General features: G+C 41.8%; 1 long non-coding RNA gene across 1 annotated transcript; it reads right to left on the bottom strand.

The window, feature by feature from the left end:
• Positions 1–250: 250 nt before the first annotated feature.
• Positions 251–99655, bottom strand: LOC307218985. Its single transcript, XR_013840225.1, has 4 exons — positions 99383–99655; positions 50200–50358; positions 13171–13270; positions 251–1893 (listed from the first exon to the last, which is right to left on the bottom strand). It is a non-coding gene; the product is annotated as an uncharacterized lncRNA (long non-coding RNA).
• Between the last annotated feature and the right edge of the window lie 22241 nt (positions 99656–121896).

Here is a 121896-nt window from a genome sequence, read left to right as displayed (position 1 = left end):
CAAATATTATAAAAGAACAGGCAACTAATATACCACTTTTCATCCTAAAAGAAATTCGTTTTCATCTGGAGCTGTCGTTCTGATGCATTAACCAATTACTGCTAAATATCAATGATGCATTCATTAAAAATTCCACTTAAACAGCAGGATATTTGTCTTCTCAATACCTGACATTCTTCATTCTGATAAGTATTAAAAATATTTGAAAAGAATGTAATATATAATGAAAATAATTCACAACACTTGAAAATGCAACAGAGTTAAGCAATTTATAACAGCAGGCTCCAAAATCAAGTTGTTACAATTATTTGAACAGCACCTTCTGCAATACATTGCTCTTTCCATCTGGAAAATATTACCTGAATTCTTTTTAAATAAAAATACCTAGTGATGCTTTTTTATGAAGAGGGTGTGGCTTACAATACTTTTGAAAAGGGGAGTGTTGGTGTCAATTGTATAGAAACCTTACTGTCAGGAAACTGTACCCTTAAAACAAATTATGTACAAAGAAAAATATCCATCTGATATAAAAAGAAAACACCCAGACACAAGCTTCTGAAGCATAACATATGCAAATTAAAACACAAAATCACAAGAATACTCTTGTTCTAGGACAAAATTAAAATGAGCTGTTGTCACAGTAGCACACGTGGATTGCATTTCACCTCTAAGGTAGTTTAGGGATATGAGACAACCTCCTGGAAGAAAACAAAGACTCCTTCCTTCCTTCTGTTTTGATGTAACCTGTGCATGAATGTGTATCTAGGAGAGGACCAAAGCTTCATGGTAAAGCACAGATTTGAATGTAAACGGATTGAGGTTGAATCCCTGGCATTTTCAGGTAGGACCAGGAAACAAAATATACTGAGCTACACACAGATGTACTAGTGTCTGTTTTGTTATAAAGCAGTTTCCTACGTTTCTGCTTTTTCTCAGGGGCTTCGGCAAGACTTCCACAGGAGGGGTTAGCTCCTCCCTAATCCCTCCCATCATGTGTCCTGATTGGTCATTGTAGTCCTACGTTAGGTCCAATCAGCACAATAAAGAAAGTCGTGTTCATTCATTCACTGAATTTTCATTTGCGCCCCCCCCTTCCACCACAGATCTTAAAACATGGTACATTCCCATGGGGTCCTGTTCCTCCTTCTTTTGTTTGACCTTCTTTTTCCTAGGTAAGGGCAGTAATGAGTTTTGTTGTGAGTATTACTAGCCTTAATTACATTGAAGGTCCTTTAGGACAGCAAATCGGCGTTGTTGTTTTTTTTAAAAAAACATTCATGGTAAAACAAGGTCAAGAACCTCCAGTCTAGGTAATAAATGGTAGATAAAAACCAAAGACTTTTATTTGACATAATCATGAAATTCAATGAAATGACATCCTTGGAGGTCTTCCTGGCCCCACACGACACAGACAAGCAAGCAATTTGAAATTATCTGAGCCTCTTGATTTAAGAAGCGTAGGTTTTCGGCCAAAGAAATCCACCTTGGGTGCTGCTTTCAAAGCCAGTATTCCTCTTGACTACGATTGTAAAAAGTGGGGCCACAGTTGCATTCATTGTTCAGTGAGCTTGTCCACATAGTTAAACCCACCGACAGCAATGAATGTTAATTGTGACCTTTTGTGTTTGTGAAACCCTGCAAGGGAAGATGGGCTCCCTCATCTCTTCCCCTCCCCCACCGAGAAACCCAAATATCTTGTGCGCTGGTTGTGTGGCTGTCTTCAGCGAAAGGTCTGCACGCATGAAGCAAAGAGGAGGATGGTTAGCTGGAGGGTACAATCAACGGTCGATGGTTTTCTCTTTAATCCCAAACTCACCGACAGCGTTGAATGTTCACTGAAGCAACCACAAGAAGCAGAACTCCACAGACTTCACAGTATCCACCCGCAAATGTCTGAAAGTGGGGGGGGGGGGGAAGAGAAATTTTAAGAAAAGACAATGATTCCAGTTCCATAGAAAACTCAGTTTTAATTTGGTGGTCCCCCAACACTTGACCATTGGCCCATCCCGTTAAATTGTTCTGTCAAATAATTCTCAGCAAATAATTCCTGTGAGCCATTTAATGCAATTTCAGGAACTGCGGGTACAGGAATAGTGGGTGATACAGCCCTCAAATCCTGGGAGGAAAGTCTAACATCAGATCAAAACATCCCCCGGTTTATCTTTTCTTCAAAACAAAACAAAACTGGGAAGGAAATTGTACAGAATAGTAATAGCTTTAGTCCATTGTTCAGATCCAAAAATGCCTAGCATTTATATAGCACTTTGCTGTTCTAAGAGCATAACATAGATGATCTAATAGACCCTTACAACAACTGTATAAGGCAGGTCATTATTATTTTTCCCAAGTTAGAGAACTGAGCTTGCTTCAGGCTACTGAATGAGGTCAGGACAGAGACAGAGATTTGGAGTGGGGACATCCCTGTGCACAACTCAGTCTCTCAGCTTCCAAGTTCCCATTTGTGTTATCTCTCTCCCCCCCCCCTTCCCCATACCCCTATCCTGGTGTTTCAGGAAATTTATTGCATCTTTTGCTCTCCCAAACTTAACAATAATTCTTTAAATATCCCATATAAAATAGACAGCACAATTTCAATATTAAACATTAAATATATATCAATATTAATTTGAGATTCATATGGCCCCAACTGCCTCAGTACAGACTTGTCCCTGATCACAAAAAAACATAATAGAAAGCATCTTATAGCATCTTTCAGCAAATCTCCAGGCTTGGTCTGAGGTGAGTTTCTAAGTGAAGGAATTCCATAACTGTGGGAAACATAATTGAATACTTTCTACCTTCTGGTCCATGCCTTCATACGTCCCTGTTTCCTCCATTGTGTTGATATTTGGATTGTAAGCGCATTAAGGGTGTAAACCTGTCCGCACATGTTGTTGTTGTTGTTAAGAACTATTTATATGGAGGGGACTGTCTTACTAATCATACTTGGTTGTTGTATGCAAGGATAGGGTGGTGAAGATTAGCTTCTCAAGTAGTTTTCGATCACAATGGGCCATGGGAGAAGAGGAGCAGCCCAATCCCACACCTGGTTATTTATGAGTAAGTCCTGTTGAGTTTATTGGGACTTACTCCCAAGCAAGCATGCCTAGGTTTTGACCAAAGTTTCCTACAAATGTTGGGAAGTTTAAGCAAGAGCTGTTTTTAATGCATCAGGGCATTATTTCCATTTTGGACTTTCTGAGTTAGTTCGCATTTATTTTTAATTTATAAAGTGATTTATGTGCTGTCCTTTGGGGCACAGCCCACCCAAGCCTACAACCTTATAAAAATAATGCAGTATAAAAACTAACAATGGTATTAACAGTTTTCTGAAAAACGAAGGCCAGTTAAAACAAATAACCACCACCAGTATAAGCTGAAGCCCAAATACCTTCAACAATAACATTCTTAATAAAATAATGCATGCTACTACACACAAAAAAGTGTTTCAAGCAGCAAATGAACTGCTCCTAGTATGTCCTTCCCATACAGCTACATTGGATTATTGCTTTTAATTCTATTTTTAATTCTAAAGCCAAAACTTTAGTAGACATCTCGGCTTAACTAGAAGAATAGAACAACTGTAGACTGCTCAGCACAGACCGGGTTCAAATACTCAGCCATTAAGTCACTGGTGCCAGTGTTTCTCACCCTAACCTACATCACACGATTGTTATGAGAATCAAATGGGTTAGGGGGCTACTGTAAATTAACCACAAGTGTCTTGTGAACAGTTCAGTCATCTGACTCCACTCACTGAGCTGGGGTGGTATGGTTGACGTGGGAAACACTGCTGAAAATTGCCTTCTCGTTGAAACTATCTCCAGCCCTGCTGCAAAGTGTAGGATTGTTACCAGAGATAATTCTTTGCTGTTCTGAGTAGATTAAGACATACCTTTCCTAGTCAAAATAAAATAAAACCGTGCTGGTAGCTTTTCCTCTTTCTGGTTGCTTGAGACTTCTGAGTAGTTTCAGCTCAGCCAGACTTATTCAGTATTCACATCACTGCAAGTCTTTTGTGCCTTATAGCCTTTTGAATGCATCTGCATGTGTTCACCATTGTCCCAATAAAGAGAGCAGACTTCATAGTTTGGGACCAGTCATGTTTAACGTCTTCCAATTATTCCCTTCCTTTCTGTATTTATTTTTCAGTTGCTGTCTTCTTCCTGTGACTCTATTCCCCACCACCACCTAATTCTGTATCTTACTTCCTTGGTATCAAACAGGCAAATGTGTCCCTTAGTTATGTCGGTTCCATTTCATTCAGTCTTCAAACAATAGAGCTGGCTGCTTCACATTTCCATTTTGCCTCCCCAATAAAGTACTGGAAAGCTCAGTACTACCATTCATTCTCCTGTTATTTCTCACCTTGAGTGCAATTCGAAAATCCCTATTCTCTCCTAAACTTTCAGTTCTGTGGTCTGCCTTTCATATTACACACTGGGTAACAATGACTTCTCCCCCTGCCTCTTCCATCATCTGGTTTCCATCTTCTTCTTTTTAAAGAAACCCTGTGGATTGGCCATGTGTGCCTTTGCTGGTCTGCACTACAAATGCCAGATTTATTTTATGTTCATTTCATATCTCTGGGCTTCTGAGAACATTCAGATTGGCTGAAACTTTTTTTTTTTGTTCTTTATTTAAGGTTAGTAGGTCATAAATAAACCAAAACACTTTTCCTTGCTCTGAGCAATATGGTCATAAGCGTACATGAAATATCACTTCTAAAAAAGAAGGAACCTAACATGACTTGACAGGAGTACACGAGGAAGTAGTTCATTGTGTTGCTTTAAAGGCCATGGGGATTTCGGCTGTGGAAGTTGTCTGTCTTAGGAATAGATTAAATATCTTGTCTGATGACCTGTACTTAATTTAAGTGGCTGCTTTTGCCAGCTCTTCCAGAGGGCGAATATGTGAAATAGAGCATCTCATCTTCCGTCTTCAATCCTTTGCATCGTCTTTGATGGCTTGACCTAAATTGAAAATATGGGTGCTGTGTTGCAGAGAACATTTGCTTTACTGCTAGGCCAAGCGACATCTTTTAAATGGTTAATTAAAATGAAACAATGTTGTGCATTCATTCATCTATCTATCTGGAGGCCAAGGAGAACTTAAGGCCATTAATTTACTCAAATATATGTTTTGTGTTTACTTTAATAAGCAGATCCTATGCATATTATATATAATGAAAACCTTTCTCCAATGAATTGGGGTGGGGTGCTGTCAACCTTGAGTGTACTTTTCACTGTAGAACTGACACAAAAGTAGACCTATAACATAATCCTTTATATGATACTGGCACTCTCACAGTAGTAAACATTATGTTTCCCAATTTCAGTCATTTCCCCCCTCCCCAAGTACATAAAAAGCACCTGAGACATAATAAGTCCATCAATCAAATCCTGGGTTCGGGGTCTTTCTTTTGTCCCAAGTGGTATGATATGCTGGGGTAAAAAAAATCCAACTGGCATAAAATATATCCAGAAAATCCCAACTGATTCTTGTGTTTGGGGTTCTTTTTTCTTTTTTTTTTTGCCCCAAATGGTGAAATGTCTTAGGCAAAAGAATGTTCCACATGGCTTTTCAAACAAAAAACTGATCTAGAGAAGTAAAATTAAGTGCCCTTCTTCTGCTTGGCAGGGGGTTGGACTCGATGGCCCTTGTGGTCTCTTCCAACTCTATGATTCTATGATTATATGAAACAACACTTCACTTTTTTTCGGGGGGAGGGACAATTTTGCCACCCCAATAGGTATGGGAATTTGCCTTGGGAGAGTAAAATTGTCCGCCAAACCATCTAGGTAGGTTTATTTGTTCCTGTAGAGAAGAAATCAAATAAAACAGGACACTGATGACACCATAATTTCCAGAAATCAGGAGAGATTTTTCTGGCTCCTTTGCTTATCATGAAAAGTACCAGGTACATTAATGCGTAGCACTGTATACATAAAAATAATTGGCATGGCTCAGGCAATGTTAAGCACTATCAAGTCTTGCTGATTTCAAGGGCAATGACATGCATGTAACTGAATCACTCAAGCTGAAATAAATTAGACGTAAAGATGGTTAGCAATGGCTGCACTGGGCCTACCGTTTTGGAGAGATCTAATAGTTTCTCTGGCTATAAAGAAATAATCATGAAGGATTTGCTCTATCAAGAGTTAATTGCGGTGATTGTTGACATTAATGACTTTCACAGTGAAGCTGATTCCCAGAGGACACTACCAATTAGCACTGTTTTCTCTGACACTATTGGGTTTCCACATGCAGACTTTGCTTCGTAACTGAACATGATAGCTTCTGCAGAGAAGGAAACTATTTCATTATTACTTCTGTAAGTTCGGGATGTTTCACACCCCGTTCTTTTCCCCCTTTTTTCTTTTTTCTTTCTCACCTCTATGTATTCACTTGTAGAAAGATTAATAAGTTATGTTAACAGAGCGCTGGACCACACATTGTTCTTGCCATGCGAATGCTACCCAAAATAGGATAGCTGTGACAAGTTCTCCACTTCCCCGCTCTGCTGCCTGTTTATATGCAATTACTCACTTATGATGGTTACACCCCATGTGAAATCTCAGCATCACATTCCTCTTGGCTGCTAGAAGGATGGAGAAATATACTAGGTGACAGCTGTATTCCACACAGTAAAAACTTGCAAATGTAACTGTGAAAGGTTTAGATGGCATCCCCGAGGCAAGAGTAATTTAAGCTTAGCTCTTAAGTTACAATTCCACAAAACCCAAACTTGGCTCAAGTGGCAAATTCAGAGCACATTACAGCTGCCCACGAGGTAATGTGAGTGTTGAGCTTCCTTCGTTGCATGGCAAGTTGAATAGTTTTTGATCGACCGGCTGATTGCATTTGTATTCCACCTTTCTTCCAAGGTGCTCAGGGTGGCAAACATGGTTCACTCACTCCACTTAATTCTCATAGGAACCGTCTGAGGTAGGGTAGGCTGAGAGACAATGTCTGGGCCAAGGTCACCCAGTGATCAACCTGGAACTCTACTGCTAATGGTGACTAGACTAAAGCAGACCATCAAAGCTAATGACGTTCACTTGCTCAGCACGAAGCATTCAACACTAGTGTACAATTTAGTAGTTCCATTTCACTAAATGCCCATCCTTCACGAATTTGTCTACTCCTTCATAAAAGGCATCTCAGCTAGTGGCCATAATAACTTGTGGTAATGAATTCTGTATGTTAATTAAATGTTGTTTGAATAACTGCTTCATTTTGTCCGTGCTGAACTTTGTGCCAATCCATTACATTTGGTGACACTAACTACTACTATTAGAAAGGGAGGAGATTTTTCCTCCGTCCAAAATTCTGTCAGACTCTAGTATGACCATGAAATAAATCTCAGACCAGAGCTATGCTGGTGAAGAGGCTGGGTATTTAAAACAGGAGAATTATTTTTCAAAGCTGGGATCACCAGGCAGAGTAAGTAGGATTATCTTCATCCCAATTCTTTCCCATGCAAGTGAATGGCTGCCACATGGCTGCAATATGTTCTCCAACAGTTTGCGTGGGAGCAAAAAAATAAAATCAGCAGAAAATTTCGAAGAACTATCACATTAAGAACTCATCCGTACCAACACCAGTCACCAGTATGGAGAGCCATGTATGGTGTAGTGGTTAAGAGCGGTAGTCTCGTAATCTGGGGAACCGGGTTCGTGTCTCCACTCCTCCACATGCAGGTGCTGGGTGACCTTGGGCTAGTCACACTTCTTTGAAGTCTCTCAGCCCCACTCACCTCACAGAGTGTTTGTTGTGGGGGAGGAAGGGAAAGGAGAATGTTAGCCGCTTTGAGACTCCTTAAAGGGAGTGAAAGGCAGGATATCAAATCCAAACTACTATTCTTCTTCTTCTTCTTCTTCTTCTTCTTCTTCTTCTTCTTCTTCTTCTTCACCAACATGGTTAACAAACAGTGCCAATTAAGCTTATTACAGGTAGAGGGAAATGGGCAGGAACCTTCCTTTAGAAAATGCAAGTCTTGCCTGAGATTAAGGGTCTCATGCTCTACCGACTGAACTAAAGAACTGGGCCAAAGCATACCTCAGAGGGGAGGATTCAGGGACACTCCACCTCCGGCAAAGGAATTAATCAGATAATTTATCAGAATATTATTTTCCAAGAAATTTCAACTCAACTCTAAAATTAATTTCCATCCATATGTTTGTGGCAGTTATTCACAGTACTTAAACTGCCTATTGGAAATGCAGTGCTTTCAGGTTTTAGAGTCGGTGGTTTGGTGGTTTCTTCCTACACTTTAATATAAATATGCTATTAAACTTAATACTTTTGTGGCTGAGGGAAAGCAATAACAAAGTATAACTTCATAAATGCAACTGCCCATGCTATGCTTCAAACAGCCGATTTGCACAAGAAACAGCACCCAAAGCAACTGTCTGCTGCACATCAAAGATGGGAATTAATTTGCAACCAGTAGAAGTACTGGGATTTGGCTCAAATGTAGCTTTCTGCCTGCTGATGACAAATTGGCATAGAATCAATTCTAATTTATAACAGCTATGCTGATATTTATTGCATTGGTTTTATATTATTCATTTCAAAGTGCTTGGTTACTTAATTATTATTAATTTATTTACAATTTCAGTTTGTGATTAAATTAGTAGGCAATGTTAGTCGATCTTCAAGGTTCCTTTTTTTTCTGACGTAAGGGGACAAAGTTAAACTGACAAAAGCACTGAGGTTCAATCTTAACGATCAAGTCCGAAAGGTTATGACAGAGTTGAGGGTACGGATGGACAAATGTGCCATTTTCAATTTCTCTCGTTTTCTCATTTTGCCAACCTTAAGTACAGTTCACTGCATTAGCTTGTGATTTTCTTTAAAGCCCTCATGAAAATCACCAGCATTTTAGTACACTTTTCTCCTAATATGTACACTTATGCATGTTGTTTTGCCTGATATTCACATTTTGGAAAACAATTTCCCCTGATTTAATGCACTTTATATGTTATCTTCACTAACACATGTATTTTATATATCACTTTCTCCTCTAATATAACATTTTTCCAGCATTGTGTTGTTCAAGAACTGAACCACAAAATTCAGAAAGTGTAAATTTCAAATAAGTAGCTGCTCTTTGGTTGGCATATTGTTTCGGGAAATGAGAACTGAACCAAATTTACTCCCCACCTAGCTGAGGGACATCAAAGTTCCCATCAGGTTGCAATTAGTGGCAAATCGTGCCATTTATCATCTTGACTGCATTACAAAATTCTATAGAGATGTCATACGTCTCAAACAACGGACACAGAAATGGCACTTTATGTGGCCGGTCTTGGTGGGGGGGGGGAGTCCAATTCAAAGAACAAGGTGTGGACAGGATAAGCAACTACATTGCTATGTATTACAAGAATAAACTAATTTCAATTATTCCTGGTTTGCTGCACAGTCTCAAAGATGGTATGTGCTCTTGGAATCTGTGATATTGGGGAAACAATCTCAAATGTGCGTGTGAACAGGAAGCACAGCATCTAGCAGAAACCGATAAAATAGTGTGTTGTGATGCTTGTCCAAAACTCCTTTAGTGATCCATTTATACTAGCCTCCTCTAAGCAGGTGTGTTCCAAATATAATTGGAAGTCAACTTTCATCATTCCTGACCTTTGGCGATGGTGGTTGGGGCTGATGGGAGTTTCAGTTGCAGCACAAAACACCACCAAGTTGGGAAAATCTGATTTATACCAGACTGTGGAAATACACTGTATTCACAGCCCTCATAGAGATGGCTTTGTAAGGCGTGAGTAGTATCACAGAAGATGATTCTTGGTGTTCAGCATTCATCATTTTGCAGTGCCTATGATTCAACTGTACGATGCAGAGAAAGCACAGCAGCATTGCATCTGAAGCTGTATCAATAGAAATGAAAATAAGAAACCACAAACCGATTGATATAATGAGCACTCACACTTTACATTGTGGGTGCCCTTTGCGGGATCGCGCATGGTGCTACAGTTCCCAGGGAGCTTACTGGCAAACAGGGGCTGGCTTGCCTCTCAGTGTTAATTTTTGGAGGTTCATGACCAGCCTCAGTAACCAAGTTCCTTGCTGGGAGGTGGGGCCAGCCCCATTTATAAATAGGGGGTGGAGCCGACAATAGCCAGGCAGTCGGCTCTGGAGATTCCTCCTCCCTACCCTCCCTTTGTTTAATGTTTCTTGTTTGCAGGTTAACTTGTTCTTCCTGTTTAGCAGGCGCTGCTACGGTCTTTGACTGGTTGCTGTTGAAGGACCAGGAAGAAATTTTCCTGCATTGGCAGCTTTTGTCTTCCCCGTAGCAATTCGTCACAACTTTGTTCGTTATGGCCTTGGGTGTAATCCTTCAGCCTTTTCTTCCCCATATGGGGGGGAGTGTGAAGTGGTTACCCACCCCCCAGCGGCGGCGATTCCAGGGTCCCCCTATTAAAGGGGTTATATATATATGGGTGTCACTGGCCATACACTGAAAGGTCGTCAGTGAACTACCTTGGCTGCCTGCTATACTTGCGTCTCACAGAGCACCCCCATATTCCATTTACCCTGTTGAGCCCCAGCAGTCATTGCCAAGTCATGGAAATAATATGCAATTACCAGTAATTTGTCACATAAAGACAGCAGAGATCACCACCTATTTTAGTATTTGGAGAACTCAGGTTTAGGCTGATGGTGAAGTGTCTTTATTTTTCAAATACGGGTAACACTTGCCCTGATGTTAATGCAGTAGCTATTGATGGTCCTGGATAGATAAGTATACTCAACACTGGGACTGCTCTTAAGTGTCATGGGTATGCTGAACTGGTTTTCTAGTCATGCATACTAGTCAACCAATGCTGCATGGAATGTGATGCGAGTATGAGACACCTCTGTCCATCAACTGCTATGGATTTTGAAAACAAGACTGAATTGTTCAAAGTTCTTGTAGAGATTATCTCAAGGTGTATCTACAAAATAATCTTGATTAGCCAGCAATTTCCACCATCCATCATTTTGACATTAGTACTGTCACCCCATACAACCATGAAGAAATGCAATCAAGAATAATGTTCCTCATGTAAGATGCTGCTTTCACTGATAACTGCTTGAGAAAACAGATCAGGACTCTTGAATCTTACGCTGAAGCCCTCGCCATTTTATTCTTTTTGCAGATTTCTGTTAAGCTGTGGCTTTGGTCTGGCAAAGCACTTTACACAGAGATGTTTGTGATATTGCTATGAAACCTGATGAGAAGATGACCAAGGCATTGATTCTCTTTCATGAATCCATAGCTTGCGACGCCATGTCATCATTTGCAGGAAGCAGGACCTCACAGCATGGGACATGTAGTCAGTCTTCAGGATTTCAGACACACTCATATTTTCAGTGTTGAAACTCATGGAGTTCAATACATGTTTTTAGGTAGGTTGCACTGATGTACAACTGTGGTGAATATATATCACTGAATGAAGAGATGCAAGTGCTGCTTTTCACATGATAGTTCCATCAAATACATTCAATCCATAAAAGAAATGTTACAATAACATATCATGCATTGCCGTCTACTAGGCTATTCATGTATGGGCATAGCTGTCAACTTTTCCTTTTTCTTGCGAGGAATCCTATTTGGAATAAGGGAATTTCCCTTAAAAAAAAGGGAAACGTTGACAGCTATGTGTATGGGGGTGAAGAAGTGGTTACTTGCAACCTCTGTCAGCACAGGGGTTATAATTGGAGCAACGGGATGGAAACCACACTGGATTACTCTTTCACAGGTTTAGGATTTTTGCTATGAAGTGATTACTGTGGATGTAAAACAGACTGTTCTGGAAAATGTCCGCGTCAGAAGAATGAATTGCAATGAAGACATCTGTGGTCATGTACATGTCAATGTCACTGATGAAATTTTGGTATGCAGTGCACTCATGCGAATACACCCTCAAAGAATAAAGCACCAAAAGAACATATGTTATTATTCTACATCTTATTACATCTGAAAGGCTGGTATTACATCGGAATAACTTCATTTATAAATTTTACATGTTTTTAGATGCTCCTAATGTCTTTATATTATTATAAAACGTGTGGTTTTTTTGGTAGTTTGTTGTTTGCCGCCCTGGGGCTCTTTTGGGAATATTATATATTGCATTTTTGCAGTTTCCATCACCGAAGCAGCCATTTTGGGAAAAGGCCACTGCTGCACAGCAAGGCTGAAACTGGGTTGCTCCTAAATATTATTTTGATCAGTTTGGAAACCATGCATTTGAACTATTTTTGTTTGTTTAAAGGTAATGGTAAAGGGACCCCTGACCATTATATCCAGTCGTGACCCAACTCTGGGGTTGTGGTGCTCATCTCGCTTTACTGGCCGAGGGAGCCAGCGTACAGCTTCCAGGTCATGTGGCCAGCATGACTAAGCTGCTTTTGGCAAACCAGAGCAGCGCACGGAAATGCCGTTTATCTTCCTGCCGGAGCGGTACCTATTTATCTACTTGCACTTTGACGTGCTTTCAAACTGCTAGGTTGGCAGGAGCTGGGACTGAGCAACGGGAGCTCACCCCGTCATGGGGATTCGAACTGCTGACCTTCTGATTGGCAAGACCTAGGCTCTGTGGTTTAACCCACAGCACCACCCGTGTCCCTTTTTGTTTGTTTCTTTGTTTCTATTACAATGTGTAAGACTCTACCAGTTGCTGGGAATCACAGGTGAGGAGAGTGATGTTCAGCTCATGTCCTGCTTCTGTACTTCCCATGGGCATCTGGTTGGCTTCCATGAGAACAAGATGCTGGACTCAAAGGGCCACTGGCCTGATCCAGCAGTGCTTTTCTTATATTTATATTCTTGCACACAAAAAACCCAACAACATTAACATCTGCACTACTACAACTGGTTTCAAAATTTCCATTCACTCAGTTACACATCCCTTTTTCAAGAATGGTGTCTATTCTGTTCTACATATCAGATTGGTTTGTCGTTGGTTGCTGCGTTCAGTTTTCAAAAACGCCGATGAAAAATCCAGGTATCAGATATTTGGAAGGTTTTGACAAAGTGAATGGCCATAGGCAAACGTAGGAATAGGTAGAGAAGTAAAAGAGAATGGAAAGTGTTTTGCAAGCCCATTTGTTTTTCATTCAGCTGACATCAGTCTACACCAACCTCACCTTTAGTGGCAGGTAGAGACGTACCTCACATTTTCCTTATTTCATATTTGCCATTTTTCCTGGTTTCAACTTCATGCTGTCTTGAAGATTCTCTTGCACTGCACGTTCATCATATTGCTGCAATCTGAGAAAATACATGCAACTTGTTATATCAGCAACCAAAGGACCAAATTATCACACCTGCCATTTCCTAATTTGCAAACAGTGTAGGATTTTCCAAATAAAATCTTTTGTAAGAAATTTTGTTATCCGAATATAATATGAAATATTCTGCAGGGAAGACCATAGGTAGGAAGATGGTGCTTTTCAATATGAAATACCACTGTATTACACTGGGTAGATACCATTACCCCAGTACATTTCCGAGCACAATTCAAAGTGTTGGTGCTGACCTTTAAAGCCCTAAACGGCCTCAGTCCTGTATATCTGAAGGAACTTCTCCACCCCCATCATCCAGCCTGGACACTGAGGTTCAGCTCCGAGGGCCTTCTGCCAGTTCCCCCTTGTGAGAAACGAAGCTACAGGGAAGCAGAGGGCCTTCTCGATAGTGGCATCCACCTTATGGAATGCTTTCCCATCAGATGTTAAGGAGATAAATAACAATTTGACTTTTATAAGGCATCTGAAGGCAGCTCTGTAGAGGGAAGTTTTGAATAGTTAATCTTTCATTGTGCTTTTAATCTTTTACAGTGGTGCCCCGCAAGACGAACGCCTCGCAAGACGGAAAACCTGCTAGACGAAAGGGTTTTCCGTTTTGGAGGCGCTTCGCAAAACGAATTTCCCTATGGGCTTGCTTCGCAAGACGAAAATGTCTTGTGAGTTCCTGCGGGGTTTTTTTTCCTCTCCCCTTTTTTCTAAGCCGCTAAGCCGCTTATCAGCTGATCCGCTAAGCCGCTAAGCGCCGCTAAAAGCCGCTAAGCCGCTAATAGCGTTAATCCGCTAAGCCATCAATGGGCTTGCTTCGCAAGACGAAAAAACCGCTAGACGAAGAGAATCGCGGAACGGATTCTTTTCGTCTTGCAAGGCACCACTGTATTGGGAGATGTCCAGATTGGTATATTATTATTATTATTATTATTATTATTAGTTGTTGTTGTTGTTGTTGTTGTTGTTTTGTTGTTAAGCAATAAATAAAATGTGTAGAAGAGCAGTGCAATTTAGTCACATTAACTCTTTATGTTGTTACCACCGTTAATTTAAAAAAAATCTGAATTCTGAAGGAAGCTGGCAGTTGTGCACCAGATGTGAAAGTGCTTGACATGAATATGCACTGATCAAGTAGGATCAGCAAATCAGTGTGCATGTTCATCGTTTCCTACTGCCGGGGAGCCTATTATTGACCCAAAAGATTATTCTGGTGGCACCTGAAGTATGTTTACTTGCTTTCTGAAAATGGAGTGCACTGTTGAAATAAAGCTCTCCAACTAATAATGCATGTGTGCATGGCAATCCTACAGAGATGGGATGCTGGTGATCCATGCTGATTTCAGAACAAGCACATGCGTGGGGGCTACTGCTAACTGACCTGCCTGAGGAAGTGCAGAGATTGCAAACAGAACAAAATTATCCACAGAGATTCCACTGGGTCTGGCTGATCTAATCTTGCTTCCCGGAGAAATTTTCTGTAACGAGCAACTCCAAATGGGCAGTACAGTATATAAATAATGATTATCCTCTTATCTCTTCTAGGTCACAAGCTCCAATGCATGCACAGAAGTTTATTGGTTGCAACATCTTTCACGTTAATTTCAGCAGAGTGTGCTACACAGACATGCGAGAGCACACATGCCTCTCTAGCTTAATTCATTAAACAATATACGTATTCTGCCTTTTATCCCAGGGTAGGATATGGAGCATAAATAATAAAACACACAACAGTAAAGTAATAAAATAAACTGTTTAAAAAGCAAACAGATGTGTCTAAAAACAACAGAGAATGGCCTTAATATTGACAATCCCACAATCTCTACATTGTGACCGCTTTACTTCAGTATGTGCCAACAGGACACACATTTGGGTTTACAAAAAGTTAAGCACCAACGTCAAACCAAAAAGTAATGGGTTACTTAAAACATACTTTCTCCTCACTTCTGGACTGCAAGATCTCCACAGTTTTGCTAATGGAACAATCTCTTATTTCTAGAAGAGAGGTACCTAGTTTGGTTTTTATAAGTCATAATGCCTTCATCTGTTCTGTAAATCAACCACACAGGAGTACAACTGCTTTCCTCATTATTATCCCCGAAGCAAATATTCTCATCCTGACTTCATGTTTAGGTTCGGATGATTTAACTAATATCTTGGCAATCCCATTTTCTAGACAGTGGGAACTGGAATCAGATTCTGGGAAAGGGTGAGTAGGCGAAGACACAGGAGCAACCTAGCAGAAATAATACTGTAGGAAACAGGATGGAGACGTGAAAATCAGCACACAACAAACTTAAGGCATCACACAGTGTCCTGTGTGCAGTTTCCCATGCACATTAATTTCCTTTTGTGAGGATTTTCTTTTTTCCTTTTTCGGTTAACAGTTGTCCTGATTTGGCTTGGAAAGGCATTTGTTTTCTTTTTTTCATTGTATGTGGGAGAGAATATATAGAGAGCTCCTTTTTAAGTTGAGACGAGACTGCCGTACCTCAAATTTCCTGGATGAGTTTGCACAAGACTGTTAAATGGATTTCCAAAGTCTGTTTTCTCCTTCTATACAGTCATGGCCAGGATAAACTTGGCCTTATTTAGTGCAATAAGAAATATATCTATACACGTGTGTATAGATACAGGATGCAATTTCCCCTTTCCAATAGCAAAACAAAGCATCTGCAAATCAGCTTAGTGGGGACATTTCCCTGGGTTAAAAAAACCTGCTCAAGGAGCAGAGACTACATATTACTGATCATCTGTTCAGGAGCTGCCCTCTTCTCTCTCTTTCCTTCCCCCTGAACAGATGATTGGTAGTACAGAACACAATCTAATCCAACTTCTTCATCAGGCTTTCTTTCCCACCCTCCACCCCCAAGGGAAATGAATGCACTCATCTTCCTATCAGATCAGAACAAATGGCAGCATCAAGGAAGTTCAAAATATGACTATTGCAATTCTATCATGCAAAAGAAACATATGATGCAGCTTTGACGATGTGTGGAGAATTATTGCTATTTCAGCTAAATCTGTTGACCTGTCAAATGTTCAGCAAATAGCTATTGTATGAGTTAATGTTTATATTCAGCTTGCATTCTTTTGATGAAGAAGTTTATGTTTGGGCAGAATTGGTTTTTGGCTGCAGACGTTCTCAGGGATGCACCATTATTGCCTTCAATAAGCAGGAAGTGACCTCAGCACAGCAGCCTTTTAGAGATTCTGTTAAGGAAACTGCTAGCTGAACTCAACCCAATGCATGCAAAACAAACAACAACAACAAAAGGGCTATGCACCACATCCCTAGAAACGGTACTGCTGTGAGGTAATTCAAGTTTGTTAGAGCCACCCCATTGTTTCACGGGGAAAGAGGGTGACATGAGTGGGCATGTTAGTAGCTCTCATCCTAAATGTTTTCTAATTCAGAGAGTGAAAAGAGAGACGCTAAGGAACCCTATAGCATTTTCTAATGACAGTGCTTTTTTTCTGCAGGGACGCAGGGGTACGCATACCCCTAAAGATTTTGTGAATCTAAGTTTGGCCTCATTGAGTGGCAGTATTTCAATACGAGTAGGAAAATGAGAGTAGCCCTAAATATTTATTTATTTATTTTTAGAAAAAAAAAGCACTGGTACAGGATGCAATACTCCTCCTGCTTATGTTGACATGGGAAACCCTATTGCATGACACATTCTGCACATCATGCCCAATTTCATCAACTGATGGCAGTGAGGCCAGCTTAGGATGCACAGAATCCCCACACCCAGAAGGCCCCATTGCAGGGCTTTCTGTAGGAAGAGCAAATAAACTGTATTGTGCTTTGGTGGTGGTGGTGGTGGGGTACTTCCAAAAGATATGCAGCCTTATGCTTTTCAGTCCCCTCTTTAGCCTGCTGAAACCCTTGCTTTGCCAGGCTGTGCACAGGACTGCAACCACCCCACTCCCGTCCTCCCAGTTCTGTGGTTCAGCAACCACATTCAGCTCTTGTACTCTGTTGAATGTTCTAATCTGAGCTCTGAGCTGCCTCCACCCCCATCCATACCTTCTTCAATGGAAAGTGTGGAAAGTGGTTACTGGACCATGGATCTCTGTTGAAAATAGAGGTGTGTTTTTTATGGAGACTCAAATGGGATGGCACAGCTAGATGTTAGTTAACATTTGTTTTAAATTCATCTTAGTGCTACAGCACCATGTAAACTCGCTTCTTGCCTTTTTGCTGCCTTTTCCATTCATTTCCTCTGCAGACTTCTAAAACCTCAAGTCCATTGGCAAATCTGTTCCCAAAACTAATTTCTGAATGAAAGACTGAGTTCCAGAGCTACTGCAAGTGTAGTGGTTCTGAGGTTTGTGCATGTCTGGGTGCATCTTCAAAAGCCAGTGGAGAGCCAATACAGATTGAAAACTTTTTAAAAAGCTTCCCAGCTAGTGATTTGACCTGCAATCACCACCCACTGGTGCAGGGGAAAGGGCTGTGACTCAGGGATAGAGCACATGCTTTGCTACACAAAAAGTCCCAGGTTTGATGTCCCTACCAGTTTCCTCAAATATATTATTCTTACATGATGATGGCTTGGCTTGGATGTCTGAATTAATGTTTTAGTTTGGACCCAAAGATATTTGACAACAATATTTGTATTCTTCTTTTTAAACTCTAATAAAACTACACGGTCAGAAAACACAGGCTTCTGATCGTAATGGATAGTTAAAGAGAAATGTAATGAAGAAACAGGAATCAGGTGCGCACATGTACACATTTTGTGTGCAATTCCCCAGCCCAAACAGAACATAGGAATCTGCATTATGTAGAGCCAGGGCACTGTTCCACCATCTACCTGGGTGGCAGCAAATCTCCATGGTTAGGCAGGAGACATACCAGGAGATGCCTGGGATTGAGTCTGGGACCTTCTGTGCCCAAATCAGTTGCTCTACAACTGAACTAGAGCCTTTCCCCAGCCAGAGCTGTGCATACATAGCCTCCATCAGACTGATGGAGTTTAGGATGGGGAGATGGAGGCTGACTTACTCTCCGTCCTGTCCCCTGCCAAACAACTGATTAGTGCTGTTGCCGAGTATCTGGCTGGAACAACCTGTATCCAGCCTTTGTCGCTGTGCACGCATGGAGCTGAAACAGGGCCAGGCCGAGCAAGGCATTTCCCACAGCATGTTTCTTGCCCAAGGACTGGATATATAATACCTAATGAACCAGGAACTAAAAAGCACTGTCTGGAAAGTATTACAGTAAAAGCAGTGAGATACATCACATGGGTATGTCTAATGGGTTTCTGTTGAAAGTTAGCTCTTTCCATAACCCTGCTGATTTACTGCTGTTCTCTAAGACTACACTGGAAGGTGAAAAAAGCCTATCTAAGCATTTCCAAGCACATGGGAAAATTACTGTAGGGTGGTTTGGGTTTTTTTTTTTTACCTAGGCAACTAATTAGCCCCAAAAGCTACTTAGCGCTGCTTTGGACAAAAGAAACATCCCCAGCATTTTCATTTATGTTTTGGAAAATGACCTGAGGGTGTATCAGAAAGCGCAAATGGTTTTCCTGCTGTTGTCTTAGCATACTCCTTTTTTTTTTTTAATTTTAAAATGTGATATTTACCAGTGGTAGGCTTTCTATACTGACTGGGTATCGTGGAAAAGGAAGGTTCTTCTTCTGCTTCCCCCTAATGGAATAATACCAACTAGCACTTCCTGAAGTCTTGAAGTTTCCAGATTAGGTAGACCAGGGGATGCTGCTGGACTCTTAGCTCTTATCATCCATCGGCTACGCTGACTGGGGCTGATGGGAGTTGGAGTCTAGCAACACCTGGAGGTCCACAGCCAGGTTCACTACCCCTGGTGTAGTAGAAGGCACTGCTCCTGTCCTTAGGTGATTGTGCTATGCAGACAAGGTGATTTTCTCCTCCTGTTAGTGGTTCTGCCTTTGTATTGCGACACTGTGGAATCTCTCCTCCCCATGAATGGGAATCCTCTCTCATCACCTTCCATTGCCTCATCAGTAGGGATGGGGAAGTAATTTGGTTCACCTGACATCTAAAGGCAAGCCTATCAAATTCACGTCTGGGAACAATGTATACATAGTTGTCTCTTTCCATTAAAACAAATAGCCCTTGGTAGCATGGTAAAGCCTAATGGAGACTTGAGCCACAAGCTCTCACTGCTGCTAGTTAAGTGTGGGTCAGGGATAGAATCAGCACTGGCAACCAGCTCTTATGGCTGGGAACACAAATGAACTCATGCTAAGTTGTGTCTGAACTCTGGAGATGCCTGGGCTTGACTTGGCATGGGCTTGGGGAGGGGCAGAAGTCTGTATTTCAAGCCATACCCATTCCAGCTGGAGACTCGGACATCAGCCCTCCTCTCCTCGCAATTATTTTCTTCCCCTGCCACTGCTCTTGCTGTCATAATATGGCTGCGGAGCTTCTCATTAGGCACTTTTAGCAATTGCATTGAGCCTGATTGGCTATGTGCAGCCAGTGATGTGATTGGACTGACTGTGTTTTTTTAGCATCAGACTGAATCCTTTATGGTTCTATGAGATTATCAGAACAGTATGTCTGGAAGCTATATGTATTCGGATATGCTATTTGGCAGAGTTCTGGTTATGAAATAATCTTTCTCTTGGCAAAGGAAAATGCCGGTGATCTTCTGCTATACTGAAACACTTTGTTGAGGGGAATTATGGACCTTGATTGCCAACAGATGTAATCTTGTCAAACTAGGACAGGGAGAAAAATATGCCTCAAGGTGAAAACCCTGTCTGTAGAGAGATGTCAAAGCTGTCACCTGTCCATCCAAACCTTTCTTAGCACCTCTGTCTTTGAGAAATGAAGCAAGCTCCTTTCAACTGGGCATGTTGCCATTGCAACAGATGGTTACAAGTATAGGCAGCCAAGAGACCATGCTTGTGTTTGTAGCACAAACTGGAGAGGGGAACATCTTAATATGACAGCTAGCGAGAAAAAAGGAAGCATAGTGGATGGAAAGATTTTTGAGTTCTGTTTAATTGGATTTTTTAAATTCTGATGAAGTACATTTGCATAAGCACATAAGAAACCTGAGACAAACTTGGAAGGTATTTTTTGTCTTGCTCTTTAGGAAAGATGGGAGTAAATATGGAACAGAATCTAAATTGAGGCTTCAGTCCTGTGCCAACTTACCTGGGAATAAGCACCATTGAGTGGCACTTACTTCTGAGTAGACATGGTTAGAATTGTGCTGCCATGCTTCAAATATTGCTCAGCAACTTTGGACAGGTCACATACCTATGTTTTTTAAAAAAAAAACACTGTCCAGCCAGAGGAAAATGAACATTAAATAACAATTATCTTGAGGATGTAGACATCTGTACAGTGTAGTAAGTTTACCGTGATCATGGGAGGGTGATATTTTATTGGCAAAGGACTCTTTAGTCAAGTCTCACACATGTTTACTGAGAAGTAAGCATTGCTTTACTCAGTGGCGTTTACTCTCTATGTTTCTTGACTCGAAATGGAACAATAACTCATTTTAGTGTGTGTGTGTGTGTGTGTGTGTATACTCTCCCTCCAAGAATTTTACTAGTCTTATCCGAACTCATTTTGGCTTCAAAATCCCTTTGTTCTTCACCCGAGTATGTATTTCCAAGTTTGCTTTTAGGCCAGTTGGTGAGCAGGCCAAAATTCCTACTCAGCCCTGAAGAAACTGGTTAATTTTATCCTAAATCTGAGTGAGGGTGGAGTGGGCTTAAAGAATAGACTCCCTTCAAGTTTTGCCTCTGCATGTATGAATGCAGCAGCACACATCCATCTGCTAGCACCACGTACATTGCCTGCTTCTCCTGACCTGGGTGCAACATTGCTTTTGCCTTGAACCCTTATGGTCTGTTGGCAAATGAATTAACCATTGCAATGATACTGCTTATTTTAGAAAAACAAAGCAAAACATGTACGTGGCAAGTACAAAAGCTACTTTGGAAATAATTTGTTTCCCCTTAATAGCCATCACATGATTCACTACCTAGGTAGGAACCCAGTGGTTATTCCAAAAATCCCTTTCAATTATCATACTGATGTATTTATTTCATTTTGGGTGGTTGTTAAGTTGTAGAGACAGTTTGATTCTGTAAGAGAAAGATAAACTTTAGCTGTCAAAACCTTGTTTACATATGATCAGGCACAAGGAACGAAAGGGCACCGTCTCACAGATTCCTATAATTTAATTAATGAAGAGAAATGAACCTTGCTTAAGATATAGTTTCCTTCAAAGGCAGTACAGACCCAAATATCAGACTGAAGAAATGGAAATAGGCAATGCACTCATTTCCTGTTTTGAAGTTGGGTTTAGAAATAAAAACTGAATTTTTGCTTTGGCCAGTCATTTTCCATCTATTTTGTACCTAAAACCTGCATTGGTTGTAGGGATTGTGAACCACTTGCACAGCTAGCCTTGAGCATTCATGTTGCATCAGATTTGTGTTGTCAAACTGCAATAGCATGCACGTGCTTGTGACCAAGCAAACCGAAGAAATCTTCATTGCAACTTTTGAAGGGAAGGGTCTATTGTGGGGGGAGGCTGCTTCTTCTCAGTGGTACATCATCTGCTTTGCATTCAGAATGTCCCAGGTTCTACCCCACATCTTCAGGTAGCACTGGGAATGCACAGTCTGAAACCTGGATAGCAGCTTCCAATCAACGTAGATAATACCGCATGCCTCTTGCTCAGTCTAAGACAGCTCTCTGTCTTCCTATGTTTTAGTCCCTCAACCCAAATCTGAAGACCCACAAGCCACAATAAAATCCAAATATCACATGCGAGGCCAATTCCCCCCTGGTCTCCCCAGTTTACAAACCACATTTTACTTTAATAGTGCTGAGGGTCAGCAGGTAGGTGATACAATCTGCTTCAGGAAACACTTGGCTGGGGAAAGCGAGCAGATAAAAGTAGGATGTGTTTGAATAGTGCAGCAATACTTTTACAAGCATTGGCCCTTGTTATTTGGGGGCAGGGAGGGGCTTGGCTGCAGGCAGCAGAATGCCTTGGGCCAGCAATAATAGCACCCAAACACACATTCCAGTCAAAAGCCTGTTTCTCATTTTCTTGTTCTTGGAAGGGGGTATGTGAGAGTTAGCTGCACATGATGGATGTTAGTCACTTGGCTGAAGGTATTATTGGGATGTGCTCAAAGAAGATATCAGAGCCAGTAGGAAACTGCACGGATTAACACTTATCTGATCTTTCCATTGCTTCAAAGTTTCTGGGACATCTTGCTGTCAGACCCTACTTAGAAGCAATATGCTTCTGAATACCAAGGATCTTAAATATATACTTTTGAAAATGAGCATTGCTCTGAGCTCCACTTGCAGGTGTGGTTTTTTTTTTTTCCTGTTTGTGTTAGTTGGTGCCAAAAAAATTAGTGAATGTGACATTCACATGTGAATTTTGATTATGCCAGATGAATTTCACTGTGTCCAACACTAGATATGTTTCCCCACATTCGGGACATGCACCAGTAATTTATGATAATCCCATTTAAATGATGATGATTTATTAAATTTGTATACTGCTCTTCATCTGCAGATCTCAGGGAGGTCAGCAACATAAAACTACAATATACATAATAAAAGTAACAACAACAACAAACCAATAACCCCCACACATTTAAAATGATTGTCACTATTCACTGACATACCTCTGAGTTTTTAAGCATTCACAAAATTCAATACGAATATAGACTTTCGTGAACTGTCAATATTAGAATCATAGAACCACAAAATTGTTGAGTTAGAAGGGACCATAGGGGTCATCTAGTCCAGTGTTTCCTAACCTTGAATCTCCAGCTGTTTTTGGACTACAACTCCCATCATCCCTAGCAAGACCAGTGGTCACGGATTATGAGAATTGTAGTCTGAAAACAAATGGAGACCAAAAGTTGGGAAACACTGAGTCCAACCCCCTGCAGGAATCTCAACTTACTCATTGTAATGTATATGATGTTATCTTACCTGTGACATTCAAGACTGATTTACACAGCCTTTCGGTTATCTGGATAGAGGACAGAGAGGGCTGTGTGATTGTGTGTAAAAAACTAGCATATTGTACAAAGTTAATATTTATATTCCACTGACTTTTGCCTCTTGCCCCACCTGCCACTGGAAAACGGCCCTTGCAAAGTTACCCAGGTGCGAATGTGGCCCTCAAGCTGGAAAAAGTGCTCAGCCCCTGATCTACAGGAAGACTTAATCCCCTTTTCATATGACGGTGATTCCTATGTGGGCATTACATCATGTTTGAAGACACCCTCTCAGTGTTTCTCAGACTTTGGACCCCCCCCAGCTGTTGTTGGACTACAACTCCCATCATCCCTGACCACTGGTCCTGTGAGCGAGGGATGATGGGAGTTGTAGTCCAACGAGAGCTGGGGGCCCAAGTTTGAAAAAACTGGGAGTGGAGAAATACTTCTTAGTTATAATTACAGCAGGCAACCAACAGTGTATCTAGCAGAAGCACTTGCTTTTAAATAATACTCTCCCCATTTTCTTAATCTCATTATCCAATTTCTGAAAACGCAATTCAAGACAAAACCTCTTGTCTTGGGAGTTCAATAGGATCCTAAAGGCTTTACATTAGCTGCGTAATGCCTGGCTCCTTTCAGAGTTGCCTTGTCGTGGTGAATAGAAAAGCAGGCTGCCATTCAGCAGGCAGAAAGCGTTGCCTCATTGTGTAAATAATCATCATTCTGGCACACAGGAGAATGGCTGTCACAGAAGTCTAGTTAGGAACTCTCTCCCCCCCCCCCATTCTGTTTGTTCACGGACCATTTTTATATCTTCTTCAGTTTGAAGTGGCATCTCCCAGGTGACATGGATGAGAGCCAAGCTGAGTGACTGGCTCTCAGGAATATGCATGGTCCTCACTCATCCAGAGAAATCGGGGCACGGATGCTTGCCTGCACAAGAAAAGGTCTTGGCTGTGACATGTCACTTCAGGGGCCCCTGGTAAACAGCTTTCATTTCGTTTTCTTACCTAGGAACACCTGCATTGTTTCTTTAAGATTCAAGTAACAAACAAACAAACCCCAGTTCAGATAGGCGTCATAAAATCATAGAACTGTAGAGTTGAAAGGGACCCCGAGTTTTATTTAGCCCAACCCCTGCATTGCAGGAATATCAACTAAAGCATCCATCCAACCTCTTGCTTATCATCTTTCTCCTGCATACATATCCTCAGCAATTCCATTTGATCCATTTCCATGTTTCTGGATAGCCACTTCTGACCTCAGGAGGAGGTGGTGTTGCGGGCTTCATGCCCCCAACATGCGCGCGGAGGCTGGCTCCCAGCCCCGCGCGATCAGGGGAATCCCCTGCCAATTGGCTGGCTCAGGGGTGTGTGGCTTGCAGCATTTAAGACAAGCGCGGCAGAGGAGCTTCCTCTTTGCCGCTGATCAGCCGGGGAATTTCCCACCCAACCACCCTTCAAGGTTTCTACTTTGACCTTGCTATGGACTTCGGTTGGTTGCCGTTAAGGGGCCTGGTAGGAATTTTCCACTTGGCAAATTGGCACCAGCCATTTGGTTTTTTCGCCTACCTCGTAGCAAATCGTTACAACTTCTTCGGTTTGGCGGTTAGGCATTGGATGGGGTATTGTTATGTAGATGAATGGGGGGAGGAGCACCATCACCTCCCCCAGTTACTCAAGGGTAGTCCGGTAAAGGATTTCGGGGGGCATTGCCCCGTCCGAAGCCTTTGGAGGTCAGGGCCCAAGCGGTGACCCTGGGGGAGTTCCTAGTTGATGTGCATCAGCAGGACTCCCCCTGTTGGTGTTAACCCTTCCCGGCCTTCAGGCAGACAGACTGAAGTTTATTAGCACCAATGTCTAAGCCAATACCGCTCATTACCTCTAACCAATAAAGTTGTGGCCAATTTTAGCCCATTAACCTAAATAATGGTGTCTTGTGTCTTTATTTCTACTGGTGGGAGGCGGGAACTCACCATGCAAATCCTCCTTCTCATACACACCTTCCTACAATTCCTTTAATTCCTTTGCACATTATTATTTGCCTTCAGCTGCTGGATCACAACCTGATCTAAGGCAGGTAGCACTACTACCATACAAATAAGAGATTAAAAAAATCAAATAAGAAATAGGTCCCCAAATGCATGTTTGGGTCACGAAAGGTTGAGGACTACTGTATTAGGTAAATTGCTACATCATTTGTTGAAGCAGCAGAGCTCATTAACAAGTAACATATCTAGCCTTGTTATGTGCTTGTCATTAACACCTCAAGCTTTTTATACGCCTACAAACTTAGATAATCCATCATTCCATTTCCAAAGAGAACTTGCTTCCTGGGAGCATTTTAGAGCAACAACAGCACACAGCCACAGTGGAGGTATTCACAGTTCTAAGCAATTGTAAAATGTTTAAGTAAGAAAGAGGCAGCCTTTGCACTGCCTCATAAGTACAGTACAGATCTATGCACAGATTGGCTTGTTGATTATTTGGCTTATTCCACAGATCTATATCAATCTGCATCAAGCTCAGTGTTGATGTTTTCAGTAACCGCCTTTGAGTATGTGAATTTTCTTTTGGACTGTGTATATTTTTGAAGAAATTCTATTATTAAAGAAATACTTCTCACAGTTTGGGGTGCCTGCATGTTTATGTAGTTTAGAGATGACTATTTACCAAATGGTATTTTCTCACAGTGTAATAACTTGGTAAACCAATCTGCAATAACTGTAAAACAGAGGAGAATTACACCACACCCACCCAATTGATGCAAATTCTGGAGAGGCAGGAGGAGTGAAATTCTCCTCATAATAGATAGGCTTGGTTATGTGCACTCTCTCATAATCTACCTCTTGGTAAGTGGTGTATGTTTTCACCCTTCAAAATGAAGGTAAAATCTGCCTTCCCACAGTGTGTGTGTACAGTATTTCTAATGGTGGCTATTTTAAATGTTCCAGTAGATTCTCATGGGTACTGAAAAGTATCTTCAGTTGCATAAAATGCTTAATCCCAAGCATATTGGTCCTATTAGTTGCACTTTCCAGTATAAATATTGTAATGAAAATAGCTTTTCAACTGTATGTATATTTAGGATGTTAATGCCACTCTCTGGGGTAATTCCTCTGTTTTCTTTGGGGCCCTGTTCTACAAAACTCCGGCTAGTACTAGTTATTACCTCTGGTATATATGAGACACCTGAAATATTTTGTTTTAAACTTCTCATAAGTCTGCATAGACACTGACTATGTCTGCTAGAAGTCTAGATCTATGGAATATAAGAATTACTATGGCAATTTTACCGGTCAGGCAATTGTCAACAACTTTTGGTGTACAGACCTGCCTTTTTTCATTTCTTCTTCTCTTGTTTACAAAAATTTCTAAAGCCTAATGTATATTGTATATTATCAATGTATATTGATAATGTCTTGGTCCTAATATACTTTTCCATCTTGGTATTTCACAGTTATACCCCACACAACCATCCCAAGCTCAGGGATGGACAAATTAGGTATCACATTAGGGATGAATGACTCCGTTGATTTTGATTTCTCCAAGCTTCTCATTTCTGTATCAGTTTGCAGTTTATTTTTTTAAAATTGCCATCACCCCTGATGTTGGATCTGTTGGCTGAAGCTGTGAATATGCGACCATCCATCAGGGTCAAAGTCCTCCAGATATAAGCTCTGTAGCCTGTTTCTTTTAACATTTACTCAGAAGTAAGTTTAAGTCCACAAGTTTACTTGAAATTAAGCCCAATCTTATGAGGTTACACTCAGACAAATTAGTACAAAGTTGTGGTCTCAGTCTTAAAAAAATCAGTGTGATTTATTTGGGCTTCTTTATCCCAAGGCTACTCTGTACACAACGGTGAACATAACATGCACTATTGCATGTTCTATGTGCAATAGTAATAGCTCTGTGTACTTCATGCTTTAAAATACATAAGTCAGAATGCATAAACCTTAGTGCTTGAGCAAGAAAAACCTGCTCCATCATATATCATTAAACAAATTTCCATGATTTCTCCTATTTTACACAATTCAGCTGTTGTTAATATTTTCCGTAATGCATTCTGTAGCCTCTCTCTCCTTTGAAAGAGGTGATGTGTGAGCATGGCAAGGGCCAATGCCATGCCAACCACACTCTCCTCCAATGAGCTCAAGGTAACACACGATGCTGTTCCTAATGCCCTTCTCAACAGAGGCGCCCACACTGTGGGGTGCCCTTCCTTCACAGATCTAGCCTGCACCCGTCCCAATGGGTTTCCGGCATGAGTTAAAAATGTATCTGTTCTCTCAGGTCCTTGGTTTAAGTTGATGGTGGGGCTTGCAGCCTGCCCTTGCTAACCTTATCTCATGATGCATATGATGCAGAATTTAAAGTGACTTGGTTTGTTTTATTGCATACTGTACTGCATGATTTATGTTGGATTTTATTTTATTTTTTTAATGATGTGAACCACCTTAGGAGGCCTGCATAGTTCCAAAATGTGGCATACACCCATAAAGGCTGGAATTATTAGGAAACTGAATTCTCCAGGCAGTGTTGCATTCTGTAGCTTTTCAGTCCGGCAGAATCATAGCAAGCTCTCACAGCCTTGAGAAGGGGGAAATAGCTCTGAATTAACACTTCAGAATTAACATTAGGATCCTTGATTTGTCATTTTGAGGCAGGAGGAATGTGGGGTGAAAGATTGGATAGTGTGTTATATTTTAAGCAATCCTTTTTTAAAAAAAAATGACTCATATTAAAACAAATGTCAGGCTTTGAGTAAAATGTAGGTTGATCTTTTTCATGGGCGATATGGGATACCCAAGTTTAATCCCATTAGGCCCATAAAAAAACCCTGACGGGGGGGGGGGGAGTCTGGCCTCGACAAGAAGCTCAATATTAGTTTACAACTTGAGTCCATCTAGAAATGTAACTGTTCAAGGGTAGGGGGGCAACCGAACAAAGAAAGCATTTAAAGCCATCTTCTGTAGCATCATCATGGTTAGTCATGGAAAAACAGTTGAGCTATGCTCAGATTATTTTCATTTGTAAAATTTCTCTTCATGGACATATGGAAATAATAGCTGGTTGCTTTAATGGCGAGCTGTGTCTATAAATAAAAAGGGTTACAAATACAGTTTGTGGGTTTAAATGTATATAAATCAACTGCTGCCTTCACTCCTGCTTTTGACACGGATCTCTGTGTACATTTTGCTCTTGATTTTCAATAATGGGATCAGGCAATCTTCCATGAAAGCCGTGATTCTCAAAAAACCCCACACAGATAGCCTTTTCTTTACTTTGATGGGAATATGCATGTTCCAAATGAGTTGACGATGGGGCACAGAGCATCTGAAATTACCAATCCAATTAGGAAACAAAGGACTTTGTGGAAAACGCTCATCAGGGAGGTGGGACAAGGTGGTTTTGGTTATGGAACAGAGAAATTATATTTATGTCCCAATTACTTATACTCTGCATGGCGATGCTTGTGTTACCAGGCATATAGTCAAGAAACCCACAGGCGCTTGTAATCGGATCTCCCTATCTGCGGCATCCTGGAATTGTTCTGCAGATGTTAGATCAGATGAGAAAGTTCATTATGGTCCTGCACAAATATGTTCCTCAAGAGCTGCAGCTGCAGCCTTTGCTCTGTAAGGAATCTTCATAGGAATGTTTAAGATTTGCCTTGCTGGATCAGATCAAAGGACCATCTATTTCCAATGTTCTGCTTTCACCAGAGGCCAGGCAGATGCTTGCTGGTTGCTCTGCAGCATCTGGCGCTCACAGATATACACTGCCTCTTATTTGCTCCTATTTGCCTCTCATGATGTGTTCATATACTTATCTTCCTTGATTCTGTCTACTTGTATTTAAAACCTTCTAAATTGGTGGTCAGTCTCGCATCTTCTGGTACTGAGTTTCAAAAAGGTTAATTAGGTGTTGTGTGAGGAATTGCTTTGGTTTCTTAGCACTGCTGAGTATAATGCTAACCTCGGCTTCACTGGATGACCCTTTGTCTATAATAGTGAGAGAGGGAAGAAAATGTATCTGTTGCCACATGGTTTATGAACTTTTTTTTATCTTGCTAACACCTCTCTATCACTCATCTTTCCTCACTGAACTAGAAAGCCCCGGATGCTTTGGCCTTTTATCAGACAGAGCCCCCAAGGCCATGATCATTCCAGTTGACCTTATCTGTGCAAATTTCATTTGTGTTGAGAGGGAGCAACTAGAAAGGCATGCTATATTCCAAATGTGTTGAACCATAGATTTATATAACGGCACAATACTTGTGCATTTTCTAGCTTTCCTAATGATCTCCAGTGATCCTGTCAGGGCAAATAATACATTTATTTATTTATTTATTTATTTATTTATTTCTGTATTGTCATATCAGTACACACATCAGGGTGGTGTCCAATGTTAAAACACAAAAAACCATAAAAAAATGAAAATACAGTTCTTCACAGCCACAGCACACCGAGTTGCTACCGCTAAAATAGTATGTATGTATGTATGTATGTATGTATTTATTTTTAACAGATTGAGAAACTTGTACACTGACTTTTGATATTGTAGCATTAAGACTGTGCCTGGCGTTGATGGATCTCTGTAATCTTCCCTGTGACCTTAGCGTATAAACAGCAGTATATAAATCTTAAGAAGAAACAAACAAGCCTGGACCATTAAACCAAAACTAGGATCAGAAGAGCTGAAATTGAACCTAACCTTTGCTTAACCTTGAGAAAAACTTGGAGCACACTACTGGATTGGCACCATTCCTTGAATGGTGGTAATACTAGCCTGATGAAGGAAAGCAAACACAGTAGAGTAGCCTCCAGCAACTATGAATCATGTCTTTCATTTGTGAAGAATCTTAGTGGATATTGCTCAGTGGCTCTATTTTATAGTAGTTTATTGGAGCAGTGCAGAAAGGTTAATGTGGTGTAGTGGTTAAGAGTGTTAGACTCAGACCTGGGAGACCAGGGTTCGAATCACCAATCAGCCATGATGCTCACATGGTGATCTTGGGCCAGTCACCATCTCTCAGCCTAAAGTACTGCACAGGTTTCTGTGTGAGGATAAAATGGGGAGGGGAAACCCAGGGCCAGCCCAAGACAAAATGGGCCCCGCTCCCTGCCAGGGAAGAAGGGGGGAGTGAAGATCAACAACAGGAACAAGGAGAGAATAAAGATCTACATCGGGATCTGCTACCCCTATGGATTCTGCCTCCTGAGGAGCTTGCCTCTCCTTGTCTCATGGATGGGCTGGCCCTGGGGAAACCCATGTATGCCACCATGAGGGGTTTTTTTTTAGGACAGGAGGTATATAACTGTAATGAATCTATTGCAGCACGAGTTTTCATAGGCAAGGACACTCTTTATGAGATGCATGAAGTGGCCAGTCAGTTTCAAATAAACTGGAAGTGGAGAGATGGTTTAGCAAACTTGTGAAGGTAGGAGAGAGATAAAGGAACATCACATCCTGACAGCAAGGAGGTCATAGGCAGATCGTTCAGTGGATTAACCAGACCATTTGGAGGCACAGGCCTATATATTTTGACAGGGGATGTGTTTCGGTGCTGTAATAGCAAGCAGAAAAAGTGTATGCTGGTTGTGTCTGGGTGCCTCTTGCTCAGAGTGGATGTTAGCAGTGAGGAAAGTTATCCCAAATGCTGAGGCAACTACGTCATTCTTCTCTTTTTTAGTACACTAGGCTGCAGCAAGTAACATCCGTCAGTGATGCTTTACATCGCCCAGACTGATAGGCTGCATGACATTATGGCATCACCACACTCATACAGAATCGCTGATTGCCTGGGATCAGATGGTGCGGAAAAATAAAGAATCCTTAAAACTGTATCCCAGATTATGACAATTGGGGATTCTGAACATTCAGAAAAAAATATGAGCTGGAACGAAGGTTTCAGCTAACCAGGGACTTTTTTTTTTTCCACCCTTGAGGGCCCACTCCCTGCCCCCTGCTCTGGAAATATTTGCAGGCGTTTAGTGCAATCTTCATCAGGCATACTCAGTCTTTGCAGAAGGGTAGCATGTTCAGTTTCTGCTCTTGATGATGATGATCTAATTTAGCTGACTTTATTCCCCAATTTTAATAAGACTTGTCTTTAATTACTGATAGTCGCTTCTGAAAAATTCAGCTTTGCTAGAACTCTTTGACTTTGAGCCCAAGTTGCACAAGGCACTAGCAATTTCTGAATGGCCTTTAGAAAGAAAGCTTTTTCAAAATCCACCAATAAAAATATGCAAAATACAGAGGGAAAATGTCATGGACAAGAACAGTAGCTGCCTGTGCAGAAATAATTTTTTTCGCTTCATTTCCAGGACATAATGGCTGTGTTCATATGATCATATCTTGGCTTAATAAACTGAGATGCTGAACAAGCCTTTTGCCCATTTATGACATTTTATCCAAAATATGGTTACCAACTTTGGAGCAAGGGAGGGCCTTCAACCACATTTAGAACTTAGTTTGAACTTCTGCATCAAATTTCTGTCCTGACAACATCACTGGTGAGGTGTGTGCCCTGGTGGGATTGGAATACTAAGCTAGATGGAATAATGGCCTGGCTACCAGTTGCAGTTTCTGATATTCCTGGTGTTGGACAGTGAAGTCCTTAACACTGGATTTGAGTGGTGGTCAGCTGAGCATTATGGTTATTGACTCTGTGGCTTCTTACAGTTTCCCATACTCCTGCAATATCCTGCTTACAATATTCAAGAAAGCTGATGTAACTCCTTTCTTTCTCTCCCTCTCCCTCAAGAGTTCTATTTGATTTATGTTTTCTTCTGATTGCCCTTGGCTTTGAAGTGAGCCTTCCTGAACTCTTTTCATAGAAGATATGACGGCGTGTACTTCAATTTGCTGCAACTGTCTGCAAATGCTAGATCCTACTCTTACTAGAAGTAATTTATCTAACTAAAACTCATGCAGATAGCTTATGGTATTGTATTTGTGAATTTTGGGATAAATTTGTATTCCCCCACCCACTCACCCGCAACATGTGGGAGATTATCATAATAGGTGCATTAAAGTATAAAGTGAAACAAAAGAACAAGGAACTTGCTCACGCTTGTCAAACACAACATCATTGTATACACAGATTTGATTGCTAGTAAAATCTTGATGCTGCTATAATTTTATTTTTGGTCACATGTATTTTAAAATATGTTTCCCCCCCCCCTGCCATTTTTGACTTAAAACATCTTCTATCATCAAAAAGAAACATGTAAAACATATAAGTACTTGTGATTGAATGCTCTTAGTGCAGCCATTTTAAAACTTGGTAGCAGAAAGTATTCTGAATCACAGAGCACAATTTTCTCCATTGAAGAATGTTCATTATCATAATTTTGTTCACATCCAAAATGGTTCCAAGCCTATTTACATTTCATTGCAACTAAGCCCCAATGAAACCATCTGAACAAGTTAGTCAAGCTAACCAATTTAAGTACCAATACTTTTTAAATAATAATAATCAGGTGCAACTAAATTCTGCTGCTTTGGGTTTCAAGTGTTAGGTTGTACATTTTTATCCATAGATAGATCAACTGACACTTTAGATTATTAATCTGTGGTGCTCATTTCCATCACTTGAGTTTATTAATCACTAGAGTTTATTTATTTACCATTTACCATTTAAAAGATTTATATACTGCCTCTCAGCAGAGCTGTGAGTAATGGGCATTCTTGTTTACTTTCTGAATAACTATTTGCTTTAGTTATAATAGGAGGGTTTTTTTTAAATGTCCTTTCATTTTTATGAGTTGTAACTTAACTTTTATAAGTTGTAACTATGATACCCTCACACTTTCTTTACTATCTCCAAAAAGAACATATACATATTATGGTTTTGTTAATTTGCAGATGTACTTACACTTACCTGGTCAAAGTTCTTAATCAAACTGCAACCCTGATAATATAAAATCTGTGTGGTTTAATAGCTAAATTGAACAACAAGATAATGTAATCAAACAGAAGGAAGCTGATGTTCTAAGCAACTGCTACACTGTGTGGGGTATTTTGATACCCTGTTGTTTTCAGTTATCATAATTGTTCTCCATACTTGCCTTCTTCAAACTTGAAACATCTGGACTATATTGGAGTAATCTACTCATGTGAGCAATGAAACATCAGAAGAGGTACTCTGGTAAAATTACAGTGATTACTTCCGTGAAGAGGATGTGCTAGAAACCGGAAACCCCTTTCCACAGAGGCACTTTCTGTGATCTTTTGTGAATATATTCTCTGATGTCACACTGCTCGCGTGAGGAGATATCTGGCACAAGTTCTTATTTGTGTGTTTCTTTCTCCACACGTACACATTTCTATATGAACTCAGTGTGCATATGAATGCAAGAAAGAAAGTTATTTCCCCCCCACAAAAGACATAATGGAATTTACTGTCGCTGGATGTGGTGGTTACGGCTGACTTAGGTAACTTAATACAAAGAGATTTGGAGAAATTCACCAAAGATAGATCTATCAATAGTGATGCTTACTCCAGGGATCCTCTATATTCAGAGGCAGTTTCTATAGAGCATCAGCAGATGACGACTTAATGCTCAGCTTGATGGGCGAGCCCTACCACTAGGAAGAGTGAGATGGCAACTTCAGGCAAATGCAGGGGGGGGCAGAAGGGGAAGTGGCCTGAGCAGAGGTTGTTATGTGCTGGAAAACGAGGGATGTCAGAGAATTCAAGTGAAAATGAAAATTGCTAATGTTGGCTTATTATTCCATGTCCAGATTTGAAATCAATTCAGTAAATACAGTTGGTTGTTCACTGTTATTTCTGCTTTCAGTCTGCAAACGAAATTTAATTGATGATGTGGTCGTCCCCCGCCTTTGCGATGTTTCCCCTTTGCACTGAAATGAATGATGTAGAATATTGTTGTGCTAATTAAAATAATTAAAATTATGCCACAGCAGACTGCAAGACAAATAAGGTAGGGTTTTGTTTTTCCCCAGAAGTCAAACTGCAGCAGAATGGAAACATTGCAATGACCATGGGTCATAATAGAAGCCAATACCTTCTTACTTCCCTATGAGAACAGAGTAGTGTGTAACACATATCCCACGCAGCACCCCCAGTAGCGGAGCACAGTGGGTGTAGCTGGCCTGAGTGCCTTCCCTGAGGGGGGTGACATTGCCGCTGGCAATGCCCCCCCAGGATGCTCCCCACCGCTGGCGCACTCCCCTGGGATGCACGCTGACGCACCCCCCTGGGATGCACACCGACACCGACACACCCCATGGCAGCTAGCCCCGCCCCTCAGGCTGCTAGCCCCGCCCCCATGGGCTGCTCTGGGTGCTGGAGCAGCTAGCTCCACCTCTGAGCACCCCTAGCATCCTGCTTTTACATGCCACAGAGGACACTTTCCACTGCCAAAGCTGCAGTGAGATCCATAACATCCCTATAGGCTTTAGTACATGAAATGTGAGGCATTGCTTTGTCCTTCGCTTCAGGAAGCAAAATGTATTTGACCATGTCTGTCTGCTTGTGACTATCCCAGAGCCATCCAGTTGACTACTTCAGAAAGTAGGACCCTGGGCTAGATCAAGGCTGTTCTTACATTCAAGGCTTGGCCATTCAGCCCATACAGAAGTGAGTGGGCTTCCAAACCCAAAAGGCTTGTGGTACACAAGGCCTGAGGCTTGTATGCTTGGTTCCCCCCACAATCATCAGTGGGAGCGTGTGTTGGAAAATTGTAACTGTATGAACAGCTCTCTCCATGTGGGTTGTCGTTTAAAAGCACCCAAACTGGGGCTTGCACACTCGTGTACCAGAAATAACTAAAAAACACTAATGCACACAAAATAACTTTTACATGGAGGATGCTTTGCATTTTCTTAAGGAGGTTTGTGGTGTCATGGAGAGAAATCCTTCCCCAAAACCCCCAGTTTGGCATCGCAATCCACTGCACACAAACAGTTTGCTGCATGGAAACAATCGCCACAGGGAGCACTTTAAAGTGCCCTCCAGGTGGAGGTTGCTTTCAGGAGCTCCGGCCCCTAAGCTGTACAACTCAGCACAGAATAAAAGATCACAAAGAGGGAGCCACGTTGGTGCGTCAATCAAGAGAAAGACTTTCGCTGTGCTTTAGGGAGAAAATGAATCTTGTGGTTGAAATCCACACATCTGGATATCCTCAAATGAGACGTTTTCCCCACTAAAATATGTCCATAAATTTCAGGTTTCTCCTCCCTGGAAATTTTGCCTTTTCAGTTGGTGGTAGAATACACCACCCTTTGATGAATACAAGCAACATGGGACACTTCTACCATGTCATAGAGGATGCTACATTGTTGTGTTTAAACTTGAAAAATGCAGCTGTTATTTAATATTATGGCTCCCGTTTAATATTTTAATTAATACACATGATGGTGGTGATATGTAATGGGATGCTTTCTTGCACTTGCTGTAATCACCCATTACAAGTCCTGCAAATAAAGTTGTGGCCTCTTCCTTTGAATATGCTTGTCTATGGCTTCAATCCGAACTGCACATAACACGACTTATTTATTTCAACAGGACTTGTTTCTGAGTAGACACGTTTAGGGCTGAGCTGTAAATCTCTTCCAGTGGCTGAGCAGTGATTACAAAACTGGTCAAAAGAGAAAAGTAATCTGTCCTCATTTAATTCTGTTTCTTTACAAAATCAGGGTAGTTTTTGGTTACTATCTTTTATTTAACATTTTTGCCCATCAGTATATGACGACACATTCCTTATATTAATTACACTCTGCCTTTTTAAAATCTGGAGGTAATGATGGCTAACAAAATTATCAAAACTGAGGCAAGAGTTCTTACACGGAACATATTTTAAATAAATAAATAATTGATGCAACATATTGAAAAACCTTCTAAAGTGCAAGGAAAAGTCAGGCTATATAACTCTCTCTGATTTTGTTTTCACAGATGAAATTAGCAAATAGTTATTATACCTCTAAAGTTACAAAAAATGGTTTGTAACAAAACCAGGGGGAAACCCAGTTGACTTCCTAATTTAGCACAGGAATCACAGCTGCTACTTATGCAGTAGGTTTTCCAGATGTCTGTCTGTTCTGTGGAATAGTGGTGTAATTTCAGGAAGGAAGGGATACAATTATGCTATCAGATGATGTTGTCAAACACTCCACATTTCACTGCACTGATGTAGATTGAGTCTGTACTGCAAGTCTTTAGATAATGCATTATATACCCAGTCATAGTCTGCCTGCCTTCATTAACATTGTGTATCTTATTTTAAATGCAAGGGCATATTCTCTCAAATCATTCCCATATCTGAACACACACACACACACAAATGCCAACGCTCTGTTTTGGAGTCTTTTCTCACTGCATGTTCGAGGGCGGAACCAGATGTAGCTGCCAATGAAAAGTCAGCCCGTGTTCACCTCCTCTCTCCCATTAGGCAAGCTTACTCGCGCTGTTCCTCTGCCCCGACAATGATGCGGTTATGAGGTCCAGAAATGCAAAATGTGAATGGAGACCCCACCCTACCCCACCTATGAGGCAAGGTAAGGTGACCACCTCAGGTGTCAGGATTCACAGAGGCAGCAGATACCGCCTCCAGGGAATGTTTTTGTTATGGTGGCAGCGACAGCTGTGGTGTGCTCCTTGAAGGCCAAATCTGCTGCTCCTCAGCATCCCTCCCAATGTCATCTCTATAGCAGCTTCTTGGTGAATAGGAGGAGCTGCTGGTCCCCTCCCCTTGTTCCCAATGCAGATATTAATTCTCCCCTGGTTCCTGACGTAGATCTTCACTCACCCCTTCCTCACTCACCCTAGCACAGAGGAGAAGCGCCATTTTGTGGTCTGCCTCAGGTGGCAAAATGCCAGCCCTGGATAAGAACACAAGAAAGCAGCATCATACAAAAAGGCCCATTTAATCCCGCATCGTGTTCTTACCTACCTGGCGGATGAACCTGTTTCTAACCCATCTGACTTTCATCACACCTTTTTTAATAATTCTGTTCCACTTCAGCATTAATCTACGCTTAAACAAAATTCCTCTCAAGATATGATGTATTTCAACGCTTATTTCCCTCCTCAAAATATGTACTTAAACTGTTACTTTTCACCTGAAATACATATTTGAATGTGGGAATCAATACATTTAGACCACTAAGAACTGTGCCACGGCATCTGGAAATTTGGTGTCTATCTAAATTCCAATCCACATCGGAATTCCATAAGGGAATTCAGAAAGATCAAATTTCTCAAGTATCTGCAGTTGCAGAAAACCTAGCCAGATGGGCAGGGTAATAATAATAATAATAACAACAATAATAATAATAATTTCATGCAGAAGCGCTCAGGTTCAATCTCAAGCATTTCTAGGTTTGTTGGTGTGTTTTTTAAGGGTCAAGTGGCAGTGAATAGCAAAGGCCCCAGTCTGAGACCACAACACTGAGTTAGCTAGGCAAAGGGTCTTGGAACAAAACTAACTTTACTAGGGATGAGAAGAACTGAAATGGAACTTGTGCTTTTGGCAGCAACCCCAAGTTCAGCAGTGAGACCCCTCCAGCCAAGGTTTGTTTCCAAAGTTAGTTTCCTGTATTTCTGTTCTCATAAGTATGCTTCGCTTTCATATCTCTGAGACTCAAGGGAGCATCCATGCCTCTCCTACAGTGTAATGTGAGAAAGCAATGGAGGGTACTTCTTTTTTATGTTTTTGAGTCGCAGTCCTGTGTTTGAAAATATGCACAGTTAATCTTCCACACAGCAGCTGTTTCTATAGGATAATGCAACAACGCATGGTATGTAGCACGGATAGGAATGTTTCCCCCACCCCCAAGAAAATCCTTAAGGTCAAACTTTTTAAGTTGATGAAAACCAACAAATTGAGGTCAAAAACTGCCTTTTTGAGCCTCATTTAATTGCCACAGAGTACTGGAGCATACAGGAAAAGCTTATGCAACAGGCAGAGATTCTAGCAATGCAGAAATTCAACAGACTGAATGGAGATTGTAATGGCAGATCGAGCCCTGGCTGTCCTTTCTGTTGTCAGACTATATATTATTTTAGTAGAGAAATAGGCCATGGTTGAATGATTTGATTAACTCCTACTCAAATCCCCCACATACATATCTGCACTATTTAACAACGGCTTCTTCTTAGACTCCCAACGCATCCGAACCATTTTAGTGATCGTGGCAGCAATACAGAGTGTTCTGTTTGTTTTTTTCAAAGCCCATGATGTTCAAAATCAAGAGGGCATGTGCTGCTAAAAGTGCTTTCAAGAACTTGGTCTATCTTTGGATCTGATCGTCTTTCCATATTTATTAGATTAAACCCTAGCCTGTCCTTGCCAATTAACGACAGTATAATTAAATTCTGCGGAGAATGAAAAGTGCAAATAATTTTGGCAACTGAGGTTTTATTCAAACATTTGATCTGTGATGAGTTTGATGCCTAAAATGCCATTGCCCAGGTCTTCCACTAGAGCTAACTTCACACATTAGTCATCTGAAGTGGGCACCATTCAAGAACCAGGGAGCAGGAATCCACTCCCAGCACCAGACACACAGCCTAACCCTGCTAGCTAGCTCTGACTTTCCCCAAGCATTTTGTTGGACTTTTGGTTTGCATTTAAAAAGCTATTTTTATGCTCTTATGTTGACATCTATCTGTACACAAAAAAAGCCAATGCATGACCTGAATACATTTTTGGATATATTACAGCAAATGCCTGAAATGTGGTGAAAGTGATTGATTACCAGCAGTCTTGTGTTTTCAGAAAGTGAGAAAATGCATTTCAAGCATTTCAACGTGAATGTCATCATTCGCCAAATTTTATATGGTCACGGAGCCTCGTTCAGTGTTGCTCAGATTGGGGTCCCCAGCTGTTATTGGACTACAACTCTCATCATCCCTAGCTAGCAGGGATCATGGGAGCTGTAGTTCAACAACAGCTGGGGACCCAAGTTTGAGAAACACTGGCCTAGTTCCTAGCTACAGAAGTAGTTCATCAAGCATGACAAATTGAGGATACCATTAAAAGGTAGAAAATAATCAGCAGTTTAGTTATTGCTGTATTATTATTATTATTATTATTATTATTATTATTATTTATTATATGCAGCATGGGGTGCCATTTTAATGCTCTGCCTTAGACTCCAAAATGTCTTAGGCCAAAGGAGGGGAACCTAAAGCCCTTCAGTATTCTATGCCTGGCTGCTGAGATGCTCCCAAGTCCACACCCCCTTCCCAGACCACACCCATCACCAGCCCTTCTCTGCATCCCCCTTGAGTGCTTTTGCATGCCTATAATGCATCCTCTTGCTTGCCTAGGTGGAGGATGAAGAGATGTATGTAGCCTACTGTTCACAAACGCAAGAGTAGCATCTGTTGTTCCTCTCACTTTTTGCCTCTGGCGCCACCCACCACTGGCATGCGGCCCTTGAAAGTTTGTCTATGAGGAATTGTGGTCTTGGGTTGAAAAACATTTCCCACCTCTGTCTAAGGCTGTCTGCACCATTGGCTGTAACATATATTAATCTTCAGCAGAGTAACTATTTTGACTTTAAAGAGAACTTGCAAATTGCAGTGATGACTATAATATTTTCATGCATGAGACAGATAGTAAGTTAAAAACATACCACCTTTACATAGCAATTTTGGTTTGCTCCTCTAAAAAATCAACCCCTAAATTGTCTAGGGCAAAATGCAAATTAATCTTGCACGATATCCACCCTATCTCTGATCTACATGCACTTCTCTGCTTTAGCTTAATTAAATAGATCTGTAAATGTAAATCAGAGAAATCAGCTGCACAGAGAAATGGGGAGAAAAGGCTAGATGTGGCATATCAGAATTGATAGGTACATATATCAATAGCTGCATAGGTTTCCCACAAATTACAGCACCTATTTAAATATGCTATGACTGTTTTCAGTTGTTTGACTCATGGGTAACATATTTCTAATAGATGAAAGGATAGCAAGTCACGGATTACATTAGTCCATTGTCAATAAAACCAAAAGTAACCTGGGATTTTGAACTAGGAGAAAACTACATTTTGTAATAGAAAAGCACATATTCCGCAGCTGAGATTACAAAACTGTATATTTACTTAATTTGCACATTTCAGTTTGAAATTGTATTTACAGTCTGGAAGGCATCCTTCAACACTCAGAAAATTGGAGATCAAATGCTGTGTAGAAACAGAGGGACAAGGTGGTGGCTGGGCTAGAACATTCATATGTTCTAAATGTTCCTAAATGTGCGCACATTTTTGCATTTTTCAGCCATGAGATGGCTTTCCATTTTATTATACACACATGCACCACATCAGTGGTCCATGTAGCTTTCAGAATTATACTTCTTCATTCTGCTCTCTGATCACTGCTTACAGATTTCTACATTCTTCGAACAATATCTTATGTTAGCCTATGGCAATTTTCTGCTCTATCTGCGGGTTCCATCCATTTTGCCTTCTAAACACTGGAAGCCGCAATCCTGAAAACAGTGGGCTTTGCTTCTGAGCAAAAATGCCTAGAATCATGGTTGCAATTCTACATCCACTTACCTTGAAGTAAATCCCACTGGACTCAGTGAGACTTCCATGCAGACTCCATGCAGACCATGAGCCTAATAGAGCTAAAATCCTGGAGTATGGATGCAGAAAGAGACACATAGCTCATATGCAACTATTGTCTATATTGTGTAAGGCATAGTAATATCTAAGCCTGAATATCCAACTTTTTTTTCAAGGGGGTGATTGATTGAGAAATCTAAGTATTCTAAAAATATTTTTACCCCTTCCACCGAAATACAATCTGCCTGCAATTCTCTTTCTCAGCCACTACTACTTTCTCACCTGCTGCACAGGTCCTGTTTTCTTTTCAGCTAAAAAGAATAATCCAATAATGTGGTTTTAAAAAAGGTGAAATGGCTTACTGAAAAATGACACAAACCCAAAAGTCATATAAACTGGTGGGGGGAAACTAGTGATCAAAACAAATGAATCACGCAATGTAAGAAATCTTATTTTTAAGGTTTTCAAGTAGCACAAAGTCCACTCAGAGGTCAGTCCCATTGAGTTAAAAAGGACTTAGTCCCATGGCTATAGGATTGCAGTTTCAGGTTATCGTTTAGTAGTCTCTGAAGTGAGCATTATGGAGATGCTAGTTTATACTTTAGATACGCAATGCTCTTTGAAGATTATGTTCTTCTGTCTCAGTTCAAATTATTGCTGTTGCTTCTACGCAGACTTGCACATATTTAGGATAATGTTCCAGCAGAAAAACAAGGGATTCCATCCCATAATATCTGCTGATGCTTATAAAGTTCATGCACAGCAAGTGAGTCAACCGAATTATTTTTTTAAAATAACAGTAGAAATACTTACTGTAATTGTTTTTTATTATTATTTAGCAAACTTAATGGATGAAGGGATATTTTAGTTTCAAGATGGAAGTTTCAAATGAATTCCGTTTTAGGATTTGATGTAATTTTCTATTAACCTGGCTAATCCTCAAAAATTCAAACAATTAGTCTTTGTAATGTTGGTTAAATCTTTTGGAAAATTTGTGTCCTCCCCCCTCCCCTCCCCCCCCCCCCCCCGCAACTAAGAAACAACAGCACAATCAATATAAAGTTAAGCCCTCTTTAGTTTCATTGATTTCAATGGGAAACAAGTGCTCGAATTCCATTGATTGAAATCAATAGGACTTCAGCTGTATAACTCTGACCATATCATGCCCCAGGTGTGCAATAATTCTACATACTTTGATTCTAAAGCTTTGTAAGCTGCTGGCTGCCTGCTGGCTTACCAAACAATTCACTCTCTTTTGATTGTGTTGCACAAAGTCGCTGCTCTCCTAGTAATGTGAACTTCCTTCTGTTCACATCTGGAAATCTTTGATCCATTAACAAAGCTAAACAAAAGAGCTTTGCTGCTGCTGCAGTGAATAAATGCTGAAGGACTGGTGACAATCACACCCCAAGTATGATTCATTACAGTCTTAGGACACAAATAAAAGCATTCTTAATGCACATTAAAAATGAACTGCTGATAAAAAAAAGCATTTGAGACCGGTGGGTTGAATCCACTGAAGTCACTTTGTTGTTGTTTAGTTGTTTAGTCATGTCCGACTCTTCGTGACCCCATGGACCAGAGCCCGCCAGGCTGAAGTCACTGCATAAGCAGAATAAATTCCACTTAGACAATGAAACTTCTCCTCCCTCTCCTGCCATGTTTGCATTCTCCATACCCACCTCCACAGACCCTATAACTTAGTATATAGAGTACATACTTTGCATTTAGAAGGGTTGATGTTCAATTCCTGACATCTTGTAAGACAGGCATAGGCAAACTCAGCCCTCCAGATGTTTTGGGACTACAATTCCCATCATCCCTGACCACTGGTCCTGTTAGCTAGGGATCATGGGAATTGTAGTCCCAAAACATCTAGAGGGCCGAGTTTGCCTATGCCTGTTGTAAGACCTATCCAAGTAGTTGCCCCCCCCCCCCGAAATTAAAATTCAGTGAAGGAGACTGGGGAATGTTTTCCACGTTGTCATTGCTGTGCCCACTACCACCCACATCTTCAGCACAGAGCCTGTGGTACTTCCATGGGGTAGTTGTTGTTGTTGTTTAGTCGTTTAGTTGTGTCCGACTCTTCGTGACCCCATGGACCAGAGTACGCCAGCCACTCCTGTCTTCCACTGCCTCCTGCAGTTTGGTCAAACTCATGTTCATAGCTTCAAGAACACTATCCAACCATCTCGTCCTCTGTCGTCCCCTTCTTCTTGTGCCCTCCATCTTTCCCAACATCAGGGTCTTTTCCAGGGAGCCTTCTCTTTTCATGAGGTGGCCAAAGTATTGGAGCCTCAGCTTCAGGATCTGTCCTTCCAGTGAGCACTCAGGGCTGATTTCCTTCAGAATGGATAGATTTGATCTTCTTGTGCATAGGGTAAGGCCTGCACAATAGATCAGGGGGTCTAAATCAAGTGAGGATCAGGGGGTCTGAATCAAGTGAGGAGCTTGTGTAAGTGCTGTAGGCTCCCCACTGCACCTGTTTGTTATCCCAGGCACATAGTGTGCCGGGGATGAGCATACTGACATGATGGGAGAAGCAGCTGCCAATGCATTCCCACCCTCCCTAATCACAAGAGAAACTTGGAGAAGCATCAATGTCATGCTTTCCAGTAGCCCAAGGGAGCAATCTCCCACACTCCATCCATGTGGTATTCTGTGGGTTCTCAAGAGCCAATCTGGGGAAACACAGAGTGGGCAAGAGAGGAGAGGGGAAAGTCTTATTGCACATGCAGGACCACCTGCACTGGCTCCTACTAGCACACCTCCTTAGTAGAACCTGGTCCTAATGTGCATGGGAGTCCAGAGATGGGCATGGTGGCATGATGGAACAAGAGAACACTCAGTGGACCCATACTCTCCCTAATCACAAGGGAAACTAGTGCCTGAACAGGGATCTAGTTAAAAAAGTGGTGCTAATGATCCATAGAGCCACCACCAGTCAGTCAGAGGAGACAATCCTGACCTGGTATAAGGCCTCTTCCCATGTTCCACTTCTTTGCTTTCAACCTATAGCCCTCTTTGTTAAGGGACTTCTCATGAACCACCCTGGGCTCCTTTGAGAGGAATTATATGCACAACCTGAGTTGGCTGTTCCGTTGAGGCTGAGGGGGGAGGGGGGAAAGTCACTATGAACTGAGTGTGTAGGGTGGGGTGGGGTGGGGGGAATATGTAATATGTAAACACTGTTCCTCAGTGGAGGACAATATTAGTTAGAGTATGTATAGTATGAATGAATAAGGGGAAATCACAGGCTATTTATGAATTTATTCCCCACCTTTCTACAATGGTACATGAGATGAAATAAGATGAAAAGTACTAGCTAAAAGCAAGACGAAATGAAATCTAAAAACAAAATTGAGCCGACAAGCAAAATCAACGGCAGTTAAAAATAGACATGCGGCAGTTTTAAAAGCAGGTCACACAACAGACGATTGGGAGCCATGGGAATGCGATACCCCAAACTTATGAAACATCTTAGACCACATGCTGTGGAGCAATAGACACTAACAGTGCCATCGAATCTACAATGGCTTCCAGGTAAGCTCCATGGGACTTCCTGGCTCTTGCTTCTAAGTAAAGTCATGCAGGATTAGCTGTGCAAGTCATAGCTTTATCAAATCACTGAATGAACACGAGGAGATATTCAACAAAATAATTGTACTAGCGCAAAGATTAGCACTAGGGAAGCAGGACTTCCCCCCATCCCACCTACATCTTGCGCTGCCCCCCCCAATCTGCAGCAGAGGGCAGGGGCAACCCCCAGAATCGATGGAGGAAGCAAGTGGGAGGTGGAATGGGGAAGACCGGTTCATTGAACAAGGAGAAGTCCTTGCACTGATGGAACCAGGGACTACCTTGAATACAACTCAGGATGTAATAAAGGCTGTTCCGTAATGCAACACCAAATTAACTTTGAATTAAATTTGTAGCCTCCATTTTGGATTATCAAGATAAACTGTCTCCCTCTGCGCTGGGTTCTCTGCCTTGCAGAAAGGCAGTCATATGACATGCAGGATCAAATCTTTGATGTTTTCTTTCTGGCAGTGCAAAATAGAAATGTGGATATGATTTAGCCTTTCTTCATGTTGGGGAGCACCATTTGCACATGTGCAAGACAGAAAGACAGAGCCAATTGGAGAATGACAAGAGCAGTCACTAACCCACCCTTTGCAAATAGCATTTGATGAAGCCTGAAACTGGGGAGAGAGCAGAGGTGCCAAACATGACCAAGTATTTCAGAGTGCTACCTATGTAAGTAACTAGTAGGCCTCTTGACATTGACCTATCTTCCTAAAACTTCCATCTGTCTCCAGCCTACCCATGGAGCTTATAGATGTAAGCTCTTTCCAAACAAGATTTCCATATAAAATATCTAAGTCCATTTAAGATATAGCCTGCACAATATGAAGTTGCCAGATTGGGAATAAAAGCGTCAGCAACCTATCACTTTTCCACAGGCCCACTCAGAACATCTGTCTGGCTTTCCTCATTCATCATTGTTGCCATCATCTTCATGATGTGTTAAGATCAGCAAGAAGCAGCTCTCCTGGTAGTTCCACTGCCCTCAGAAGGTTGGGGTGGTGGAGTGGGAAATTCTCTGCAGCAGCACCTAAGTAGTGAGATTCCCTTCCCACAGAGTTATGTTTGGCATATCCACTCCACTATACAGCTTTTGGTGAATGCTGAAGATTCCTTTGTCACTTGAGATGTGTGTTTTGAAGACCCACCCTATTCTTGTGGCTACAATTTGTTTTAAATATTCTAAATTGTCCTTTAAATTGTGGTGAAGGGCAGGTAAGAAACCAAATAAATCATCTTCATCTGCACATCAAGGAATAATAAGCCACATGAATCATTGTTCCTCAGTTTCCCTGCTCCAAATTGGGTGCATTTCTGAGCCTCTCTTAAGAGGAATTGGATATGCTTCCTGAAACGCTTTCAAAAGTCTTCTGAGATTTGTGTGTGTGTGTGTGTGTGTGTGTGTGGAGGGGGGCATAATTGAAGAGGCAAGCAATATCATGAAAGACAGCAACCACACACACACACACACACATCACGCAAGAGCAATGCTGTAATCCTGGCTCCTAGGCAACCCACCACTAGCAAATCTGGGTTGACGGATTTGTTTTGACTGCAGAACCACACGGACAAATGGAACAGACAGATGGTATGATGCACATTCATGATGCATACCCTTGTATCACAGTCTAGTCCATAGTGTGTGTGTTAAAAACAAAAAACAAAACCCAGCCATAAATGGAGGCAGAGCTTAAATCTCAGCAGTCTGAAGGGGCCTTAATTCTACCTTAATCAGGGTGTGGGGGCTCTCTTTTTATTTGAAAGAATTCATAGAGGAAGGATCTGTGCAAAAATGCCGACTCCCCTCGCCTCCTTCAGTAGTTTTCTTTTGTAAAGGTGGAGTGTAGAGCCTTTAACAAACTCACCACCAAATAATATATATGAGATGGCTGAAGAAGGCCAATGTTAGCATTCACACCCAGCCTGGATTATGTGTAGACATGGCAAGAAGTGAGGGGGGGGCGGGATATAAACAGCAACAAAACTTTTACTAGAGATATTCAGCTCAGTCATTGCTTAAGCAACGGACAGGGCACAAATACTGTGGCTGTTTTGTCTCTCCTCACTGCAGGGGAAAGAAAACCCACCCCCTCTTCTTTCCAAACTTCTTTTATCTGGAAGCCTGGTTGACTAAACAGAGAGAAAGCAATTGCTTGTCAGCGAATGTGGTAAGCATTGTTCAACATAAAAGCAGCTATTTATCCTCTAGTGTAGAAACAGCCGGCATACGAAGGGGGCAAACAAATCACCAACTCCCCCCCCCCCCCCCCCGCTTGAGCGAATATGTTTTTTTCTCTTTGTTTCACTTTCCCTGCTTTGTAAAACATTCCTCACGATCTGCTAAAATGTACAAGCACGGAACGGTTGCAACGTGTTCCGCTACCATGCTGAATAGCTAGCTGCTCATTTTGGACAAGGACGATGTGGTTTTATGGCTTAGGGTGGGGGCTGTGAGACAGAACCCCCACCATCCCATTGGTTCAAATCTCTCCTTGGCCATGAATGCACTAGGAGGGGGCCTCAGGAAAGTCATTATCTAGCCTTAGGTCATTTACAACGTGGGAATACTAACTGCTCCAAAGCCAGGTTAGCCAACACGAGGCATATCCATGAATCTGCCTCATCCTCTGAATGCTGCATCTGTGGATGGGAGGCAGATGTGCATATTCAAGACCCAACACTAAAATCTCTCTCTCTGTGCTGCCATGTGCACTAAGTCTGCAACTTTACCTGTGTTGAGCACAGGGGTTGAGACTGTAGGGGTTGTTTTTTTAAAAAAATCCATGTTTGCTTGAATGTGAATAGACTACCTCACACATTGTTGAACTATGCTTTATCAGGGTTGCTCTGCACAGAGGATTATATTCATGTTTGAGGGAACAGGAGTAAAAGCCCACTGCAGACCTTCCTAACTCGATATGGGAACAGTCAGGGACTGAACATGTGGGGTGCCACACATACAGGTATTTCCCCCCCTTTATTCAGGCTTTTTTGAACCTTCATTTGAAGACTTCTTTTGGTTGGGCAGGAGCTGTCAAGCTATGTTTTTAGGTTTTTACTTGGTTGTTTTTAATTGCTTTCAATATCCCTTTGGGTCACACTGGGAGAAAAGGGACTAATAAATATTGGTATTGATAACGCACATACATGCTATACTATACTATTCCATTCTGTTATGATTGAATTGGTTTTACTAGTTACAGTTTGCTTGTTGTTTTTATACTACAATGATACATTAAGAGTATTTATAGATTATATATACTGGGAGATTATGATGAAAGGTGGCTCAGAAATCTTATAAACAAGCAAATAAATAACATTAATTGCATGGGGGGACACTGGGAGGGGTGCAGCAGAGGCAAAGAGCTTTTGGGGTGGGATGAGCTTTGCCCTACATGTCAGGAAACTGATATAGAAATAGCAGTATATTTCCCATTAATGCTGCAGTCCAGAATATACAGTGGTACCTATGGTTACGAACTTAATTCATTCCAGAGGTCCGTTCTTAACCTGAAACCATTCTTAACCTGAAGTACCACTTTAGCTAATGGGGCAGGTGGCAGTGGCATGATTTCTGTTCTCATCCTGAGGTAAAGTTCTTAACCCTAGGTACTACTTCTGGGTTAGCAGAGTCTGTAACCCAAAGTGTTTGTAACCAGAGGTATTTGTAACCTGAGGTACCACTGTATTCCCTTTGAAGAAGTCCTGTTGATCTTGATGGAGTTTACTTTTAAGTACGCAGACTTGGGATTTCGGCTTTATATAATTTCCAGTTTATGAGGCAGTTACAATTTGTATGTAAAAAAATGTTTTCCCTTCAAGTAACCTCAGTGGTCTCCCCTCCCCAAAAAAGGGGAGGCAGATGTTCGTTAACCACCACAGAGACACCCCACAGTGCTACCTAGAAATGCTAAGGGTTTTGCATGAGCTCCTTGTATGTAAGCAGCCTGTCACATGCCATCGAAAAGTAGCCCAGTGAACTTTAAGATGGTGACAGCATTGGGGGCCAAGCCTTTGCTTCTCATTGCTTCTTACTGTAGTAGTACTTGGATGGAGTGGGGGGGGGAATAGTATAGGGTTGCAATCTGCGGCCATACGTGGGGAGCAGTGTAGCCAGAGGAACAGATGAGATGAGAAGAAAACAAACTAGGCAGGTCAAAAGATCCTGAAGTTTTTTTAGATAGGCACAAATTGTTTGTTCTTCTCAGTAGTTTTCCATTCCTGAGCTAACTGTCCGAGGAAGCCTAAATCTTTAATTTGCCTGCCTCTAACAGCTGCTTCTGATGACACCACAAAAAGATAAATTATAGCTTTCAGGCCTTCATTTCATTCCTTTCACCTATAATTCTTGAGTTCCAGACTGCCTGTCTGACCACTCAGTGAGGCTTTTTGAAACGAGTAGATCCCTTCCTCCCTTTTGATGGAGTAGGATGGGATGCAGAGGAAGCTTCCTAAATATGCTTTGTATATATGCAGAAAAAGTAGATCACCTCAGAGACTTTCAATCACACAAACCACAACCCGCTGGGAATATAAAATGGCACAAAGCAGCCTTCTCAAGGCTACAACTATCACCATCCCTGATTGCTGACCATGCCGGCTGCGGGCTAATAGGACCTGTAGCTCAAAACATCTGAAGTGCAACAGGTTGGAGAAGGATGGCTCCTTGTTAGAATAAGCAATGTACCAAAGATACATAGTTCTTGTACCAGGCTACCTTCAGCTGCACAGTGATGTAGTGCTCAAGGTTTTGAGATGGCTGAAGAGAGGTTAGATGAAATACCGTATTTTTCGCCCTATAGGACGCACCTTTTCCCCTCAAAAAATGAAAGGGAAATGTGTGTGCGTCCTATGGGGCGAATGCAGGCTTTCGCTGAAGCCTGGAGAGCGAGAGGGGTCGGTGCGCACAGACCCCTCTCGCTCTCCAGGCTTCGCGGGCCTCTCTGCAAGCAGCGGAGCGCTCCTGCTGCTTGCGGAGAGGTGCCTGCATGCCAAAACCTGCGCGCGCTGAGTTCAGCGCATCCAGGCTTCGCGGACCTCTCCGCAAGCGGCGGGAGCGCTCCCGCTGCTTGCGGAGAGTTGCCTGCATGCCGAAGCCTGCGCCCGCTGAGCTCAGCGCGTCCAGGCTTCGCTGACCTCTCCGCAAGCGGCGGGAGTGCTCCCACTGCTTGCGGAGAGGTGCCTGCATGCCGAAGCCTGCGCCCGCTGAGATCAGCGCGTCCAGGCTTCGCGGACCTCTCCGCAAGCAGCGGGAGCCAGCCCTGGGCTCCCATGGCTTGCAGAGAACTGCCTGTTTGGGGACTGGGGTCGGGGGGAAGCTCGGGCCTCCCCCACCCCAGCCCCGCGCCTGGGGGGAAAAATAATTTTTTCCCCTTTATTTCCCCCCCAAAAAACTAGGTGCGCCTTATGGGACGGTGCGTCCTATAGGGCAAAAAATACGGTATGTGTAACTAGAAACTGCAAACACATTGAAGGACATGGTTAACCTGTTTGTTTTCAATCTCTTTTACTAATGCGACATTTATTGCTTTTTATTGTGAAGCTTTTAAATTTTGTTTTGGTGGCTTTTATTCTAAGTTCCTTTGAGGGTGTTTAAAAACAAACAGCTGCTCTTATATGCACAAACGATCTCTACAGCACCAAGGACTGGAAATGCCAAAAACAAAATCCTGAAATTGCAATATCAAATTCAGCATTAAAAAATCAAGCATGGTGTCTCTAGTGATGAATATTCCTCACCACTCATGCATTTGGATACAGTTCACAGAAACAACTTACTTGTGCCTTTTTCTAAGAATGTAATGGCAGAAGAGGCCATTGCATTGCATCTTGATGGACTGATAACATGCCTCATCGGCTCCTTGTGAGCAGACACAGAAGATGCTGGACCAACTGCCTTGAGCCAACTTTGTCACTCGTCTGCCTCTTCCAATTCATCTGGGAAAAGAAGGAAAATGTAATTAATACACATCTCTCTGTGTATTAACAGAAGGAGCATGGATAAAGGAACATCATGAAATAGTTATTTGTTATTTTTATGCTCTACCCTTTATTTTGGAGCACAGGGTGGCTTCACATAATTTATTGTCAAAACAGCCATATACAGTAAGACATAAAACAGAAATATAAATTACTCCACTATAATAAAACACAGCAGAGCAGCAGTATAGTTAACTAAGGGACTACACCCCCAGCACAAAATAATTAAGAACCAAACAACAGTGCAAACAAAAAAGTCTTCAGATTGCATTTAAATATACTGACACTGGGGGCAAACTGAATAGTGTGGTAAACAAGGTAGGTTTGTGTAAATGCAGTTTGATGCAGTGTGTGTGAGAGAGAGGGGGGAGGGAGATGAGGATGATGAGGATGAAGAGGATGATGATGCTCTGCATGTGACAGACTTAACCGTTCAGGGGTCGCTTTTAAAGAAACTTCATCCCCCCCCCAAAAAAAATAATACCTCAACACTTTTTACAGGCATTCCTGCAGGTCCTGCAACTAAGCCACATTTTGTTTGTTCTGAATTCTGAACATTCTATCATGCTCAAGTTGAGAGAACTCCTGGTGGGGCCATTCAGAACAGAGTGGGCTTGATTCCCAAGGCGTTTGGTAGTTATATATTTTGTGCAGCACTATATTTTGTACATCACCTTAAGATATGTACATGGAAATTAATTCATTAATCACCATCTCACCATAGCAAGGAAGACTGCTAGGAGATGGATGAGAAAATCATTGTAGGGATGCCCAACCCCAGCTTAATTCTTGGGACATCTTACAGCAAGAATAGCCAACGTGGTGCCCTCCAGATGTGGCAGGCTGCAACCTCCATCAACTGCTGCCAGTGTTAAAGAGAGGAGCTGAATTTCACAACATCTGGAGGATACCACAGGAGTGCTTGCTTGAACATGCAACCTCTGTATCTGTCTCTTTCCTATGTATTTATTTATTCTGCTGTATGAACAAACCACAGGGCGATTTGCAACCAAGTCAAATTAGATAAAAAGAATCTATAAACTCCATAAATAACACAGCCCTTAAGATACAAAACACAACTCACTAAAGGAGCATTTTACTAAAAACCAACAGCAGCAATGAATTAATTTATCTAAACAAGTCTCTTCTCCTCCAAGTGCTTGCCCAAAAAGATACATCTTATCCAGCCACACAAAACTACAAAGTGATGGGACCAGATGCACCTCAGCAGGGAGAAAGTTCTACATGTGAGGAGCCTCTACTGAAAAGCCTGTTCCTCGTGGTTCCAACACTACATTCTTTGTCCTGTATAAGGACTACCCAGTGGACCTGAACTTGAGAGCGCATGTAAGTTGATGTGAAAGAAGGCATCTTTGCAGATATTTGGGTCCTAGACCCAAATATCAGAGCAAGTACCTTGAATTGGACAATCGCAACCAGTATATGTGTATGAGCTCGTCTTCAAGAGCAGCCCCACATACAGCACATTGCAGTAGTCCAGCTTGAAGGTCACAAGAGGATGAGTACCAAAATAGGCATGCTATCCTTATCTAGAAATGGCCGAAGGTTGGCACAGGCACTTCCAGCCTCCAAGGCCACTTGGGCCTCGAGTGATAACAGTGGTTCCAGGAATACCTCTGAACTGCACACCTGCTCCTTCAAGGAACCCCATTAAGAGCTGGTAATATTTATTTATTTATTTAACAAACAAACTCTACGCTGCTTGATTGTAAAAGAACCTCAAAGTGGATTACAAAAAACAACAACAGTAAAACAATAACATTTCACTAAAAAGGAAAAAAAAACCCACAGCTGTAATTTAAAGCATTCAGAAGGTTAAAAATGTAGTAAGATAGTCTGCCTGATATCAATTGGTAGGGAAGTCCAAAGTGTTGGTGATCATCACACCAAATGATCGAGTTCTTACAGATGCATTGCAGGTACTATGTGACATGTGTACAGTGCCAGTTCCACCAACTGAAGCAGTCTAGCTGGCACATTTGGGGTAAGCTGACCCAAATTGTTAAAGGCTTTGTATACTAGCAGTAACACCTTGAGGTCAGCCCAGTAATATAAAGGACTGTTCTCTGTAGAGAGGGCTCCATGGCCACTCTAACAAAGATCAAGCTTTGGCCACCTCATTCCAATGGTTTCCTCAAATGTACCTTTTCTTTATCTCATATCTGTGAATAATTCCCACTCCTTCCTATGGGAAAAAATATAAGCATGTAGGGAGCCTGTAGTCAAAAAAGACAAAACCTAGCCTTCACAGGGGGTGCAACCACAGGGAGTGGAGTGATACTGCCTACACCTCCAGAGGATCTTGCAGCACAGAAACCTGCTTTTTCTCCTTCTCCTTGCATCAGATGTCACAATGATGACTATTTTCCTAGTTGTATGCTATAGCACAATAGCAGATTGAACATTTAATGCATTGTGATGCAAATTGTGATGCAAATAATCTGTCACGCCACAGTCATATTTCACCGTATTATTTTACATCTATTTTTATTTTAATAATTGCAAAAACAGGTTGTTGTTTTTTTAAAAAAAATCAAACTAAAACTTGGTTTGTCAGGAATACTATATCTACTTACTTACTTACTATTGTAACCTACCCCCCTTTCTTTGAAGTGTTTTTTTCTTTTCTTTTAAGCATTGTTGTTGCTTCTTGGAGGTATGTTAAGCCATGATTTACCATGATACGTAAACCCAGTGTGTACACATATCAGGGTTTGGTTGTTTACTCTTGTAATGGGTCAGTGTGTCTGGCTGTTAACCAGAAGGTTGGTGGTTCGAGCGTACCTAGGGAGCTGCAGTTAGCTTTGGAGTTGAACACCTTTCTCAGCATTGTGGCCAGTAGGAGGACTTTGTAAGCTTTTGCATTCATTTCCCCTTAAAGTCAGCTCATTGTTGCTGGGAGAAAGAGCTTCCAAGCTCCACCCAGCCACATGGGAAGAAGAGAAGGGAGTGAAAATTGTGTGAGCCTGGGAGTCACTGGAGCTCTTTCCTGCTTGTGTATTTCTTGCTTAAACATAGGTCAGCATGATGTGCAGCTGCAGCCAATGCCTCTGCCAAAGAGACTGGCCCATTATGAAATCCACTAGTATGCTCTCATAGAAAAAACAGGTGCCTGCAGGAACACACTGGCAAAGCAGCATCTAGCAGGATTGAGTATTCTGTGTCCCCCTGGCCATCAGCTGACATCACCCAGCAAACAGGTGGCTGTGGTTTGGGGGGAAATAACCTCAACTTCAACCACCCCTGGAAAGCCAAGATTGACCATAGCGATGGATGTTCCTTATCCCTGATATAAAGCCTAGTTTGTAACTCCCGCCTGTACTGTACATGGGTTGTGAGCTTTGCGTGTTTTGATGGGTTGCAAGTTGTATAGGCTAGCATTATGCCAACATTTCCAAATCTCCATCTGAGTGACAGGAAAGCAGCAGTGGATGTGTGACCTGGAGAGATGAGGACGTATGAAACCCCTGCAACCTTTTATACATTACATTTTGAAATCTATGTTTATTTAAGCTACTCAGTAACACAACTTAAAACTGTGAATATAACCAACCTGCAACATTTTACACATTATATTTTCACATTATATTTTCACTTTTATGCTTAAGATGTTCAGAAGTCCAACTAAAAACTGTGAATGTTATAACTAAAAACTGAATGTTATAACGCTGTTTCAACGGATTGTTCTTGTGGTTAATTTTAGCTGTACTGGAGCCACACGTTGAAAAAAATTAAATAGACGTTTTCCTACTGATCCCACCCTTTAAGTCTGCAACTAAAATGCCTCAGTGTGGATAAGAACATATACACTGGGGCTTACTTCAGAGTGGACACTTATGGGATTGCACTAAAATAAATATTACTTGACATTAGAACATCAGGAGCAAAATATTCCATGTCATAATCTATATAGAGATTCAAAGAACTTCACTCCAGATGTCAATCAAATTTGCAAATACTTAACAAAAGGGCCTCCTTTCAAAACCAAAGCTAGGAGTATGTTCAACACACTTACACCATTGACTTTTTAAAATTATGCTATTTTAAAAAAGTAACTGTTCATACCAAACATTATTCAATACGCCATTTTTACCAAGTCTATTCTGTTGGATCAAGATATGATCCAAGATATGAACTTGGGCTTCACAATGTTAATGCATGACCTTAATTAGCATACAAGATTATACATACATACATACATACATACATCTATGTGAGCACTGCCTATAAACCAGTGTTTGTGTGTGTGCATGTGATTTTCTGAATCTGCAACAAAATCTGAGTTTGTGATATGACTTGTATACAAAACCTACAGTTCTAAAATCACATTGGTTTCAGTGGAACACTTCCCTGTGTGTTTTGAACCATGGCCTTAATCTGCAGCACGGTAACATAGCATGAAAGCCCAGTGGAACTTTTTCTGGGTAGCACTCCAGCTTTTTTCTGAATTTCCATATTCCATACATATTTATATATATAATGGTTACAGTCATCAAGGCCGCAATGCCTTCCATTTACGCTGTGTAAGGAAGATTTTGGGCATCACATGACAGGACAGAGGCTGAAACAAAGATGTGTTCTTCCAAGCCCAGATTCCCAGCATGTTCGCACTTCTGTCTCAGCGATGTCTACACTTGCTTGGTCATGTACATGGGGGGGGGGGGAAGGCAGGATCCCGAAGGACGTCCTTTACGGGGAGCTGGCCTCAGGCACCAGGCTTGTTGGCAGACCAACTCTGTGTTAAAAAGATGTCTGTAAATGTGACATGAAGGCTGAAAGCATTAACCCTTCTATGTAGGAATCCTTTGCATACGACCGCAGTGCCTGCAGACAGGCAGTCAGGTCGTGTATCCACAGCAATGACCAGAGGAGAAATGTCTACTGGGAGGAGCAGAGAAAGAAGAAATGCCATGGTGCAGACTCCTTCATCTGCCCCAGCTGCAATAAAACATGTCTCTTCCGTTTTGGTCTCTACAGCCCCAGCAGGTGCTATAACTGTAACAGTTTTGACTTTACCCCTGATGATGCACTCTTCCATTGTCTCTCAAGACAGATGGATGCCAACAACAGTCTTCAAAACAGCAACTAAAAACTCTTGTCATGAAAGGTGCATTTAAATTTCTGATATGAAGCAACCCGGCAAATGTAATCTTACAATAAAAAACAACAGTTGCTTTGACTCATGATGAAGAAGACATACAATAAATACAAATATTTTGAGATTTATGAACACCCTAGTCCCAAGAAATTTTGTGGATCTTAATTGAAACTTTGAATTCTTATATTTTGTTCAAGCAGAATTACCCGGATTTCACTGTTGTTGTTAATATAAGAAAAACAGATACAGATTTAAATTATGGAAAGGAAAATGAGAAAATTAACAAAAGGGAGAAAAATATTTATACGTTAGAAACTAGTTCTTGCAAAACACTGCAAATAAAGTCATTTCCCCCCTACCAAATGCATTATGCTGTCCATAGTGAAATAAATAATTAGTTAAATTTGATAAAATAGCAATATTTCAAAATTTGATGTGCCGTTTTGAAAATGGAGGGTCAGCCATCTTTCTTTCAACTAGTTGTGATACATGTCTTGGTGGTAGTAAGTAGATTAACAGTCAGTAGGTCAAAAGCTTTTAAAAAGAACTTGCAGGTTAGTCTCACTGACAAAATCCTTTAAATAGACGACTCCTGTAACTAACTATGGAAAACTTGTGGCTGCCCAAATGCTGTAGGACTGCAACTCCCCCTACCCTAACAACTGGCCATGCTGATTGGAGCAGCAACAACATCTGAGTAGAAAAACACCTGGAGGCCCCTGATTACTGTCTCACGAAGCATACAGTCTGGGAACTATATGCCAAAAACAACAACTGCACTAAGCTAAAATCGGTGGGCATCTAAGTAGAACTAGTGGTGCAAAGGGAGAACTGGGTATCTATGGGCAAGGGCTATGGCTAGGGGGACTGGGAAGGAAGGAGATGTGGTAAACCTCTAGGGCTTTTCGGCCAGGTATTTATGAAATTTATGGCCATCCTCAGATTTGCCTCATTTGTATAACAAGTACCAGTCTTCATCTTTTGATATTCCATTATGGAAAATCTGTAGTATCATACAGGAAGTGTTTTATGACATTGACATCTTCATTCTCTTTTGTCCCCCAGTCCCCATTGCCTCATCTCTGTTCTCTGTGATCTTCCTTTCCACCCCTGCTTTGCCAACTGCAGAAACCACCACAAATTCTAAGAGCCTAACAGAGCAATCTTAAGCATGTCTACTTAGAAGTAAATCTCACCAAGATCAATGAGATTTACCTCAGATTGTGTGTACAGAATTGCTGCCTCCACCTCTGCTTTATAAAGGAATCATTTGAGTTCTGGAAATATATGCAAAATTATTTTATCTGCATAATTCATATATTGAGTTTCCTTGTTGCAGTGCTTGAAAAATATTTATTTGGCGAAGATCATGAACAGCCTGAAGTAAAAGGTTAGAGTGTGCTCTATAAAACTCAGAATTTTCTATTCAGTCTTTCTTCATGGAAGCTATCATGCCTGTAAAGTGTCCCTCTTTGCAGCTATTTTTTTGAGCTTAGTATATACAATTCTCATCTTCCTAAGAATGCTTTCCCCTGCATTTTGCCTCTGAAGCCTTGGACATCTTGCCAGCTCTGTATTCTTCTTGCTGGTGTTTTACACATGAAGTCTATTTTCCTCGAGCAAATGGGATCTTTGTGCCTTTGTCTCCTTCGCTAGCTTTCAGGCATGTTTTGGCAGAAGCTTTGACTGTCGAGGCACTGGAAAGGCAGGGAGGAGGAGGGACCGTGCAGTCATTTGTCAGCTTTTCCCGCATCTGTAATTTTTTGTCCACTCAGCACTATTAGAGGGGCTTAGAAAAGGGGAACTCTCATAGCTGGAGAGAGTCAAAAGCTTTTAAAAAGAACTGCCAGACAGTAATAGTCAAAGTGGGGAGGGGAGTGGGCTGGATTTAGGAGAAAATCCACTAAATGAACTGCAAGCTATAGGATAAGTATTCACACAGTTTTTTGAATTCAGACAAATGCGCGCTATATCTGCAGACTTCAGTGGACAAAGTTGCAGTAACCTTTTTTTACAAATATTGTTTGGAATCTTAGATTCCCATATTTTCTCCACAGAAAGGACGGCTCTTCGGGGCATTAGAGCAAATCTGCCTTTTTATTTTTACTCAAATTATCTTCACCTACCATCCAGAAATTTTTAGGAAAGCATGGGTGACTTTAGAATGGTCACATGAAAGCAAAGAATGCTCAGAACACTCTTCCTTCCTTTCTACATGGGGATCTATTCCAATATTTTATGAACTAGTAATGCTGATCTTTTACAATTTCTGTAGGTTGTTCAGTTCTGAGCTCCTGCTGTGAGACGTTAATTAATCAGTCTGACAAACTGAGGAAGTATCCAACTATGTAAGAAATTATTGCTCCAGTGATTAATAAGGAGGGTAGGAGTTGCGGTGACATATTTTTTTGGCAAGAAATAATGAGGCTTTACATTGTTTGCACTAAAACACATTGTTATCTCAATCTCTGGTTTAGCAGAAACATGAAAGGGCTCATCAATATTTCCCTTGAAAAGTCTAGACAGGAGTTAAAAGAGCTACTTCTCTAGCCTGAAAGGATCCTGTTCCCAATAATTAATACCAGGAAGCAAGTAAACAAGGTTTTAGTGACAAATGAAATGACAACAGTAACATGTGTCAAGTAATGTTAGATCCCAGTTGAGCAGCGCAGCTTAGTGTTAAGTGTATAGGAGCAGATTATGCTGTAGACATATTAAAATTCTGCCCGAGCCTAATGGAGGTACACAATAGCAGAAGACTTTGGGTTCAATGATAAAGATAATGCATGTTAATTACAGCATGAGATTCTTGACCTTTCAAAACTCTTAAACTGTTATAATCCAAGCACACTTCCTCCTTTGTAATTATTTAAAATACTGTGTCTTGCAAGGGAGTCTTTCATGTTTATTTAAAAGCAACCAGAAGGCATTCCTGACATTTCCTGAAACAAAAAATGTATATGTTGGAAGATAAGGAACAACAGGAACACACACACACACACGTATAGTTATTAAAATCAAACTACAAAAACCTATGGAGAGGGCCACTTGCACAACTCTTATTTGTGTTCTGACCTTTTAAATCCGACAGATGTATACAGATGACCGGGCATCCAATGACACAGTGCATAGCAGTGCTTGAGGAATTATATCTCTGTGAGCAGACCTGATCCATACCACCGGAACTAATGTGCAGCTTGGAATGCAACTGGACAGTTTAGATGTACCCAAAATGCATTAAGATTAATATTTTAGCACAAAGTTAGTTTAGAATAGAATGCACATAAAATACTTATTTAAATATGATTTTGATTTTTTAAAAAAACAGATTAATGTGGAAACAGGAATGAATGGACACATGAATGCATGTGAAATGTTGCACGGACCTGAGATAGCTCAGTCGGTAGAGCGTGGGTTCGAGCCCCAGGTTGGGCAAAAGATTCCTGCATTGTAGGGGGTTGGACTAGATGACCCTCCTGATCCCTTCCAACCCTGCAATTCTATGATTCTATAGACTGATTCACCCAGTCCTAGCATACGGTGACTTTTCAATCAACCTTCAGGGTCTGTCTAGTGACCCTCATCACTCTGGTGCCTTAATACCAAGTCGCAAGTATCAGATTCTGCGTTAAATCTGTTCTTGTACTGAATTACCGCAAAGCAGGCTATAGGTGGGGCTGCATGTTTGTGGGTTCCTCCTTTGTGAAATGCTCTTGGGGAAACTTGCCTGGTGCCTTCATTGCATATCGTAGAGGCAGGCAAAAACATTCTATTCACTCAGGCTACTAGCTAATTAAACAGCCTATGGCCCTTTAAACTAGGTCTGTGGGAGTATTGTTTTATTTGATATTATGTTATGCATTTTTTGTGTTTTTATACTGTAAACCACCCTGTGATCCTCATATGAAATGTGGTGCATTCATTAAATGAATGAATGAATGAATGAAGTTTGAAAGCTCCCACATTTTTAAAAAGCCAAAAAATCCTGCACCATAAAACTTGCATGCAAAGATGAAGGATAGCGTAGAACCCTGCTAACTGATATGATTTTAATTTTCTCTAGAGAAGTCTTTTTATTATTTGGAGGAAAAAAGAACATTCAATAATTTCACCCGTCTGTAGTCTTCAGTAGTACAGACCAGAAACCGTTTTACCCCACACACTAGTTTTTGTTTGAATTAGTTTTAAGTACAAGTGACCAGGCAGGTGATTCACAACAGTTTCCTTCCACTGCCTGCTCAGAAATTGTGGTGTCTGCATTTTACCTTGGTGGAGGGGGGACGGGGGGGTGGGAGAAGGAAAACGAGCTCGAAGTGCACTCTTCTGATCTAAATGACACAAAGATAAATATGGAGGAACAATGTTTATTTCATTGCTGAAGAGTTCCCTCAGTAGAGTTCCCTTGGCTTGCGATAAGTGAGTTCAGAACTGGGGCCCTAACTATTTTCTTTCCTGCTTGCAGAAAGGCTGGTATTTATGGAAATTGAAAGTCAAATGTATGAAGGCAAGCCACGGGAAAAAAAATATAGTTTGATATTAGTTGGTTGCATAGGGCTTGGCTTAGTGAATTATGGCTCCATCTGCTCCCATGCCTCCTATACAAATTACACTGTGTGCCACACACGGCATGTTGTTTTGGCAGTGACCTTGAAAAACAGAACAGCAGGGGTGAGGTTTTTCTGTTGATTCTCAAGTGTACAAAGTTGTAAATGCGTAGATCTTTGCAGGCTTGGACATTTAATATATAGTTGCTAAATTATATGTCTGTTCTCCCACCTCTCTATACAAGAAAGAGATAGAGTTAACTCTGAGAAGACAGGTAAAAATATACCTACATTCCTACTCAACCTCCCCCCCCCAACTCTTTTGTACATGGGAGATTAACAGCTACACTGTACATGGGTATTGAGATGAATGCTAAGTAAGAACCTCTCTGTAAGGTGGGCTGGAATGAACTTGACTGATTTGAATATATATATACCTGAGTATAGCATGAAATTGTATGTCTGTGCAGGGGGAGGTGCTAATATAATCTACCCTAATTTAAGCAAATAACAAAAAGTGCTAAGTTAAAGTTTTTGCTGCAAAATACTGGCAATTTGCGGAGGGGGGGTTGTCCTAGTTGCTTTTTGAATGTTTCACTAATAACTTATGAAAAATGAAATCTTGTTAAGCAATTTGCTCCACTTCAATCAACCATGTAACATCTGCAGTCCATTCGATGTGGCCATCTGCCTTTGGCTGACACTGAAAAACCCTTGCGGGTGCTCATGATTTGCGTTTGGGAGAGCAATAGTTGAACCACTTTCTCCCATTTTGTTGTCTGATCACATGCAACATTTAGAGACTCTGCACCTGAGGGGGTCCTGAAACAAAATGATGGGCCCCTAGTGGACCATTGTGAGCTTAGCCGGCTGAAGTGGCTACATTTCAAGCAGCACCAGGTAGCTGGTGTTAAACCCCTTTTCATTCCATAGCATGCTCCAGAACATGAGCTTGTAAGAAATGAAAGAGGTGGTAGAAGTCGACTTCAGTATCACTCCCCAAGTGTGGAGCACCAACACAAACAAGGATTTCCAACAGCAAGTTTGAACTTATCTCCCTTTGTATGGATTGCAATTGTCAATAAGAGCTTTCTGGCAGCAGCCCACGTGCAGGCTGAGCACCTGTTTAAACCCTCCCAACTTGTCCCATGCAAGGCAATGGGATAACTGATGGATGCAACATTAAAGACTTCAAGAACACTGTTGAATTGGAAGTTGGAGCACTGTGAAATGATTATTAAGAATTCAAGGAGGATAACGACGCTAGTCTCTTGCTGCCAAAGAAACAATGAGTTCTATAGTAGAGCCGAACAAATGGATTGCAGCACGTGCTCTTGTACACAACACCCCACAACACGAGTTTGATAAAGCAGAATGTTGTTGACACAGCATGCCTCTGCACGATCACTACTTTGATCGTGCAGTTCAAGCACACGCCAGAACTTTGTGCAGTTAAAAGTGAACTTGAGAGCTCTGTTGCCTTCAAAACTCATCATCATATAACCACCCCACAAACAAATCAGAACAAATGCACAACAAAGAGCAAATACAATCTAACTTCTGTGCAAGCTTTCTGCAAGCAAATCAGGATGAATGTTCAATAAACAACACCTCAGGAGGGGTCCCAAAGCTCACACTACAATAAATTTGTTGGGCATTGAGGTGCCGCTGGCTTGCTCATGAAGTGGGGTGAAGCAGCCGTCTTGGGTGGCAGAAGCCCCCAAGCTGTTGCCCCCATGAGCCCACCCACTTCCAATTTTCATCAAGATCTCACCAAAATCTTGTGAAATCTTGCCAGAACTGACCACCGCCACCTTACACCACCAGTAAAGGATGCAGAGCAGGGTGGCACTTTTTGATTTTCCTCAAGAAGCGAAATGGGATGCACCACCCCTGCCTAGGACTTCACTATTGCTGGATCAGTTCTATTGCTTGCATTTCACAGCTCCAAATACAGGATAGACCCAAATAAACATAGAGCTTGCTCATAGAGAGTGCTTAGTTTGAAAGCATTTAATAAGGCCCTGCTTACTTTTTCCACCTTTTCTTATAACAGGAGCAAGAGAACACAAAGGAGGTATTTGATTTTACTATTATGGCAGCTACCCTTTGGAACTCACTGCCAATGGAAGTCTGACTGGCTCTCCTACTTCACTGCCAGAAAAAAAACATGTTTATTCTATCTGGCATCCACTGGCTCCTTCTTGAAATTATCTGCATAGCTTTCTGCTTTCTATTGTGGTTTTAATGTTCTAATTTAACCCACTTTTTTAAAAAAAAGTATGTCACTATGAGTGATTGCCTAATCTTAAAAATGCAACTCAGATATTCTATAAATAGACAGACAAATACTACACGTAACGTTCTCTCATATGCAAAGGGAAGCCAGAGTTCCTCTCATCTCTCTTCAGGAATGTTACTTTAGCTGCATGCAACCCCATAAATTTTAAGCACATCCATCGCCTTCCCAAAGAATCCCGGGAACTACATGCTATAGTTCCTAGCACCCTTAACAAACAACAGTTCCCAGGGTGGTTGGGGATGTACTTTAAATGTATGGCATGTACCCAGCCTCCTTGTGGAAATCATATTTCCGTTGACATAACCTAGGGGAAAGCAATCTGAACCAACTGTCACCAAGGGGATGAATTTTCAGCTACCTGTGACCAGTCACAGCTGGTGTGGTGGGACAGAGCTATGGAGAAAGTGTCCACGCTGAGAGAGCATGCTTTATTCCTTACACAATTTAGAACTCTCAGCAACCACGGGGAGCCTACAAGAGGAAAGCAGGCTCACCTCTGCAGAAATTACACCTTGAATTCATGCGAGCGGTGGGGGGGGGGAAGGAGACATGGAGCCAAATGATGGGAATGCAAACCATGCGCCTACCTCCCCCCCCTCATGCAGTTCTAATGTCTTGGGGAGTGGGGTGTGTGGGAAGAAGATAGATTTAAACAAAAAGGATTTGTGTGCTTAGTCTTTGATGCCAGTAAAATCAAATCAAGTACTCCTAGAGATCAAAAGGCTTAGTGATTAGTGAATACTTTTTAAACTACAACTACTACCACCACCAACTGTTGTTGTTGCTGATGCAATTTTAATTTCTCATTGCCAAACTGTACTTGCACTCTTCTATCGGTTTTGCTTTATGCAAATGTTTCAAGGGCTGTGATTTCAGGAATGCAAAGGGGTGATTTCTTTTCTTTCTTTTTTAACTCCGCTTTTGTTATGGCCAAGGGCCAATGTAAATAAATTTTACTACATTTGTTCTGCAGCTGCATGAGGCTTAAATCACTGCTCAGCCACAAATGGAAGCTGGACTCAGATGAGGTAGGGTCTTTTCTATTCTTTTCTTTTGCTCCTGATAGTGAGGTGTCCCCGCCACCTCCCCGCTATGGTTACCACACGTATGTGTCAAGGTTGCTGGAATGGCGCCGCATGTCTTTCCTGGCTGCGCTCCTCCTTCGCCTCCACGAATACACAGGAGGAGGAGGAGGAGGAGGAGGAAAACCCAAGGCACACAGACCCACTGCTGGGCAACAAGCTTTCCTAACAGCTCGGGAGAGGAAGGTCAATCACCCCTCCCCAAAGAGGCTCTCCAAAAAAATCTAGCTGCTGACCATAGCTATCTGAAAACCAAGGGGATAATTCAAACTCAAGATCTACCAGCATGAGAAAGTTAGGATCTGGTAGATCTCTGGTTCAATCAGGACTATGCTAATGTAAGTTCCCCAGCTAGAGATACGCTGTAAGGCTAGTGTTAAGTCCCCCAAAAGGGGCATGAGAGGGGCATGACTGAGAAGGGAACTTACGCTGTGTTCTAACTCTATTCAGCTCACTCATGTAACCTGGCAACCTGGCAGAACTTGCACTGCCAACAAAAGTGGTGCAAGTCAAACACTATATTAAAATTCTTGTCTTCTTTCTGCCTGGTTTGGGCTGGTTCAGCCAGCAATAGGCTTGCTCTGGAACAGGGTCTGGATCTGGTGTGCTTTGCACTAGCTTAACTTAAACTGCTTGAAAATCATGCTGTTTTCCTATAGTTAGGGTTGCTGCCTAAGAGAATTTGTCCTGGATTATATAGCTCCTCCTGGTTTTCTAAGCAGGGAGGGCAAGGAACTACGCAGAGCAACGAAACCTCATTCAGCAGCCACACTGGAAATTCTGCTCTGCTCCAGTGTAGCTTGACCTGCTGCTCACATGTTCTGTAGCTTATTTCCACAGCCATGAAGGCAAATGTCTTGTTTGCATAGGACAGCCACTACAGTGATGCATGCCCCCTTCAAATGACTCCACCAGCAAACTGTTCTCTTGTAGAAAAGTATTCTTGCACACTGCATGACTTGCACCACACCCAGGTAAATATCAGGTGCTAGCACTCATACCTTGATAGAAGTGCTGTGGGTTCAAGCATACTATGGCTGCCAGGGTAAGAGGTGACAGTACTCTGTACCATTGATTACCACCACACACAAAAAGCACTCATGCTTCTCTTTCCCAGGATTGGTGGTGATGGTGTGGCAAAGATCACCTGCTGCATGTTGGGAGGTGCTGCAAAAACAGGTCATAAAAACTGTCATATGGTTTGATGTCAGACCCTCCAAGTGTCCATATTATGCCAGGACAGTCTCGGATTTAAAGAAGCCATCCTAGTTTCTGATTTGATCCCGGAATGTCCTGCTTTTCCTTAGGACACCCCTATTTTCATTGGAGAAATTCTGGAGGGTATGGAGTTATGTAAAGCCCAAGCCAAGGAGATAAGTAACTGTTCAACCTTTAGAAGACATCTGAAGGCAGCCCTGTATAGGGAAGTTTTTTTAAGGTTTATGTTTTATTATGTTTTTATATATGTTGGAAGCTGCCCAGAGTGGCTGGGGCAGCCCAGTCAGATGGGCAGAGTAATAATAATAATAATAATAATAATAATAATAGAATAGGACATCCCTATTTTCATTGGAGAAATATTGGAGGGTACATGAAAGATGGTTTCCATTACTATAAAATGTAAACTTACCCTAAAATATAAAATATATTTTTATATACACAGATACTCTATAAAAATAATAAATAAATATTATGTTTACCGCAAGCAAAACAACAACAATTCCTCATACCGATGTAACAGAAACAGCAACACTGATAAACAAGCTCAAGACTACAAGGAAGATGTTGATTCTTCCTTGTATGTATGGATACGTTAATAATATATATGCACAAGATGCATCATAAGGTTGTGCCCGGGCGGGGTATTAAATCTACTTTTAGGGTCAGATGTAAACAACCTCCTGAGTCCCTCACCCCCAATAACAAACTAGGGGCTGGGTATAATGTGGAAGACTAAGAATCTAAATCAGAAAAAAAAGGTTCCAGAAGAATGGGGAAGAGGAATTAAATGTATCCATGAACCTCTCAGTCACAAAGAAGAATAAAGGACGGGTGAGCAGAGAGGGTCTAATGAGGAAATGCATTGCCCTTGCCTGCAAGTAATTTAATAACTGCTAACCTCTATCTTTAAAGACTTGGTGAGCGTTTATTGACCCATCTGGGATCTATGAATAGAGGTCAGTGAAGGAGGACCAGAAGTTTTGTCAGCATCATTGCAGTGTCTTCCTTATACATTCTTGTACAAGTAGTCAATTCTTTTATAAAGAGTATACAGTCGTGCTCAGGTGGACTGAGCGGACGAGACCAGTAGTGGGTCCAACAATTGAGAAGGCAGTTTCTGCACGTGCTGTGGAGGGAAGTGAGGGGCAGATGGGGCTCCTCAACCTGGGAAGGTAGCCCATCTAGGAGAAGGAAAACTCTGATCCTAAAGCTCCACTGCCTTGTAGGATATCTTCAGGAGAAGAAAGGGCTAAAGAGTAAATCTAGAGTGGAGTCCCTAAGATGGTTGGCTGGTGCTTTCTACACCTCCTTCCAGCAACACCTGCAGTTGGTGCCACACTTATTTCCCTGCTTTCCTTTGAACCACATTTGCTAGACTGAGACAAGGGTCTTGTTGTCTGGGCAGCCCAAAACCTCCATACACAATGCCTAGGCTTGTGCCCCAGGCACGTCACCTCAGTTTGACTTCTCCCTTGGACAGACAGATGCCAACAACAACAAACATCGCATAACTGAAGGAGGCAGAATTGGCTCCAGGTTTTGATAACAAGACGCGGGTGGCACTGTGGTCTAACCACAGAGCCTAGGACTTGCTGATCAGAAGGTCGGCGGTTCGAAACCCCACCACTGGGTGAGCTCCCGTTGCTCGGTCCCTGCTCCTGCCAACCTAGCAGTTCGAAAGGACATCAAAGTGCAAGTAGATAAATAGGTACTGCTCTGGTGGGAAGGTAAACGGTGTTTCCGTCCACTGCTCTGGTTCACCAGAAGCGGCTTAGTCATGCTGGCTACATGACCCAGAAGCTATATGCCTATAGAGCGAGATGAGTGCCGCAATCCCAGAGTCATCTGCGACTGGACCTAACGGTCAGGGGTCCCTTTAGCTTTATCTTGTTAACTAAAAGTGAGGGTGCTGGATTATTTACCAAATTTCTGTGATCCCTTTCACAGAACTGCACTTCTCAGATCTCCTTAGGAAAAGAAAATGGCTATGAAACCAGTTTCAAGGATGGAACGATAAGTAACAAATTTCTTGTGGTTTCGCTTTTCACCCCTCCTGCAGACACACAAATACCACCACCCCAAATCTGGCCTGAACATTTCGGCCTAGTACTATTTGGAAAAGTGTCCCCATATATAAGGTTTTAACTCATCCAAGGCCCAAATCATAGCAAGGCATTCCATTTGTGCCACTGAAAGTACTTATTTCCCCACACTGATAACTTCCCAGTAACGTACATTCTGGGGTGCTTTACTCCTTCCCTATCTTGCAGTAGGGAATCTAGCCTGTGCCTCCAGGCTATGCTGTCTTACTGTCCTTCCCTCAGCTCGTTCTGCTTTCTCAGCATCTAAGGGTTCTTTTATTATCTTCTTATTGCAATACAGTGGTACCTCGGGTTAAGAACTTAGTTCATTCTGGAGGTCCGTTCTTAACCTGAAACTGTTCTTAACCTGAAGCACCACTTTAGCCGCTGCTCAATTTCTGTTCTCATCCTGAAGCATAGTTCTTAACCCGAGGTACTATTTCTGGGTTAGCGGAGTCTGTGACCTGAAGCGTCTGTAACCTGAAGTGTTTGTAACCTGAGGTACCACTGTACCTGTCTCAGTCCTTTAACAATGAGGCCTTCCCAAAAGAAGTCCTAAGCTATGTTGTGTCCAATAAGCTCTACGTCAGGCACGTTTAACTTCCAGCGACTGCGATCTACTCCCAGTATTAAAAAAACTGGCAGTAATCTACCCATTGTCATTGCCAAGAGTTGTCAAGCTTTTGGGAGGGGCAGTGACCAAAGTTGTTGAGCTTGTCTACTCAAGTGTTACTACCATTCAAGTGTTCTTTACTGTACTTGCAAGAAAACATCTCTCTCCTCTAACAGTCTCTACAGCTTCAGCAGGTGCTGTAACATCCCAACAGTTTGACTTCATCCCCCAAAGGTGCACTCCTCCATTGTCTCCTGAGAAAGAAGCCTGGATAGCTGGATAGTTGGTTAGAGTGTGATGCTGATAACTCCGAGCTTGCAGGTTCAATTTCCAAATGGGGCAGCTGCATTGCAGAGGGGTTGGCCTAGAGTATCCTTGGGGCCCCTTCCAACTATACATTTCTATGATTCTGTGATTCTAGCCCACCCACTGCAACCACCCGTTGAAGGCCATTTTGTTGAAATAAATAAACTAGAACGTTGGCTATGATAACAGAAGAAAAGCAAAAAATACTTTCACTGAAAAATTCTGTTGAAATCTAGCAGTTTTTAGTCTTTGTTAAAAGAGCTCAGGGTAATTGATAATTAACGTGTGTGTGTGTGTGTGAATTGTCTTTCTGTCCATTTGTTCTCTACACATTCGGACGCCTCTTGAGATATCATTGTCAAATGTGGTGTAAGTGTTCCTGGGGTGGGAGTCTTGGCTGATATTTGGGTGTCAGGTGCCATTTGGGTGTCAGGTGCCATTTTTGATCATGATGACAGGCCCAAATGTGAATTTGACATGACTTCTCCCCAATTACAATTTTTGTTTAAAAAACATTTTTTGTTGTTTGATATATACCAGGCAGCACCTGGCACTCCCTGCTAGTAAAGTTATATTGTGGCACAAGGTGTAAAATGTACATAAAGGTAGCATAGTAAACAGAAACTGTATGCCCCTCTCCATGAAATTTCAATTATTCTCCTCAAAGATTGAGTAATTAAACCAAGCAAATTGTGTTTGTGTTAAATTGGTTTAATGGATGGTGACATTTATGCAGCAATAAAGGAACACATTAAAATGGCCTTTATTGTTAATAGATTTCTTAGATGTGTTTTTACAGCTTGAAAATGAGTCATTCATAAACTGAGCATCTTGCACACTTGTCCAGGACAGTGAGCACAAAGGCATTTATGCGTTAATAAACAGAGCAGCCAAATACTGTGTTATGTAAAATACCTCCTGACAGTAAAACTTCCAACAATGCTTTGATGCTGGGAAATCTCAGGCTATTATTTATCTCCAAAGCTGGAAATCAATTTGCTTCTAAAAATTATCTTCAAAGAGAATTTGATCACCAATATACACTGGATATTTGCTAAATTTTCATATTTTATATTAGCCATTGGTGTCTAGACATCTGATAATTTATTTTTATATATGATTTCAATTTTCCAGATTTTACAATTGACATTTGGCTATATATATATATATATATATATATATATATATATATATATATATATATATATGTATATATATATATATATAATTTAGCCATCTTTGTTGAGGAACAGATTCAAATTCAAATTGCTGCAGAATAGGATACATAACTTGTCTATGCTACTTTGTGAGTTATTCTCTGACCTGTAACATGTGATCCCTTTAACTGGGAATGGTTGGGAACTGAGCATGGGTCCTCTGAGGGCAGAGCCCCAAATAACATGTTGCCACCAATAGCACCTTCTCTCACACACAAATAGCTGCTCTGAGAAAAAATTACTTTTGTCAGCATCGCAGCATGGGGAAAAGGTTAACACCGCTCCTCGTGTGTCATCATCCATATCAATCTTCTCCCCAATAATTAAAACAAATAAAGGCTCAAATATATGTCTTAAATGTAATCACATAATTAAAATAACATGCATCTTGGCCCACAAACTGAAGCCTGTGTCTCTGAGCTTCCATTTGATCTTGCCAACAGATAGATCTTCCAAAACAGTCTTTGCCAACATGATAGTATGTGACATAGCCATGCTCACTGGAGCTGAAGGGAGTTCTAGTCCTAGGCATCTTGAAGGCACCAGTTTGGCAAAGGCTGCTCCAATGTTTTTGTCTTTCTTTGGGTGGAGAACACAGACATGAACCAAGAAGGTCACTTGGACATCACTTGGGCCATCACAAAGGGGAACTGCACATCAGTGCTTTTCAAGTGCTTTTCTATAAGCAGGCAGAAATGTGGTATGAATTGTGCGGACTTATAACAGTTAATAAGGGACACGGGTGGCGCTGTGGGTTAAACCACAGAGCCTAGGACTTGCCGATCAGAAGGTTGGCGTGACGGGGTGAGCTTCCATTGCTCAGTCCCTGCTCCTGCCAACCTAGCAGTTCGAAAGTATGTCAAAGTGCAAGTAGATAAATAGGAAGGTATTTATCTGGCAGGAAGGTTTCCATGTGCTACTCTGGTTCGCCAGAAGCGGCTTAGTCATGCTGGCCACATGACCCAGAAGCTGTACGCCGGCTCCCTCGGCCAATAAAGCGAGATGAACGCGCAACCCCAGAGTCGACCACAACTAGACCTAATGGTCAGGGGTCCCTTTACCTTTACCTTTACCTATAACAGTTAATAAGGTCTCTAATAATATTTACAATGACATTGTTATGATGAGAAGTCAAAGGTGGGAAGAAGTATATTCTTTCAGTTTCTGAAAAGGTCATTTAAGTCTATGAATCTGCAAAATATCCTATTTAGATTTAAGATGCCTGCGCAACCAAAGGTGATCAGCTGGAAGGAATGATGCCAAATTTGAACCTGCTAATGGGGAGTCAGGGTGCTCCCTCACTTTTTGAACGCTTCAGCAATTCAGTCTTTCTGGATTCCTACATGAAATTACCTGAACCACATTTCTTGGATTCATGTGAAGATCGGGACTTGGAGATCTCTGTATGCTGCAATACAGTTATATCAAAATGCCAATTTTCAATAGGTATTTTTTAGAGAAAATACACATATGATGTGTTTTAAAATACAAACCGTAATTAAATACACATTTTGGGAGGAATTTTTAAAATGCAGATTTAATTCTGGAGATGGAAGAAAACTGAATTATGGGTTAAAAAAAACATTAAAAATGACCCAGGCCCTTTCAATTTTTTGGCTTCTAATCAGTAGCCCCCCCCCTTTTAAAAAAAAAGCAGGCTCCATTTTAAATGGGGGGGGGGTTAGCTTCATAGTTTGGAAGTGACTCTTTAATCTTTGCAAGACATGCTACAAATACAAGAAAATACCATGCCAATTTTTATAAAGGTTGAAATGTATTATTATTTTCATCACCATAAACAGAAGTTCAAATCTACTACTGCATTCAGTAACCTGATTTTCGAGGCATAAAAAACTGTTCTCCAAAACACACTGAGAAATCTTAATGGTGAAGATTGAATGATATTACCATGGCACTAAAGAATTCAGTGTCTACTTCTTCTACATTTTGTATTAAACTTCCTGGAAACAGATGTGCTATTCATACATTTCATTCAGTCTTATACAGATGTTGTGCTCATTAAAAAAAATGCACAGGGGGAGAGAGAGAAAATTGCTTTCATTGTCTCACTTGCTTACTTCTAAAGAAATGTTAAAATATCTTAGTGCTATCCAATTTGAGTAACGAATATGTGCAGAACATATTCCACCGTCACTTATCTTCATTTGGTTTAGCCCATGTAATTGCTGCTTCTAGTTCCAACATGCACATAAATCATAAACACATCATCCAAAATTGCAATAAGTGCATCCTTCTGAGTTCAATGTCCCTCTCTGGTCATTATGATCTAATTGCATGGGCACATAAAACATAAATCAAACTGGAGGCTAAGTGATTGTTTTACCACACATATTTTGAGGAAGCAGAAACAAAGGGAGAACAATGGATTTGCTTGTGGCGGACAACAAAATGGAAGAATCACAACAACATTTTTTTTGATGGGCAGTGGCTTCCAAAGAGGAAGGAAAAGTTATGGGAATAAATTAGATGGATTTATTGAAAGTTCATATGTTTTCATTTTTTTAACCTCTCTTCTTTTAAAATATGGCCACAAAATGCCACAAAAACCTGATCTGTTGAGCTCACATTTACTGACAATGGCAAAAACAAATGTTCTGAGGAAGGGTTAGGTTCCCCAAGACAATGAGTAGTCTCCGTGGACAAGGAATAAGTGTCAGACTTCATAATTACATGGATAGTCTTAATGAGTGACTGATTTGCATTTATTAATTACTGTATTACAGAGTCAAGAAAAACAGAAGGTGATCTCTAAATATTAGAGCATGTTAACACTGGGAAGGGAAGATCATTTCAGCAAGTTTCCTTATATTTTATTTTGTTCGACGGGAAGCATTTTTCTGCTAGAAATTGTAGTCTGCGGATGTGTTAGTCAAAAAATAAAACAAACCCTGTAGTCTCTATAAAGACCACTCGGAGAGATACACTGAAAAGAAAAGAGATGATACAAAACCCAATCCATCACTGAAATATTGGGTTCACACCCACACACCCACACAGTCATTCCTCATGTTACAGACATCTCAGGTTACGTGTTTTTGGGTTGCTGACCGCGGCAAACCCGGAAGTACCAGAACAGGTTACTCCTGGGTTTCGCTGCTCATGCATGCACAGAAGTGCCAAATTGCGCCGGAGCCTGCACAGACACGGCGCTTCAGGATGAGAATGCTGTGGGTTGCAGACGTGCCTCTGTCACGGATTACGTCCACAACCCGAGGTTCCACTATGTGTGTGTAGATGACGTCCTGGTCTGCACTAAAGGCCCCGCATTTCTGTTACTAAAAACCGTCATTCAAGCATCTTCACAACTGGCCTAAATAACGTGCAGAAGTGTGTGTTTTTTTCAAATTGCCACGTCAAGTTTAAAATGTGCTTTGGATTATGTATTGGGCACAAGGAGAAGAAACGTCTTTCAGTATATTATTTGTAAATTTCCAAAGCTCAGGACAGCTGAAAGAAATGCACGGTGGAATTGTGCGTATGGTAACTTAGAAGTCGTATCACTATGTTCAGTGGAGTTTACCCCCAAGTAAGATTTGTACAGGGCTGCAGCCTTCTACTTCTGTGTATGTTTACTTGGAAGTAAAGCCTGCTGTTATAAAATTACTTTTAGTCTTCTGCACACCCTTCGAAGAGCTGCCAGTGTTGGAGAAGATTTAGAAAGGGAGAATATAGTTGTTATTACTCTGAATTGTAAAAATGCTTTGTAAATGTCATATAAGCCTTAAACTGGAATATAGTAAACTTGTAAGCATTTCAAAACTAGGAATGGAAATGTTCTCCCTGCTGCAGTCTCCCACCTTAAATAGAATTAAAATACATAAAATGTGTATTATTGTCTATAATAAAATTGCCATTGGGTTATACGGTGTGGCATGCTGCAGAGTAAGATGCACAAAGCACATTGGCCTAAATATGTATAAATATGTAAGCATGATGCACCAACTGTGTTCTAAGCACTGCTCAAATAATAAAATCTGCAGCTCAAAAATCTGATAGACAGGGACAGAAAGAAAAGAATGTTAACAAAATGCAAACACAGGAGCAAATCCATCTTTGTGGGGAAACTGATGGACCTTAGTGAATATTGTCATGATGCCCCGCAGCTCTTGGACTCCTGAAAAGGTTGGAAAGCACTTCCCTTGCAGTCTCTAATATAATTAGGAGTTGGGACCAAGTGGAAATTTCCCTTACCACTATCAGAAATAGAGCAAATAATGTGTAGCTTATGTTCTTTTTCATATTCAGTAGATCCTGCAGTTAAAGTTACTTTTGACCCTAAAATGAAGCTCCAATTCAGCAGCACTGGGATGGAACACGGAGTGATTGAAAAATATGTTTGGACAGCTGGTACAGTCAGCAGCTTTCTTGAAGAAACAGTTTTCAGTCAAGAAAGTCTTCGTTCAAAAATGTGTCTGTGTAATGGGGCAGGAGTGGGGAAAGCTCCATTATCTTTGTAATGTTGGACAGCATTCTTCAGGAGTTGCATGGCATGAAATAAAACATAGAACAGGCTGATTTATGGGAGTTTTAAAAAAAGAAGACTTTAGGGTATGAGCTTCCTTTTTTGTTAAATCAGTCAGTGGGTACCCTTGCACAGTACTGCAAATTCTGACCATTTCTTTTGTGTCTGTGGGTTGATCTTACAACGCCTACTCCCTTCCTTTCATAACTGTATGCAAGCTATCCTTTGCCAATAGAATTTTGGCGTTGGGCACACAAAGTCAGCTCCTGCAAGCTTCAACTTTCATAATCTCGCCTCTCTATTGTTTTTTTTAGCCCATCTGGCCGTGGCTGTGAAGATGGGTTTGAAACTGTGTGGGCAATGGGCTGGTGAAACTGCGGAAGCCCAGCTAAACAGCACTAACATCAGGGCTGGCTTGCCTTGCATAACTTCTTACTCATCATTGTCCATATTGATGCTGAGCATAATTTTTGGGAATGGGTTTGAACAGTTCTACTTATCTTTCTTATAACCCACTGGTTTGGGGGTACCATTGAAGGTCAACAAAAGGTCAACTACTGGGCTGAGCAAAGTGAGACCTTAGGTTTTACTCCTGGCATGTCATTCCTCTTGTGAATCTTTTGTTTGTTTGTAATACAGCAAGTACGTTGCTTTAAGTCAATCCCAAGATACAGTGGTGCCTCGCAAGACGAAATTAATTTGTTCCGCGAGTTGCTTCGTCTTGCGATTTTTTCGTCTTGCGGAGCGCGGATTCCCGGGGTATTAACGGTTTTACGAAAAAGGAAGCAAACCCGCAAGACGTTTTTGTCTTGCGAAGCAAGCCCATAGGGAAATTCGTCTTGCGAAGCACCTCGAAAAACGGAAAACCCTTTCGTCTAGCAAGTTTTTCGTCTTGCGAGGCATTCGTCTTGCGGGGCACCACTGTACCAGAATTAGTCTTGGTGCACAAGCTGAGAACACAATGCTACATTCAAGTGCAAATACAAGCTTGGCTTCCCACTGACGACAGCCGATTTCAGTGGGGAAAAGAGAATGAAAAATGTAATACAATGCATGATTATCTTTCTTGAGGACTGAGAGCAAAACTACTCGTGATTTTAAAAATAAATTGCCTCTTTGTTTTTAATGTGCAGCTTTTTCAAAGTGCAAATAACATCAGCTGGGAATGCTGATCATTACTGGGATCACAGCAGGCATGGAGGTGTGGTTAACCCTTCCCTTCTCTGTGGTAGTTCCTGTGGGAGATTAGCTGCCAAACCTAACAAATGCATATTCTTGCTAGCTAGCATGAAAAGGAGCTAACGCCGCAGAGCTGTATTGCTGACTCAGACCATAGAAATACAATTGGTAGAGTGGGCTCTGCCTGATGTCATTTCCTCTCCTCTCCTGGAGAGGAAGGAACATATAGTACTTCCTGTCATCATCCCCCCTTTGACCAGCATTGGATACAGACATGCCTCTGCTTGCTCCAGCTTTAGGCACATGTCTGAAGCTGGTTATACTTTAAATGTAAGTATTTTGCTGGCATAGTTTTTACTGGTACTGTGAACCAATGCATGAGTATAAAGTAAGTAAATCTTATTTTAAACTTACTTTACAAGCTGTTGCCCGTTTCTTTGTTAAGCAAGGTAAGAAGTGGGATACAAACTTATTTCATAACTGGGCTTACTCAAAACAAGGTTTTACAGCCCAATTCCCATGCTTTTAATTTTGCTGCCAATGATGGATTGTGAAACTGTTCAACCCAGACACGTAGGCACTTGGAGGGTTAAACTGCAACTGAGATATCCTTTCCTGCTCATTAAAACCCATCCCACAGTTCCATCCACTGAAGCTTGTAGTATTTCCTTTGGGGGAAGGCAATCTCCCTTTGGTGCCAAGGGGGAAATTTCCATCCAACATGTATGCTAGCCCACAATTTAAAGTTTGAAAACTTTCAATAGCAACATCCGTTTTCAAAGAAGGTAGAGGGAAATGCAAAGTGTGTTGTAAATTTCATGCTGGCTTTGGAGACTGAGAGATCAGGCTCAAAGCTGGCACTCATGTTCAGAAGACAGCTCTATACTTCATGGACAAACCTAAGTTTGACCTCCCCAACCGTCCTCAAGAGAGCCAGCAGCAAGCAAGTTCTCTCAAACACTGAGGCTATTATATTTTAATCACCAAGGGAAATGAAATGTGTTGTTTCTGTGTCAGGAGCCAACATGTACTGAGATGTCACTAAATCTAAATCTTCATTGCTGCTTGTTGGACTATGGTTCTTTAAAAGGGGAAGAAAAAACAACCCTCTCTTGCTGCTAGTTGTCTGCATCTTTGACTGCAGCAGCATGTGAGGGGGTGGGGTGGGGGTGGAGCAGCAGCTGTGCTTTTTGGGATGGAGATGGGGCAGGGCGAGGTGGTAGCAAGGTTGGGGGAGCTAGTGTTGGCATTGTCCTTGCAGGAGTTTTTCATAAAGCACCAGTGAATTTGATTTCCCGTGGCGTTTCCTTTCCTTTCTTGCACAACTCTAGCCCGAGCCTCTAAATTTTGAGGAGGAGGCATTATTCAGTGTCTGATATCTAAAAGGAGAGGTGTTGGGCCCCATGCCTCTCCAATGACAGAACCTTTTGACTCGATGTGAAAGTGGATGAATATATTATTATTATTATTATTAATTTATTTTATTTACTTATTAAATTTGTATACTGCCCTTCATCTGTAGATCTCAGGATAGTTTATTTTCTACCAACAGTAATATGGGGCTTTGGAATCGCCTGGTCACAGTACCCCCTATTCTGGTGAGATCTACTGTATTTATAGTCATTATTTCTAATTTTACATCTATGGATATAAATTAGCACATGCAAATGTGCTCTCCTTTGCCCCCCCCTTTGGCAATGTGCAATGGTCACTTTAAACCTGGGGTCTTTCTCATGGGAAGCATTTTGCTCTATCACTGAGTGACTTTGGAGCCTCCCGTGTCAATTGCTCACTACTAGTAGTGAGGAAAGGCATTGGAAGCTTCTATTAGGCTACCAACAATGCAGTGAATAATATTTCTGCTTTTGTTCTTCCTTAAGAAGGATTTTGAGGAGCTTGTGCAGGGGCATTCTAACTCACAGTAATGGGTAAGAGAAATGTTGGTAGATGTCTTATGTCTCTCTCTCTCTCTCTCTCTCTCTCTGTGTGTGTGTGCGCGCGCGCATAGGCCTCTCCCTTCCTCAGCACAGTTTGTGAATTACTTGGCTAGAATCACATCAGAAGTAAGTCTTCAGTGCAAGCCAATATATCACCAACCACTAACAATGATTAAATATGTTTGAAACTGTGTCTTGGTTTATATTTTCAGCAGTTGTTTTGGCAGAGTTACTGTACAGTGGAGTTACTGGCTAATCAGTAAATAATCAATTGGGCAAGTTCGTGTCGTTTTAATTTCCCAGTTGGATGAATAATCATTTTTTTGCTTCTAAAAGCTATAGATTTTTGCAGGCAAGAGTTCTTTAACTTTACAATTCAGCTGGATTTTTGGAAAATGTTTGCTGGTATTCCACTGTTGATGTCGGAAGAGCATCGGAACTGAACAATATTCATCTTCTGAATTCAGTCAATGGGGTTAATTAAAAGTAAGGCACGCCCTATACTACAAAACTGGAAATATCACAGTGGTGTGAAGGTCAGCCTAAGCAGAACCCTGCACTGAAGCAATATTTATCCACGTGGCCAAATTATGGCCATGCAATCATCCCCTCCAAATTCTTAAAAACAAAAACAAAGAACTGATGCCCATCAAATATCTGATGGTCGTTCTCATAGTTCACAATGCCTGGTGGGTGGCCTCTCTCCTGTTTACGGAGGACTATTAGAAGGGCTGTCCTCTGCTTCAAGGCAGACACCATTTCAAGGGTTGCCCAGCCAAAGTCCAGTTTGAAGAGAAAGAACCCTAAGAAGAGACGGCAGCTTGGGCCTTGAAGTTGCCCATCAGAACATCACGCACCTCCACAGCAGATGGAGCTCACTTCGATCAGTTTTCCTGTGATTGTGAGATGCACTATATCCCTATTAAAATTATAGCAATCATTTCTAAATTTGCAGCTAACATATATAACATTTTATGTAAAACTGTGCCTTCCTCTCTCCCTCCCCCCTTTTTGGTGATGATGCATTTCCTATAACACCCATAATATGATACAATACCTATTCTTCCACTCCAGATATGAAGATAGATTCAGGTAGGTAGCCGTGTTGGTTTGACGCAGTCGAAATAAAAATAAAAAATTGTCTAGTAGCACCTTGTAGACCAACTAAGTTTGTTCTGGTATAAGCTTTCGTGTGCATGCACACTTCTTCAGATACACTGAAGCAGAAGTCACCAAACCCTTGTATATAGTGGGAGGGTGGGGTGGGGTATTTCTCAGAAGGGTATGAAGCATAGTTCAGCTCACACAGAATGCAACACCAATAGGAATAGGTATGCTCATCAAGATAATTATAGACCAAGCACATTCATAGAAATGAGGCAGAATAAGAGTGAATTTCCAAGCAATATTTTCACCTTGGTGTACAAGAACTTTTTTTCTTACAGTGGAACTGGCTTTCCAGGTGCTTGTGGCAGACATCCCCCAATCAAGCAAGGAAGATTTATCTAAGGGTAAGCAACCTCCTTCTGTGCATCTGGATACACAGCCCCCTTTTTCTATTGCCATGTTCATCTGAGCTCTAATGAACTCACTAGATGTGTCGTTTGAAGCAAAGAGGAAATCTTCATTCAAGGCCACCAGGTGTTACACGTCACTATTTTCCTATAATTACAGCTGGATCAGGACCAAGATGGTAAAGGACATTCCCCCAAGCTTCAGTCATTCTTAGCTATTTACTTGTGGAAGAAATTTGGCAAAAAACAATTCACTGTAGCAATCTGCCTCCTTTGATAATTGTAGGGCATGAGTTCATGAGAGAGTATTCTGAATAGGGAAGCCCCCACAGTTATACTGTATTGCTTTTTAAAAAGAAAGCAGGGGGAAATCACAGGAAAATATCACTAGATATCCATGACTGCCTCAATCCCTCTCCCACTCTGAACAGCGAAGAGCCTCTATTACCATCCACCACTGGTGAGGAAAATAGTAGAAGTTCAAACAGGAATCAAATAGAGGACTTCTGTTGCAAGACTAAAGTCAGCCAGGATAAGGTACTCTGTAGTGGGGCAACTACAAAGATATCATCGCTCTACAATTTTTTGTTCTGCACTCTCTAGGATAGAAGATTTCTTTAAACAAGCAAAACATCAAATTGTTCTGTTGTTTTCCAGGATATGGCATCATCATCATCATCATTTATACTCTGCACATCTGGCTGGGCTTTCCCAGCCACTCTAGAGGCCCAGATCTGCTGTTTCTTAGAACTGTCCCAAACCTCTTGCTCTGGTGCAACTGCTTCACCTCGACCCCGATTCTGACAGATTTGACTATGGCAACAGAGCGTTTCCTGGACTATCCTAATTCAGGCTACTAATGAATGGTTGCAGGTCTGATTGTTTACCCATGGAAAATAGCCCTCATGAACAGTGATCCCCTGACACAGAGAAAGACAAAGGTCCTGCAGGGTTGAATTGATTGCAGACAAACCCACACAAACCCACACAGCAGCCTCAGTTGTTATTGTCAGGATAGGGTTGTTGTTTTTTATCTTTTTTTTTAATATATATATATATATATATATATATTAAAATTTTTAAACATAAATGCAGAAATAAAAAACAATGAAACATATATCATAACATATTTTCTTAGCTTCATTGGACTCCCTCACGTCTCCCGCTCCCACTTGCATCGTTGTCAATTCTTACCCGCAATTTATCATCTTGTTTACATTCTTGTATCCCATTCATTTAAAATATAATCTAATAATCCTCCGAAAGGTTTATGTTTTTTCCTCAATCTCACTTGTCATCCTAATTCCATCTAGTTTAAAAAGGTAAAGGTACCCCTGCCCGTACGGGCCAGTCTTGACAGACTCTGGGGTTGTGCGCCCATCTCACTTAAGAGGCCAGCCATCTAGTTTAGTGGTGCTCAATTATTTATGATCTAGCATCCTTCTTAACATTCAACCAAATTACAATGCTTTTTTAAATAAATCTTAAATTTCTTCCAGTCTTCTTCAACCTTCTCTTCTCCCAGGTCTCGAATTCTGCCGGTCATCTCGGCTAGTTCCATATAGTCTATCAGCTGCATCTGCCACTCTTCCAGTGTGGGTAGATCTTGGGTTTTCCAGTGCTTAGCGATAAGTATCCTTGCTGCTGTTGTTGCATACATAAAAAATGTTCGGTCCTTCCTTAACACCTTCTGGCCGACAATACCCAAAAGGAAGGCCTCTGGTTTCTTAGTGAAGGTATACTTAAATACCTTTTTCAGATCATTATATATCATTTCCCAGAAAGCCTTCACTCTAGGGCAAGTCCACCAGAGGTGAAAGAATGTTCCTTCATTTTCTTTATATTTCCAACATTTATTATCAGACAAATGGTATATTTTGGCAAGTTTAACTGGGGTCATGTACCATCTATATATCATTTTCATTACATTTTCCTTCAAAGCATTACATGCAGTGAAGTTCAACCCAATGGTCCACAACCTTTCCCAGTCCTCAAACATAATGTTGTGCCCAATGTCCTGTGCCCACTTTATCATAGCCGATTTAACCATTTCATCTTGTGTATTCCATTTTAACAGCAAGTTATACATTCTTGAAAGTACCTTAGTCTTAGGCTCTAACAGTTCTGTTTCCAACTTCGATTTCTCCACCTGGAACCCTAACTTTTTGTCATTTTTAAAGACTTCTTTAATCTGAGCGTAGTGTAGCCAGTCTCGCACTTTATCCTTCATTTTCTCCAAACTCTGCAATTTCCCATTGTCTCCATCTTTTTCTAGTATTTCCCAATATTTTGGCCATTTGGCCTCCATACTGGGTCTTTTTCGGGCCTTAGCTTCCAGCGGTGAAAGCCACCTTGGAGTTTTATTTTCCAGTAAGTCTTTATATTTTGTCCAGACATTAAACACTGCTTTTCTGACAATATGATTCTTAAAGGCCTTATTGATCTTAACCTTGTCATACCATAAGTATGCATGCCAACCAAAAGCATTGTTAAAACCTTCCAGATCCAGAACATCAGTGTCCTCGAGAAGTAGCCAGTCTTTTAGCCAGCAGAAAGCTGCGGCCTCATAGTACAACTTTAGGTCTGGCAGGGCAAAGCCCCCTCTTTCTTTCGTGATTGGGAGAAAGCCTGCCTGGTCTTTATGAATTACTTTATTTAATACTTTTTTGAGTCTACTTGCCAAAACGTCTACAAATATTTTGTAATCCACATTTAAAAGGGAGATGGGACGATAGTTCTTAAGTTGTGTCTTTTCAGCTTCCGATTTTGGTATCAATGTGATAAAAGCTTCTTTCCACGATTCCGGCGCCTTCTTCCCCTCCATAATTTCATTGCTGACCTCCATCAGTGGTTGTATCAGATAGTCTTTTAATGTCTTGTAGTACTTGGAGGTCAGCCCATCTGGCCCTGGGGATTTGCCCAATTGCATGTTCTGAATGGCTTGTTCAATCTCTTGTCGTGTTATTTTGCAATTCAGGATTGATCTATTTTCTTGTGACAATTTTGTTAGTCCATTTTTTTCCAAAAAATGTTTAATCTCAACCTCATCTTGCAGCCCTTGAGTATATAATCTTTTGAAATATCTCTGGAAGCACTTTCTGATCTCCACAGGATTCTGAATATTTCTTCCTTCACTTTCTAAATTTGTGACTGTATTTAGTTTTTGTCTCCTCTTCAACTGCCAAGCTAGCAGTTTCCCACATTTATTTGCCGATTCAAAAGTTTTTTGTTTCATTAATTTAATCTTCCACTCTATTTCCTGGTTTATCAATTTAGAATATTGTGCTTGATGAAGTTTGATTTCTCTCAGGGTCGGCTGTGACTTCGGATTTGATCTTAACTTCTTCTCCAATTCTTTGATTTTCTCCAATATCTTGTCTTTCCTCTCATTTTGTATCCTTTTCTTTACAGCATTCTGTTGTATCAAGAACCCCCTCATTACAGCCTTACTTGCGTCCCAGATAGTTCTTTTTTCCACCGTAGTGTTCATGTTTATCTCAAAATAGTCCTTCAAGGCTTTTTGGGCCTTCTCAACAATCTCCTGATCTCTAAACAAATTGTCATTCATCTTCCATCTAAAGGAGCCGGTTGGTAGTAGTGTCATGTCCATCTTCATTGCATTATGGTCGGAGCAGGTCTTTGGGCAGATTTCCACCTTTCTGACCTTGGGTGCCAGACCTCTAGTTATCCATATTTGGTCGATTCTTGTCCAAGTCAGCTGGGCTTCAGAGAAAAATGTTCCCTCTCTTCCCAAGGGGTTCTTCGTTCTCCAAATGTCAATTAAGTCCATATTGTCTGTCATTTCAAAAAAAGTCTTTGGTAGTCTGCCGTCCTTTGTAACATTTTGGCTTTGTGACTTATCCATGTTAGTTGATACAACCCCGTTCATATCTCCCATCATAATGATGTTGTCATAGTCCAGATAATCCAGCATTGTCTCATGCAACTTCTTGTAAAATTCCGATTTCCCTTCATTTGGTGCATAAATTCCTAATAACAAAATCTTCTCTCCTTGATGTTGTATCTCAATTGCTAAAATTCTTCCATGTTCATCTTTAAATAAGAATTTGGGTGACAGGCTCTCTTTTGCATATATCACCACGCCTCTCTTCTTTACTCTGTCCGAAGATATAAATTCCTGGCCAAGTCTTTTGTTTATTAACACTTTTCTGTGGAGCCTAGTCACATGTGTTTCTTGTAGGCAAATGATATCCAATTGTTCCTTTTTTAATATGTGAAAAAATTTCCTCCTTTTTTCCGGGATGTTACAGCCATTTATATTCCAACTCAAGAGTTGCAGAGACATCCTGAATTAATCTGATTATTTTCCTGGGGGTGGTGTCTTGTTCACTGGATCTTCAGGTTCCGAGGGTGCAGGTACCGCAGGTGCTCCAGGCCCAGAGGGTAATTCAATTCCCTTTTGAAGGTCCTCTCCGTATGCAGTCAAAAATTTATCTCTGTCTTCCAATGTTCTGATTTTAACCTTCTTCCCTCTAAAAGTGAAAGATACTCCTTGGGGAAATTCCCACCTGAAGATAATTGAGTTGCTCCTCAACAATTTGACCAGTTCAAGATAGTCAGATCTAAGATACAACAGTTGTTTAGGGATGTCCTTGTAAATTTCAATTCTTCTGTCCGAAATGTCCAGTGACTTTCCGTAGTGTAGGCCCAAAATCTTATCCCTTTCCTCCTTTGATCTCAATGTTATCAAACAGTCTCTGGGCTTCTCTTTCTTTACAAGTCTTCCAAGCCTGAAGGCTGATACGATTTTAAAGTCCTTTTCCTCTAAATTCCAAAACTTGGAAAACTCTTTAGTCAGGAACTCAGCTAAGTTGCCTTCTTCCGCTTCTGGTATCGACCTTATCCTAAGGTTACTCTCCCGGTTCCGCAGTTCTATCATGGAAAGGTAGGTCTGGTGTTCACCTACTTGTTTGCTGAGTGGTCTTACCTCTTGTTCCAAATTTCCCAGTCTTTGGCTAGTATCCTCAGCCAATTTCCGATTTTCTGCCGTGGCCTCCGTCAGTTCTCCAATTGCTTGTACGTTCTGTGATACTTGTCCAGTTAATCTATTTAAACATTCTGTGTTTTGATCAATTTTAGCTGTTTGCTCATCAGCTTTCTTATCCAGAGATTCTACTCTCTTGTCCAAAGATTCCAGTTTTTCGTAGATTTTCTCTAAAATAGAAGCAGTTGCTCCTGAGGCCATATCTTCCAGTTGTAATTGCTCAGTTTCTCCCTCCCCTGCTTGTGGCCGAGAAGCAGCTTCTTCTTCTGAAGGCAGAGTAGGTACAGATGATCTGCGTGCCTGAGAGGCTGCGGTTAAAGTTGTTAAAGTTGTTTGTCTAGTTTTTGGTCCCTTTTTTCTTGCGCCACTCATTCCAGAGTTATCTAAAAGTCAAGGTCAAGCTGAGTTGTTCCCATGAGAAAACAACAGCCCAGATGGTAACAGTCAAACAGGAGGCCGGGAAAGGAAAGTAAAATAATGTCACTGCTGTAAATCCCGAATCCTCTAGGGGGAGCTTAAAATGTCTTTAGGGAAAAGATCAATTCTGGTAAAATTGCTAAAATCAAGTTTAAAGTCCAGGAACCTTCAATAGCAGGTTTTAAGCAGAGTTAGTATTAACAGCCACATTGTTTCAAACAGTGCAGACTGGTATTTCAAATGATGCTTCAAAGTAGCAAGTCCAAACTCCCTCAGATTGTTGCAATTTTTAATTCAAAGTAACCAAATCTGCAGACTGACAGCTCAGTCGCTCAGGCAGCTCCAGAACCTGGGTTTCTTACTCAAATTATATTTCCGATAGAAGAAAGGTATCACGATGCAAGAGCATAAAATCAAGTGCTTAAAGTCCTTATTTTGCTTACAAGAAAGTTCAGCGGTTGCTCAGATCGATTAGGTTAAAAATTCTTTCTTTGCCTCCACTCCTCCAGCTCTTTGCTTTGAAGTTCAGTGACAGCGGAAGACAGACTTCCTGTTTTACGTCGCTCCGCTTTCAGCCAAATTCAATAATTTTTAGTCTCAAATTTTGTAAAGTCCTCTTTACTCACGGATTGTTGCTTTTCCAAATCAGAAGTTTCAGGAAAAGAGGTCAGCGCTCACCGGCAGCAGCAGCGCGGCTTCACTCCGTAGCTTGCGAAACGACCCACAGCGCCGCTACCCCCTCCCCGCTCCGGAGCCCCTTACGGGGTTCCTTCAACGTTTCAGGGGTTGCTTCTGGCACCCGCCGGGTCCCGAGACCACAGGCTTTTGCTGCCTGTGGGTTTCCGACGTGGGTCTCCGCTTCGCCGTAGCGGACGACCCGTTTCCCACGGAGCTTCCTCTTCACAGAAGGAAGAGGACCGCCATTGCCGTTCGCGCCGCCTCCGGAAGTGTGTGTTGTTTTTTTATCTTATTCTACAGATTGTAATATACTGGGCCTTGGTTAACCTGGAGCAGAGAGAATAATGGGCTCTTATGTGTGTGACAGAAATACCACAATATCTGGCCACAAGGTGCAGCAAAGTCAGGGTTGGCGGGAACTGCTGCTGCTGCTATGTTAGTTTGTTTTTTGTTAATTTAATAGGATTGTGGGAATGGAAACATTAGCAAACAAATTTGGACATGCACTAAAAAACACACTTTGAGGAGGTCATGTTTGTGAAACAGGGTCTGTGCTGTGTTAAATAGCCTGTACTTTGCAAAATGCATGTGTAACAGGCACATTCTAATTAGTTGTTGGGGGGAGTGTTGCACCTGGGGTAGGGAAGCATGACAAGGTGAAAGGTCAGCGTTAGGCATGAAGGCACTGACTAAACAGACTTTACACTCAGTTAAAAGTCCAGACAACCCCTGCAGTGTCACCTTATAGCTCTGAGGGTGTTTTCTTTTCAAAGCATAAGTAGTCCATAAACAGAAATGAAATCACTAGTATAGTTTAGAAATCCTTTAAAAAAAATAAAATATATGATTTCCCTCACTTTTACTTGCTCCTTACGTATCAAAGCATTTAATCCTTATTCTTTTAATGTCAGAAGCTGCCCCCCCCCCAATTATTATGCTCTGGCTTCACCTTTCTGGAACATGGTTACATTTCGATTTCAGATCGGTCAACACATTTTGGAAAACACACATCACAATGGCGTGGGAGGAAAGGACGTCAGGCAACTGAGTAATTTTATTCAAGAGCAATTTGCAAACTTTGCTTTTAGCATTCTCTTGGGAAATGCATCTTTGGGGAGGGGAGGGAATAGAAAACTGCCTTTATAGAATTGCCAACATTTTTCTGGCAAGGCTCCTCTGCCTTCAGCTGCTAGGGGACAAGTACAAATACAGCAGGTTGCTTTTCTACTGGAACAGAGACACAGTAAAAGGAAAACTGCTAATTTTCTCCCTTTCCATGCAGTAATTAAAGGAAACAAGAGGCCACCAGGGGAGGAGGTGGCAGTGTTAATCCACCTGGAATGCATCTGGCTCCTCTTGGCTGATTGTGTGTAAGTGAGAGACAGACAGACAGACAGACAGACAGACAGACAGAGACTTGCAGTGCTATGGCAAAGACACTAAGGACAGCACAGGAGCATCACAGCATCAGGGTCATAGAAGGTCCCACTCCAGTCACTCACTCAGCCTCTCATCTGGGGCATAGCTGCTGAGCATGACTCCTCCCACTCTGCCTTCAGCCAGTAAAAAGACCCTGAATCACTGGGAAAGGGGAGAATCTGCTGCTCAGACAGCAGCGGCATCATCAGGGAATGACTTTGGAGCAGAAGACCAGAGTTCAGCTGAGCAGAGAGATCAGGGGACCCGCAAATGCAGCAGGGCAGGCTTACCACGTTTTGAAGTAAGTGAAGCAATGCACATTACTATCTAAAGAGAGGATGAACTCAGGCCATTAAGTCCAGAAGCTCAAACTATCTGGCTGAATAACTACTAGATGCTGTAGAAGTACCCACCCCATGTCATTGTATTGTGCTGTTTGTTACAAGCCACTGTGGGGCTTCTTTTGGATCAAAATACATGAGCATGTCAAATAGTCACATAAAACAATTATCTAATGCCAACTGTCCTAATTATAGCATTATACAAGATGGCGGAAATACTATGAAATACGTCTCTGAACTCTGGTTTGTGCAATGGCTGCAATCAGCTGTACATAATTTCTCCATGCTGGCTAAGTTATAATGAGCTCTAGAAACCCATGGGGTGCTTCCCATACCCCATCATCAATGGTACAGTCCCACTGTGGAAGGACGTGTGGATCCAGAATTGGCCTCCACAGTCACTTACGGACTCATTGTTAAAACTGTGTTTATGGAAGACAATCTTACTAGGCTACGAGTGATAGCCGAAGAAGAAGAAGAAATTGTCTATTTGCATGTCTGGGGCCAACACTGTGAGACTGCGCCAAAGCACTTCTCAGGATTGGTTTTATGAGCCCAAATCAAATTTGAGGCAGTCCCATTGCCCCCCCCACCCTATCTCAAAGGACCAGCTCAAATGTTAATACATTCGGGTGCCTTGTCGCTAAAATTAAGCTGGCCAAAGTAAGCCCCATCCCTACTTACTTTGCAAGGAAACAATATCTCCCATTCTCCAGCTTATGCATGGTTTGTGGCTAAGGTTTCACACAGGCCAAAGCGCATCATAACTTGTCTGTTTTCCCACCTCAACCATGCTAGAATGTGAAAGGAGAAAGAGGCATTTCACTTTCTTAATGCACTTTTGTACAGCTCTGAAGCCAACAAGAAGGCAATGGGAAATGCCCAGTGGAACTTAACGCAACCTGCTTAGCAGGCAGAAGGAAGCTTTTCTTGTCCTATCCAGGGTGTAGGGATTAGGGAGAAATTTGATTAAGTTAACATTTAAAGACAAACTTACCTAATTCACACTTTCTGTAGCATTATGTGAACCAGAACACAATCAACTTTCAACATGTTCACGTCTCTGAATTTTGCAATGCAGCCAAGTAATGCATTCAAAAATGCATATACAGGGCTGGAGCGTGCATTAAGTGTGCATTAAAATGCATATATTGGTGTGAATAACATAGAGAAGTGCACTATATTAGGGGCGACTGCTTTGCAAAAATGTCTTTAGGCAAAACTGCATACCAAGGATGTGAAGAAATTCACACTAAAATGCTGATGAATTTTCATGTCTTTTTTTAAAAAAAAATGCAAACTGATACGGAAATGAGGAGAACTCACCTTAATATTGGGGAAATGAGAAACAGAGAAACCTAAATTAACAGATTCGCTCATGCATAGCCGGGTGCCATTGTGTTTTCACCGAAGTGGGGGGTGGGGATGGGGGAATAGCAAAAACCTAAAAAATTTTTTTTCTTTCTCTTTCTCTTTTTTTGTTTCAGTCCCACATATGTGAGTCAGAAAGCAATTTTATGTCTCTACAAAATGGCAGGCACAGACGCAAAATGTTATTTAAGACTTCAACCTCTGCTCATCCACCAAACTTCTGTTATGAATCCAGATGTTTTCTGTTATCGGTCCTTGTCAAAAGCCAACTGAAAACATACCAAAATATGCTTCTAGCCACACCTGTGCAACTGGGCTCCCCTCCCCCGCTCCTCTACCCCAGCAGCTATTTAATCTATTCATTTCACAAGTTACATATATCACTTAATTGTATTAAAAGCACAAAGTGAATTGCATTAACAATACAATCCTAGGCATGTGTAATTCTCACTGTGTTCAACAGGACTTACTCCCTAGTAAGTCTGTTTAGGATTGCAGCCTAAGGTCCAAAAAAGGTTAAAACTATATCTCTATTCAAGCATTCCAATAACTTATTGATAGCTGATCTGTATGTGGAGTAAGGGCCAGTTTTTCGCAAGAGCTTAGAAGGATACAGGGCCTGATCTGCAGTCAGAAGCACATGGTGCTACTGCAGGATCCCTGTTAGTGCTGGGCTAGTCAGTCTGTGTCAGGGTAGTGGTCTCACTGCAATAGTGTCCCCAAATGAAGGTGGATTTTCACTGAACAAACTGGGTTGCATTGGCAAAGTTTTGAATTTCACAGAACTCTTCTTTAGATGGAATAAAAAACTTTCCATTCTGTCTAATAAAGAAAACTGCCAAATACCCTAAACCAGCTCATTCTGTTTTAAACTGTCAGACCTTCAGGACCAACTCCTAGGGAAGACCAGATGCTTTCTCACTTCACCATTCGCTGTGAATCAATGCAGTTTTATCCCAAAGCATTTTCAAGATCTCTGTTGTGCTCCCTTTGTTTACAAGGGTTAATTCTGCAGCTCTTACATGGACAAATTCAATTGAAAGGCTCAGGGAACATGGTATATGTGCTCTGATTATGAATTCTGCCCTGCTTGTTAGAATCACTCCCCCCCCTTTCTTTTTTTTTTGTCTTTTACTGTGGTCACAGTTGTGGGGGTTCATGGGCAAGCAGAAAAATTAAGAGATCCCAAAACACGCTTTCAATGTCTGAGTTTCCATGCACAAATTCTTGCATGTCTTGGCAGGTAAGCAGTATATATACAGTGCATAATTCTACCCAATTGGTACATGCCGTTTTATTGGTGCACGAAAGTTGACAGTATACCCAGCTGTAATTTTGCTCATTTATCTTTCCCATTTGAGTAGTGCTTTTAGGCGTGTAGCATTCCAAGGCAGTTTCTAAAATGTGGAACAATTGTCTCAATAAAGATTTATATGGTACAGCCAAAGAACACCGTTTCGTAACAGCGGTTTAAAGAAAAGCCATATCTGTCAGATTAAGCATCATAAAAAGTTTGGGTGAAAAGAAACGTATTCATTTCAAACTAAAAGGGTAACAGAAACGGCAGCCAGGTGAGCTTTGCTGGGGGAGCAAGTTCTGTTATGGCAGGGTGCCATAAGAAAAGGGACTATATTTCGTGTCATCCCCACCTCATCACAGCAACCCACAGAAGGGTCTCTTACCCATGGTCAGGCTGGTATGGAAAGAGATTGGCCTTGTGGCATCTCGGTCATGAGTCTTGCAGGATTTTTAAAGTTCAAACCAGCATTCCAAATTAGGCCAAGAAACAGACTGGGAGCCAGTGGAGCTCTTTGAAAATGGGTAACATGTGTTCCACTTGCCTATCTGCCCTATTTTGTATTAACCATGCAGAGACCTACCTAGGGTCCCTTGCACCCTTGGCAAGGAGCTGTATTGCTCCCTTCCCCTCCCCCCCACTTCATATAGGGAGTGGCAGTCCTTCAATTAATAAGGTATTAGTGTCCTGAGAAGTTTAAGGCTTTATAGGACAAAACCAGAACTTTTAATTGGGCCCGGAAACAATGGCAGCCAATGCAATTGGGCCAGGATTGGTGTTACATGCTCAAACCACCTTACCCAGGTGAGCAACCTGGCGACCAAAGCAGTTTCTGTGCCAAAACCAAGCCTAGAGCATCAGTTTCCTCCAAGAGCACTTGGATCTGGTCCACAATCCAATATTACCATCTACTGAAAGACAGAAATACTACTTATGCTATTAAATCTCTGAAAGCTTTCAGATTGGGCCACTATGGGTCACTTAAGTTGATTCGTGATTTTCAAACTTTCTGCCTTTCCACATTGACTCCTCTCTCATCTCTTGAGAAGCCGCTTCATATCTTCCATACAGCAACAATGAATTCCAGAGTGCAGACTCAATTCATGTGGGGCACTTCCCAAAGTTAGTGGGCCTCACCGTAGCCCAACACAAACACAATGCACAACCTAGACTTTGCACAACCCCAAACTTTCCTCTGGCAACAGATTGCAGGGAAGGTAATGGTGAGCATGCTCATTTTTGGAGAAACCCATGCATCATTACTAATCTAACTGAGGAATCCCTGAGAAGCTTCCAAGGAACCCCATGGCTTTCCTAGAAAATGGACTGAAAACCACTGGGCTAGATGTCTTAGAATCTTTAATAACTTTCATACATCTCCATGGGATGGAAAGCCACAACCAGTTGTGTTTTTTCAGCACACGTACATACCATGAAATGTACACACGTGCAGCTTTGATTACTGTTGATGATGGTATGACCAGAGAATCAGAGGAATTTTCTGATTCAGACATTTGATGATCAGCTTGTTTAATTCAAGCAATGCTCCTTTTAGATACAATGACTAAAGTAAAATTTCAGCTTGTGGTGAGATATCGTGACTTTCTTGAAGCAAGCGAGAACTCTATGAGTCCTATACTGTAATTTCAACTACAATTTGAGACTGCTTCAGTTCCTCCTGACGCAAACAACATACCTTCATGACGAGCTTATAAAATTTAAAAGGGAACTATTAAAATGCATGGCATGATCCAGCAACATTTACAGCACACACTCCTGATGGGTATGTTCAGAATACAGACAAATATCTCCCATTCAGATAATTGGGGCTTAACTTCCGCTGGATTGTACTTGCAGTGTTAGTTCATGGTTATTTTTAAACATTGGTAATGATACTGCCATTTTAATAATTCCAGCTCTTTTACTCAATTTTTAGATGGCAGTGTTGTGGTGAAAAATATTTTAAAGTATTACGATTTGCATCTTCTAGTTATTTGTCACATCTAGAACATGCCTGTAGATTATTGCACAGCACAGCAAGAAAGTACTGCATACATTTCAGTGTATGCAGTTATAAATTACATATCACAGCCACTTTTCTCCAGCCACACTCACCCTACAGTTAACAATGACAAGGAATCAAGCATGCTATAATTTGCTCCCTCCCTCCCTTATAATGCCTGTGGGTTTCTTTCTTTCTCTCTCTCTCTCTCTCTCTCTCTCTCTCTCTCTCTCTCTCATCCAGTGAGAATAAGCAGTGTTTGCCTGCGTGCAAGATGACACTAAGGATGCTTGAAGAACCCGATTGTTGTGAATTCTGATACCAACTGATTCACAGCCTCCCAGAACCCAAGTTACCCAAGGCTTTTCACACTTTCCAAATGTTCTATCACAGGTGTTGGTGCAAAATAAAACTATTGAAATGTTTTTGAAGTGTGGGTTTTCAAAGAAAGTACATTTAGTAATTTGTGATTTGGAAGGAAATGCATTTAGAAACACACCTTTTGAGGGAAAGCAAATATCTTAAAGTTTTGTGAATTTTCAAGCACGTTTTGTTTTAAATGCACCGAATGTGAATGAACGCATAGCACATACCCTAGATAACCATGCCTTCTTGGGCACCACCTCATTCTAGAAAAAGGACTCCACCTACATCCTCCACACAGAGACACATAAAAACAGTTAACATAGCAATTCTAGTCCAACCCATATACATCAAATATTCCTAATTATTTCAGCTCTGGCTAGCAAGGACGCAAGACAAAGGCGAGATTGATGTAGTATGTCTCACAATGGCTCTACTGATTTCTCCACTGGCCCTTCCTCTGCACATGGTCAATTAGAATTTAAAATCCTGTGCTGATTTCATTCTCTGGAATTTTTAAGCAGGTCAGGAAGAAAGATGTTATTGAAAGGAAAACTCTCATCTAAATAAGAAAAGAGCACGTGGCCATCTGGTTCAGTTCTACCGTACAGAAAAGTTGTTGAAACTCAGACTCTCTCTCTCTCTCTCCCCCCCCCCCCCGCCTCTCTTTCTGAGCAAGAGTTTGCCAAGGAATCAAAGAGGAGTATGTTTACATTTAGGTTCCCTTAACATATTTTTATCTCCAAAAATGCTCTGCGCAGCTCGTTTCCTTTCTATAGATGCATATGTTTGCTTACTTATGTCCCGTGCTTAGCAAGATTTGTAGGCTCAGTTGCCAGCAACAGGCTTGATAAAGGTAGGGGCAATCCAAGCAGTCCTTTTAACGTTCTAAGAATGTCTCTGATATAATTTTTTCCTCAAGGCTGTAAGGATGGCTTCACGTACTAAGCCTTTCCTACATGGAAAGGGCTACTGCTCTGGAAACAGCATGAAATCTGGGTGTAGACCATAACACATTTGACCTTAAGTAGGCACCCTGGAAAGCCACAACTCACGCTATGCTAAACTTTCATTTCTGACATGGGAAAGTTTATACCCCATTAAATGAGGTACAAACATTTCTGGGTTCCTGACAGATGTGTCGACCCATTTCTTTTCCCTTTCCGCTGTCCTGTCTCCCCTTCTGCATTACTGGACACTTTACAAAATGCATAATGTAGATTTCTACCTTTGCACTTATGTGCTGTCCATGTGTCAATTTATTTTTGGATGAACGAAACCAGGTTACCTCCTGATCCACAGTACAGCTATTTACAATATTTGGAATTCTATGCCTCCTCTGCTGCCACCGCCCTTTTTTGACTGCATGGGCACAATAACATAAATCTGGCAGTTCGCTAATTGGGGTGAGGGTTATTTGTATGTGGAAGAAGTTAAAAAAAATAACCTGCTGGAAATACAAGAGTAGTGATGGACAAAAGTGGACGGAAATTAAACAGAACAATGTGTATTGTCTAAGTCTAAGTGTATACTTAATATGCAAATTATTTTGGAAATGTACACAAGCCATTTGTGTAAGTGTGCAGGCATTTTGTAAACGTTTTGAAATTTATCCCCAAATACCACTATTGCTTTTCTTTTACCAAATGCAGCCAGACAGGCTGCAAGCTACAGGGGAAGACTAGCTAAGGAGGAGCTGTTTAACCCTTTACTCCTTGGTGACTTTACCATTGATTTACACAAGAAAAAAAATACAGAGGGTATAGGGTTAGTAAGCACCTTCCCTACCCCCCACACACCCCATCAACTTATCCCAGCCACACAATATTCAGTCTGTAAATTTCATAGCTACAAATTAACTACACACAACTGAGCATCACACGACACTGGGCAGCATGTTTATGAATCAAAGTTTCGTAGCATTTTTTCCACCCAAATTTGGGGTGCTGAGATCAGACCATATCCTAAAGGCTTGCCAAATTATCTCCTCCACCACACTTTGGCACACCACAAATGTGAATGGTTCCAAAACCTACAGATCTGCAGGTGGCTGGCCACAGACCATTACCACTAGTCAAGGCACAGGGAGCAAGTTCGCTACAGACACATCAGCTACAGTCCCACTGAAACAGCAGCTGAAACACTGAAGTACTGCAATAAGAAGTGCTTCTTTAATGATCTGCATCCCCCTTGCCGGCTCCTACCACCAGGCAGAACACCAAGTGGAAGCATTGTTCAAATTCTAATTATTTCCAATAACCATGATTTCTACTCCAGCTTGTTACAAAAGCCGATCTGTTAAAAAAGGTGTTATTGCTAGGTTCATTCAGAGGTGACGGTTATAGGGAAAGGGTGCGGTGCTGAGTGTATTTCTTGCATCAATTTACAGATGTTGGTGGCAACGCTGGAAGCAGTGGGGGGTTGAAGCAGGCATGCAGCAACGACCTTTGTTTCCTGCACATGCAACCCTGTCCTTTTTGGAAGGCTCAGAATGGCTCCTGTCCTTGGGTTCTCCTTCTGGCACTTCTGGCATCTATTCTTTGCATGCAGTCACCTAAATAATGTACCCTGTTCGCTACAGTCTGGAAGCAAAGATGGAGACGAAGACATTCCGGTGGTGGAAGTAGGATGACCTGGTTCAGCAATGGTTGCCTAATTAGCACCATGTGAGAATACCCAACACGTAATTTGAGAAGATGTGGGTAAGGGCTGATGCAAACTTCATGCAGTAATTACAGCAGTCAATGCCTTGAATATATAAATCAGGACATGTATTTAAAGCAGTGCTGGATGCATGGTATTGAGTCACGCTGAATTTGCTATTCCCAGTATAGGTCTACTGCGTGTTCCTCTGAAAAGGCAAATCTTAGAGATTGTGGTCCTGTTTCTGTGAACACTGGTTTCGTCCTTAGAAGAAACAAGCTTGCTGCATAATGTCTGAATGGGTTCTTCTAGCCAAGGAATAGGAGAGGCTGATCAGTAGAGGGAAACTCAACTGCACGTATGTATGTGTAAGTGCATGTACATGTGTGTGCACCTAGATAGATAGGGCACAGGTGCACAACACTGGATTCTTCAGGACACTGTGAATATACATTTTCAGTTATTTTGGAAATACAGAAGAACCAGATTTCTGAGTCAGGCAACACAATGTCACACCATAAATTTAAAGGGCTAGTGGTAATAACAAATGAACTCTCAAAATTATCCACTCAGTCTGTGGACAGAGAAATTGGTGGTGCGTTGGTGTTTTCACCAAATTTCTTATGGGAGAGGAGAAATTATTCAACAGTTAACACAAATGAATATAGGAAGGTGCTTTCTACCAAATCAGACCATTGGTCCATCTAGTTCCTTATTGTCTGACTGGCAACAGCTTGCGAGGGTTTCAGATTGGAGAATTCCCAACCTTATCAGGACCTGCCGGAGATTGAAGCTGGGATTTTCTACAGGCAAATCATATGCTCCACCACTGAGTTACAGCTCTTCCCCTTTCTTGGGGAGACCATTTGCACTGGCGATAGCACGGCTTCCTTCTTTTCTCCCTAAAGTTCTTTTTGTTGTTGCTGCTGCCGTCTTGTTGCAACACAGGTGCAGAAACTGTGTAGGCAAACCGGCCACCGTTTTTGCATCCTCCACAATGCCCTAGACCAAGCGCCATTCCAGGGCATGGTGTGTGTGTGTGTGTGTGTGTGTGTGTGGAGAATGACGACTGCCACACACAAACACAAAATGAGTAATAGTAAGAGAGAATATCTTGATTTTTGATACTCCTTCAGAATGAATTTACACAACTGTGCAACAAACTATTTATTAGATGTAGCTACTGTTCAGAAGATTATACCAAGGAAAGTATCAGTATCGTAATGAATCCCACTTAAAAGTGGGCAAACTGTACAGCAAGGGTGTTTGATTCAGTTGCAGGTTCCCATTTCCAAAGGCTAGAGCAGCAGTCCTGTAACTAAAAGTTTTAAGTTTAAAACTTTTTGTACTAATGAATGAATATTGACTCAGAAGTGGGGATGAAGCTGTACATTGTGTATATTTCTGACTGTGATTCATCTTCTTTTTCCTTCCCTTTTTACGTATTTCTTTTGTTTTACAAAGCCACAAAGGCTGTGATTTGAAACACAAGTGGATTTTTGAGCCCTCTCCCTTTCCACCATTACTCCGCTGAAATCAACTGAAATCCAGCTGTTTTCACCCCAATGAAGAAACTGTATGGGTGCCCATATAATTTCCATTGAGGAAGTCAGAACAGCGAACTGTCAGTTTTCAACCTTTCTCTTCACACTTTGAAGGAGACCAGTACTGTACATTTTTTTGAATAAATCACAAGATCACTTACCGCCATTGAAGGCTGTTATTGGCCATTGTGGTGAAGTTCTGGTCATTTACAGGTAAGATGTGAAGTAACACACTGGGATTATGAAATCTCTTTAAGTATTGAATATATATTAACATCTGTTGGTGCATTAAATAGGTAGAAATCGGGGATAAATGCATCTTTGGAGATGCTGTAACCTCTCTAGTTATTTGAAGTAATTAAAAAAAACTGCTTTAAGAGGTAAGTAAACTGAATAAATGACAGTGATAATGAAAATAGAGCACATTAAGAACACTAGAATGAATGTGTTTTCATGAACAACCTTTCAATTCCTTACCCACTCACGTTGGAAAAAACTCTATTAGGCTTAATGGGACTTAATTTTAAGTACTTCAATACACACTTACAAGGAAGTAAGTCCATTTGAACTCTAGGTATACATTTATAGTATAGTGCTGTTACATACTGAGAACTTAGACTGCTGGAATTCCACTACCCTATCAGAACTAAGTAAGGAGTTTTAAATGTTGTTTTGTTGTATGGATGGTATTTTCATACACATGCAATAGGCTGCATTACAGTGCAGATGGACAACATTATAGGTCTCCTCTTTAAATAGAAATTTTAAGGAAATGTTTTGTTACACTATATCAGTTAACATGTTACTCAAGTTACTTTGCCATATGTGTGCAGACAATGTTTCCATTGAAATTATTTAGAGAATGTCATTACTCCCGCCCCCTGCCCAACACACATACTTTCTCTCATAAAAATGCCTTCAGTGGGTCAGGGGAACTTTTAGAAAGAAAGTTACTAGCTGAATGCACCACTGAAAACAAAAACAAATGAATAGAAAATCAATTTACTCATTGGAGTAAACCTAAAGCACTTCACAAAATTACAGATGTATCTTTTTTTAAAAAAAAAAAAACAACGACAACACTTTATTTGCATTCCTCCCTCACTGCATAGGTTTCACTCTCAATAACAGTGTTTGGTATAAATGTATTATAATGGCCATATCCATTTCTATATTGCATGGCTGGGCACAGAATAGTGGTTGGTATGTGAAACTAGCTTTGAATGAGAGATGTGTGACCTTCCCACCCTTTCACCTAAGAGATTTCACTAATATTATTTTAAAACGACATCAACATTCTCTTTAACTGGCCAAATTTCAGGCAAAAGTTGCTGTTGTTTTCAAACATAATTAGTGAAATTTATCAGGTGAAGAGGCAACAAGGTCACAACACTTCCCTATTCAAAGCCAGTTTCATTGCTTTTGCACCAGGTTTCCATAACCTGGCACGTTTTAGGCTGGTAAAAGCAGTTTTACACCAACCAGTACTCTGCGCTAAGCTTACCATAAAAGAATCAACCTGCACATTATAGTGCATTTATAACAAACACTTACCGTGCAAAAGCCGCAGGAAATATTTCCCTAATCTTTATCAACATTTTGTTAACTTCCTGCAAAACTCATACCTATGCATCACCTGTTCAGGATCATCCAAAACCGCTTTGAATTTGGTTTCAGGCAAAATTTCCTAGTGACTCCACTCTAAATATTTCTTGTCTTTAAGGCTACAGTCCTGTACATACTTACCTGGGAGTAAGCCATTGAACTGCACATCATCAGACTTACTTCCAAGTAAACAAATGTAGAATTGCACAGTTACTCATCTCCTTTTAACCAATTCACAGGCCACATCGAAATTTTAAGTGCAGCTCTGAAGGCATAAGCACCTCAGTGTTTCACCCCAAAGTCCAACTTTATGAAAGTGTTGTTTCTCAAAACAATGCAATAGCTGCCTAACAAGGGGGATAACAGCAAAGTAAATGACTTGATGCTTCTTACAAATAGGTTATTCAATTACCTTGGCATTTTTATGTATGTTCGTCTAAACACAGTAATCTTTTTTTTTTAAAGGGGAGGGGAGAAGCACCATGCAAGACACATGTGTGCAATGCCTTTCTATACACTCCACACTTTCTAAAAATAATACCTGTGGGAACTGTCTCATAACTGCCATAGTATATGAAATGCACAGCACATGAATGCTAAAGTAAACTGTGAGCTTGACAAAACTGCAAAGAGGAGCAGATAGTGGTGCTTGCAGATGCATTGCGAAGGACAGAGAGAAAATACGTGTCAAAACGGGTCCTCGCCTGGCTAGAGAAAGGGGATATTGTTTGCTTGGGTCTTGCCACGGTGTGAGGAGCAAGACTCCCACCCTTCTTCTGCATGCAGTTGAAGAATAAGCCTGGCGTGCATTGCGTGCAGGCTTCTTGATTGGAGAATGGGGAAAAGGGGGGGGGGGACCTGGCTGGAATCCAGACAGGCTGGAGTAAAGCGCTCTGTTGATCATTATGTCTGGCCTTCAGGTGTCTCAGCTCACAGTGGGCGGTGGTTGGGGGAGGTGTAGATAACAGTACAGCAGACAAAGAAGAGGAAAAAATAAAGAGTGTTGCTTTGTGTGTGTGTTTAAAAAAGGTTATGAGATATTTTCACGCCGAGTCCTCCTTTTAGAAAATGCATTCCTTGGGTTCCTTTCCCAACAAACCACAGCAAGCGTAGGCTCTGCCCGCGAAGATTTATTTCCAACTGTAATTAGGAACGTCTGGAGTCTCACTAAACCATTTTCTCATTTTAATTGAAATTCATATTTCAAGGGGCGTTGTTTTGTTTCGCTGTGGGTGAACCTAGAAACAGTTTGCATGTCTCTCTGTGTGTTAGGTTTTGCTCTGCACTTTCTTACAGACCCTGCTTAGCTGGGTCTGAATCAGATTTCTATTGTCCTGTTCGCCCTCCCCTCCCCTCCGTCCCAAACCGCTCCCCTGTGAAGCTAGTTTCAGAATGCAACTTTCTCATAAAGGGTCGCATTTTTCTACTCTTTAGTGCCTGGTGAGAATTCTTTATACGAGCATAAGCTGTAAATCAAAGTGCCTTGCTATACTCCGAGACTCTTGAATTCATTTTTCCCCCTTCTCGGGAGGAGGGGAGAAAAAGGGGGCAAAGAAGGAGAAGGAGAAGAAGGAGTAGAAACTACACCCCCTTATGCTTTGTCTGTTGCTCCTGCTTGAGAACTCGTAAATCTCACGCTGCAAAAGCAACTTGAATCTCTCGTGGTGTGTGTGTAAAAAGCACCAGGGAGAGGCTCCTTATTATGAATGTCTTCTGATCGCCTTGTCTTCTCTTCCCTCTGATCTTGTGCTATGAAGAGAGTCCCACACCCCTTTCCTTTTTCTTTTCTTCTTCTTCTCCCAAGCCCGTTGGGAATTCAAGCAAATTCAAAATCAAAGGCGAGAGGAGAATTCCAATGCGTGTCTATGTGTGTTGGGGTTTCTCTTTTTTTTGGGGGGGGAGCAGCCTCTCCCCCCCTAGGTGCAATTAAATTATCCTAGGCAGGCAAATAAATAAATAAATCGCTGGAAAGAGATTTATTTATTTATATGTCAGGAAAGAAAGAAAGACAATCTACTCGAAAGAGGGGGGGGTGAGAGTGGAGTGGGGGGGGGTCTCTTGCCCCAGAGAACCTTGTCTAGAAGAACCTGCGAGGCGTTTTGTCCCCGTAGTGTCTCCGGGCGGCCTCATTATCATAACTGTCAGATGCCCGCAAAGTGTGGCGCGTCCTCCCCTCGCCAGCTGACTTGGCAAAGTTTGTCCCTCGCTTGCCCGACGCCCCACCCGGAGGGCCGCACCTCACTCAAGACCCCCCTCCCGAGAAAGGAAGACGCGGAAAATCAATAAGGAGCCGAGCGTCCTCGTCGTCCCCCCCCAAGAGCCTCTTTCCTCGTCGCCGCCGTTCCCCCCCCCCCCCCAGCCAGCCAGCCAGCCACCCCACCTTCCCCCTCCTCGTTTTCCCTCACGAACAAAGCAGGACACTGTCTGTGATAAGCAGCGGCGTGGCTTCGCAGACTTTTGCCCTGAGGGAATAACTCTGCACATTTTATATAAAAAGAAGTTGAGGGCTTTCTCGGAAAATCGGCAGGCGACCCTCTCCCCCCCCCCCGCCCCGCAAAGTCTTCTCCTCAGGAATGCCCCCACCACCTGCGCGCCAAAGGCGGCTCCGCCGAGAGTGAGGGGAAGCGTTTTTTTGACACATGCCCGGGACCGAACCCGCCGCTCGGAGAAGAAAGAAGGGGATGGGGGACGGGACTCACCGTTTCCCGCTGAGGCGAAGTCCCTCCGGAGTCGTCGGCGAGCTGGACGCGGCGTGAGAAGCATACCAAAGATGCAGAATTCCCAGGGGTTGGATGCGCGGGGGGCCGGGGCAGGGGCTGTGTCGGGCCGGGCCGAAGACGAAGAAGAAGAAGAAGAAGAAGAAGAAACGGAAAGGAGGGCGGTGGTGGGAAAGTCTCCCTTGTCCAGCAGCTGCCGCCGCCGCCGCTGCGAACGGGGCGCTCCCCTTTGGCGCGCGCAGAGACATCCCACCGCCGGCGCGAGCTGACCGACCTGAATTGAAGAACTAAATAGCGCCCGTGTGAAGAGACAGGGTGATGGTGATTGTTGGAGGTGGGCGGGCGGGCAGGCGGGGTGGGGTGGGGAGGGGAGGGGGGGTCTAAGCATCGTCACGTGAGGCGCGACGCGCTCCCCCATTGGCGGCGAAAGCATAACTTGGGCACCCCTTCGCCTTTCTCCGACGCGTCGCTCGGCGAGAGTTGGGAGTGCGCGCGCCGAGGGAGAGCTCGTCTGTCTTGTCTGTCTGGGTCCTCCTCCTCTTCGCCTTCGCCGCCGCCGCCACAGTCCGTGTGGAAGAATGACTGTAGGGTTTCCGAAGGGGACGGGATTAGTAGAGGCGCGAGGCGGCGAGCGTGAAGTCATTCTCCGGCTGAGGCGGGAGGGTGGGTAGGTGGGTGGGGACTGGGAGGAGGCAGGCCACCGCCCCTACACGCACACGGGGACACACACACACACATACACATACACCACGCGTGTGCGTATATTGTGTGGTGAGGAAAGCGAGCCCGTCGAGGCGCGTCCGTAGCGCGCGCTTTCCACACGGGGCTTCGTTTGGGGTCTGAGGGAAGTGTTTGAAGAAGGAAGGAAGGGGCTTCCGTTCAGGGTTCACTTAAGGATTTGGGGGTTTTGGTCGACACACCATGAACAAGGGCTTCGCTTCACGCTGAGGAATTTCTCCCTCAGAAGAGCGTCTGCGCGTTTCATAGCCTGTTGAACAAAAGGAATGCGCTTCCGCACTGTTCATATTTTCTCACTCCCTTTCAAAAAAAAAAAATCGTATCGTAGTGCAACTACGAATGGCTCAAACGTGTCGTCCCCCCCTCCCAATGAATGGAAAGTACGTCCAACTTTGGGCTCCACTTTCTTTTAGGAAATCTGGCAAACGTGGTCTCGACCTTTTTAACCAACTCAGTCTTTTGTCTTCCCTCTTTCCTCACACATGACCTGTTATCTTCCACATTTTCGCCCATATCTGCCTGGAATTTCACTTTGTCGCCTGTCTCTTTGTAGCACACCCGTTTCTGGCCACTGCAATCATAGAAACTATTATTTCCTTACCCTGAAAGAATTCCTTATACGTTTTGTATTGGCTGACAAGAAACAAGAAGAGTCTCGCTGAACTGCCTATGTATTTATCAACCATGAAATATATTTTTCCAATATTCCTTTACACTTGGATAATAAACCACGAATTGATACTGGTTTTGACATGTGCTTCACATTTTCAATACACCAAAAGGTAGCACTGATTGATTTTGTCATTCATTTGAAACTGTTTTCTCTCAATATGTACACACATTCTTTTCAAAGGTGTTCGCAGATCTCAAAAGGGATTCATTTCTGGGGCTCCCTTTATCATTGAGTTTTCATTATGTCAAAGAAACAGCCTTGGTTTTACATTAACGTGACATCCAGGAGACATAAATCCATCACATTAATTATGGCTTTGTATTAGCTACTGGCTAAAAACATTAGCCCCTTTTACTGGGTCACAGACGAAAGAGTATGTGTCATCTGACTACCTATGTAAAATTCAACCTCACCATTATTCTGTGTAGCACAAAAGTCTCACGGTTGGACAAACACAAATTCAATCGGCAAGAGGTTTGTAAAACATAATAATGGCATGATTGCAATAACGAAGCATTTATTAAGATGCTAATTGGGGCTGCAAATGGTATTCAGCTCCAGTTCAAAATCTGCCTGTCTCAATTTCTTATGCTGGCATTGACCGTAACTTGAAATAGCACATAGTCAAGTGTGGCCGCCTCAGATTAACTCTCGCCATAAATGCCAATAACTGGAAGCATTGAAAAGAGAGAGAGAGAGAGAGAAGGGATACGCTGCTGGAGGTGTCTCTAAAGTGAGGCACTTTGTTTATGAGGTGAGAGGTTGGGGTGGAAAGACTAGCAAGTGTAAAAGGAGCAGCTGTGGGGGCTGGGAAAGCAGAATAGGATGGCCACAGAAATCTGTCTTACACCAAGTCAGGCCATTAGTTCATCCAACTCTATTGCCTACACTGACAGGCAGCTCTCCCAGTCCTACTTGGGGGTTGAATCTGCAACCTTCTACATGCAAAGCAAGGGCTCTAGCACTGAGCAGCTGTCCTTCTCCATCTGCCTAAGCACCCACTTAATGCCCCCAACGCAGTCAGTAGACTGAATTACTCAGGGAAAGGGAAACGTCCTGAATTTAAGTCAGACCCAGGCGGAGAGCTGGTATTCTGTAGGCGCAGTAACTGGACAGCAGGGAAGTCCTTGGTTCAGCTCTCGCCAACAGCTGAAATTGGGAGTTAGAACGTACAAGCTAAGTAACTTAAAACAATGGAGAAATGCTTTAGGGTCCACACATGATATTCATATAGATTTAAAACTGAGATTGATTCAGCAAAAAATATATATGATATTTTGGGTATGTCTTCTGTGGAGGTGACAGCTGAGACAGCTCAGCTGGTAGAACATGAGACACTTGATTTCAAGATCATGGGTTTGAGCCCCACGTTGGGCAAAAGATTCCTGCATTGCCGGGGGTTGAACTAAATGACTCTTGGGGTCCCTTCCAAGTCTATTCTATGATTCTCTACAATAAGGTGTTGTTTAACTCAGATATATGCTGGAGGTCAAATGCCTCCTTGAGACTTGTCCTTATGATAATCTGCTCTTTGGTCTGAAGTTGTTGTCTGTATTAATCTTGTCTTGGCAAATTCCTATATTCATGGACAGTCACGTACTTTTAAATGGCACACCTGTAGTATGGGGACAGGGCAACAAAAATGGATTTTTATTGGAAAGTTATGCTTGAAGCCTGGGAGGATAAATTCTCACCATCTATTATGCAATGGTCTGAAGGCATCATTGCCCTTTCCACATTTGAACATACGTACTTTATATAAGCATCAGCTTCATTTGGATAGCTACGTGAAGATTTGGAAGACATATCTGTATGTCTAAATTAAGAAGGATGTTTCTTGTATTGTGACTATGAACTGGTGGCTTTGTTTTGTTTTGTTTTGTTTTGTTCTGTTCTGTTGTTGTTGTGTGTTTGTTTTCCATACTTTTGGGTTCCCCCCCCCCCTTTCCCTTTAATAATTTTGCAATAATAAATAAAAACCCAACCAGTAACATGCATTAGGTGGCCTTAGGCTGTTGTTTCCCTTGCACACAAATACACACATCTGCAGCATGGGGTTAATAACTCTGACCTACTTTACAAGGTTGCTGGAAGGTTTACTGGGATAATGTACTGAAGCAATCTAAACACTCTGAATCACTATGTATTATTTATATTATTATTAAGAAACATAGAATGATAAAATTCCTCAGAAATGTGCATTTTTGTCCAATGTGCAGATACTATACCACCTGCACATGAGCAGCTAGAAACATTATATGTGCTTACATTGTGTATTTGGGGCCTCCCAGATGCCCTTTGAGGTATAGGTCACTTTTAGCTTTTGAGGCCCCTAGCCATAATAATAATATTTTTAAAAAATAGCAACACAGAAAATCAAAATAAGGCATGCAAAAAAAGTGAATGGTTTATTTATACAATCAGCTGATTGGAGAGGACATGCTCGTCAAGGCGTAATCTTGTGCCATCAGACCTGATATATTTTTCTTAGTGCTTATTGACATCTTAAAGGGTACTGGTTGTTTGAATTTTGTTCTGATCTTTTACATTCTTAACCTTGAATAATGTACAGTTAATGGGTTTTCTTGCAATTTTTAGTTTCTTTTCCATTCATTGTATGGAATAAAACATTTTTTAAATTGAATTTTATTAGTATTTTCCACACAACAACAACAAGAAAGATATCAAAATATAACAATACACAACACACAAAAATCAACATTCAAAAACTAAAAAAAAAACACACACACACAACAAAAACAAAACAAAAATCCATATCTTACAAGTTAATATTATAAACACTAAAACATTTGTTGTTGTTTTACATTTGAAACTCTTTGGACTACTGATAAATAGCAAACTTGAATATTGGAAGTTGATTCTTCACTCTAAAGGTCCAGTTGTAAACAATACGAAGTGACTATGTGATTCTGTACAATGCAGTAGACTATATTATTGGAGGCTAGTTTCTACACATACATACACACCTTCTGTCTCTATCCTCCTCCTAGACAAGCAAAAGGAGTCATCAGAATTCTAGGAAACATTCCAGCTGAGTAAAAAACCTCAAGGAAGGTGTGGAGCAAGCCAGTGAGGGATATGGGCAGGGAGAGTTCTGACAGTCAGATAGAGAGGTGGAGGATGGGTGGGTGTAAATTTGGTCCTTGGACCTGAAGTCCACCACCACTCTGGTGAAAATGGATTCAAAGTGCTGGTGTTGACCTATAAAACCTTACATGGCTCAGAACCTCAACACGTTAAGGACCGCCTCTCCCCATACAAACTGACCTGGACTCTGCACTTGTCATCTGAGGACCTTCTCAATGTCCCCCATCCTGGAGAGATTAGATGGGCCTTTTCTGTGGTGGCTCCCCAGTTGCAGAATGCTCTCCCCAGAGGGGCTTGCCTGGCATCATCATTACATGTGTTTAGGCGCCAGGCAAAAACATTCCTCTTTACCCAGGTCTATCGCTATCAAATAATTTATGACCTGTGAAAGTGTCAGGAAGAAAACTGTTATTATGATGACTATTTTATTATTATGCTGCCAGTATACTTTTTATTATGCTTTTTATTATGTTTTTATCATTGATGTTCTGTAATGTGATTTAAATGGGATCTTCTGATAAAGGTTGGAATAATAATAATAATAATAATAATAATAATAATAATAATGGATTCCACCAATCCCATCTTAACATTCATTACCAGTGACCCAAGGCAATGGTGGCATGAAATGTAACGATGTGATCAGGGTTATTTGTGAGGCAGGAATTTTCATGTTGCCAAGGTTGATATGGGACCAGCCCATGGAGGTAAGGTTTTCCAATACCTACTCACTGCCTCAGGCATATATGAACCGTGCTTGTGACTGTTTTAGTGATATTCGCTTAAAACATGCTCTTAAAAAGAAAAGAAAAATCCTTCCTATTATGACTTGCTAAGACTGTACTGGTTTTGACAGTTTCCCTCCCTCCTTGATGTTTACCTCTGAAAGTATTTATAGACTTTATCCTCTGTGCTCTTGTCATCACTTCAGCTGGGCATAGTTTTCCAGGTATAATTGCACAAGAGGCACGTTGCAGAGCTTTTATGTTCTTAGCTTGTGACCTAATGCCTCTGCAGCTAATTGCTTAGTTCATTATGCCTTTGCATGGATAGTTGGTCTGATATATATATATATATATATATATATATATATATATTCTTTATTGCTTTACATGGAGAAGTTATGTTCTTATTCAAAATATGTAAAGAAAACTTTAAAAACTGTCAACCTGGCACTACCCAGTTCTCACTCCTTATAACCCCTTAATCCTGTACTTCTTGTCCAGTTCCTTTAATCAACCTCAACAAATATAATTTTTAAAGAGAAGGTAGCAAACATAAAAATCCTCCTCCTGCAGGCCCATTTCTGAATGAAAGCTACACGACTGATGGATTCGAGGGGCAATAAAGGGGAAGCCAGATTAATGACTGCTGTAATTCATAGCAAACTTTTCATCCATTTCCTCTCTCAGAATGCCTGCTTGTCTCAAGGACTTAGCTGGAAGTATGCCTTTATTAACAGTAGATGTATAATGTGATTTCTGATTGATTAACAGTAATATTGCTAGTCCGTGTGTGACACCATGGTAGGTGTTATGTCCTGGATAAAGTAACATTGGGCAGGTATCACCAGCTCAGACACAACGGCAGCATTTATTGCGGGACTTATTTCCTTTGGCTATTTTAGCCTTCCAGCAACAGTGCTGAATAATGGCATTCCACATTTCTGTGCCTTCAGCAGGAGTACCAGGAAAAGGAGGATGGGATGGAGGAAAGCAAGTGAAGATCCCGGGGGGTCATCTGCAGAAGCCATGCAAGACTGGCCAGTTTATGTAAGAGAAGCAGGAGACAAACAAAGGCAGCCATCTGCTTCCAACTCATGGAACACTTCATGGTCGGCCATTTTGTTGCTTCCCTTCCTCATGTTCACAGTTTTCCCATGTGTGTTCCCCTCTTCTCTTTCACTCTCTACCCCACCTGCCTAACAATCTTTCCACGTGGATCCATTTCCGCCATGGTTTTAATTTTTTTAAGTAAAGGATTTGTTATATAATGTATTTGTCATTGTGAAGTCACTTTGAAGACTGGGATCAAAAGGTGGGATACATTTCGAATCAATAAATATAACGCATTCACACATACACATTGGTGGGTTTTAGGCATTTGGGAGGAAAGGCTGCTGTTGCTTTTTCCTAGAAGACTGGGATTGTTTTAAAAAAATAATTAAATAAGATTTGCTATTTAAAATTTAATAGCAAATCTCTCCCACCAATTTCACAAATATATATGTTGAGAGCCTACATTGACCGTTAATGTTTTAAGATGATGTAAAATGACACTATAAACTCAATGTTATGTTTTTGTTTGTTTATTTGGTTGGTTGGTTGGTTGTTTATTGCAAAGGCTGAAGACTAGGATTCTGATGCTACTTCATGTTATGACGACTTACATGTAGGAATGGGAGAAATTCAGTAGTTCCACATTAAACTGCAAACTCAAGGGGGGCATCAGGTTGGTGAATTTTTACTATCATAGAATCATAGAATCATAGCATTTGCTTTGGGCTGCTCCATTCTCCAGCTTGCAGCTCCAAAGCCCAAGCCTCAAATTCTCAGCCTGCACCTCTTCGACCATACTATAGCTTTTGGATCTAGAAAACTCGTTCTCTTCCTACATGGTGTGTGTGTGTGTGTGTGTGTGTGTGTGTGTGTGTGGTTGCACTCTCTGCCACTCTAGCAACATACTTGTGGCTCCATATGGAAAACAAAGCTGGCCTTCCCACTGTTTCTCTTCACTTTGCCAGGAGAGCAGCTTAGAACAGCAATTTGAGCCAATCACCATATGCCTCTCTGATCCTTTGGTGGAGGGGAAAGAGGGAGAACGTAAGGGGGTGGGCATGGGAAGCATGTCACTGATTTTTTAGCTTTGGTAGGGGATGTAAATTTCTTCTGTTATTAATTTTGATAAAATGAACATTTGGGTGGGCAGTGAATCAATCGATTCTGTGATACCTTATTAAGAAGCTGTGGTGGCAAGAAGAATGGATGAAGCAGTCCAGGATGGAATCAATTTTGTTTTCAGTGAGTTTTGCAGTGGAGGGCAGAACAGATGACTTCCAAAAGATATCGAGGGGTTGAAAAGCAAGAGAATTACAGAATCACAGGGAGGCAGGTCCCCAGACCTAAAAAGTTGGAAACTGGCAGCTCTCACTTCCCCCCTCCAAAAAAAATTGCCTTGAAATGATGCTATGTTTAGGGAATCCGGTGTGTGTGTGTGGAATGGAGTCTGTCTATCAATGACCCACAGAAGCCCCACCACCTGCAACTCTGGTGGGGTCAGTGAAAAAAAAGTTAAGAAAGAAAAAAGTGCCACTATCAAAATGAATGGCACCTGCCCACAAACCTCTCTAAGCTTTTTGCCCCATTCTCTCCTCTCCTTTCTAATTTCAAGCCCAGAGTTCTCAGGTGAAAATGTTCAGCTCAGCTTAGTCCTCTCAAAATTCCAACAGGTGTTTCAGATGAGCTGAATCTTCCTCCAGCTTTGCCTCCGCCTTGTCAGCCGTTGTGAGGCTCAAGCCAGTAGAAGCACTGGTCTTCCGCTTCATGAGCCAGCAGGCAGAAGATGGAACCATGGGGACACAAACAGGCCCAGAATCTTCAATGCCCAGGTAATCGCATTATGCCAGATGGCCAATCCCAGGCCACCATGTGAAAAATATTCTCACATTTGCTGAGCTCTGTCTGTCTGGGCAACTTGCTTGATGAAAAGAAGCCTCTGAGTTCTCTCTTTGCATTGTCCTCTTCCTGCCTGCTGTTTGTATCGTTGGACCTTACTATCTAACAGAACCTTGCCACCTTGAAGGCAGCTTTACATAATAAAACATTTTCCCTTTCTTACAAGCCCTGGGATGGTCCTATTGCATGGGCAGTTGCTGGTATGGTTACAATGAAGTATAGATGGGTCAGTAGCAAGAAGACTTTCTCTTCCCTCCCTGTCACTGTATCCTGATCTAATAGGCTTTCCACATCTGGGCTCCAGAACACAGAGGGAGCAGAGTTACAAAGTCTGAGAAGCGTTCGCTTTCTCTTTTGGTCATGGCTGGTGGTCTTTAATTTTTCTTCTCTCTCTTTCATTCAATTAAAGTGGAAAGAAATCGTAATAAAAGAAACCTCACTCTAAAGAACAGTCATTTCTGTTTTATTTTCTTGCTGCTGTTTTTTTAAATGTGTGATCTCATTCTAAATCGCCAGTCTGAATGTCAGCATTTGCCAGGATTAGGAATAAACTGGGTATATTGTTTTACAAATATTACATAGGTAAGGAGATATGTGTATATTATATTTTTTCCAGTGCGGGGGGGGGGGTGAATGAGAGAAAGTGGTACACATTCAGCATCGTCCCCTACGAAGCAAGCTGCCTTCAAAACGAAGTAGTTTGTCGCATTGCAAAGAGCTGAGAAATGGTGTGGCTCAGCCCCTGTGCCATTGGTGATGCACCATGTGATTTTCTAGCTGAAGTTTATGCCGGAACATAGCAAAATATTATGGAAGGGACATACTGTGTAAATTAAAGGTTATGCTCAGCAGGAGCTTAGCGGTGGTGGCACCGCGGGTAGGGCCTTCCAGAGGAGGTTTGCTGGACCACATCTTCCCTGGCTTTCAGAGGCTGTAAGACCTACCAGTGGTAGGAAGCATGTGCTCTACAGAGCCAGTGTGGTGTAGTGGTTAAGAGCAGTTGGCTCAAAATCTGGCGAACTGGGTTCGATTCCCTGCTCCTCCACATGCAGCTGCTGGGTGACCTTGGGCTAGTCACACTTCTCTGAAGTCTCTCAGCCTCACTCACCTCACAGAGTGTTTGTTGTGGGGGAGGAAGGGAAAGGAGATTGTTAGTTGCTTTGAGACTCCTTAGGGTAGTGATAAAGTGGGATATCAAATCCAAAAAAACAACAACACAAAAAAACTTCTATGGCCATAGGAAGAATTGTTATCAGGAAGGTTTCACTTCTGTTACTGATGTCTTCAATAGTTTTATTTGTTCTGTTGCTGTAATGGTGGTTTTCGATTGTGTTGTTCCCATGATAAACACTATTTCAGAGAGTTTATGCGCAGTTGTTTTAGGCCAGGGCCACTGGTTTGCTGAGGATAATGAACTGATCTCCTAGCAAATAATTCCCACACAAGAGACTTACACGATCAAGGGACTTTGTTCTTCTAATATATATATATATGTAGAAAGAATGTTGCACATGGTCAGAGGCACTTGATTCAAAGTATCGGAATTCTGCAAAACAAAAGGGGGCAAATCTAACAGAATCTGGAGCTATCTTGCTTTTGTGTATAATATCTCACTTCTAATTGAAATCCACTAGTGACCCTAAGGTCGGTTAGGATTGCATGTGCTGCGTTTAGGAAAAGCCTCTGCACATTTTAAAAGCATTCATGCTGCTGTCTTTTGAAAGCCTGTTACTTGTTAAACTGTGTGCAGCACCCTGTTTTGACATGCTTACCCTTCAGCGGAAACACAGACTGTTTCCATACGTTTAAGCAAATATTTCATCATGCTAATATTGTCATTTTATGGATCACTTGCATGAAAATGAGAAATTTTGTTGATTCTTGCCTGGAGGGAAATCACTCGTTACTTTGAGACATTTCTACAGCTGTGGGTTTTGTGTGTGTTTTTAAAAAGAAATTCAGCACCTTGCACCTGCCAAGATGATTTTTCCAACTGGACTTTGGGAAAACATAGCTTCTTGGGATATGGTTTCCTGTTGTCAAATGCAGGCAAATACATTAAAAATCTGCCTGAAAATTTCCACTAGGCCGTTTACTCTTAAATGATGTCCATTAGGCTTCCCCAATCTGGTGCCCTCCAGATGGTTTGGATTACAGCTTCCATCATGGTTCAGAACAACAGCCTATCATACACCTGTATGAGGTGATGGGGATTGTTTTACTAGCAAGAACGGCCAATTGCCAAGTATGATGGGAGTTGTAGCTCAGCAACTCCAAGAGCCTCAAAGGTTCCCATGACACCCTCCACTTTCTTATGGTCTCCATGAATACACCATACCCACCAAGTGTCCTGATTTTCCAGGGACGGTCCCAGAATTATGAAAGTTTTTGGCAAATGAAGAGAACAAAACTGAAATACAACAAAACAGAAAATAGTTGGCACCCATCTGTCTCAAGGGACAATGGAGTGCACCTCTGGGGTGAAGTCAAACCATTGCATTAGCAGCACCAAAGCAACCTCCCCCAGGCACAAGGCTGGGCAGTATGTATGGAAGTCCTGGGCTGTGAAAAGACTCCCCTCTCAGCCTTGCTGATATGGTCCAAAGGAAAGCAGAGAAACATGTTTGGCACCAGCTTGGCAGCAGGAGTTGCTGGAAGGAGTTATACGAGGCGCCACCCAACCGTCTTAGGGACTCTACACTGGATCTGTGTGTGGATTGCTCCTTTGTCTTTTCTTCTTTCAAAAATATCCAGCAAGGCAGTGGAGGTTTAGGATCAGATTTTTCCTTCTCCTTCAGATTACGGCCAACAAGACTTCTTCCACAAATCCCATTAGCCTCAGCCAGTATAGCCAATGGTCAGGGAGGATAGGAGCTGGAGTACAACAATACCATGTTGGCCACCCTTGCAGCATTCTCTCAGATATCCCTCAAGTAGCTTCAGCTTCTTATTATGTTCCTTCTTGGTCTTCCCCCACACTAGGATACCCATCTAGCATGTGACACTAGATATTGAAATGTCCTTTGGATCAAGGAGGTACTAAATGGTAATCTTATACAATTTGAGTGTACAGAGCTTGGAACTCTTGTCATCCACCTGAATCTGCCAATATCTGCTACTGATATCACAGACTACAAGTACCATTACTATGTGTCCTTGTCCACACATGTCCACAGGAGAAAAACTCTTTTTCCGTACAGTTTGGTTCCTTTTGAAGCCTATCTCTTAGTGTTCCTATACTCACCTATATTGCATTATAGGTGAGTGAGACTTGCAGATTTATGCTTGTTCTCTGGGAAGCAACCTAAGCCTTGTAGAACAGCTCTATCATCTGCAAGGAGACTTTCGGGGTCTCTTTCTTAAAATTAATTCTTTGTATCAAATTTGACCCTTAGAGCAGTATATTTTTATCTACTACCTGGAATTCTAGGTCAGCTGTTCTGTCTTTAACACAGTAATTTAGATTGCATTTAACAAACACTTGCAGTCCTGAATGGGAGTTGAAAAGGTTCTGTGTACAACTACTTTCGAAGTGCCAAAGACAATGCATGAGCTTGTACCCTTATGTCAAATTTAAAATGCACTCTTTTGTGATATTTATGAGGAAACACTATTCATTGTCAAGTGCCCAAGAAGTTGGTTTACAATGAAGAAATCCTGTGGGTATTCATTTGTTTCCAACAGTATATAAACAGTATCCTAGCCCTGATTTCCAGACGTGTAGCCGTGTTAGTCTGTTGCAGCAAAACAAAGAGACTTGAGGCACCTTAAACACTTAGAAAATTATTATGGCATAAGCCTTTGGGGACTAAAATCCACTTCATCAGATGCATGAAGTGTTGTCCTGAGTTAGCTGTATGGAATGGAAACTCATCAATCTCAAGAAGAAACACACCCAAGTAACTTCATGCATTTGATGTAGCCCACAAAAAACTGAATGCCATACTCAGTTTGTGGCACCTGAAAAACTTGCAAGACTTTCCCTTGAGGCACCTCTCCCTCCCCCCTTTTAAAGCTCTCTCTGATTAAATTTGCCACATACTTTTATTTAGAGAACAGGCACTCCACTGGTGGAGAAATGAAAACCACGCTCCCTCTTTTGATGAAAGAAGAGGGGGAGGAAGAATTAGGAGGAAGAGGAGGAGACAAATTTAACTACTACTGCTAGTAGACATATTTTATTCCACCCTTCAGTCATATTCCCAGGGCGGTTTACAAGAATAATAAAACAATTAAAAGGTAAATACACAAAATACAATCTGAAAGAAACAAAAAAAGTAAAAGATCATAGAACAGACACCAGGATTAAAACGACTTCTAAAAAGCTCATAACAAGAAATGTCTTTGCCTGAGACCAAAAGGAGAATGATGTAAATTCTCTATGAGGGTAGCGTTACACAACAGGGAGTTGTGCTTCGAGCCCCAAAACCCATCCTGAATGGAAATAAAGACACAGTGGAGACAGAATTTAGTTTAAATGTTAATGGGCAAATTTTGGCCACAACTTTATTAAAATACACAAATGTGACTGGTATTGGCTTAGGCATTGGTATCAAAATATATCTGGCTCCTGCCCCACCCTGCAGGAAGTCTGGAAGGGTAAACAACCAGCAGGGGGATCTCCCTCAGTGTATATTGACTGGTGCTCACCCCTGGGGTTCCCGGGCGTCCTGGCATGGCCCTAGCCCCTCTCCGGGCTTTGGACGGGATCCAGACCCCCGGATTCATTTAACAGAATACCCTATTCATTGGAGGGGCAGGTGATGGCTGCACCTCCCCTCCCCACATTCCCCTTGCGGTAGCTAGACTGGTGACTGGGAGTGGCCGCCGGGACCACATAACACCAGTTCTGAGAGATCTGCATTGGCTCCCAGTATGTTTCCGAGCACAATTCAAAGTGTTGGTGCTAAAGCCCTAAATGGCCTCGGTCCTGTATACCTGAAGGAGCGTCTCCACACCCATCATTCAGCCCGGACGCTGAGATCCAGCACCGAGGGCCTTCTGGCGGTTCCCTCATTGCGAGAAGTGAGGCTACAGGGAACCAGACAGAGGGCCTTCTCGGTAGTGGCGCCCGCCCTGTGGAACGCCCTCCCATCAGATGTCAAAGAGATAAACAACTACCTGACATCTAGAAGACATCTTAAGGCAGCCCAGTTCAGGGAAGTTTTTAATATGTAACGCTGTACTGTTTTTAACACTTGATTGGGAGCCGCCCAGAGTGGCTGGGGAAACTCAGCCAGATGGGCGGGGTATAAATAATAAAATATTATTATTATTAAATTATTATTCCCCTAAACCAATGCCTAACCACCAAACCTTACAAAGTTGTGACGATTGCTAAGAGGTAGGCAAAAACCAAGTGGCCACAGCCAATCTGCCACATTGGAAAAAAATTCCTACCTGGCCCCCATTCCAAAAACAGGCCACCAACCGAAGTCTCTCTTCACCATCCAGACATCTAAAGCACATTTAAAGCAATGGCTTCGCCCAAAGAACAATAGGAGCTGTGGCTTGTTAAGGGTGTGGAGAAGTTTAGCTCTGTGGGGGGTAAACTACAATTCCTGAGATTCTTTGAGGGGAGAGCCATGCATCTTAAATTTATGGTGTGAATAGCAGAGGCACCCACAGGAGGCCGGTCACAGAAGACCCTAATGTACAAGTAGGAACATTTGAAGACAGCCCTTCAAGTCCTCAGAGCTTAAGCCACGAAAGGCTTTCAAAAATCCAAACCAGGACTGCAAATTGGGCCTGCAAACTGAGTTGAGCTGGATAGATATGGATGTCACATTTCTGCATTCTGTTTTTAAAATGGCCAAATGAACACAGATGTGCAGGATAGCATGATCGGTGGGTAGGGTGGAATTCTGCCTCTGATTTATGTATATCCATTGGAACATACATTGAGAGCCTAATGCAAATGCACCTGTGCATGTGGTGAGACTCTGTGCACAGGTTCTAGTGAAAGTGCAAAGGCCAGGGATGGAGCTTATCATAGAATCATCCAATTGTAGAGTTGGAAGGGACAACTAGTGTCATCTAGTAAAACCCCGTGCAATGTGGGAATCTTTTGCCCAATATGATTACCCTGAGATTAAGAGTCTCTACTGACTGTACAGTACTGTATTGATCTCTCTCTCTCCCCCCCTTTCTCTCATTCTCTCCCACCCAGCCATATATAGCACATTCATGATGTTAGGAGAGGAACAGGCAGTGTGAGATATGGGGAGAATAAAAGCATCTTGTACATATGAAGAGTTTGGTGTGTGGCTTAGAGACTTTGGCTGCCCCTGCTTTACACGGTCAGCATCTGTTAAAAAGATTTTCCAAATAACATGTAGGTAGGAAATTGAAATCACCTGGAAACCAGCTTAAAGTCATTTTCTCAAGTCAAGGTAGACTCTCTTGGTATGGCAGGCTGCTTAGGGAAAGTTCAGCCATAGGAAATAATACCCTGCACTGGCTATTTAAGAGCTTTCCTGTACTGTTTATATCCTGTTTAAGCTTCAGTCAGCAAGGCTGCAGAGCCAACACTTCAGCATCAGACTCTGTTACAGATGTTAAGTTATATTTGCTGCTATTTTTAAAAAAGTGTAGTGGAAGTTTAGTGCCTTCTGGTGTACCTCCTGACCTGAAATCTGGGAGTTCTTCAAATGTTGGTTTTAAATTGAACTATTTAGTTAAATTTCAAGTAATTCTGTTTTCAAAGTTCCTTTTGTCCCATCATAATATGTGATTGTCCTTCTAATTCTGCTTTGGGCTTCTGGAGACTTCTAAGTCATATTCCTCTCCCTCCACACACACCATCCATTATTTTTCTTCTGCTGTCACATATTATGTCTAGAACTAAACAGGGTCTCTTAAATTGCCAAGATTCTTTGCAGGGATGCATGTGCTTTTACTGCATTGTGTGTATGTGACCTTACTCTTGTTTAGGAGTGGGAAACTTGTGGGTCCTCCAGATGTTGTTGGATTCCACTACCAGTATTTATTTGATTGGTTGGTTGATACACTGCCCTTCATCATAAGATCTCAGGGCAGTTCACAGAATAAAATACAGGATAAAAACATGAAAATAAGTAAAACAAAACAGCAGAGCAATAACCCCGCTTCCCACAGACACATTTAAAAGGTTGCAATGTATTTATCAGCCCAAGGCTATAATTACATCTCAAAAAACTACAGTCTCTGGGACTCATAGGGGGCTTAGAATGACTCCCACAGTTTAAGTCTTCATTGTTCATATGCCATTGAATTTCACATAAAACAGGAGCAGAGAACCTGCGACCCTTCTGATGTTACTGGACTACAACTCCCATAATCCCTCACCACTAGCCATGTCCCAATGGAAGTTGGAGTACAACAACATCTGAAAGGCCACAGATCCTCCAACCCCGACCAACAGCAAATCATGGGAGTAATTTAAGTGGCTGGTGCTTGGGCAAACTATCAAAGGATTGTGAGGAAGCATCTAAAATGCTTTCAGTGAAATTAGTGAGCATTCTTGGGAGGGTGGTGCATACATCTCTAGTTATTACACTGAATCCCAGTTTCAGATATGCAAAAACTGAAGCATCTTTCTGTTCCCTTGTTGAGGGTGCCAAGCAGGGAAAGAACTGCATATTTCTTTGATAATTTAAGCTCTTACAGTTTCCTTTCCATATTTTGACATTGGCAGACCTTTCTTGGATCAGTCTTCTTTTCTTCATAATATCATATTTCAATAGTACAAAACTGATGCCCCAATACGATAAGTGCCCCTTTTATTTCCAACATTTAAATTTTGGTGCGGGGGGGGGGGGAGTAGTCTTACTAATGAGCTTAGGTAGTTGGCCCTTTTCCACTCTTGTTCCACTTTTTGGGTGGTCTCAGATCAACAAGGTGTTCATTAAAACGTCCATCTGAATCCCATCTGCCCTGCAGATTTCTTTCACACTCCACCCATAGCTTACTGCGAAAGAAGTGGCTTTAAACTTTATATATGAGATATTAATACCATAAAGATATTTCTGCCCACATCACTGGCTTTCTTTGTGGGAAGCAAAGCCCAGTGCATGGCCTCATCATAGATGCATTATTTTGAAAGCACATGAAACTGCAAATTGCACAGTTTTAATCATTTAAGGTAGCTGCCTAGCAAGCACACGCTAGAATTCAGATGTTTTCAAGATGGCTTGTTAAATATGAAACACTTTTCTAAGAGGCTGTTGATTCTTTGCTGTTATAAGTGGCTGTCCTTGGTAATTTATAGAATCCTAGAATTGCAGGGGTGGAACAAGACCTGAGAGCATCTTAAACGGTACTCCAGCATAAAGTGCCCTGCCCACTAACCATTATGGCACGCTACAAGTGCCTAGCATGCATGGTGAAAGCCCAGCCCGCCAAAGCAGTCTGCACAAAAAGGGGTCATCAGTGCATAAGTCAGTTCCCAAAGTCTACTCACATTCACAGATGATCAGGAAACATTAAGTTGAAATGGGAATCTACCTTATACTGTGTCAGAGAATTGTTATATACAGGCATCTCCCCCTCCCCTTATGGGGGAGTTACATTCTGGGTCCCCTCATGTAAGGGAAATCGCATAAGTGGGGAGCAGCCTCTAAAAAGCCTCTAAATGCCTATTTTGCCCTGCTCTCCAGCTCACTCTCTCCCACTCTCTCTCCACACAACTCTCTTTCCAGCTACAGTTGTAGCCCTGGCGTCGGCTGGTGGGTGGAGGACAAAAGGGGAAAGTGGCAGCAGCTGCTGCACTACCCCACACATCAGCTGTTAGGTGGGGAGGCTGAGGAGCCTAAGCAAAGCCCTGATCTGCCTCAGGTCTCTTCAAGGCTTCCTCTGTCCTCACTGACATTGTTTTCCTTCTGTTGCTGAGGTGCAGCCCTGTGGAGTAGGTTGGCTCTCAGTGGTTGGGGTCACACAGGGCAGGGACTTTCTAATCCCATCTCGTTGGTGTCCCCAAGTTGCACTTTATTTTGCCCTTGGTGTGAGTGGTTGGCATTTATGCATCTGCAGTAAGGCAGGGGTGAGGAACCTCTGGCCCATGGGCATAAATGTGTCCCAAGAGGCTGTTTCTACAAAACTTCCACCCCTCCCTACACCTATCATCATATGAGCAGGTGGGAACATGATAGCTAATGCACAATTGGGGCCTTAAAGTGTGCTTCTCGCTGGCAAGGGAGGTTTCCCTCTAATAAAATGTATTTTTGTGCATCATTTTTCCTAAGATATGCATTTCTAAGCACACTTTGCCCTAGTATATATATTGTTGTACATATTACTTGTCCCTTGCAAAGTTCGGAGAACTGCAAATTTCAAAGAATTCTGTGTTTCAGTTCACGTAATGTTTCAGAACGTGCACATCAGGTAGGTTTGCTTTTAAATGTGAACTGAATCAAATACCTCTCCCATCGCTAAGCCTTAATTTAGGATTTTGGAATGTGCATCTGTCTTACAGAGGCTGAGTTGAACAGGAACTCCATTTTGGCTCTGTGGCAAAGAGCAATGCCTCAGATAGAATCAATTCATGTAGAAATATGTGTGTGTTCCTTTGAGAGAAGTGAATAGATAAACTGTCCAAGTTATAGGGAAATAGAGCATGGATAATGTTGGTTTGAGATATTCTGTTGCTTAAGTGATGCATTAAATCAATATTCTGCAAAGCCTTTCCTTGCTACGTTGTTTTCTTGGCCGCTGTCAGATTTTGCCATTTAGGTCATCTGGCTTGAAAAAGCAAATTTCATTTTTCATGGCCTAATTTATCTAAATGAATTTATTTTTAGATTACTTCTCAAGGTGGAAGCATTTTAGTGGGGAGGGGGGAATGTTTTCCCCATACTGACAATTTTCGATTCAGTTGGTTGGCTACTAATTTAGGGAGATAAATAAGTTTTTTAGTAAATTACTGCTCTGTGGGCTGTATGGTCTGTAACTGTTTCTGAATGTGTTGCGTGTGTATCTGAGCAGCGGAACAGAGTTGTGAAATGAGGACACACAAAGCTACAGGGACCATAACTCTGTGGAAGGGCACATGCATAGGAACTGATTCAGATGACTAGTCTATCTAACTCAGGAGTGTCTACACTGACTGCCAGCAACTTTCCATGGTTTCAGGAAGAGATCTCACCCAGCCATACCTAGAGAAGCCAGAAATTGAATCAGGGACCTTTTGAATGTGTGCTCTACCAGTAAGTTACAATCCGACTGGTCACAATATGGCGTAGTCAGCTATATGTGGGGGGCAATGTGGATTGGCTAGGATTTACCAGTGACTAGTGCGGAATCATATGCCCAGTGGCAGAGAAACGATGGTCAATGGCCATGTTATGGATCCCTGTGATGAACCTAATAGGTAGGCTGGTAATGAATAAGCTTGAGGACTAGAATTTTGAGTCACACCAACAGCAGTTCGATACAAAATTGTGTAAGGATTTACACTCGGAATTAGGAACCAAGTTTTTCCAAACACATGCTTTGTGTGAGAATTCGTTTCCAGTATCATAACTGAGCTCACCATTCTTTCATTCAAAAATCTAGTCCTGGTTTATCCCCACCCGCAACTTCCTTTGTTTCAGCAGCATTTTTTTTTGGTGTTGCTATTGTTGAACAGTTGGGAGACAGAAAGCTTTGTGGGTCTACTGCCTGTCCTAACGTACTGCATCTCAGAAACACATATTTTCCACAATCCAGCTCTAATTGCAGCTGACTAGTCATGTGCAACAGCTAGCGGATCCGTATGAAGATTTGCATCATTTCCCATCTGCATTAAAATATGCACCCATCCTTTTCAGTGGAGCTTGGATAAGCACCACATTTGCATTCCCTTCCACATCAGCTGTGCACAACGAAGCCTATTTCTACATGTGAGATCAGGGTAATCATCCTACATTTAAATTTTGATTCCATCCTCCTAGTGCTTATGTAACCAAAATGCCAATAGCCGTACCCAAGAGGGGAGGTATGAGCAGAGTCTGGGTAACCCTGAGTTTTGCAGTAATACAAATAGACTTTTGGAAGCAAGGTGGGGTGGGTGAGAATCTGTAAGGGAGGGGCACTCTGGTCAGTGACCGAAATAATGATTCATGTAAGGGGGGGGGTGAAACTGAAAACAGCTCAGTGAGGACTGAGAATGCTTGATACGCACAGAATTATAACTAACTGTTAAGAGAGAGAGAAAACTGAAAACCAAGTAGAAGGAGGAATGGAAAAGGATTGGTGGGAAGATGAGGATGAAGGAAGAGTGTGCTGGTCCTGTGGGTTTCCGTGAGGCGAGGTCTGAGTCCAGTCCGAGGTCGAGGGAGCAGTCTTGAGGCCGTCCGTCAAAGCTGAAGCTGGGTCCAAGGCAGGGAGTCGCGTGAGGTCAGGAGATCCAGCAGGACAGGGTGCAGGCAACAACTGGCTACCAACAACGTTGGAACTGGGGCTGGCTGGCTTTTAGCTGCCCCGAGGCATAGGGCGCCCCCAGTCCGCAGGTGACTCGCCTCTCCTGGCCTGGAGGTGAGCACTCCTCCTGCGGGAACTTAGTCCCCTCCGCCTCTCTGCCCTGAGCCTCTGCAGCTCAGGAGAGGCTGGAGGGTTACTGGACGCAGAGGCAACCTCAGCCTCCCCTGACGGGGCTGAGAGTGGAGCACCTGCAGGCAATGGGTCCTCCATCACCTCAGGAGCCAGAGCAGACTCAGCTGGTGCCTGCACCTGAGGATCCAGCACAGGTGAGGACCCTTCAGGCTCAAGCCCCAGCCCCGGCTCAGCTGGTTCTGGAGGCGGGGAATCCTGCGAAGGCTGGGATTCCTCAGGTTCAGCCTCCGAGTCCAAATCCCAGGCCATCACAAAGAGACACATAGAGGAAGGAGCTCTGGGAAAGGAGAACTTTAAAGTAACATTGTGTTAAGAGCTCCCCTTGCATACAGCAATCACTATTCTTTGAGCACCAGTCATTATTTTGCCAAAATGGCACCATCCAGATGCAAACAGGTAGAATCAGCCGGCAAGAAAAGAATGGGGGAATGTTTTTACACGTGAACCCCAAACAGCCCAGTGAAGACTGCATAGGAATAGGGAAGGAATTTGATTCAATTCACATTTAAAGGTGAAGCTGCCTAATTAGCACCTTCCAAAATAATGCAGGAACTGAAACAGCCATCCTTCAAAAGTTGCACTCTCCCGAATTTTTCAAGGGAGTTTGACAGCAAGGTCATATGTGCAAAAATGCATGTACCAGGGTAAAGTGTGCATAATACTCGTGAAAATACATGCATTGCATTAGGGGAAATTGCTTTACAAAAACGTGTATAGTGTATAGTAGGCACAATTGCACACAAACAGGAGAAATTGACATGAAAATATTGGTGAATTTTCATGAAGAATTCTTTTTAAAATTGCACATGAAAGTGGGAATGTGGAGAACTGAATTTAAGATTGGAAGAATGGTAAGTGGAGATTTACCAAAACTGACTGGTTTGCCTTTCTGCAGGACTGGGCATGCTCACTGGGGAAGGAATAGTAATTGACTACTTGAAAGAAGTGAGTGGGAATGGAGTATCTTGAGCAGAAGTATTCCACACAGGAACATTTCGTTGTTATGTCCTGTTTATAATGCTGTTTCTGCCTCGATATTATAATTTGCGAAAGCTGAAGATTAAAGTTTATCTTTGTTGTACAGGTGCTGTTTATTTTTAGGTTCTTTTTTTTAAAAAAAAAGTGGAAAGGATTATTTAAACTGGAGCTTGAGGAGAATGTGCATTCGGCAGCTGTAATGATACCATGGGGAAGCTTTCATCCAACCATCACTAAATGGCTGAGATGTCAAATAAATGCCACAGAACTTCAGCACACTGAGGTACTTCAGTTCGCCCAAAATACATAGATGTCTCCTTGGCCATAAATCACCTCGGCTGCACTACGAATCTTCCAAACCTTGAGATAACAAAAACCCAGCTGAAAACGTGCAATTTATGCAATTAATTTTCCCCCCTTTAATCAAGACTTAAAAGGCCAAGATCACACACTTCCTACTGTAAACTATGGCTTAGGGTCTCTCAGATTTCCAGTGCTGCTTGAGGTACCATCCGTATGCACCATATAATTAATCACAGGGCTCTAAACTCTTGTTGCCAAGTCTGCATTTAAGCTTCTGAGGCTCCCCTTTAAAAGAGTTTTAGGAGTGCATTTAATTACAAATGACAGACATAGGGGCTTGCGCTGAAAATAGATCCTTTTATTTTGCAACTGGACCAGGGGGTCTTCTTTCTAAAAATGGAAATTTTTTTTCCCCTAGGATGCAATACAGGCAGAAGAATCAGATCTCTTAGGGTCTACCCACATGGCATTTGTTTATTTGTTTATTCATTATTAATTTATATACCACTTACACCCCCCAAACAGCTTCAAAGTGGTTCATAGCTATAAAATCAATACACAATTAAAAAATATACAATAACAATTGCATCGGGGCACTAAAGCACCTTTAACTGATATATACAATAAAACAAGCAATTAAAAAGTGTGGCAATTAATAGAGATATACCATCTTAAAACACACACACACTGGCTCAGTTTAAAAAAATAAAATCGGTGATCTTAAAATTAAGAACTTATCAAGAATGTATAACTTGCTGTTGAAATGGAATACTCAGGATGAAACGGTGAAATCTGTTATGATTAAATGGGCACAAGACATTGGACATAATATTATGATGGCTGACTGGGAACAGTTATGGACCACAGGTATGAAATTCACGGCATGTAATGCCTTAAGAGAGAATATAATGAAAATGATATACAGGTGGTACATGACACCAGTCAAGCTTGCAAAAATCTATCATCTGCCCGATAACAAATGTTGGAAATGTAAAGAGACCGAAGGTACATTCTTTCACCTTTGGTGGACATGCCCAAGGATTAAAACCTTCTGGGAGATGATACATAATGAAATGAAAAAGGTATTTAAATATACCTTTCTGAAGAAGCCAGAGGCCTTTCTCCTGGGCATGGTCGGCCAATTGGTGCCAAAGAAGGACAGAACTTTCTTTATGTATGCTACAATTGGCGGAAATGACTGGCAGAATTCAAGACCAGGGAGAAGAGTCGGTGGAGGAAGACTGGAGGAAATTTAAAGACTATCTACAGAAACATTGTAAAATTAATATTTGTTAGAAAGATATTGGAATAATAATATATGATGTTAGCAGGAATAATATAAAGGATTTGGGAATAACTGACTGTTAATTGGTGAAAGGAGGAAAAGTAAAATTACATTATATTAAGACAATTTACAGGACAAAAATTTTAAAAGAGGGAAAGGATTTGCTGAA

This window comes from Podarcis cretensis (genome assembly GCF_951804945.1).
Source record: "Podarcis cretensis genome assembly, chromosome: 6".
NCBI classification, from domain to species: domain Eukaryota; kingdom Metazoa; phylum Chordata; class Lepidosauria; order Squamata; family Lacertidae; genus Podarcis; species Podarcis cretensis.
Note: the sequence above shows the minus strand (reverse complement) of the source record. Positions and strands in the feature narration are given on the sequence as shown.